The sequence below is a fragment of the Haemorhous mexicanus genome, chromosome 3 (assembly GCF_027477595.1).
Source record: "Haemorhous mexicanus isolate bHaeMex1 chromosome 3, bHaeMex1.pri, whole genome shotgun sequence".
NCBI classification, from domain to species: Eukaryota; Metazoa; Chordata; class Aves; order Passeriformes; family Fringillidae; genus Haemorhous; species Haemorhous mexicanus.
The window spans coordinates 44,816,118-44,955,657 of NC_082343.1; the positions used below are offsets into that span (position 1 = coordinate 44,816,118).

The 139,540-nt window shown below is 51.2% G+C and overlaps 1 long non-coding RNA gene across 9 annotated transcripts; it reads right to left on the reverse strand.

Annotated features, from left to right (window-relative positions):
- Nucleotides 1-22,808: 22,808 nt before the first annotated feature.
- LOC132324942 (uncharacterized) lies at nt 22,809-42,853 on the reverse strand. 9 transcript variants are annotated; one of them, XR_009485785.1, is made up of 7 exons: nt 42,713-42,853; nt 37,630-37,784; nt 34,263-34,294; nt 30,969-31,039; nt 30,052-30,162; nt 27,358-27,429; nt 25,676-26,145 (listed from the first exon to the last, which is right to left on the reverse strand). It is a non-coding gene; the product is annotated as an uncharacterized LOC132324942 (long non-coding RNA). The 9 variants fall into 9 exon arrangements; XR_009485782.1 differs by having other exon boundaries at nt 30,052-30,240; XR_009485781.1 differs by lacking the exons at nt 34,263-34,294; nt 37,630-37,784 and adding an exon at nt 22,809-24,793 and having other exon boundaries at nt 26,087-26,145; nt 42,713-42,842.
- Between the last annotated feature and the right edge of the window lie 96,687 nt (nt 42,854-139,540).

The window sequence follows — 139,540 nt, forward strand, 5'->3', positions numbered from 1 at the left end:
ATCTCTGTAAATGAAGGCAGTTATCAGATTAATGTCTCAGTAAGAGACATTATTGCTTCTTAACAGTAATGGTGTGGCAATTCTAATTACTTCTGTAGACCGTGCAACACTATTTTTGAACAGAACAATTAGTTTAATTACACATTGTTTTCAAAGTGGCTGAGCACTCATCTGGCCCTAAATGCCAACAAAAGGTAAAGGGTCTCTGCTGCTCTCTCTGAATGAAGGAAGGCCATATGACATTGGGGCCAGTGCAGCCCAATGAGCTCATCCACTGCTCCACCCAAAAACTGAGTGCAAAGCCCAAAGCAGCTCAGTGCTCTGCAGCTCCCTGAGTAAAACACAGATGGGGAGTAAGGGTGAGGGAAAGGAAATGCTGTGTGGGAGTGGAGCTCAGTCCAGATGCAGAGTGTCTCTCATTTCTGGTGATGATGGATTTGGCTGCTCTTGGTAATGCAGTGGAAAAGCAGTGCCTCATAGAGATGGCAGGGAAGCCCATGTACTCAATCATGAGGAGAAAATGAATCAAAAATTAGTCTGGGAGTTTTTCCAGTCAACAGATTTGCCATTGTGAACAGGCAGGGGTTTGTTGTGTTTTTGTAAAGAAGTGTTAGCCCTACTGAAGATGAGGAGGGGTAAGAGGCAGAGCAAGGGCAAATGTCACTCTGACTTTTAATTTCCTAAAGGCAGAGATGACTGAAAGGGAGCTGCATAAGGGAAGAAGATAGGCCTTTTGGACTATGTTTCTGAAGTGAACATGGAGAATGGAATAATGGAATGGAACAATAATGTCCTTCAGTTCCTCATCTGCAACAGTAAAAGCTGAAGAGGAAGGATGTGAAGGTTTGAGGTAGTAGAAAGGCCTAGGAGGGAGGTATGGGAGTTGGAAGGAGGTGTGAGATTGGTAGCTGGATGATGGCTTCAGGAGAAAAGCTGGGATGTTGCAAGAGCACAACATGAGCTTTCCCACAAGCTGTCCCACAAGCTGTCCCACAAGCTTCAGAGATCATCCAAGGAAGAGTATTTCTCACTCCCTCTCTGCTTTCACATTTTACAGTCGGTGTCCATAACTTTGCAGCTTGCAGGACTTAATTAAAGATTTTAATTCTTATCTTCCACAGCAGAGAGCAAGGGTATGATATTTTGAGAACACATGGTCTATTTTGCCTGGTCCCTGTTAGACGCCCGACATGTGACAGGGGAATGGAATTGTGTAATTAAGTCCTGAGTTCTGTAATCGCCTCAGACTTCAGTTTATAAATCACTTACACCCTATTGCCTCGTGCTGGAGGGGAAAGGAGCTTGTGCATTGACCTTCCATGCTGCTTCTGCAATTGCTCAGCCTCATTGATCTCTCTGGAAGTTGCAAGGGACTTGCTGCAAAATCCAGCTACTGTAGACACAGGCAAAGAGGCTGGAGAGCAAGTATAAAGAACTGCACGTCCTGCATTCAAAGTGAATCAATGCTATTCATGGGTGCCTGCCCTTTCCCACAAACCTTCATTACACTTGCATGAGTGTATCTGAAGAGAAGATCTCAGGAAGAATCGGGGTGTGTCTGTTCATTCATACCACTGGCAACCGCAATAACGAGGCAATCAAACACGGCGTGCAGGAGCAGCAGCGCCTGCTTGCAGGTGTGCTCTTAGAGGTGAGCACACTGAGTCTGTGCAGCCACCCAGAACTCTGCTATGAAAAGATGTCATTTCACTGCAGACCTCTCCAAGCAAAGCAGCCTGGAGAAATAACCCAGCCTTTCCACACTGCTGTGCTTGCAGCTCCTGTGTATGGGTTTCCACATGAAGACCCTGTCACTGCTTTCATTACCAGTGTTCTGTTTTTTAATGGTAGCATGAAATGAGTCTGCCTATCCTGTACACTTCTCTTCCCCTGTTCTGAGCTAAGGGATCTCTACCCATGCCCCTGATCTGACATAGAACTCCTCCTCCCTTTCTGCATGCCCTTTCTGAGCCAGCTTTGTCACTGCTCGTTTTTCTACTGAAACAGCTGGTTATTTCTGAATAATGAGTAATGAGTGTCAGTGTAAGGAGGGATAGCCAGTGTAAAGAGGGACAGCCTTGCTGAAGCTTGGCTTGGCTGGGGAGTCCCTACATGTGGTCCAACTGCTCAGCTAGGAGGGCATCAGCTGCTTCCTACTCATCACAGCAAAGGGATTCCCACAATTCAAATGGGCAGGAGCAAACAAGGGAGGAGACTGGAAGATCTCAGCTTCTCACACTCCTGAGTGGCTTTGAAGGACCCAGGAGAGAGGGTGACTGTTTCACAGCTTTGGCATGGATCAGTCATTTCCTAGTCACTGCCAGTTTATTTGCTTTGTAGGTGCATTTGGTATGCAGCAGCCAGGAAATCGTTCTGCAGAGGCGCCGTCTTCCCCCTGTGCTCTGCAATGCATCCCTGAAATCACCATATTTTCACCATTCCGGGACTGTATCAGGTCTCACAATCTCCTCCAGCATGCCTTGGACTCTCAGATGGAGAAAGGATCCATGTAGAATGCACTTCTATTCTCTTCCCCCTGGTGCCAAAGTTCAGGGCTGAATTAGGTGAGAGGGAGACTATCTGGATGGTGGTTCCTTGCACAAATCTTTCATGCTGGATCACTGAAGAGCCCAGAACACGATCGTAAAAGACACCAGTAGGGGAATGATAATCCATGCTCACAGTGAATCCAAGGGATGTACCACTGCCTTTCCTGTGTCCTGCAATGAAGGAGTCGTACTGCGATCCAGATGTTTCATCTGCTAAAACATTTCTGTTATTTATTAACCCACTTGCTTGTTTTGTGGGTTTGTGGGTTGAAGTAGCAGAGCAACAATGAGATCTCCAAGTGGACACTGAGGAGAGATACTGATTGAGTCCAAAGGCTCACAGAAAGTGGATGAAACCTGATTCCTGTGTGAGTTTTCAGCAACAAAAACTGCTGATGTGGACAAGCTTTGCTGCCTTCCTGAAGCACCACATCTTGGAGTGGAGATTTGTACTTGCCTTGCAGTCTGTTCCTTCTGTTAGCAAACCTGCTGAAAGAGAAGCCTGTCACAAGCCATTAGTTATAACAAGGCTGCATTCCTACCTTCAGTGTTATTAATACATCACTAAAGATTACTTGTAATACTTTTCTCTTCTGTAACATGTTCTATCTGGGGAATCTCAGAACATTTTGCAAACATTAATTAATAAGACTTGCAACACCACTGTTTGCTAGCTGAGTGTCGGAATTTCCGCCTGCTCTGGATGTTCCATCTCCCACATCCCGAAGAACCTATGTCAGAACATGTGCAGCAGGACACAGCATTAAAATGCCCACTCTGTCCAAATCCCTTGTCTGTACTGGGACATCAAATTACGTGCTTCAGAAAAACAGTCTGATCCTAGAACTGGGATGCTTGGATAATGAGGGGACTATGTGTGTTGTAACAGCTGGCTTAAAAAACAAGTGAATGAGTTGGTGGCTAAATTCAGATAAGGGTTGTGCTCGATGGAAAGAGGTTTGGCTTTTTGGAATTTACAAACCTTGTTTTCCACAGACTTTGTTGCCTAAATTTAAACAATTCTTCTTTGGTTTTTTCAGTTGACGTACTACTAATAGGAATTTTAACTGCTTTTAGGAAGAGCTACAATTTGAAAAGGTTGTACTCATTCCTATCTGTTAGGCATATTTCTTTACTGGCATCTTGTTTTTTCAGACATCTCCATTCCTCTTGTTTGCGTTTGTAGGCCTTCTGTTCACATGCTTATGTAGATGTGATTTCTCTGACACAGTTACAGAGATCAGTCTCATTTCTTTTATTTTTCAGCATGTTCCTTTATTACTGTTCACCCTCCAAACTCAATACCAAAACATTTTCTCAATAAAGATATCAAGACTGCCAGAATTACCCTATTTGGTTCTTAACTCTCAAACTTTAAAGTGATACCTTAAAGTCAATTCCTCTTGTGGTCCTGGGTTTATTTTCTTGCCAATTACTTTTGTGCATTTCTGCATATCTGTGCCGAATCACTGTAATGACAGACAACTAAAAAAAGCCAGATAACTATCTGTGGAATGATAAATAAATCTGCCACATAATCTGAGACTAGGCTTAAAAAAAATAGCATTACTGGTATCTGACACACAGAGAGAAAAACATATTGCTGCTGTTCAATTTGCTCTTGAAACCATTTCTTGCTGTTCCTAATTACTTTGAATTCATCTAGGTTTTGCTAATTCCCTGTACCAGACAATTTCTATGAATGAAAAAAATGACTGTTTCTTATGCCCCCCCAGCATTACCCAGAAAAGGATCAGAACTCTTCCCCTTCTCCATCCCACTCTAGAACCCCTCTTTCTGAATAGCAAGTGTTGCTGAAACTGATTTGCTTTAAATGAGAAAGTCCTACTGTAGGTGGAACTGACATGCCACAGAAGTGCCACAAAATTGAACTGTATCAAAATTCTGATTACTTTACCTCTTTTACATCCTTAACAACAGTTGGGGCAGTAGCAAGAGAGTCAGTGCCCTTACCCAAACTCAGCAGCACAACCTCCCACAACAGCAGTAGGGTAATAGCAGTGCTGAGATGAATTGATGGGTTCATTAGCCTACAATCAATGGATAAAACTTCATAATAGACTAGACCTCACAGGAGCCAAATGCCAGTGCTTTAATTTCAGCAGGTGCTCAGAGCCAGGTTACGTATCTAGAAGAAAAATCAAATCTTGCAGTGAAATAAAAAAATCCCTAGAATCAAGTAGACTACAAGAACAAAGAACAAGTTGCCAAAGAAGAAAGAAAGGAGAACACATTAACAACTATGTGCATTTCCAGCTTTACAAACTGGAGCTATGTTTCTGAAAGCTGAGTATGTTGCCTCTTTCCTGGCCTATATTGCAGTAATATCTGAGTGTGTGCAATCAGAAGCTTACTCATCTTCACAGCACTTTTGTGAGACCAGGGAAGTTCTTTAAGTGCCTTTCATGGGCAGAGAAGTGACAGGTCAGAGGCACAAGTCTGTCCAGGCACTTCACCCCTGCTGGGGAGAGTGGGGAGAAAGTGTGCAAGGGGTTGGGTGGGAAGAAGTGGGAAGGGATGGGAAGGAGCCCAGTTCCACTGGCCCTTTCCTGCCCCTTAGCACAAACACATTGCTCAATTGCAGGCACTGCCATTTTGGGAGCAGGACAAGAAAATGAGCTGTCAAGCTTCCTCTCCTGCAAGGATCTCAGTTGTGTCTGCAGCAGTTCTCCTTCACAAGCTGTTCTTGGCAGACAGAGAATCGGGCTGGAACTCTAGTGAGCTGCACCTTCTTCCTGCAACTACAGCTGGACTTCTGTCCTCACTTTTAGGAGCTGCTCTGCCTCACAGCTCTCTTTGCATCAGGTGTACACACAGCAGGGCACTCACCTTGGCAGGCTGCAGCTGTAACATTGACTTCAGGCAACTCTAGCAGGAAAATTTGCACCTTTTGCTCATTAGGTGCAGGTAAGGAAGGTGTCTCCTAGAGGCTTTCAGCTGCAGACCTCCGCTGGTGTGGTGGAATGATATAAAACAAGTGGGATGAAAGGGAATCATGTGGATGCTACAGCACCAAGCTGCAGATAAAATAGCAATAAGTATCATCATTCAGGAATTTGTGGGTTTGTGGTCTACTAGACATGCTAAATATGATTTGAGATGTGATCATTCTAGCATTTGGGACAAATTCTCTTCTCAGTTATTCAGCTTTGCCTCTACTGAGGTTCTGGGGTGCCCAAATGCTGGTGTAGTTGGACAAAAATGGACAAACCTAGTCCTGGTTTTAATCAGTCCATATATAGCTTACTTCCACAAAGGTTATGTAGTTGGTATGAGAATTTATTATTTCCTATTGCACCTGTCATGTGCACTAGTCATGTTCTCAAAGAAATACGCAGTAAAAATTTGCTCAGAGAAGTTAAAGGGAACAGCCTAACAGCAAGTCTCCTCAGCAATGTCCCTGGCCAGCAAAAGGGAACTGAGTACAGTGCCTTGTGTACGAATGCAAGAGAGGATATTTACATTAGTAAGAGCAAACCTGTTTAAAAAAAACTATATTAAATATGCATAAATGATAGGGTATCTATATGATTTTGGGCTTGTTTTTACATCCATGTGAGAAGACTAATGTGCTTATAGAGAGGGAGATGTGAGTATACATTTATATTTCAACAATACTGAAGTGTATATGGGTGAATTTGAGTGTATTTGAATACATCCAAATATAAGCACACACACAATAAGGGACACTGAGATACTTATAAAGATGTCTGTCCCTGTGGTCATGATAGTCTCTGCAGTGGAACTGCATAGTGAGAATATTTTGTAAGATTTAAGATTTAAGTTTTCCATATTTCAGACTTCAGAGATCTGTTCAATTTACCATAAGCTAGCAATTTACCATAATAAAAGTGGAAATGAGCTTCTTGTGACTGATCTCTTTCTCCTCATGTGGTGTGTCTATGTGTCACACTCCTGTACCTCTCAGATCTGCTCTTCTGTGGGCACCGACACTCTCAGCTGTCACAGCAAGGGGCTGCAGTGGGAGCATGTGTGCTGCCTCCATGGGTAAAACATGCGTCCTGGACATGACTGAGATTATAAGTTTCCCAATAAAGCACCTTCAGAGTCTGACACACCTGGTTTTGTAGCCTTTACTAGTGATACTAAATCCCTTATCATCTTCAGCTTCATATGACTAAAGAGCTGAAGAGCTGTTTTTTTACTGCTGTGGGAAGAAAAGAGGAGAACAAAGGTGATGATGACAGGCAGAAAGGACTTGTGCTTTTCTTTGCCACAGGCTCTGCTTTTCATCTTCAGAGAGTCACTTATACCAGCGTTTTCAACATGTGGCTACTAGTTCCTGGTACTGATTATAGGACAATTCATTTCAGTACTCAGGCTTCAACACCTGTCTTTGTCAGCCTGGTCTGAATAGTTTGTTCTTAACACTCAGTGCTGCTTGTAATGTTAAGAAGGCTTTGCATGCACTATCAAAGATGAGACACCGTTTCAGTAAGAGATGCTCTTCTTGTACAGAGTAACTGCTACCAGCAACTACTGTATTACTTTAAATGCTCTGTGCATGTGCTGAATATTATCCGCTGCAAATTCCGTGAGAGTGAGACTGCTTTGGGTGATTGTTCCTTTGTGTAAATGTCCTGGGAGAGCACAGCTATAGCTCACTATTGTCTCTTTCTTCCTTTGTAGCTGGAGTTCGTTTTGTACTTTCTTGAGCTGATAGCTCTGCACCACTGTTGGTCCAACACAGACAGGGCAGAGAGGAAAAAAGCTTGGGATCAGCTGTACTTTCTGTAGCTTCCTACTGCATTTTACCAGTTCACTGTTAACAATAGCTGAAGGCAAGGCCTGATGATATGCTCTTGTTAGGAAGAATGAATCTGAATGTGTGAGGGAGAATATCATAAAACCGAAACAAAAACAGGGACAATAAGATGAATGTTCTATCTGCCATGAATCTGTTGAAAGATAATGGGTTGCTATTCAAGAGCCTAATGAGAATGAATAAAATATGAATGTCATATAAATAAAAGGAATAATTTCAAATGGCCGGGGGTCTGAAATGGAGCAGGAAGTAGCTTCTGTTCGACTTTACAAGAAAATGCTGATACATGAGTTGCTTTCTGCATGGCTGAGAGAAATTCTTTTCAGGACCCCAGCGTTACCAGCAAAGCCTCTGCTGGCAGCTGGACGTGGGTCAAAGGTAACAAGGATTTGCAGGTCTGTGGCTTGGGGCTTGTGAGCTATTTAACATTCAGGAATAGGAATGAACAGAAGGGAAGCCCTGTATACCAAGAGCTAAAATAAGAAAATCTTGATTTTTTTTTTCTTTTTTCCTTTTTTTCTTTTTTTTTTTTCTTTTTTTCTTTTTTTTGGGACATAAGTGGTAACATTTTCATCAGAACACTAGAAAACAAATTATATTTTACCAGCAGGCCAGTGCTTTAGTACTCTCAAGGTAGATGGTAATAGGAGAGTGAGCCCTAGAGACAAAAGAAAAGCTTCCTACAGGAAATTAAACCCAAGCTTTGCAAATAAGAACAATAGCCTACAATCCAGGTAAAACTACAGACACAAATGAATGAATACAAAATGAACATTAGCAGAGCCTGAAGCAGTGACACCTCAAAATACAAAAGAGAGGAGAGTGGCTTCACAGCACCTACTGAAATGAATTTATAACAATATGCATACTAATGAACCTGAAACGCCACTTAGTTTTTGCATCCATTATTCATTGTTCAGCTTTATAGGAAAGGCAGCTGTACAATGGAACGATTACAGGGAGCATCGCTGGCAGTGGGATGATAACAGGGAGGAAATAGGAGCAGCATCTGTTCCTTCACCCCCATCCCCTTGCATGAAAATTACCATGGCATTGGAAAAGGAAAAGGTTGCAAGGAGAGAAAGCAGATGAGAGGCTCAAGATGTTTTAGAGTATTTTTTATTTTCCCCCCTGCAATCTATGGGATCACTGTCCCTGAAGGAGCAGGAGGGACCAGAGATTAAAAGAAACACTGTACAAGAGCCTGTGCTCTCCCTCTTTGTCTGAACATGTTTTCTGGGGTTGCTATATTCTTCTGAAAGCAGAAACTGTTGATGATTAAATACAAGAAAAACAATATAGATAACAAGTGGAGCCAGTTCAGACAGCCAAAACTGTGAAAGCTCCTGGGCACAGGGAAGCTGAAGGAAAATTTTAGATGAAAACAGACAGAGGCAGCAGTGGTAGCCTGAGTATCCAGGTTCTTCTGTGGTCCCTGTCAATTAATGTCTGGACAGGCAAAGACTTTCCTGAAGATTCTGAGATTTCTCAGCCACCTGCAGCACTGTGTGACATGCTGAATCTGACCTGCTAGTGAGATCACACCACCAGCCAAGACAGACCTAGAATGAATTCTTCCCAGTGAAGTGGATCTTCTTTAGTCCTAGGCAAATTTAAAGAAGAGCTATTTATGTATCTATAAATAATAATATATATGTGGAAATTTCTAAGGATTCCCCTGAACTGGGTGCCCTTCACATTTTCTTTCCTGAGTATCCAGGGTCACAATAAAATCACAGGGGCTGGTGCAGACCTGCTGGGATAACAGATAGCTTTTCTGCACTCCAGTGGCTTTATTTGCCCACCTTTTAACAGACTGCAGCTGGCATGGGACTAAGTTTTATACACTGAGAGCTTATTTTGCATAAATACACTGGAAACAGAATGGCAGAGGTTGGAAGCGTTCTCTGGAGGTCATTTGCTCCACCCTTCCACAAAAGATGGAGCACAGGCTGCTTCAACTGTGAGCACTGCAAGGTTTCAGGAACTGCGTTCTTATTTCCATATAAATATGCAAAATATGCTGCACATTTACAGCTTTTTGATGTAGAATCTGTGGCTGAATTACAAAATTTAACAGGGAATGCATAATTTTTACCTATCAAACTACAGTGAAATGATATAGGATAAGCAGATTCATTGAAATCATGGGAGCTTTTGCTGATTTTGCATTTAGTGGATCTTAAAACCTGAGAAAACAGGTTTTTGAGTGCTACACCTTCTGCATCATACACTCAGCGGGTTCATGGAAATTTTAGCATCTACTGGTATAGGCATCACTGTTAATAACCTGCCAGAGGTGAAAGTCTTAGGCAATTAGGTGTTACATTCATGAGAGTTCAAAGTTGTGCTGCAATCGCTGTAAAGTTTCAAATTTTCATGAGATGGGGAAAAATTTTCACACACCTGGGTTATAGTAGCATGGCTTGTATATATTTCTCTGGGAGTACTGCTTCTACACCTGGGTTTGATATTGCAAATTTTACTGAAAAGAAATGAAGGTAACTGGTTTTTACAATTTCACATTTTAGAAAGCAAATACATTGGGGGGAAGGATTTTTTTTCTTTGTTGGTTGGGGTTTTTTTCAGGCTTTCCAGTTTTTGGTTGATGAAAAACCCACAATATTTTGTTGGCACTAAAAAGTTACTTTTAAAAAATACAACTAAGCATTGTTGTGAAAATTATCATGTCCAACAGCTATACATCATCACTAACTTCAGTGAGAAGGTTTTGAGCTGTTGAACTGCTGGGTTTTTTCCACTGTGCTAAGTCATTGTCATGCAGAGACATTCGCAAAACTACAGCTTCAGTCACTTTTAATGAGCGAATTCCTGTTTTGTCTGATTTTCCTAGTAACAGGAAAAAACAAAACAAATGCATAATTCATGTAAAAAAAAACCTGTTCTCTTAAATTGGAGATAGAGTCTGCCGGTCTCTCTGCGTGATAATATGCTTGCTCTCATGATATCTGCATTTTTATTTTAAATAAAATATTAACTTTAAAGACTCCTGACATCCTAAACACAGTACACTGGAAGGAGAGTAGAAGGTTCATCCTAGGGGATTTTGTCTCTATTTTGTAAATTACAAACCTCAATGAAACCTGGCTTCATAGCATGCAGAAGTATTGTTCATTATCTCTTTATGTATATAATGAATAAATCATAAAGTCCAAATAAAAGTGTATATTCATGTATACATGCAAATAGGTTTGCAGTAAATCAGTATTATCTGCTCTGCCTTGTGGTATCTTTCTATTATTGTTAAATATGTAGGAGCCGAGGAACTATATAATTTCCTTCCCATCCCATCACAACAGTATTTTAAGATTTCCTGACACCTGCAACTTACAGAGTTTGCACTCATGTTGGGGGAAAAAAAAAAGAGAAAACATAGTCACTTTGTTGATGAAATCAAATCAGACCTAGATAGATGAGGTGGTAAAACATTTTTCAAAAATCCCATCAGTTTGAATTATAGCTATACTCAGAAAATGCCTGGGGATGCATTGCACCGGCGAGCTCTGCTGTCTCTTGGTGGACCACAGCTCCTCTCCAGGGAGAGAGGCAGCCTGCAGGCAGGCTTTGTGGTGGGAGCCCCACCTCTGCTATGGGCTGACCTCTAATCTGCCTCCCCTGCTGCCACAGTCCTGGCATTAGCTTGTCCACCTTGAATTTCAAGCTCACTTGTGTGATCAGTTGCTGAAATGTGAGGCTTGTGTTTTCAGGGGATCCCCTATAAGGAAGAGTAGCACCAGCTGGGTGCTCACCTTCTGCTTGGTGTCACCTATTGTCAGCCCTGAGATGCAGGGTGTGGGCTTCTGTGTCAGGTGAGGGGGTGAGAGAGGGCTGAGTTCAAGACTTTGATACAAACTGTCTGCTTTGCCAAATGTCTACATTTCCAGAAAGCTTTGGGGAAATTCTGTTTCTAATTAAGTCAGTGATAAAACTCCCTGGGCCTCTGGGTTACATATCCCTATTTTGGTTTGCAGGACTAGCAGTGATAAATGAAATTGTGTGTTAGTTTGCCATTGGGTTTCATCTGAAAATCAGGGCATGGGAGTGCAGCAGTATGGGATGCCAGGGTATCATTTTTCTACAGCCAGTTTTTTTCTCTCTCTGCCTTTTGATGTAACTAATGTCACACACAGCAAGTCACACTGAGTGTGTCTTATCACCCCAACTGTGCCATCTCAGGACCTCACCTGATTAGTCTGTAGTCCCCCTGTATATTGTCTTTGTGGGACATTGCCACTTGTCTAGCCACGTATGAAGCTGGAAATCAAAACTCCCTACTTACTTTGGTGTATGTACCTGCAAGTCATATTGATTGGAAATAAAAGTAGGCTGCTACCTATAACAGCTAATTCTTACAGGAGGTAGTTGATTGCTGTGTGTGATGCTTATAAAATGACCAGAACTCCTTTTAGGAAGTAAGTCCATCATGCTCAGTGATGGATAGCAAAACAGACTGCTACTAAAATGAAATTCACATTATGCAGCAGGCCATGGTGTGACTGAAAACAACATTAAGAAGGTCATTCTGACCTGATTCTTTAAGAAGGTCATTCTGATCTGATTTTTTAAGTTGTTATTCTGGCTTTCTTGAAGCAGAAATCCAAATAGTCTGATTAATGGTGGTTTAGGAACCACTTTGAGCACAAATTTGTAAGAAAATGTTCTGCACAACTTGTAGTTTTGGGTTAAAATATCACACATTGCCCGTGATTTAATTCCTCCTCCATATTCATGTGCAGAACTCAAATGATGATGTCTATTCATCTGCTTCAATAACTACATCTTCAGCTCTTGCTTGTTTCCAGCACTGTGAATACACAGATGAAAAAAGACATGCTGTTCCATTTATAACCAGCAATTCCTTAGCTTCTGTCTAAAATAGTTTGCAGGAAACATTCTCGTGTTTCATGACTGAGCCTGGAGCAAGAGTACAGAGCAAGTGGTGAAGAATGGCAGGCTTTTTTTGAGTTTCTGGTGGTCTCCTCTCAGTGCAGTCACAGAGGATGTTTCTTACCTACAGCAGAGGCCCCATGTCAGTCTCCAAGAGATTTGGGCAACGCTGCTATGAGATTAAGGTTAGTGATGCAAAGGAGACGGTTTTAAATACGATCTGACTTAAATTTCACAGTGAATGCAAAACTTCCCTTCCTCCACCTTACCTTCTTTACACCTTCTTTTTTTTACTAAATTACCTATTTCAAATCACCTCTTCAAAATATTCCGCCTTCACCTTATCTCTCGAATACTGCATCCCACTTTCCTGCTGCCTTATCATCCTACCCAACCTACCTACTGTCCTTAAGCACTCCCAAGCCCCACTCCTGCTTCTGTGACACACTATTTTGCACACCTGTTTTTCTTCCCAGACAATACCCAGACCCCCTGCAGCTGTCTTTCTCCCCAGGTTCCTCTTTTCCACCTCAGCACCCAGTCCTGCCTCTTTGATAGCAGTTTATTCTGTGCTGGTTGTAGCCCACTCAGCAGCATAATGCTTCAGGGTGGTTCATTAAGCAGCACAACCAACAGCTGTTGTGTGCTTGCTCTCTCATCCTCTCCACACAGGAAGATGTGTGCACAGCACAGTGTTTGCTGTTGAGGTTCTTTAACTCTGTCTATGCATTGATGGATATACATTTGTGCATGTACATGTATGTGTGTGCATAATCCTACGTGTAAATGTACTTTCATATGCATATATACATATGTATAAACACACACACTTCACCTGGCCTTGATATGAATTAAGAAGCAAAGAAGGTGTCCTGCCTGTAGCTACAGCAAGGAATGAGGGCGGAGGGTGCCTTAATTTTCCAGGGAAGCTTCTTATCACAATTTTGGGCTAGCTCTTGAGAAGTCCACGACCCACAAGAGTGAGCTTTCACTTGGCTGTGGCAAGTTCCGGTGAGGGCTGTAGGAACAGATCATAGATCACTGCTTTGTCCCAGAGCTTTAGGGATAACAAAAGTCTTTCAGAGAGACTTACATCCTTTTCCTGAAATCTGAAAAATGAAAGGTATCTGAGAACCTGAGTCCATATTAGATGGGGTGCAGAGCTACTCAGGGTATGGAGAAGGACTCAGCCCAAAAAGGCTATAGATGCGATGTTCTGTGCATTTGACATTGGTTATTTGAATGACTGACATTTCCATTTATTTTCAGGACTTTGTAAGGGATGAAAGGGCACAAACTTGCTCTTTGGAAGCCTTTGGAGAACAGCTGCTTGGCAAAAGCAAGGATGGTACTTCTTCTATGCAGTTCACCAATTGCACACTTATTAGAGTGAAATAATTTTAGACATCCCAGCTTTTACTCTTTCCTCTTCCTCTTATTGTGCTCCATTCAAAGCCATCTTTTTACCATCTGGATCTGTACAATCCAGCACCTCAGATGGTGTCTTGTGTACTCCAGGGCACTAAGAACAGCCAAATCAGGCTGGGTCTATGCATTTGCTGCTAGCTGTGTGCAGGTAGGCGTGGGTTGCTCTGCATTGGCCTTCCTCTGATCTAAGGATTGGCATTTGCAATCAGCCCACAAGAGTTTTTGCAAAGGTCAAGTCCAAGGATCAGGAAATGAGCCCACCCACCTTTTCTCTGAAGGCTCTCTGTGTGCCCAAACAACAAGAGGAGGGGGCTGCAGGAGCAGGGATTTTGGTTTTTTTCAAACACATTTGGAGGTTGCATGGGCTCCTTGGCACCCCAAACCAATAACACCTGGTGCACAGAGTGGTGTGTGTGCATAGAAAAATAAAAGTGGTGGAAGTTGCAGGGTGAAGATTGGGGCAAAATTTCAGTGTGTGATTGAGGAGGTGGATGGGAGAAAAACTTTTGCATGGTTACAGCCCCATGTAGAAGCTTCTGTTTCCTATTAGCTTCTGATAGTCATATACAAAATGCCTCATTGTATAGGATATTAAATGCATTGTTATCATCAAGAATAAAATGAATTCATTTTAGTGAGATTGAGTTAAAATTATTGACTGTTCTCCCTTCCATACTCTTTACTGCAGACTAGATAAAATGATCTATTGAAATTGAATTGAATCTATTGAATTATCTATTGAATTTTCTATTGAAAATTCCATAAGTTTGGACAGGGCATACGAAATTTCCTAAAGCAGAAATAGCACACAGAGGAAAAAAAAGATTCTGTCAAAAGTACATTTTTACACACAGGTCTCCAGTTATGCAGTGTGGAATAAAGCTGATACTTCACTTCACTTCACTTGGCTTTATTTCTTAGGGGTATATTCTTCCATCAGATCTACAGGCACAGATAAGCTAGACAAATAAAGGATGTTCTTAGGATGCAAAGTTCATCACTGCATGCTCCTAGACTCCAAGTAATACTTCCCTCTGAGTGCTTTACCATTCCTGCTCTGGGGTAAATGGATGCCAGAGAGGGTCTACAGTTGCACTCAACCAAGATATTTTTAGTTCAACACCAGCTGAAATTTTGGCTGTTTCAAGTGCAAAATGCCTGAGGTGGAATAATTGCTGTGCAGCAGTCTCCTCAGATGTGGTGCCAAGAGCCACATCAATGGCTAAGCTGGACTGAGCTGTATTGCTGCAGCCTCCTTGATGTCACAGCCCAGCCGTGCCATCCACCATGGGTGGCCCCTCACAGGGGGCATCCTTCCACACATGGCAGCCCTGATCCCTGGCAGCTGCTGCCCTGGGCAGCCCAGGAAGGCACTGGCTGGGTCAGCTACATCTCCTCATGCTCCCTCTAGCAATGCCTTCTGCCACAGTCCAGGGCTCCCTAATGACACCTGCATGTGGAGGAGTGGGTTTGGACTCCAGTAGCATTAGTGGAGGCCCATGGGCTCCCTCTGGCCCTTCTTTCACTTTTCAGGCAAACACAATTTCATCAGAAAAGCTATTTTGGGAGGGAGTTTTTCCTTTAACATGCAATTCAGTGTTGAGACCCTAAACAAAACCAGCCCAGGCTGCCCTTGAGCCCTGCCCATCTGGGGTGGAGGAGGAAGCAGTCGGCTCTCACATGGGTTACAACCAAAAATCGTGGGCACATAAATTGGCTATGGCTGGGGCCAGATGTTTTAAACTTGATTGGATTTGGGGTTGCTTGCAGATTTCATAGAGAGAAAAAGCTAGTTTTGAAGACATTGGAGTTCAGCATTTTTAAAGCTGCAGTCATTTAAACAAGCACTAGGTATCAGCATATCTCAGCATCTCTGTACCTTTCTACATGAATTTTAAGAAATGCATTTTTAAAAAAAAAGTTTTGTAGGTGAATGAAACCCTTTTCATTGATAAAATCTGGAGGCTCCACATCTTGAATAACTCTGAATCAAGACACATGCATGCCTTTGATAGCAACTTGGTATAAAAAGCATGCAAAGCTAGGAAAACATGACGTGACTTAGAATTGTTGCTACAACTGGGAACACTTACTGGGGAAAATTGCAGGTTTTGTTCCAGAGAAGCAGCAGACTGTGACTGCCTCCAGGCACCTGGTGGACATGGGCCCTCCTTTTTGCAGGATCTGTGGGCTAGGAGCCTTCTAAAACTCATGACAGGCTGTGTCTCTGTACCTGGCTGGAGGCGGTGTGCAGGAACCTCCAGAGGCATCCCAGCCTTCCTGAGCCCCTTCCACAGGCTCCCAAGTGGCAGGGGTTGGAATGACACAGGGGTCACACACGCCATTACAGACATGGTTTTAGTTAGCAGAGGCAACCATCCCCATCCTCCCTGTGCAGCTGTGTGATGGGAGTCCCAGCCCAACTCTGGCAGATTCAGAGATGCAGCAATTAACAACACTCATTTCCTCTGCAAGGAGGGGACTCTCCTGGAATCAAAGCACTGTGTTTGGTCAAGTAAAACTTTCCCAGAGCCAGATTGCAGGAAAAGAAATGATAGCCAGGGCTGCTTTGTACAGGCCAGTGCAGCTCCATGCTCCTGCCTTAGATCTTGGGTCTCCCATAGGCTCGTCATCTCTGTGGCAGGGGAGCCTCCAAGTACATGGGCTGAGATTCTTTGGGACAAAACAAAACCAGGAGACACGTACCAGTTACCAAGGAAAGATCAGCCTGCTCCATAGTCACCCACTGCTGCAGAGAGGACATTCACTTCTGGACATTTTCTCTGCTCTCTGGGGTCTTCCTGCAGTGGGGCTGAGCACTGGAGGCACTGTGGCTGTGGCCAGCCCTGAGGTTCAGCTGAACTCTTTCTCATTCACTGTTTCTGAGGAACATGATACACAGGAAAATATGTGCCAGAAGGACAGCATGGCAGAACTGGGAACAGAGCCCAGACCATCCTCACCTGGGACAAGGTATCATTCAGTAGCCTTCCCCTGTATCTGTTCAAGGCACAAACCTCCATGGACACTGTGTTGAACAGGGACAACCCCATCAGATGGACCACAAAGGCAGTCCAACATGTGTGCCAGCCCCAGCCTGTCCTTGTCATTCTGCTCCACCCAGCAAAGCACTGGGACACTGACTGAGTACCTTTCTGACAGGAAAAATAAGAGGAAAGAGAAAGAGGAAGAAAGTTCTCTGAACTCTACAATGAATTCTTCAACCTGTTTTCCTAAATGCATGAATTCTTCTGCCTGGTGACCTAAAGACAAGTTTTGGACAGATCAGTAAAGGTTTAAAAACATCAGTAGAGTGATGGCCTTTGTGTGCTTGCTTTTACAAAAGATGTTTGTGGGAAAAAAAAATCTATACTTTTCTTGTCCCCAAAGGCATTATCTTCATTATGTCAATGTGGCAGGTTTGCAAATTGCAGCAGTGGAACAGCTAGTCTGCAGTTAATTATCTGTGTTCCTACTAATAGGCATAAAAGTCAAACAAAGGGAACAACAACAAGCAAGCTTTTGCACACTTTCCAAGAACTGTCAGTGACTCTAAAACTTGAGTTTGTTGACAGATGACCTTTAAGAATGTGCATATATGTATGTTTTGTTCTTAGCCATGCAGCACTTATTGCTGCATCTCTGTAAGAAGTGCAAGACAAAAATTGTTGTATGAAATACCCATTTTTGAACCTTTCACAATAAGCAGCAGCTTTGAGGTGCTGCCTTTCTTTACAAGGTCGGTACTCCAGCAAGTGCCCTCTGCTTTGCTTTTTGGCTAGTACAACAATACAGATTAACAATTACGAATAACCTGCCTGCTCAGAATGAACAAACAGGGCACTGATAACTGGCTTTAGATGATATCTGCGTTCAGTGTTGCTCAGAGTCAGAGGATATAAGGAACACAGTGAATGCACCTCAGCTGCTTCCTGCCCACCTCTCCCATGCCAGACTTTCAAGGGAGATTCTCCAGTTTAACGTGTTTGTAATTCCTGATAGAGGTCCATGGGAAGAGAGGAGCCATTATAATGACAGCTCTCTACTCACCATCATACATCACAGTCTTGAGCTATTCTTAGGGATGCTTGGAAAGCAGTCAGAGCAATCTGTGAAACCAGGCAGGGATGCTGACAGCATCTTACCATAATTATGATGATGTATACAGTACTAGCTAATAAGGCTTGGGAAAAAAAAATACCAAAACCAAATGAACATACTCTGTTTTCCAGGGTGTTTTCGGGGGCATTGTCATGAAGAATTTCAGGAAAGGGAGGGAAGGAGTTAGGACTGAAGAAGGACACTAAAGGGACACACACACACAAAATATCCAAAACAGAAAACCTTTCTTCAAGCTCGCTTCTTGTTCATTATAGATAAATTTGGTTGTCAATAATTCTGACTCAAAGGAATGAGAATTACTGGGGTGGATTTAAGAAAGCTTAAAATTCAGCATGGCTTCAGAAATGAGAAGTGGGAAAAATTTAACCTTGTTATATAGGGGACTGAAATTCTTAGGGAGGTATTCTTGCTGATGTAAATGAATGCAAACTTTATGCTTGGCAGTGAAACCATGCTGTTATATGGCAATTGAGGCTTTGGCCTGGGTAGAGGAAACTGCTATTACATTCCTTCTGCTGCAAGAGTTTTCAGAGCTTCACATCTCTCACGATGCCCATTATAAACAGTTATTGTCAAATGATTGTGCTAAAACCTAGGCATAGAAAAACAAGTAAGCTCCTGGCATGCAAAGAATGCAGGGGAGACATCAGTGAAAATATAGTAATGGTGAGATCTATTAAATTTTTAAATGCTTGCCCAGGGAACTGCAGAAGTAATATTACTAGAATCTTTGGTCTTTGAGGGGCCAAATGCAAATCTTCCAGAGAGGAATAATCCTGACCCTGTGTCATGGAGAAGAGGACATCTAATTATTTGCACTGCTGACTTCTGCTGTATGTGGAGTGAAGTGTCTGGGAGAAGGATCAGTCAGCGTGAGGGCTTAGTGAGCCTGAGGCCCCTGCACTGTCAGAGGTGGTAACAACATGAGCAAAGCACAAGGCTAATTTCTGTCCATGGAAGTAAGATCTGAGTTCTGATTAAAGTGTAGGATTTTTTCAAGTGGTTTGTAACTGCCTTGGGAGCCAAGGGGATGCCCACCAGAAGTTAGCTCTTTCTCCCAGAGGTGCCATTGTGCTGAGAGCACAATCCTCCTACTAAACCTGTCATTGCATCAGACTCACCACAAAAGGCTGCTCTCCTACTACTGCCCATGGATAGAGCAAGCATTTTCTACACTTCACAGGAGCTGATCTGACCCTAGTAGCAAGCATTTCCCCAGTAAAAATCTTTTTTTTTTTGCTGAAAAACAGAAAAAAAAAGGTAGAAATGTTAAAGAGAAATGGTTAAAAAAAAAAAAAAAAAGTAAAAAGTTAAAGCTGAATGCCTCTAATGCTGCAGATGACAACAGGAGAGCTCTCAGCAATGGCCTTGCCATTGCTCATTGTACTGGTTCATCCACCTTGAATAAGCCTGGTGTGACAGACCCACTTTCCTGGGCATGAGCAAGAGAAGCAGAGGAATAGCACAGCGTGGCAACTTGGTGTGAGTTCTTCTGTCCTGGACAAAGGTGATGCAACCCTCCTGAAGATGTGACAGCTGCACAGGAGTGTCCAGTTGTTCAGCAAGTAGCACATGCCTCAATACAAAAAAATGTGAAGATTCATTCCATTTTACTGGAGAGGTGGCTCCAAACCAGCTGCTCTGTTGGAAGACAAATGGGGATGCATCTTCTCGTTTGCATGGTGCCAGTATTTAAAAATGCAGTGCCAGGACCCCATTGTGCCAGCTACTGCACAAACAGAACAAAAGGCAGCCCCAACAGGCGAGCAAACTGCCAGACAAGAAGCTAGAGCTACGCCAGTCCCACGAGGACAGATTGCTGCTGCCCGCTGGCTGGAATGCCAGGCTCACCTCCAGCCCTGCCACCCTTGTGCCCAGGGAGGGGCATGAGGGCAGACTGGAATGAGGGCAAATGAAGTGGCTTTGCAGGTGTTTACAGGGAGCTTCTCCAGGGGGACAAGAAGCATGGGAGAAAACCTTAACCCTCGAGCCACTCACCAAATAGGACCTGAAGATCCTGTTAGCAGTGCTGGTTCACTCCCACAGGGTGGCTGCAGTTCTCTGGTGCTCTGCACAGCACAGCCCCAAGGCAGGGTGATGTGGGTTACACAGAGGGTGCTGTGCCTTAACTTGCAGTTTCTCAGCCTTTGTGGTGGGTTTAAACCTTTGCTGCTGGCTTTTATGTTGAGTATCCTAGAGGTTTTTTATTCTAATATGTTTTCAGCGTGTCTTTGTTCCTTGCCTAGCTCTACAGACACACGTGTACTGCAGGTCATCCTCCAACCAGAAAACCTATCCAAACATTTCTCAGAAGGACTGGGAATGGAAGGAGGAGATAAAGCACTCCAAGCAGAAAGCAAGAGGTCCACTAGAGCCCACTGCTGTGGCACTGTGAAGAGCACAGCCCTGAGCAGTTAAACCAGCTTGTGCTACTGCATAGATGACCAATCCTGGTAGGATGCCCTCTCTGTATTCTACATTCTTCTTCTCTTGGTGGGTACTACTACAGGTGCAGCCAAAAAAAAGTAGTTCCCAGAAACATACAGGGGCCGTTGTAACCAGGGAGCAACACTGAGAAAAGGAGAGTTTAAATTCTAGAGAAATTCTTGCAAATCACTGCTGGTAGGGGACACGGAAAGAAAGGAACAATCAGGCATCACTCTATGGATGTAAGCCAGTGATGGTCCTCATTAATGCTCTGTCATGTTTTAAAGTTCAAGAGATACTGCAGCTTAACTTGTTTCCCTTGACTGGAATTCATCACTGCTAATAGATCAGAGCCACAGGGTAAGTTGTTAGACATGCACTGGCAAGAGCAAACTGTTACTGCATGAAAAATCACATTAATGTCCTTGAAGAACCAAAGTCTGGGTGGAGGAGGCACTTGCCTGCCATGCCCAGGGCAAGTTCTATTTACTAACTGGCTAGAGGGTCAACAGTTCCTTTTTTCTTGACTTTCCAGTGTTAGAGTTTGTCTTTATTTCCTTCTGTTCAGCTGCACCCACAGAAAAATAATGTAAAGGAGAAATCAAAACACTGAAGCTTCAAAATCGCCATGCAGGGCATTTTGCATGTGCTTGCATGCGCATTCTTAGAAAGACTGTAACACATTTGAAGGAATAATTTTTTTCTCCTCAACAAACAGAACTGTTGTGAGATGATTTTTGCAAGCTTTACTTTTCTGACACATCTAATTAGATGCAGTGTTGTGCCTCCAATCAGGCGTACACCAGGTGAGAAGTCTTTGCTGTGATTCAGAGGAGTTGTAACTTCAAACTGCGACGCCTTTTGTTTATTGTGTACTTGCATTGCTCAGATCACGACTGTGCCACACTACAGATCACCTACCTGATTTGTCCTCAGAGCTGCTGAAGCCTTTGTGTGGTGGTGATGTGCTGTGTTCTCTCACATTGAGACCTAACTTTTGTTCTTTCCACTTCTTTCCTTTCTCCCAAGTTAACACATAAATCAGTACACAAGGCTGCTTTTCTGTTGACAGAAACTCTCCCTCCATAAATCACTGTGTATGTATGAAGTCGACCATCAGTGCCACAGGCAGTGGGGCTGAGCATTCCAGTGCCACTGGAGCCCAGGAACTGAGCACTCGTGCTTGTTTACTTAGAGTAACTTCCCTTCCTTTCCTGCACAAAGACCTCTGTGCCATTCCAAGAGAGATAGAGTGCTCTGCCAGGATTCCCCCCTCCAGGAGCTGAAACAGCCTCTGAATATCTGATCATTTGTTATTTTATCCCAATTGCATGGCCCCTTTATAGATTAAAAGAAAACCTCTGGAAAGCATCAACACAAACACTAAGCATGTAAGCACTCCTTGAAAACCAACCTCAATTTGTAAACTCATTTCCCAGAGCTTGATGTTGCAATAGAGACTCTTGGAATGCAAGTAAGTTTAAAGGGAAGGGAAGTAAGCTGTGAAACCAAAGGATACATGGATAGAAACCTGATTTGCACATTTGTGATAAACTGTAAACTCTAATAGTGTTTTGAAGGCATAATAAAATATTTACCTTCAAAGAGCACTTAGTGCATCGAAAACAGATTATGTGCTGTGATTGATGATAAGTCTTTTCCTCTTGCAAACACAGCATGTGTAATTTTTTCTTTAATTTTAAAGGGATTAAGTAATTATTTTATAGTAATATAATTTATTGTTTTCAAACCTTGCTGTTGGTCTGCAGGCTGAATCTGGAGCTGCAAACACTATTGCTGACGATGTGTTTATCCAGCATGCAGCTTCAAGGAAGAAAAAGCAGCGTGCATCCATAGTGAGAAAAATCATGATTCCCCCCAGAATCTGCCACAGAAGAGGCTTCACAGGAAATCATTAAGCCAAAGCTCAAAGATCTTAACCCCTACTTTTTCAAACCAGGAGACATCTGTGGATACATTTCCAACTCTTGCTACTAAGATTGGAAGGTGAAGTACAGTGTTTTGCAGCTCTACTGCATGAGAGTTCCAGTGTTCATAGGACTATGCATGATTGGTCAAGAATTTTCTGAATTAGCTGGGGAAGAAAAGAAGCACAAATCAGTGGCATTTCCTTGGGTCCATGTGCCCCAGCCTCTTAGGCATTATCACAAACCAGCAGTCCCTCTTTCCTTCTGGATCAGTTCAACCTTCAGGTCAGGGAAGGATGAGTCTGAAGGGCAAGCAGAATATTCTAAAAAAAACACCTGAAGACAGAAAGCAAAAGAGGGGCAGGATTGGTGTCTCTAAGGAACTCAAGCTCCAGTTGTTCTTTCCACCAAGAGAAATGAGATTGTTTTCTTTCTGTCATGCAACAATATGTACATCAATCTAATTAGCTTCTATTGGATGCAGATTTCCTTTTATAAAATTATAAAGTAATATTTAGGGAAAGACTCACAGACAGCGGATTTTTTTCCATCTCATTTAAGCAGTGATTTGCCATTCATTTACAGATACAATGGCTTTTTTTAATGTAGTGTTTTTGTAAGAAATAATTAATGATATGCTCTCAAACAAGAAAATAAATCAAAATGCACATTACTTTTCAATAACCAGGAAATTTAGAACACTTTTTACAATGGTGAGCCTAACTATTTTTTGTAATGATTTATTTGCTTGTTAATCTCTTCAAATTCTTCTGCATTTTTTAACTATAATTCAACACTGATTAAAAGTGGAATTGTTTTACTTTGTTCTAACAATTTTCAAACCTTTAAAAAAAAAAAAAAATCCCTCACTGTATTGTTGTCCATGAAGGACTGCAAATTTTTTTCAGCTGACCAAGTGGAAATTTTTGTAGTGACCCCTAATCCTGGGCATGCCTGTAAATGAGTAACAGAGACAACACAAACTTTTTGCAATGTCACATATACAGTGGTTTCTGGAGAGATACAGTGGTGACCTAGAGAAGCCAGATGTTTGTACCAAATTGAGAAAGCAGGACTGTGACCTAATGCTACTTTTCAGCAACACAGATCATCAGCAGCATCACTGGAATTAACAGATCATGCCTTCAAATGAAGTATGGAAAACTGAGATCAGAATTCACACCTATAGTCAAGCTTGGCAAACAGATTTTAATGATGCCAAGTACAAAACGCCCAGTTCTGTGATCTTCACTGTGCACATATCACCTGTTCAGGTGCTCCAGGTGTACTTCAAGATTTACATTCTCTGTCTACATATTCCCATCAATTACAGCACACTTCACTCTTCAGTGAGATTTATTATCTTATTGTATCACTGGGGCTTGGAGACTGAAGAATTATAATCTTACAAGCCATTATGAAATGATTTTCACTCGTTGGGACAAGTCTTTCCAGGAAGAGTAATTATTTCTTGTGGGTTTTCAGTGACACTCAAACCTTAGCCAGAGGCTGGTCTTATGCTTATGTGGGTACAGATCAGACCTGGAATCAGAGGAAGGTGGGCAGGGTGGGTGCTCAAATACAAAGTTAAGATTATCTCATCTGTGCTGAGAACTGTTTAAAGAACAGCTGTTCTCATCTAGCCTCTCCCTCCATTTTCAGAAGACAAGATGAATAAAAGGATCCAAGTACTCAAAGAGGTTATAAAGCGTTTGAGTTTTTGAAGGTAAACCTGCAAGCTTTGTGGCTTGCTGATATGTTTTTGGACACATGATAATTGTGTATTACCAGATTAGGGCTGCTCAGGAAAGAGGAAAAAATATTGACTGTTTTTATTGTTGAAAATTCCAGCTAACAAGATCAAATGTTCCATAATTTGCTAGTTTTAGAAACAGTTCTGGCAGAGCTTGGATTTGGCTGAACCCTGCCCCATTTTCCACCATCTCCTCTGCCCACAGGGATGCTGCTCCCTCCCAGGATGAGCAGCAGCCTCGGGGGTTTTTCACTCCAAATCCAGACAAAACCTGCTTTGGAAATAGTGAAATCTCCTGACAATGGGATTAACCTGTCAGCTCGGCTTCCACTGTTTGAACTATGCTAGGAAAGAGTATTTAGATAAAGGCTTTAAATTACAATTCACATCGAATCTCCACATGGCTCAGTCCCTGAGCATAGGGGAGTGCTCTCTGCTCCCCATGCTGATGTGTTGAGGAAACAAGCACTGCCTTGAGTCAGGTGTCCAGGCTGGACACGTCAAGAGTGCTTGGGGGTGTCCCTGAGCCTTGTGTCCATGACAAGTTGCTTTAGGGAAAGCCATGCTGGTGTCTTGGGAGGCTACTTAGAGCAGAGGCTAGACAGAGTTAAAGAATTAAGGTAGGTTTTATTAAATGCTTTCAAAGGATACATCTTGGGCAGAAAGAGAGCCTGGCCAGGGCTACACCCAAGATGTATGACGGGTCACACATTTTCACACTTCTATAAATTTCAGTCCATTTACATTTTGGGGTTCATTGTCCAATTACAGCTTCAGGTTATGGAGTCCCATCTTCCAATTTGCTCTCCTCAATTCACTGCTGTTTACACTTTTTGGGCCTGAAGCTGCAGCAGTGTCCTTGGTTCTCGGGCTGGAAAAGGATTGTTTTGTCTAACTAAACTGTGAGGAGAACTTGCTACCACTTTATGTGAAGTTCAGAGTTATATACTAATGCAGTACAGACTCTGGATAATATGAAAGCTAAAGCTTAAGGCATCAGTGCCAGGACACAGCCAGTCATCCTGAGAGGCTCCCAACAGGGATGAGAGTAAACAAATTAGGTATTTCCATGTCTATGGTGGCTGTTTCTAGGCAGGCACTCTGCACCTCAAGGTCTCACAACACCTTAGAGGAAGGAGGCTGGAGCCCATTATCTATGGTAATGCTTAGGTAGCTGTTATGACACCTTTTCATCCATAAGATTTTGGCATCATTGACCTCATTTTACAGTTGAGGGAAAGCAAGGTTTGGGCCTGAAGTGAGTTTTCCCCCAAGGTGACCTGTGAGCCAGTGGCAGAAGTAGAAATGTTCCCAGCTCCCTGAAACTCAAGGTGGTGTTCTGTGCATGAGAGCACATCTTCCCCCAAAACCTGTTCAGTGTAGACATCCAAGCCTCCCTCATTCTGTCTAGGCTGCAAAGGGAAGAAGGTAAACAGAGCATTTGCAAATTCCTACTTTCCATCATATCTCTCTGAGGTGTGACTTTTGTCTGCATCATCTTTCATGAAGGAATCATATTCTAATAGAAAAGAGCAAAAAAGCTGATCTGGCTGCTGCTGAAAGATAACAATCCAGAAACAATTAGGTATCTATCCAGCCTTCTTTGTTAAAATCATTAATAGCACATGTGGGGAACATACCCACTCAGATGACTGGAAAAATAAATTGTCTGGTTTTGCAGATCTTTTATTTAAATCTTGCAAGTAGCAAGAGAAGCAATTTTAATAAAAAATGCAATGCACAGAAGAATTGCTGGTTTTCATCTGAGAAGGGAAGAATTTTCTTTATTTTTACTAATTTTGAATTTGATGCAGATATGATTCCAATGCTAATTATGCCCCCCACTGTCTCTATGCTCCAGTGAAATGTGACTCCCTGATGTTTCTCATTGTCTTTTGTTTACAATTATGAGAAGTTGATGGAAATCATCTGGTTTTTGCTTCTGTACTGCTGTGGGATTTGTACAGCAGCAACCTGTCAAATTAATGACCTCTAGCACGAGAAGCTGTGGCCAATTCAGACTGCAGCCATAGCTGAAATCTTAGCATTGCACTGTTTCTCTCTCATCCCCCACATATCTATGAGGAAACAGTTCCCTCATCATGGAAGAGTGATCTCAGAATTAAAGGTAAACAGTAGGATCTTCACAAGTTAATATCAATACCCGATTTTGCTAAATGCTCTCTTGCTCAAGTCTTCTTTTTCTCGTGCCTCAATTTTCTCCTAAAAAAAATAAAAAGAAAAGAGATAATAATGCAGATGTGTTCTGAGCATGATCTCATTAATGTTTCCAGTGCTTTGGGACAAACTGGAGACCAGAGGGTTCTCTCAGCACCTACACACTGAATGAAAATGCCTATTGTATAATTTGCTGGTGGCCTGCCCATGACAATTCCCAGTCTGGATTGCCAGTGAAGATGTTTGCATTTTCTTAACTGTATGGCTCTGTGAGGCATCTGTGCATCAATCCTGCATCTCAGGGACATGCAAAGCTTATGTTTTAGGAAGATAAATAATTTAATCCTGAACATCTTGTGCATAGAAATACAATTACAATCTTTGTACTGGCAATAAAAGCATTACCAGGAAAAGCATTCTGGATTTCAGAAACCAGGAGATAAATACAGCTCACTATTTAAAGGGCTGGTTCAGTTATTCCTTCAATCCCAACTGAAGTGAAATATCAGATTTCCTTCTGCAAAGAGGAACAGGAGAAGGCTCTTCTCCCTGTTTCCTTGGGGGTTTTTTCCTACTTTTCCTTAAATCCCATTCTCTTTTTCTACAGTTCCCTGTTCTCACACTGTTCCCAGTGTTGCCCTTCTCCCAGCTAGTGCTCTGGGCTGTGTGGTGGCCAGCACACAGTGTTGGCACTGGTGCTGCTGATGCCACTGCTGCAGGGCCAGCAGGTGTGTGCTGGGCCAGATGATGGCTGCTCCTCTGGAGGGAACGGGAGCCCCAGTTACAGATGCATGATGCCAGTGGGCCTCTATCCACCTTGCTTCTACATTCTCCTACTGACTTGCACAAAACAGTTGGGAATTTATCCCATTTTAGTATCTAAAAGCTATCTCCAAAGTTTTACCTAAGGTAGCTGAAAAAAAGGCTAACTTTTTGGAGAGAAATAATAGTTGTAGAGATGTGCATCCTGACATTCAGTCTGCTAGTTCTATGCTTTGTGGTATACACAAATTTATATGAAGTCCAACAAGGGCAAAAACTGGAGGTTTGGAAACCAGAATTGCTTAGTGGCAGTTTGTCTCAGTTCAGCATCTTCGCCCAACACAATGGGTCACAGTTACTTTACATAAAATAGGGATATTAATAACATTTAATAATAGGAATAATGATGTCAATCTGCATTTCACAGGTTCAGTTGGGAGCACAGATAGTCAGCTTGGGTTACAAAATCAAAACTGGATAAAGGTTGCAACTTACTGGAAAATCGTGGCAGTCAGTGTTGAAAAGTAGACAGATGTTCACAAGACCCTCTGTTTTGGCATGTTCTTCCTTTAGAAGAAATCAGGTAATGAGCCAACATGGCAAATGAATCACTTTAAAATGCTAGAGGGTAAATCTGAAAAGGTTTTAATTTTATATTTCAACTTGCAATCATCCACACTTTTCCTGTGCTAACCTCCCTGAGACCAAAGGCACAGACCTTAAACTCACTACAGTTTCAAACTGGTGGTATGAATTTAACTTCAGTGTATATTTGAGGCTTAAGTTACTATAAATAAGAGAGACACACACCATCTTAAACATACTAATGCATAAACATTTATGCTATTTTTTCCAAGAACTAATTCATGTGACAGGAATTTCTTCATAACCTTAAGTTTATGTCTGTGCATTTATGACAAACCTACACTTCTGTGCTGTCCTACTGTCATTCCAACCAGTTAAGAGTAAGGAATGACCAGTTTTCTGCAGCCTCTATCCAGGTAGCATCTTCCTTCCAAGCGCCAAGGATGCCAATATTCCTTGTTCTCCAGCTGGTTCTTCTACTCACTTTAAGGCTGCCAGAAATGGCAGGGTGTGTGTTTTGCTCACAATGCACCCTGGTCAGCAATTTGACCTTCAGAAGCCCAGTCCTACCTGTCTCTACAGCTGCTTCACCTGGAACCATGCTCAGTGGAACTTACTGTTTTGTGTCCCACAAACATGGATCTGAAACATCTTCTGTCTCAAAGAGAGCATAGCAGAACCGGGCCTCCCTGCAGTGCCCAAGCATCACAGAATAAATCATCTGCAGGGAGGGAGGCGAAATAAAAAGGCAACTGGCAAAATCAGTTCTGTTGAACCAAGCTCCCTGCTGCCGGTAATGACTCAAAATATTTGAGGGAAAAATTACTTCCAGTGCTCAAGTGTTATCAATCCCTGTGGTTGTATCCACCTGCTGCTGCCCTCCTTCAGGCCTCTTCACCTTCTGGTGCCCTAATGCTTTATCCTGCAGTCCCCAGCACCTGCTGGCAGCCTGATGTGAACCTCTCCTGCCCTCTTAAAAAACATGACCTGTTTCTGTTGGGAAACAACCACCTAGGAGCTGTTCACATCAGGAATGTGTCTCCAATTTCAGTTCTGAAGTCCTAACATCTTTCGGTCCAACCTCTTCAGTTTTTGGAGGCTTTCATGTTGTCCAGTACCAGCACCCAGGCAAAGCCCCCTAGTGCAGTCTGGGCCACAAAGGGTCACAAAGTAAATTCAGTTGCAAGGGGAGACAAAGCTCGGTACAATCTCTTCTGCAAGTGTGTGAAGCGGTGGGGCAGTGGCTGGGGAGGGGCTGTATGAACTTAGGCTCTGCTCCCAGGTGGGCACCTGAGCACCAGAAGTGCTCTGGGTGTCTGCTCAGGGTGTACAGCCTTCTCCAAACCAGCACAAATAAGAAAGACAGTGCAGAATGAATGTTCTTTTAATTCCCTCAAAATTAATTCTTACTGAAGTTTACTGAGCTCCTGGGGATCCCCATTCCAGGAATTGACAATGTCTTATCTTGTGAATCTTTGGCAGGACTTGTCCACGTCTCTGTTAGCAAATATACAGTGCTCAAATGGAATATTTGTAATTCCTGTGAAGCAGAGTGTTTCACAAAGGACATGGAATATGATGGTTCTCTCTTGACGTGGGGTAAAAGAGACTTTAAACCAGTCGCCCAAGGTCAAACAGGAGCCCGATGGCACATCTGGTACAGCAGATCTCCAGTCATTTAATAATCCTGTATCCACGAGATGGAATTGCCTCCCTAAAGCCAATATAATGATATTCACTAATGAGGTTGTTAGGTTTAATTAAAGCTGGTAGAGCGCACATTACGTAGAAGGAATGAAATTATTGTTTCATTATTGTATATTATAATAATTACAGAATAACTAGGCTTATACATTAACCACAGAAAAAGACTAGCCAAATTCTGTATCATATAAATTTTTTGACAGATGACACAGGAATTGCAATGGACAAAAAACCTCATGTTCTCAATGTCATCCTTAAGTGCTTGCATTCTTCTGGCTTATTAATCACTGTAATTTTTTAAATAAATAAAAATAAATTTTAAATTTAAAAAATAAATTTAAAATAAATTTAGTTCAAAATTAAATAATATTCACTTAAAAGGCTGATTCCCTGAATTTCCAGCTTGTTACTGACGGTCTGTTATGCTCTATCTATTGCCACATGATAAAATATTTAGGGGTGGGAAGACATCAAAATGTTAGAATATGAGGTATAGAATTCTTTCATTCTTGAATAAGATATTCTCTTTTGTTTCCCATTCAAACTGAGACCTAGCTGGAAAACATAAACAATTTAGGGAAAAGCTGAAGATAAAATGGCTATAATTGAAATAGAAGTTTTCTAAATTACTCTATTTGGATCTGTTTAGACTTGAATTAGAACTTTACAATTGCATTACTACAGAGTGATGTGTGTTCTTTTACCAGATGGATTTCCCCTAGGACCAGAGTTTGATCCTATACACGTACTTTCAGAGAAGATAAATAAAATTTGCGCAGGAAGATCTGCAGTCCTTTGCTCCTTGTCTCCGAGAAGTGCCTTTTTCCACAGAAATTATCCCTGAGACCTTTTGTGCTCCTTTATGTAGGAAAGGGTGTCAGAAACAAATCCATAACTTACTGTCTTATGCTCATCCTTTATCTCTGAAACTCCATCCATCAGACAGCAACAGCAATACTCTCGTTCACATATTATCTCCCTCTCCAAGACAGTCAATGCAAGGACCATGAGCTGGGGGATCAGAAATCATCACAGTGGTCATGCTTAGGTAGCCACAGTGTTGAAACACAGTAGTGCTGCTTGAACCATCTTCAAATTCAGTGAAAATGACATGAAAGGGAAAAGGAAAACTAGTTTAGAGTCAGCAGCCTGAGAATCATACAAATAGCATCAGTTTTTCCCTTTCCTATCCCTTCCATACACAAGAATACCATGAGCAGGCAGAACAGACATAGGAATCATGCAGAGTAGTATTGATCGAGTCCTGTTTTCCTTATGGCAGCTAACAGCACAGGCAGTCAGAAACTGCTGAGATGACATTGACCCTGTGCAGCGTCAGTGCTCACACACTTCTGCCCTCCAAAATAAGGCAACATCCCTAAAGCCTAAACATACTTCCCATATTCACTACCCTTATTGTTCACCTCCTTTCCTCCCATCTGTATCGACAAAACTTCCCATTTCTGTATGACTGCTCAGACTCTTCTTGGTTCACAGCTGAGTCACAGATATTTGTGGTTTATCTCAGGACTTCTTTTTAGCAGATCCCTTAATTCCCCAAGCACATTAGACAATTTCAGTCTCATGCTGACTGTGGTCAAAAACATGCAGACAGAAGCATTCACAGGCATGTGAATAAAGAAATTCATGGTCCTGGGTTCACAGAATAACTGCCTGCTCGTGGCAGATAAGGAAGTGTGCACTTGTGTCTGCTGCTGGATTTGCTAGTGCAGTCAGGAATTTGGGTGTGCAATTTCCCACCAGCTCTCTTGAAATACCAGATTGAAACCCAAAGAACCACGGCAGAAAAATATTACCTTTCCTGCTTAGGAATGTGCTGTGACCTTCATTTTCTTCAGAGAGGTTTGAGTTCAATATAAATTGACACCTGGAACAGAAATGTTCCATAAATAACAAACATCTTATAAAGCACTTCAGAGAAACTGTGGAAAGTCTGAGAATGTACCTGAAAGCCACCAGAAAGCAAATAAGGAACTCTGTGTCCAACAAGAGGGTTATGGGAGGGTAGAACATTCAGGTGTGCTTTTGCAAGTTTAAGCCTAGGCTGCAAATGATGATGATTCAGGTGTCACACTGATGTTTCTGTCATCTGCATCCCAAAGCCAGAGCCTCAAAACCTGCCCAATGTCTCAGTCCTGTTATTTTTTTCCCAAGCTAATATCTTCTTCCAATTTTTTTGGCACAGACAGGGCTGGTAAACCCTTGGGAGGTCAAAGTTCTTCTGGAATGATGAAAAATACCCTGTACATGGTTGTTTTCTTTTGGTACACAGGATCAGGGTTTTGAACAAATTCATCTTCCCTTCAAGACCAATGCATGCCCACAGCTTTGCATGGCTCCCTGAGTTACGTGGTGCTGAAGATCCAATGGCACTTTCCCCCATCCACCTGATGTGGGAATCCACAGGAACACAGGAGAGTCAACACCTGGTGCCATGGGTGTATGAAACCCAGAGCAGAACAGTAAAAATTAAAGGAGGGAGAGATCCTGAAAAGATCTGTCCCTTGTGAGTGGTGAGGTCAGACATGAATTGCCTGGGAAAGGTGAGACACATGGTGCTGGGAGATTTAGGAGCAGATATTTGTTTCTGGAAATAGTGTTTCACAGAGAGAAAAAAGCCACAGCTTTCTGCATGAAAGGGCTGATCTAGCTCAAGGGCTGAGTTCACAAATAAGCTTCCTGCCAGATTCACCCCCTTCCTTCAGCATTTTGTTTCCTACCATATAATGCTGATCTAGGTCTGATCAGCATGCTGGCATTCACAAATATCATTCACAGCTCTTTCCACTATTTCAGACCTCTCATGGATCTTCTTTTCCAGTGCAGGAGGCCATTCCTTGGGCACGGGGCAGGAGCCAGGCCACAGCACTGTGTGGCAGACAGGGTGAGAGGTAACCCCAGAGAGAGCTGCAGGGGTGGATGAAGCTCAGCCCGGCTCTTGCCAGGTCTCTACATCCCAGCACTGAATTCCAGAGGGCACCTGAGGTTACAGCACAGAACCCAACCACCTGCTCCAACTAAACCCTTCTTTCTGCCGAGATCAGTATCAGCCAACACACAGCCCATGTGAGTGATCCCTGCATTTAATCCTATTACCTAAACACAAGGAGTTGAGCAGTGTGTCACACTGAGCCAGGAAATGGGGGAGCTTTAGCAGTTTGTGTTTGTGCAGGAAATGTTTCTGTGCCGATGGCAAATCCACATCAACCCACAACCCAAGACAAGCTTCCAAGAATGATGAAGATAACATCTTGTTAGCAGCAAATACAAAGACTTAATTAAATTATAATATAGCAGCTTTTCAAAATGTCTGGGAAATCTTACTGGAAATTAAATACAATACAAAAGATAGAAAAAGTAAATCTGTAGGTATAAAGCAGAGAAAATTCTAGGTATCTACACTTTTGTTTTTCTAACTCTGCTCATCCTTCCCCTTACTTGTTCTTCTCACCTTCATCTTCTCTTGAAAGTGTTTGCACCACTATAAAGATGAAAGGGAGAGAGGGGGGGAAATGGTGAGAAGGAGATAGATTCCTCATAACCTGGGTTTAGCTTCATAGCAAAGTTGTTCATAATGAAAGTGTTAATCTGTGGCTTGGAGGAAAGCCTGGGAGGAAAACAGGCAAAGCAGGCAAAGAACCAGCAAAGCAGTTTAATTAAAGGTGCAAGAGAAATATCTTTGAGCATCATTGCAGCTCTAAATAAACATCCATACTGATTCTTATGCTATTCAAGGGCTTGTTTCTGGTTCCATCCTAAGACTGAGAAGAAAACTCTTCTGTCAGATTTATACCTTAAATATTCAATAACTTGTTCTTCAGTGCTTCATATTTATAGAAAAAGAAAATATTGCAGTGGAGATACACTGTGTGGTAAGGATCCAAGAGGGAATTTAAATTCATGACAGCTGTGATACAAGAAATGTATTTTGCTTTTATAGCTGGATTTATTTTTCTCTTGAAAGGAAAAAAAAAAAGCAGAATAAATTGCAGACAAAAATGTTTTTCTAGAACTGGGCCACCAGTAGTTATTTCTTCCAAGCTAACCCCTCACTTACAGACACTATTCAAAAGAAGCACAGAAAAAACTTTTTATTACATTACACAATGTAATAATTTCTTGCAAATGGATTACTTTGCACAGAAGACAAAATTCTTACATCCACAGTGCAAATTCTGAATAGGATTTTCTGCCCTTCTGTTCTGTACTGTGGAGCTCAATGACGGCAATAATGAAGCAGAATATAAAAATATTATGACCTTTGGAAGGGACTTGTTTTTGCAATGTGAACCATGTGTGCTGTTTACAGACCAACCTCGGGTAGGCATCCTGCTTGTGAAATGTCACCAGATTAATGGTATCAGTAGCAACTAGGAAAACAATGAAGGAGTCTGCTCTTCAGCATACCTGGAGGGCAGCTTCTCCAAAGCAGAGTGAAGACACATTACCAGAGCACCAGCTGGCTCAGGAAAAGCCTGCTGGTCTGTGCAGAACCAGTATCTAAAAGCTAGGGTCCTCACACAAACACTCAGGGCAATTCAGCACAGTCTCTTGCAGAACATCTACATTTATCTAAATACATTTCTTAGACGGCTCTCACAGAATTGCCAGCTCTAGGTGTAATTCAAGGTTTAGAATCAGATCCAAGCTTCTCTCCATCCTTATTATTTCACATTTTCACACAAGACTTCGTGATTATTGGTTTGGAACATTAAAATGCAAATGATAGAGGAAGCAATACATATTTAAATGTACAGTGTCAGCTTGGTACAAAAGCTCTTCTGGAACAGAATGACACTGTTTTCTTCAGTTACTTCTAAAAGTGGCAAAATAAAAATGAAAGGAGGGGAAAAAAACTTCGGGCCTATTTGCATTCATGCTTTATTGGTCATGCTGAAAGAAAAAGCTTAGTAAGCTTGGAGGGGGAGGCAGAGGGAGAAAAACAGTCATTAGTGTAAATGCAACCAGCAGCTCTCTGAGACTTCCCAGGCAGCATAAGGAGGAGGAGGAGGAGAGCATGCCAGGAGCAGTAGATTTGGAACAAGGCTGACCTCCTCCCTACAGAAAAACAAAGAGGAGCTTTGACTTACCTTGCCTCTGTCACTTCTGGAATCAATATCCTCTTCACGTAAACACAAAGGAGAAAAAGTGAAGAAAGGGCAAAATCAGGGCAGAATACAGAAAGCCTCTCTTCCTCCTATCCCATCCTTGTGGGATGCCCTGTTATTTTCTGAATTTAACTTCTGTCTAAAGAGTGACAGGAGGTCACTTATTCTCATGATGGTTTCTACAAAGCTTGTATGGTTACCAGGGCAATGAAGAATGTTTCTCATTTTACTTTTTTTAATAACGCTTACTCACTGCCATATTCAGTCTTTCCTGAAGAGGCAAGGCACGACTTTAGAAGTGTGGAAGATATTTTTCCTAGTCTAAAGTGTCAGGTCACAGCTGTGTGCCTTTTCTTTCTGCATTTTCACTCCAGATTCAGCATTAGAACTTCAGTGTTACATACTGTATTTGCCCCTCTTCACTCAGGCTACCATAAAATATCCATGCACTTACCACCATGGATATACTTCTGCTTCCCAAGGAGGGATTGCAGAATTGGGTTCTGCTTTAGGAAGAGCAGGTGTGAATACAGATTGCAGACAGTCCCAAAAGGTAGCTCTGTATTTAGTCTGCAGCTCTGTGAAGCTGAAAAGCATCTGGACACAGGTCTGGACTGGCTCTCTGTTGTGGAACAGCATGTCTTGATGAACTGACAAACTCAGCAGAAAACCTAATTCAGGCCCCTCTCCTGCATGCACCCACACACTCAGGTACAAACAGTCCCTCTCAGGTATAGCTTAAATCAGTTCCCAGAATTTAGTCTTAACATGTCAAAAGTGTTTTTGCTGGAGGACTTGTGTCTGCATTAGCTTTTGGCAGCATAGTGAGGAGAGATGGGAAAGCAACACCCTTGGTTGAGGGAGCTAATGAGTTGGCAAAACTCCTGTCATGTGTACCAGGCTCTAGTGAGAGCACAATTAGGAGCTTTGAAACTTGTAGCCTTTGCAAGTATTTACATTTCAATTATCACAGGATTGGAAGCCAGAAGATTACAGTAAAACAGAATTGAAAGGAAAAATAGGAAATCTTCCTCTCAGGGAACTAATCGCTCACGATTTCTTAGCTGCACTTGTTTCTAAGTTGTGGATAATCAAGTTTCAGAGTGAATTAGCTTGTTAGAACCCACTGCTAGCATTTCCCTTGATTACCACTCAGGCTGCCTTGTGCTCACTCCAAGGATGTGGTCACTTCAGCTGGGCTGTGGCCAGCAGCTGTGGGTGGGTGCCTTGCTCTTTTCTCTGCTGTTCTTTCCCTTCAGTACATGGAAACCTGAGACCCTTTATGTCTCTTACCCTTCAAATGGTCATCTTCCATTGTGTGGATTTGTTCTTTTAAATGGAAATACATTCCAAACAGTACCAACCACTCCTCTGCCTCATCCCTGCTCTGGCATTATGCAAGTGAAAGGCCAGCTGTTCCCTGCTGTCTGAGCTCCAGTCCTTTCTGCCCCCAGCTTGAGACAGGCAAAACTTGCTGTTCTGTGCCAGTACATGAATCACACTGGAAATTATGATGAGTGGGAATTAAAATAGCCCATGAAAATGTAATAAAAACCTCCTCTTCATTAGCTGAATGTCAGCAACAGGGTAACAATCCAATGCTACATCCCAAAGGATCCAGCCAGTTATCTAACGTCTTTCTGGAGGCGACACTGTCCCAAAAGCAAGTCAGTCACTCCTATGTATTCCCCACAGTAAGGGTCAAACTGGGTAATCACCATAACTGTTTCCTCTTGAACTAATAACCCCCTTCCAAAATTTGCTTTGGTTTAGTCTGTTCTGGATATCTTTGCAGTAATTTCTGGTAATGAACTTCTTTCTGAGACGTAATTACAAACAGTACTGCCAAGGCTGCAGTTTTCTCATCAAGCAGGGTGCATGGTGGTATTGCCCTTCATTTCCACTTACACCTTTTTTCTTTATAAGCTGAGCTTCTTTTGTATGTATATATATATATATATATATATATATATATATATATATATACACATATGCATGCATTTATGTCCATGTGACCAACTTTTTTCCTGGATGTTACATATATTGCTGAGATGTTATGCATCTACTCTATTGAGTTCTTCTGCAGAATTTCTCTCTTCCAGAACCCAAATCCTAGTCCTTAGATTCATGGCTTTTGACCTCTGTAACCACTTTATTTGACTTCTCCATTATATTCTCTGCATCTTTATGAATATCTATTTTACATTGTGTTTTCCTACCTGCTGTTGTTCCCTTCAATAAATAACTAGCTTGCAGTCTAAAGAGTGATTGAAGTTTAAAAGAATCTACCTTGTATTTGGCTAAGAAGTCTTCAGAGGGGCAGTTAGCAGCTGCGTTAGTAAAATGGGGTAAATTACTGTCAGCTAGAAACACTCTGAAATCCCAGGAAGGAAGACTGCATCGAGGTTCATTGACAACCAAAATGTAAAACTGAGATATAGGTTGCTTGACAGAGGAGCAAAGAGATGTAGTACCAATACTGCTACCTGTCCTTGTTCCAGAAAATACCTGCTTTCACAGGTATCTCATTGCAGTTTCTCAAAGAAAAGTACTGGTAAATCCCATCATCAGGGTACAGATCTGGTAGGAATATCATTTAGCTAATAATTAAGCATAACCAGAGTGCAAAGAAGGTGTTTCTCTTTAGCTTTCCAGGATATAGGATGCATAGGACATCTGAAGCTGCTGAACAAAGTCCTAATTATGCAATATGCGAAATAACCTAATAGACATCTAGTCACATTACACCTTGATTTTTAAAGAAACATATTCTATATGTGTATATGGACAATAAGACCACTCAAAGTTACTAAAATTTGAAATTTTGTGTTTTTTTAAGCAGGAGTGAGCAGGTTTATGTTTCTGTGGAGAAGTTTAATTGTGAGTAGCTACAGTTCAATCACAGAGCACAGGACCTGCCCCCATTGTGCCTGAATGCCAGAGGGTAAAGATGATGGTATCCCTTGTGGCTGAGGACCTCCAGGCTTGGATGGTGTGGGGATTGCTTGCCTGTATTAATCACCAGTGTTGTACTTCTCTGTCTCCAGCCTCATGCAGCTGCTCTCAGGGGCTTATGCTTCCCCTGGGAAACACACTCAAGCCTATTTTTCTTTTTCTTTCAGGATCCAGCCTTGTTTCCCAGACATGTAGAGAATTGGCCCAGTGTGTCACAGGGAGACACATCAGCCTACACATTAGGTGAACAAACGGGTTGGCTCAACTCCCTCTGCTTCTGCTTTAGTCAGAGGAGACTCCCAGGCTCAAGGATCCCAGGAAGGTGTTCCCATGCGCCAGGGGGAGTCTGGCCCCTCAGCCAGTGCAGAGAGGGCTTCACTTCACCCAAATTTACCTTGCCAGAGGTGAAGTCTCTCAGCTGAACGGGTGTCTGTACTGCCACTGTAGCCAGAAGCAATGGAGGGAGGGCAGCTCTTGTTGATTCATCCCTTTGTATTCCAGGTACATGGGTAGGTGGGATGAGTCATTGTCTGGCACCACCTCCATTGACTGCAGAAAGAATTAGGCAACCAATTTAGGTTAGATGCTTAATTTCTAAATGAGTAAAGCGAGGTTAAATTAATCGCTCCCTGCGTTGCACTCTAATGGGGAAAGCTAATGACTGCACATTATTTGAAGGGAGAGGCTGTTCCTCACCTCAGCAAAGCAAAATCACTTTGTTACTTGCTTTCAAGCTCTGCTATTTGTTCTGATGGGTGGATCACTGCTCTCTAATATAGCAGGTAAAATGAGAGGAGACATCTAAATCATTGATACAATATTGCCAAGTGCTTGTATCTTCTGCTGACATCTCACAGAATGTTCTGTTTCTTGAAGCCTTAGGCATTGAAAGAAAATGAGACTACCACCTTTTTTTTTAAATACAAACCAAAATTTCATGCTTCTAGTCATGCAGAAAACAAGAATGAAAAAGAATGATCTGAGTATGGCATACAAAGAAAAAAGTTAAAACAAATAAAAAGTACCAAATATATACTAAAAATAACAACTCTACGTCATTTTAACCTGTTTTCCAAATCCAGCCCAAGATTGTCTTCCTTCTGCTTTCAGTACTTTTGCTCTATAATAAAACAGAATGAACCCTAAACTTTCTTGCAAGCTTAGGATTAAAAAACAAACAGTCTCCAGCTGGAGTATCCACTATAACACAGTCAGTGAAAAACACCAAAGACGTTAGCTTGGTCACCTGCTCCTTCACCAGCTGGACCCTCCAAGGGTTTCCTTCTTTCTTTCACACACAGGGACCACATGCAAAGCTCAGAGACCATCTCTGGCTGTTGCTTGTTAATTGGGCTGTTGTGTGAAAGTAGAAGAGAGTTCAAAAAGGTTGGGCTGTAACAGATGCAACTGAGGTTTCACAGGTCCCCAGTCACATGGAAGACTCACACAGTAGTGGGCCAGATAAAATTCTTCTGCTTCAACTTGTTATCTCATGAGCTGTCCATTCCTTCAGGCTGCAGGTCAAAGCCTTTGTCCCACCCAGATCAAGAAAATCTATTCTATTTCAGCATGTAACAGGGTTCTTTCCAAATCTTGAGGAAGACAATAGAAGCAAGGCTTTAATAATGAGAATTAATTAAAGAATGTACTCTAGATATTGAAGAGTAATTCAAGAAAGCACAACCAGCCCTACAATGAGCAGCTTCTTCACTTGGGGATTTGGCAGAGGAAAAACACATAGAAGTGCAGTTCTCAATTTGGAAGCAGTGCTGCACAAGCATGGAGATGATGGAGTAGGAGTCAAAGAGCTTTCTGTTAAAATTTTTCTAACTTAGCAGGGTTGCTGGTACATGTATCTTAAAATGAAATTAGGAAGGGACTCAATGCAAAAGGAGTGTTTACATCACCCAACAGTCGGAGATTCAGGACTCAAGCCTTGGTAGTCAACTTCTGTCTCACCTGGGTAAATCACTGCTCTCTCAACCTTCATTTAGTAGCTACATTTGAAATTGACCTATTCCACTTCATCTTCCATGGATTGTGGATATTTTAAATCATTTTTGAAACACTCTTTGAAATTCTGCAAGGCAAGGAATTATAAGCAGTGCAAAGTATGACTAATGTTTGTGTGAGTCATCGATCGGGCTACCCAAAATAGTTTTAGAGAAATGAATATGCACAAAATAAGGCTGATCCTGCAAATTTCAAAGATCTCCTGCCATGTGTAGGGTGGATGTGAGTACATCAAACAAAGTGCTGGGATTTTCCCAAGTACTCCATGACAGCCTGCTCCAGCCTGCTGCCCCAAGAGGGAAAACACTGACTTGCAAGCCAAAGCTGAGTGCTTTGGATGTCCCGCCATGACCTGTGTGAAAACAAGGAAGCCTGGAAGAGGAAAAGTGCATCTCCTCCATAAGCAGATGAAATTTTGGGAGTACTGACCTAAAATGCCCTGCCTGGCCACACTGCCTGCAGAAGCACTGATGGAGAGCTGACCTGAGGAGCCAGCCATCTGGTACCCACAGAGTGCTGCAGTGGGAAGAGAGGGGTGTTGTGTTCCAGCAGTACTGTGGCCAAACAACCAGCAGCAGTAGCAGCCAGAGAAATGGTCTTATTCTTTTGGCAAAAGCCCCGCCATGTATACATGCGTCTGTTCTCTCACCCACCCCCTGTATGAATGAGAAATCAGGGCCTTCTTGACATGAGGCAGCACATGCCAGATGCCGAGCAGTCAGCAAGACAGATGCTGCCAGGAGGACAAAAGAGGTAATCATATAAATACTTAAAAGCTCCTTTTAATCAAAATGTTCATTGTCCTTTTTAAAAGAAAGGTACTTTTTAATAGCTATTTGATTTCTTTCAAAGGCAAGGAAGGGGTGGAGGAAATATTTCTTTAAGAGGATGAGGCATGCCCTTTATTCCCCACAAATATAATAACTTATTTGAAACTTTCTTCCTTTTCTTTTCACAGTGTTTTTTCCCCACGGGAAATTATAACAGAAGCAAACTTGGGACTACTTTTTTGCTCTATGTATTTCAATTTTGTGTACAATATGAATGGTGTGTATTCTGGGGAAAAGTGTTCTCTGGACAGGATGGGAGAGCCTTGGTAAGAGCTGATCCCCCACAGTGCCACCAGCCTTCTGCAACACCCAGAAATCTGCCAGTGGCATTAGGCCTGTGGAAATCTCCCTAACAGTCTCCACTCTCTTCTTTCATTGTATATATCTGTATTTATTTCCAATACATCTATTGTCTCATAGTCCTGATTGTAAGGGCAAATAAAAGATAAGCCTTTCCTCAATACAGAATAAGCATGAAATGGAAATGCCTGCCTCAACATGCAGTGCCCAGACCATCAGCTGTCAGCATAGCCACTGCAGTCCTATATCCTGCAGGCCAGTGCTCACTGGAGTGGAATTCTTTGCTCTCCCATACCCAGGTGCTGTTGCAGTCACTGCCTGGGCTGCCAGAGAGGACAAAGATTTTAGCTAATGAGAAGTGGATACAACACCTACACTTGCTGCTCCCTCGCCAGAGCACCTCCTTGCTCTGAGGAAGGCAGGGCAACAGCTGTCTGAAAGTTCACTTTAATTATAAAGCCCAGCTGCCCTCACAGTCTTTGGGAATGGCACCATTGCCTTTGCCCTTTTCAGCTGTGTGGAGAAAAGGCAAAGAGGTACAGCGGCAGCAGGACATGGCGTCCCCAGACTCCCAGAAGCTCCTTTCTCCCAGCCTCTGCTTCCCTCCCCTCTCCCTATGATGATGCTGGCATGGATCATGAGCCGGCTAAGGTCCCAGGGGATGGCACCATCTGCAGTGAGGCTGATGAATTAGATTCTGCTCACCAGTGGCAGGAGGCACAGACAGCACCCTGCCTACTCAGCTGAGGCAGAGGTAATGATGGGGGAAGAAACCTTGTTTTGTCATTGTGTCTCTTCCTGAACACATTCCAGACAAATGTTTCCCTACCTTTTCTCATTTGTGAAGGCAGTCTCTGCAACGACTCCCACAGCAAATTCGCTGTTAGCTTCCATCTTTAGGATCCTGCGAGTCCTAACCTGCTCTGTCACCCTTTGGGTACAGAAAGAGCATAAGACCAGCGTCATGTCTTTTTTCTATAGTCTGTCTCACTTTTGTGTTAAGTACCTTCTTCATGTGTCACAAAGAATTCAGAAGTAGTTTGGTTGATAATCACAGTCATGTCCAGCACAGGTGCTCTTACTCAGGTTTTACTTGGCTTTTCTCTCAGAAAGAGATGCCAGATTTTATCTGGTGATGGATGTTGTCAAACCTGTGGAAAGCTTTGCAATGCGACCCCAGATGATTACTCATGAGCGTGTTCCAGATGTGTCGCATCTCCATGACTGATGGCTGCCAGATGGCTGCTTGGGAGAGGGCAGAAAAAGGTACCATTTTAACATGTTTTTGTCTAACATGACCCCTTGATCCTCAGGAGAAGGCAGACACATAGCAGTGCTCCTGGAGAGGCCAGATTAAATACAGAACCTCAGGAACACCTCGTTTTGACTCACACCACGGTCACTTTCTATGCTGTGTACCAGATCACGAAGGCTGGTTTCCTGCATACCCAAAAGCAGAAAAGCAGGGAAAAGAGGAAAGCCAGGTTGTTCCCATCCTGACAGGAGCTGAGTCTTTGCAGCACACAAATCCCAACATAACCCTTTATAGAAATCACAGTGCGAATCGCTGGCAGGGCAGATGCAGCCCTCAGGGGCTACATCTCTCCTCAGTGATCAGGGGATGTTCTGGTGATGGGACAAGGGTGCTGCCAGCTTGTCAGGGTCCTGCCATGCATGAGGGACATGGCCCAGCTACAGGTCCAGGCTGGCCAGAAGGGCTTCAGTCACTGTAGTTCAGGTTTTCTCACAGAATCCCTCAATCTGTAGGAAATGTCATTGATGCCACTTTCACAGAGCAGGAAAATACTAGGAAAATGCCAGCTGATATGAATATTACCGTATTTAACAATTGCGGTTCGATCCACATGACACCCTCTACTCTGAGGGACTGCCCCTCCTAAATTTCTTAAATCCTACATGAGAAAGAAAGCAGAAAATTTGGAAAAAAAATTATTTGATTTCTATTCAGACAGAGATCTAGTGGTGATATTGCCATTAACAATGTCAATAATGAAAAGCAGTTTGTCTTTCTGCCCAAACCTCACTACCAGCAACTCAGCTGAAGAGATCAAACCAGCTTGTTCCAGTAGAGACACCATGAGTTAACAAGGGATAAACCTTCCTGTGACAAAACTTTCTGTGCCAAGCTTCTTTTCTGTGCCAGCTAAGCACACAAAGAAATATTTAATGTTCAATGAACAGCCTGGTTTGATAGAACACCAAAGAGCTGAAAGGTGCCTGTTAATAGCAGAGAGCCCTACTGTATGGAGGTAGCACACAGCTGTTCCCACCAAACCTTCCAGAAGGGTGATCCTTCTACCTACCCTAACCTACCTCTTTGTGCCAGGGGAGGAGAGGGCTCTCACCTCCTTTTTGCCTCCAGACCCAGGCTGCTGGTTGAGATTCTGAGGTAGCTTCCTGCAGGATGAGAATTTAATCCCTCTAATATGAGCTGTCAGGATTAGAGCACCTTGAATTGTTTACTGTTACTAAGCTATACAATGAATGCAACTTTTTGTTCCCATCCATGAAGTTTCTCAAAGAGGAAGTGACTTTTCAAGCATGTGCTTTCTTACAAGAGTTTGCATTAGTTCAGGGTTTGTTTTAGAGTTAATGGCTCTGAGCATTCGAAGCCTTTTGCTGTGCAAGCTGTGACAAAAACTACCATCCAAATTCTTCTTCAGTTGGGACAATCAAAGAATTGCAACTAGGATTTGCATTCTCTCCCACTTAAAATTGTTGAGTACCTGTATCATGATTTTTAGAGGTTTTTTAAAAATAGACCCAGGAGTGTTATGTGGGCACAGCTTTTTTTGACTGCTGGTATTTATGATGCTTGGTTTCTACAGTAATTCTGCAAGTCAGAACCCATTCATGCCTGTAAAAGGTAATAAAGGGACTAGAGGCACCAGCCATGTGAGTCAGCAGCTTTTATTTTCACAGGCATTGTTGAATACTCGTTGGTTGTATTAACCAAAGGGTCTCTCTTGCCAACTAAACAAAATGTGGCATGTTGTATGGTAGAGGAAATACTGTCAAAGAAGCTTTGTGCAAAACCAGTCCAGGCAGAGGGCCAAGTTAGGTGTGTACTCAAAATCTTTTGTGGTAGCTTGAGATAGCAAACTGATTGCAAAGTGAGCATCCCTCCAGCCTTTCTGTCCACTACCTGAGGAGTGAATGGGTCAGCAGAGGGGATCCAAAATTGCTTTGCCTCATAGAGCTCTTGGTGGTTGGCCACACTCCCCCACAGCTGCAGACAAATGTGGAGGAGGCAGTTGCATACTCCTTCAGCAGTTGTCCTGGTAGAACTGACAGGATTCAATGCACACAATTCACACTTCTTTCTTCTCCAAACAGTATGAGTGATGTCAGTGACTCCTATAGTGTCCTGACCTGGACACTGCAAAATCTCCAATGACATCTCATTGAGTTCTGTGGAAGCTGGATCAGTTCAGACTTTTCCCTGCTATCAACAGCCTTTCACAGTTCTGAAATTCTTCTCTGAAGGCTTAATTTCAGGTGTTTCTACATTTTCAGTGTAAAAACAGACTACAGATTGAGTGTGCCTGCAGTAACAGATAGGATATTCAGCTCTTCCTTGCAGTAGGAGGCAGCTGATTCATGCTTCATTAACCTGAACAAAATTTGTAATCTCCCCTCTATCCCTAAGCAATAATTAACAGCTGAGTGCTGTAATGACTTCATGTTTTACTAAGACTTCATTTTTTACTAAATATAAACCAGCACATTTACTGGCACATTGAGGAGTATTACCATTAATAATTAAAAACTGAACTACAACTGTCCAAATAAATGAAAAGGGCATGTTTTATAATGCATGATTTTTGCTCCTATACTGCATTTAGTCACTTCCTAATTTGCAGCATGTACTGGTTAACTGCAAATTAATGCTATTCGGATGCACATATGTTTTAGCAATGAATTTTTAACATCTGTAGTTATTTTCTCTCTATGAAAAGTACTGGTGAATGCAACTGGGAGAGAAAGTAACTGGCCAGAAGAAAAGAATGAAGGGTAAAGAGAACAGAAGAAACCCACAAAACACCCAGGAAATATCTTACTTTGCATTTTGCCTTTTAATCACCAGAACTCACCAGAAGATATTTTGCTTTGCAGGATTTCTGAAATATTTGCCCTGTGGAAAATTATAGCAGCTTCCTTAGGATGAGACCTGATTTTGTCCAATTATTTGGAGAACAATATACAGATTAGCATGTGGACTTGAGAGAAAAAAATAAGATAGAAAAGAAGATTGATAATCATAATTAAAGGTCTATGAGACACTTATATTTGATGCTTTGTTACTGAGGTAGGTTGTATTGTCTCGGTGCCAGTGGAACTTAACAGCAAGTCATTAAGCATCAAATCACTAATACTGATTTTAAATCAAATAATGTCTCTTTGAGATTTATCTGTAAAAGCTTGGGTGTCTGAAAAATAATGTGGTACTTAATCATTAGACCAATTAAGGGCTGCAGGTTAAATATGGTACGTAAAAGAGAGCCAGTGTTTTCTGCAAGACAGAAAGCTCTGGTTCTGATTTCATTTACCAAGAGAACTCCTGCTAAGTCAAATATTTCAAGTCTGGTCTATGAAATCAGAATTGGACCCTGCCTTTCAGATTTTTATCTTTTGTTCCATCAGGAGATTAAAGACAAGACTTCATTACATGTGATGAACTTCTGAGTGTGAGAAAGAGACAAAACCAAAGAAGATTGAATAAAAACATGTGTCTTTCTTTTTTACCTTTTAGTATAATTTACATACACTCACCCTCCTATTTACATTGTAAAAATAGCCAAAATCAATGAAAATTAAATAACTTCCTAGCTAGAACTTTAAAAGAAAGCTTGAGCCTGGAGGAAAGTTCACAGCAGAGCTGTAGACTCATGGGGAAAACAGGGCTTTTTAATAGCAGTGCTGCTGACACAACCTTCCGTGCAGAGATGCTGGCAGTTCTTACCATGTGTGCAAGGTCTTTTAGTTTAAGAAGTGATAAAAAAAATTGAAGGCAGCTGCTTTCAAAGACATGACTTTAGGTCTTACTAGGAGTGGGTTGCATTTAGGGGGAAACATAATTGCAATTCATGATATCTCTCTCTCTCTCTCTCTCTCTCTCTCTCTCTCTCACTTTCTCTCTCTGACCAAACCCTCTTTAACACTTTTTTTTTCCAGACAGAATTTATTTTGCAGTGAGGAGTAGAGATGTTCTGAACAGTGTATTATAATATATAGCTATACAGCAAAGCCCAAATTGACCGATATAATGGGGAGGTCCATAAAAGCTGCAAACACCAGCTTTAAGGAGGAAAGAGGAGTCGCAGACACAATTGCTCCTCTGCTTCCAGCATGGTATAGATTCTCATTTGCTACATCTTGTGGAAGACTCAAAGCACAATGGCAGTGCAGCCAACTGTGCTCCTGTCCACTTGGGCCATACAGAACCCATGAATCCTGTGGAATGACAGATTTTTCAAGGAGACACAGCAGCTCTCTCTCTTTGCTCTGTGGAAAAAAAACCCCACTTAAGTATTTTATCCCAAAGGTCAAGCCCAGGGAGAAACAGAAGAGTGAAGGAGGACATGGATTTACAGATTTTCCTACTGTGGCAGCATGTGCATTCTTACAGGGCAGTTCAGGTTAGCACAAATAAGGCACCTTTTGGTGCCTCCATAGAAATTGAAATAGCAATGATTGGCACTTCTCATGCTCTTTTCTTGGGGGTAGCTCTAAGCTGTTTAATGTCACCTCACTGAAAATTCACATCAGTTCTCTCTCTAAGATGCATTTGGCTTGCCTTTTACAGCCCTCCAGGCAGTGAGAGGGGAAGGAATTCGAGGTGGGTGGCAGGGGCACAGAAGGAATCTTATGTGATTTTATGGTGAGATCTTTGGAGAATGCAATTGGGTCTCCGTGACAAAGAGCTGTACTGCTATAATGTGTGCCAGAGTACCAGAAATGGTGCTTCCCACATCACTGCCCTGCAGCTCCACTGACAAACTGCAACACCAGCCACACAGGGATTCCTGTTGCCCCTGGGCTTATTGGTTTAGTACTTCGGCATGAATCATCATGATTATTTCCCACTGGCACCTGCTTGTTTGTGGCATGTCCTCATGAGAAGAATAATGAAGGAAATGCACCCAACCCACAGCAGTGTACAGCACATGGTATTAAACATATTCCTTTTAATGCCACCCGAGGGACTCTCATCAGAATACCTTGCAATACATCAGCCAGAGACATTATTCCAGGCCTTATTCTTGTTGGAAATCTTTGAGCCTGAATAAAGAGCTGAGATTTCTGAAATTATAACTGCCCACTGCCAAACCCACACTAATTTTTATGATGTGAGCTCTGGGCCACATTTCTAGATTACATGTTTGCAATCTAGGAAGTAGAAATCAAACACCTCCTTACCTGTCATTTTGCCTCCAGTTTCTAAAACACTAGCTCTGGTTCTCTACCCTGTTAACTGTTTCCTCACTATTTATCTGTTACAGGATTTTGGCTGTGGGGAAACATTCATTTTTTACACCACAATTTTGCAGAAGCCAAAGTGGAACCTTGAGGGTATGTCTGGGACGCAGGCGATGTCTGCCGTGTCACTTGGTTTCACATCTCTGGGAAGTCACGAAGCAGTGAAGGCCTGAAATGGAAATGCCCTTTCCCGTACCTGGAGGTTATGGCCCCGTCTGCTGCCTAGGCCACTCACCTTCCACTCCATACCATGAATCCCCAGCCCTGCTGGAGCTCCTGCCTCAAGGACTTGACTGCAGATGGTCCATAGGAGCCATCCTGCTTCTTTCTCCTCCTGCCTCCATCCCTTCAGGGGGGAAACACAGACCTCGAGCTGCAAGAAGAGTCAAGGACATGGTTCATCCTTACCTTAATTGGAAAATGCTGGAGTGACACAACCAGCCATCTGGCTTCTCCATCAGGTTGTTAGACTGTTTCACAGAGGAGTCTTTAAAGTCAGGAAGTGACCCTGGATCACTGGTGAGGAAAGGAAGGGCTACTGGCCAAGCATTTCTGATTTCGGCTTCTTGTGACCCCAAGAATACCACAGATCTTTGCTGAGGGTTACAATCAGCCCATAAGAGAGAAACTTTTTATTCAGAGACCAAAGTTACTTTAAAGATCTGGATTTTGGAAAGGAATGAAGCAAAAGTGAAAGATTCATTCCTGTTCAGCATTTCTGTCCATCCACAAGAAGCCCAGGAGTTAGTAAATCTGTCAGAGTTGTTTTAATAACTCTCAGCTAAAGCCTAATTCACTAAATCTGTCAATACAGAAAAGCTTTATTGCTGTGGAAAAGTAGATCCACTCAGTGCAAGCATGTATTTTGCTAAATGTGGGAAGATTATGGACATGGATAATCTCCTACTTTTGCTCTCAGTTTATATTGTTTGTTAACTGTCCGATATTCCAGAAGTCTCTCCCCATTTGCCAGAATTTTGTAGTGTATGTGTGTAATTACACAGAGACATTTATACACACAGAGTTGTACATAATGTGTACCTACATTGACAGTTTTCCACATTGCTGAAAGTGCTGCCCAATCACCTCCATGAAAAAAAAAAATGTATTACCTGCTGAAATCTTTCTCAGTTGTTAAACTTTTTGGCTGAATTGTGGCACATCTGAGCAAGTTGTTATATCTCTCTTCTTATACTATGACTGGAAAATGGAAAGAACAGACCTACATATACAGGTCTTTAAGGTATCTCAGGTGCTGGAAGGAGGACGGAAACTCCCAGGATAAAAATAGAGGACATGACCTGGGACATCTTCAAGGTTACACAGAAGTTCCTGATGACTGCTGCAGGCATTTCATCAGGCTCTGCATGAGGCACCAGGCTGTCCATTCTCTGATAAGGCTAGAAAGAAAACCAGAACAGGTACACTGTTCATTGCACAGCTGCACAGTGTCCGTCCTTCCAAAGGAAGAGGTAAAGCTTCTGACAAAACAATTATGTGAGGGTGAAATGAAAATCTGTGTTTGCATTGGGCACATGCATACACGCACGCATGCACAGGGTTTCTGGTGTAAAAACTCCGAGGGCAACTCTGTCACAGTCATTTCCCTGCAGCTGGCTTTGTAGCCATGAAAACCTAAATGTTCTTCTAATATTGGACTTTTGGTATGGTGTTTTATGACTTCATTTGTCATGCAGTTTTTTCTTAGGTACTGCCTTTATTTTTGCTTTAAACTAGAGGATATGTTGAGAAAAGGTGATAACTCGCCTATAATAGGGGGCAGAAAGAACAATTTCTCTGCCTATTTTTGCACAAAACAGAGGCAAAATATTCAGTGTAAGAGAGTTTTGATGATACCATATCTTTCAAGTCTTTCTCATATTTTCCAGTAATGGTGCTATTATGTATCTTTGATTCCTTTTATGATTACAGTGTGTGACATCCTGGTGCAGTGCATGAATTTATCCTTTTGCAATGATATGAAAGCTTTCATTTCCACTTCAGTGCTTCCCTTATCTACCAGCTGCCCATCATTCTCTGTCTCTCTGGCGCCTTCTCTTTTTCCTCACTCCTTACCCTCCTTCCCCCAAATAAGAAGAAATCAATTTTCTGTTGAAAAATAATCTTGGTGTGATAACTTTCTGACCCTGGGTGGAAATACTTGTTATAAATGGGACCTGCTTGCCCCGCATCCGAGAAGGGGAGATGAGCTAGACAGCACCTAAAATGGAAAGTGTGTAAAAGTCCCACAGATGTGCAGCAGGACTACTCCATGCGGGCTGGGAAGGCTGGAACAATATCTGTCCCTTTGCTCACTTGGGTGCTGCAATCACAGTGGCCAAAACAGTGACAATTTCCTTTATAGCCTGGTAAGGGCGCAGGTGGCCTGGAAAAACAATTATTTTGGTGATGCACAGGAATGACAATGACTGATAGACCAGTGAGATCTGATGTGTCCTAACTAAACCCAGATCCCTAAACCCCCAAAGAGTGCTCTGCATGCTGGGGATGGGGAAGGGGAAGGGAAAGGGAAGGGGAAGGTGCCATTGATGTGGCCCATGGAAATGGTATCGACCTGCTTCAGGATGATCACACACTCTAGCTGCAGGCAGCTAGCGGGAGGGATCTGGATCTCTTTTTTGAGGAAATCCTCTCACCTCTCTGACCATAGACAGTCTAGGAACAGGTCTCTAGACTTGGCAAATAAATTAAAACACTCTGAGTATTTACTCTGTCAAACCTCACTCTTCTTTCCCACATGCTGAAATTCTTTTTAGAGAAATGGTTTATTTTCATTATATGGGATTTTTATGTTTGCCTAGGGGAGTTTTGTTTGGTTGGTTTGGTTTTTGTTTCATTCTTTTTTTGTTTGTTTTTAAAATAACATGGATTAAAAAGACTGAGGCAAGAATTAGGCACTTCTGACTTTATGCAATGAAAGCCACTGAGAAATTTAACTCCCTGTAGGGATGTCTGCAGGCCTGAACCTCAGTCCTATAATCTGCCTGCCCTGAGCTGCAGAAAACTGCCAGTGGTGGCTGGGCTTGTGCTTCTGTGGCTGATGCCACTGCTCCCCATTTTCACCTTGGCCAAGTCCCTGGAACACTCCCAGTGCCTCTCCTTACTGCTGTTTTACTGGACCGCATCTGCTTCCAGGAAAGGGGAGGAGGGTGCAAACCCCAGAGGACAGAGTGACCACCACATTTCTCACCCAGGGAGGTGCCAAAGTAAAAGCAACCATGACACCCTGGCAGTGGAGCTCCTCTGCTTCTCCTCTCTCAAACAGCTGTATGATTCACTCAGCAGCCTGCAGACCCAGCCTCTCCTGATGTAAAAGGCTGCTCCCTTGATCCCAGTGAGCACTTTAATCCTCTCCACAGATAATTTAACCACAGGTGTGTTTTATCTCCACATACTTTCCTGGAGTTACTCAAGGCCTTCCCAGGAGCAAATTTGATTCATTGGGGTTTATCCTTTGATATATCCCCTTATGCAAAACGTAGCTTAGAAAATATGTATTTATCATGTTCTCAGTAAAAGTAAAGAGAAAAAGCCACAATTTCTTCAGGAAAAAAAAAAAAGCTGCTCAGTCTTCAAACTTTCCTGGACGATAATTAAATAATCAGCTTAAGTTCTATTTCCTATTCCTTTTCCCAGAATAATATTAGTTTCTGCTTGCACAAAGCATGCAGATCATCCTCAGCAGGAAGCCAGGTAGAGTACATTAAAGAAGAAATTATATAGTGGAATGGGGTTTATGAAGAGAAGAGCAGTACCTGGTGGTGTAACCATGAAACATTGTCTGACTGAGGTAGGTTTAATCTTCTGCTACACAGACACTTTCTAAGCAACTTATCTTCTTATGGGATACTTTTAATAGCTTTTTAGAAGCAATGAATAAGGTCTTTCTTAGTGTCATGCAGTGATCCAGTATACTGCAAATAATTCTAGCTAATAAGGGTGCACAGACCTCAGGATTTTCACATTTATAATAAATATTTGCTCACTGAATCTTGCTTAGAGCTAGCCATAAAGCAAGAAACTACCCCAAACCAGAACTTTGTAACTACAAGTCCAATTTACATAGATACAAAAAAAAAGAGATAAAATTTGGATTTATGTCCAGATCAAAAGTAGACTAAATTTAGGCACATTTGATTTGAAGGCCTTTTTAAAAACATGCAGTAACTATATATTATAGCTCGTATATAATTTCAAATAGATGGTGGTTAAAGAGAGATGCTTATGTCTAATTCAGGCCTAACATTGAGATTGGCCATGTTTCTGATAAAGATATATCCATGTTCTAGTAAGAGCTGGGAGTGTTGGGGAAGAAGAAAACAACTCTTATAGCACAAGCAAACCAAAAAGGTTTGTCAGTTAGGAAATGTGACCCTGGGGTGTGCTTCTGCTTTTCCATCATTTACCTCCTCCAAAGCAGATCTGAGGACTTGATTCCAAGAAGAAATCTGGGATGCCAGCCCCTTTAATATCATGTCCCAGAAGATGATGAAGGTGCTGGGTGGATCTTGCAGGTCTACCTTCAGCTCATGTGATTCACAGAGACTTTGTGCTGGTGCTGATGATACATGAGCCAGAGGTGTTGGAGAGCTACAGTCACCAAGGTGGACCACAGACACACAGCTCCCACCTGGCTGGTAAGCTGGTGACCCCCAAGGAGCAGATCTCTTTGGTTACAGGCACCAAGCACCCATGGTCACCTCATGTAGAGCTGTTACCACCCAGTCAGGCCTGGAAGTACCTTTTTCTTATCAAAACTGAAAGGGGCATTTATGAAATCAGCCTTTTCTCATCTTGCTGCTGTTTTGGGCCATGATACAAAATCAACCAAAAAACTGCTGCAGTTGGATATATCTGGGTCAGCTTCCCTTAACTGTCTTTACAGCCCAGGGAGAGAAGAATCCATGTTAGGTTAGCTAAGCTTCCACTGCTTCTGTGTGTTGACAACTTTGAAACAAACCATTGGTGACAGGCTACTGCTTTTATTGCTACCTTCAAAATGGAAAAATATTGTTGCCTGTCTCCATCTCCCAAAGGTTTCACAAGACTTAATTCATCCACTCCTATGCTCACTCCTCTTGTAAATGGCTTTGAGATTCCTGAAGAGTAGGAAATTAGCAGATATACATAAGGTCATTTTAGCTCACCCACCCTTTGTTATGATGTGGCTCTGTGTGATCAAGTTAAAGAGGAAATACTGTGCTCAAACTAGTGCTAAACTCAGCAGGAGTGAAAATCTTGTGCTGCTTAAAAAGTAATGTTTCTCTTTTGGCATACTTGGATATAGTCATTCCTCAGAAGTGTTCATGTTATCACTTCTGCTTGCTTTGAGATCTCAGCTGTAAGTAAAATCATTGCTAGAAAAATAACAGAAGAGCTCTCTGGACTGATCTATAATTTCCATGTTTAGTGTTGTAGTCTGTGCATGTTGAGGTGTAAAGGTTTTCCCTGGAAGCTGATTTGGTCTGAGGTCCAAAGGATCAATCTTTGGTCCTTTTTCCTGCTCTGTCTTCATCTTTATGACTTGTTGTGCGCCAGCAACACCTCACCAATGCTTTTGTTCTGGCAGCCTCCGAGGGCTGGGTGCTGTCAGCAGGTTGGCAGTGGTAGGACACCTCCAGCAATGCCCCAGAGAAAGTGTTATTGTCGGGAAGCATTTTCATGTTTCCTTTTTGGCTGCGGTTGCTGGTAGGGACACAGGCACACTGGTGAAGCCAGGCTAAGCACCTGCTTCACTCACTCCAGCTCATGTACCTTTCCCTATCTCCCAGTCCAGGTGTTTTCCAAAATGGGAAATGGGGCTTGAGTGGCCACACAGGAAGATGTGGGATGCCAGTGATTGCCTGCGTTCCAAGAGACCCTGCAGCTGCCAGCTGAGACGTGCCAAATCCAAACCTGAACCTGAGTTCTCCCAAGGGGGCTGAGCATGAGGACAACTTGTGCCTCATGTGCCTTATGCAACCTGTCCAGGTCCCTTGTTCCCCATGGGCAGGTGATTTTGCCCCAGCACAAACACTACACAGAGTTTCCTTGGGCCTTGGTGAATGTTGTGGAGTTCCTTCCTCCTTCCGAGCATTTAAAAAGAAGGAAAATAACAGCATCATATTTTTAACTGAGCCAATTCTGCCTTGGTTTTACTGTCAAGTAAAGTTTTACTGTCATCCCTGTTGTTGGTTTTTATGATAGAGCCACTGAGTTGGATCCTTCACTGCATGCACACGCTCAACACTGGCTTTGCTGGAGCTCTGGCTTTTGCCCTGGGTATGGGTGATGCCGGAAACACAGCAAGGATGCAGTCACAAACCTTTACTCTTTTGCACCTCCAAGATAAGAAAAATTTATAAAAACTATTTGAAAATGAAATCTGAGCATTGTTCTACTTCTGAGAGCTTTGTTAGTCTTTTCTTCCAGCAGGTTCCACATAATGTAGTTAAACTGACAACAGGGAAACAAGAAAGCACATACAGGGTCACAAAAATGGCCAGGATAGGGCTCATTCATGTTTCTCTGGGCTTCCCCTGTACATGTGTTACAGTGCTGGTCTGAAAGCATTCACTTCTCTATGACAGCAGATATGTACTGCTTGGGCACAACTTGTCTTTTGTAGGAGGGGGCTCTGGTTCTTGGCAAAGCTCCTAGAGCTTGGATTGCTCTGGGGAGCACTGCTAGTGCACTGAGTTCTTTCTAGGGGAAAAAAAAATCTTTTCAACTGAAATTACCGTTAGGAAACTTCTGCTGCCAGGCTACATAAGTTTATACGTACACAAATTTAAGGTACCACCAAAAGCAAATCTGCTGCCATGAGGAAAATGTCCAAGGAGATTACAATGCCCACTAAAAATGATCCCATTTATTAGTGGTAAGTGGCATGGGAAGGCAAGGTTGGATGCGGGACCATCTGCTTGGAGCTGCGGCAGTCCTGCTGCATGGGGCAAGCGGAGCACGGGAGCTGTGAGTAAGCAAGGGCTCCCCGCTGCCCTCTGACGCAGGTGGCTCTGGAGCTGCGAAAGGAGATTTTTGAAGGACATGGGAGTTTGCTAATTAAAAAGATAAATCTCCTGAATTGCACTCCTATAATTACCCTGTCATTACAGCAAACGCAGCTAAACTAACTTACAGGAGCATGGCTTTTGCCGTCCCCGTTATGTTTATGTACAAATCCCTCCATGCAGCAGCCCCTTGACTGCTTTGCTGGCTTGTTTAGCACCATATGTTTCATCCTGTACACTCCAATGGGCAGATAGAGTCATCTTAATAATCCAAATAATTGTATCACAAAATCCAGAACATTGATTTTGGTCATATGGTGCTGAGTCTCTGCAATAACAGGAGAGTCTCACTCACTGCCTGCATTCAGATCACCTGTCAGAACTCATCTTTTCTCCTTAAATCATTGCATTTGGTATTCTTCCGCCGCAGCAATACACTCAGACCTTTTCTTCCTGCAGAGACCAGCCATGATTCCCCACAACTCACAGTTGTGCCTTGGGATGGCTGTGCAAGGTGGCTGTGATTTAAGTGAGGGTGATTTGAACCATGGGAGGCAACACAAGTTTGTGCTGAAGCTGAGGAGGGAGGGAAATGTTCATATCAGGAGTGGAGAAAAGGAGCAGTAATACTAAAGTCCCAGGCTTTGAAATGAGAAACACAACCATGGTTAACAGTGCATGTTTTCCTCCTGTGCCATTTGGGTGAAGCTGTTGGGTGACTGCTGTCAGACTGTGAGCTGGCAGGAGGGGATAAGGGATGTGCTGCAAGGAGCACATGTGGGACAGAGAAAGGCAACACCTTGTAAATGTGTTTAATATCAAATGCTAGGAAATAAACTGACTTCCACCAAAAGATATACATGAGAAAAATAACAGTACATTTCTAATCCTCTTCTCTCCGAAGATATCTTTGAAAAGCTTGATAGACTTAAACAATTGTTTATCGCCATAAAAAAGGTGCTAAACTAATGCCCAAGATGGTTCTGTAAAGCAAGGTTCCATTTGAGGATGCCAAACCCATGTAACCTCTGTAAGAGCTGGGTTAGCTGTGGGCTGCCAGCTCACTTAGCAGCTCACACATGCTGAGGACAGCAGTGCCTGCCCCAGCTTAGGAAGCCCACAGTCAACAAATTGACTATTGATGCCCAGCATGGTTCAGCTGGAAAAGCAGAGAGCTCCCAGCAGTTGTGGAGTCACTGTGAGGGCAGAAAAAGGCCCCCCCCCGAGGCTTCTCCACTGCCAGCACAGTTTCTAGGGCACCAATGGATGTGCTGGCCAGAGCTGAGCTGGGAGTCCGGCAAGAGCAGAGCAGAGCTGAGCACTGCATCCCTGGTAGCCTGAGGGCAGTGGCCACAGCTGCCTGCCACTGCTATGGGCAGCAAATAAGAGGTCTGGGACTGAATCCTGCCTCCCCACCTGCCTTGAGTAGATTTCTGATGTAGTGGAGAGGGAGCCACTATTCAAAAGCCTTACTAAACTATCAGGAGTTACAGAATGTAACATGAGGGGTTAGGAGTCACATAAATTTCTAATCCAAAGATTTTCAAAAGCCTGGCACTAGGGAGGAGCCTTTCATTTTGTGTCGCTTCGTGGACTAACATGTCAATGCAACAACAGCTTCAAGTTCCTTGCATGTCTTTGCAAATCTTTCCTCTCTGAAATGAGGCAGAACAACAGGATGGTAGCTCTCATTGTTTGGCTGGCTTGACATCCACCTACATGTCAGAAATATCCATAGGTCAGCCAAGTAACACTCGTACAGGGGAGACTCCCTCACTGTCTGCACTCTTTTATAGGCATAGGAGCTTGATTCTAGGATGCAGGATTTTATGCCTTGCATAACATGCTGTTAATAATCAGTAAGGTCAAATGTGCCACTAGGACAGGGCTGTGGAATAATCATGGTCTTGGGTAGCCAGGTTTCAAGAGAAGTGACACTACCCTCCACCCCTTCTGCTGCCCTGCAGAAAGTATGGGTGGATGGAGAGGCGAGAACAGCAGGAAGGAGGACAAGGAGAGCAACAGGGGGTCACAGCTCACAAAGGATCTGAACCTGCCACACCTTTTCCAGCATTTGGCCTGCTCTGAAATGGGCAGGTTTGATTGTGTCATTCAATGGTTCAGGCTTCAGAGGATCTGAAGCTGAGAGCCAGCCTGGGAACTTACTTCAGATAGTTTTATTCCTGACTTCAATAAGAGAAACAAAAGCTGAGTGCTCAGCTCTGCCACTGGTATTTGAAATGGCATTTTGTCCTGGGTCACTTTTGTCTGGTCCACTGTCTTCAAGAGCTTCCCTTTGTGTTCAGTGTTGGCAACTGCAAATAATTTCTTCTTCCATGCAGTTTTTTCCTATGGGACTCAGAGAACAGGATCACCATAAAGAAGAACAGGGAGGTCACCACCTTTCCAGTTAACTTGTGGAAAAGTCTATACATTGCACACTTCACTGCCCTTCAGTGTTCATGATGAAAGTAAATAAATGAAGCTTTGCAGCACTAGAGGTGCACAGGTGCATAAACTGGAGACTCAAAAGCACAAATTTCAGTTCCCCTGTTTCCAGGTGCCACACACAGAAATCAGACAAATGATAGCTGTGTCAGCCTCTGGCTTCATATTTCTCTTCCATAAGTGCATCCAAACAGGTTAGCAACACAACCCAGCACAAGCTTTTCAGCACTACCTGTAAATAACCTGGAATTACCAAATTGTCCTGCTGCACCCATTCCTCACTTGGCAAAGCAGGGACCTTTGCAGTTCCTCACGCTGCCACTATGATATATTTGTATCTCTGCACTGCCCATCAGCTCTCCTCATGAATCCCACACTGTTAGCACCATATGGATATAAAATGAAAAATGATCTGGCATACAGATGGAAATAAAAGAGGCAATCACAGGTGAAAATTCTGCTGCATGGATGAAATAGAAATAAGAGGCTGGGCTGAAAGCAGCCACTGATGGCATTGTTCTTGCCCATTCTTCCTCCCTGCTGTGAGGCACAGGCATCATTTCTGATTCCCCCTGGGCTGCAGGGCAAATAAGGTGCTGTTCTGAATGAGGAAGTGCCTCAGGGCACAGTCTACTCCCTAGCTGTCTCTAAGCCCTGGAGGACCCATTCTGCAGCTGCCCTTGGCCAGGAGATGAGGTCTTTCTCCTCTGCTCAGCCCTGCTACCAAGCTCAGCAATGCTGACTGCTGTAGGCAGTGCCAACACATTATTCAAGACTTCTCCAGCCCCTCCCCACTGCTCCCCTGCCCACCTGCGTGGGCTCAGGAGCCAGGAATCAGAAAGGCAGGCATGTTCAGCAAAGTCACCCTCCAGGATTTTTCCTACATAGCAGCATGGTAGAGGCTCATGCCCCTGTCCCATCCTCATGTGATAGAGCTGCAGAAATAATCCTGGTGCCTGGCAGATCGTATGGTGGCTGAAACCAGATTGACCCCCATTGCAGTCTAGGGCAAGGGAACTATTTCTTAAGGGAAGGATCCATGTACTGAGGTATGTGTATGCTTCTGTAAATACTCAGGGAACCTAGTTACCGTCAGCCACAAAGATGGAAAAGAAAAAAAAGGAAACAAAAAAAAGCACAGGGAGAAGAAAAGCCAAGCCTTTCCATGCCTACCACCATCCAGTGAAACAGGTCATGCATTCAAATATGGCTTCATATTCTGGGTATTCTCAAAACAGTTTTTTACTTACACCATTGCTCCATTTTTATTCTGTATTTTTGTACAGTAACCCTGGCAATGGAAGGAGGGAGAAGTCCATGTTCCTATCATGCTACCTTGAGCTGTTTCAGAGACCTCCAGGAGAAAACACTTTGCTATAAATCTTTGCTTTTAAGCATATTTTACTTCTGGTTTCTTTTTTTTTTTTTTTTCCCTGAAATGTATTTATGGATTACTCCTGAAGAGTGCATCTGTGTTGCTGGATGCAACAGATGTCCTTGCACTCTGATCTGACCAGCACCAAGCACTGTGCTGCTGCATCGACACAATTACCACTGCTATAAGCTGCTTAATCCAGTCTTGGCTCAAGAATTGCACACTAAACTGTGCTGCCTGCCCCAGCCAGGTATTGCAGGAGTGCACTGGGAGCATCCCCACACCAGAGTCCTGGCCATGAGTCCTGAGACCAGGGTTATCTCTAGTAGATGTGGCCATGCTGGGCAGGTGTGGTCACCTTTCCCCTCCCTGAGGGAAGGAAGAGCTTACCATGCAACAGTCAGACAAGTGGAAGAGGCACACCATAATGCAGATTTCCATCCCACCAGCACATCCATGAGCTGCCCCTTCTGTGGAGACCCAACGCCACTGCCAGAGCTCTTCAGCACATTTTAGGGGTCTTTGAAAAGCCCCAGGAAAGAGTTTCAAGCATGGACACAGCCCTGCCAGGAATATTTTCTGTAGTTACTGTTTGCCAAAGCACACAAAGCATCTGGCTGTCCTCAGACCTATTCAACTCTAGTTTTCAGCCCATATGGTCACAGCTCATGAGAATCTTGATAGGCTGTGGTGCCCTTCCTCATAAAGGTTTTTTTAAAGTCAAAATGCAAAAGTCTGGAATATGCTGGAGATATGTGCACTTGGAAACTAAAAGGCTAGTGACAGAACTGGTAAAGTTTCAGTGTCTTGAGTTTTCAAAGGCAAAACCACATTTTCATGCCTTCATTTTACTTGTTGAGCAGCAGCAGGCTGGAAAACTTTTTTTTTACTGTATTTGCAGCCAATGTGCAGAGCTCAATAATTAAGAACAACACCATATTCAAGACACCATATTCAGCAAACCTTGACTACTATAGGTGCTTCTCCTCAATTTAAACTCAGTTGAATCTATATTTAACAGGTTTTGTGCTATTATTATTGTCAAACAAAAGTTCTTGGCAGCTGCAGGGACCATGGAGAGCTGGATGACTGAGAGCAGCAAGGAGGAGTTGAGCTTTTCTTTCATGTCCTCTCCTGCTAACTCTTGCTTCCTCTGCTGCCAGAAGCCCACACATTTCTCTGAGAGGTAAAGTACATTAGTACTGTAGCAACTTAATCCAGCAGAGTATATGAGGCCTTAAAAAATATATTTTAGATGTATTTTAAGCTGAACTTGTAGAATTATTTATTGTTGAGACCACTCATGCTTCATGGTATAAGCCCTTTCTGTCTGCTGCTTAAAACTTCGATAAATGCTTTAGGTCATGAAATTTTCCATGCTCCAGTGTCCTTGCCACAGTGAAGGAGAGATTCAGCAAAAAATTCTTCTATGTTTTTTAAAAAAAACCTCCAAAACCAAAAAGAGCATAGCCAAGCAAATACCTTCCTCTAAAAAATTACCTACTTGGGGTTTGGTTTAAAGCACCCACAGCATCCTAGTTCAAAGTCAAAGCCTGAAACCTGCAGCTGGGCTTGCCTTTTGTGAGGGACAATTTTCATTTTATCACTCCCATCCAAAGCTACCTCAATTTGACCACAATGTCAGTTTGATGAAGCTCATTAAAGACTGCTGGAAACTTCGGGGTCTTGGTTGGCTGTGGGAGAGTGTGATGACACCGCTGTGGTTGTTCTGTGCTCCTAGCAGCTGTGGCAGCAGTGGCAGAGCCCTGCCCTCCCCCAGAACATCTGGCTGCCTTACACCAGTGTCATGCCCCATGCCGAGTCCCCTGCCCACTCCATAAGGCCTCAGAGGGGCTGATGGGGCAGAGCTCCTGCACAGCAGGTTTTGGTACAGAACCTCTGCAGCACTGAGACTCTGGAAGAGCTTGCAAGACCCTGTGTGGTGCCTCACAGACCTCAATGCATCCTTGGTGCTGAGAGGGAAAGCAGATGGCTGGGCTGTGGCAGCCAACCCGTTCAAACCTTCCTGGTGGCAGGGGGAAAACCTTTGGTGGGAAGTGCAAGCTGTGCTGCAACTCTTGGCCTCAGGCATGGGCAATAGCAACAGGCTGACAGCTGTAACTTCAGTGCTGCCACTGCTGAGTGTGGGCAATGTGAGCGTGCTGCCCAGATAAAGGCAAAACGGGAAAGGAGAGTTACATTGGAGAAGCAGAAAAGGCAAGGAAATGAGAAAGGTTGACCAAGTCACCACACCTGTACCCCACGATAAAACCACAAACATTACACAGAGAAGAAAAGGGGATTCAGAGCACAAGCTAAGGGTATGAGACCTAGCCAGTAAAAGAAGACTACGCCTAGGGCTGCCTCGGATGAAAAAGCCGTGGAAACAGGCAACTTGGGGAAGTTTTGCGCTCCCCTCGGGATGCCTTTGGCAGCGGAAGTGTGCCTAGAGCTCTGGGCTTTGTGCTTTCCGAGACGCTAACCCTAGGTGTAACCCTAACCCTAGCCCTAGGCAGGAAATGAAGCCCTGGCCTAGGGTTGCCTCCCAAGAAAAAGCCAAGGAGGCAGGAATCTATCACATGTTTTCCGCTCCCCTTGGGATGCCTTTGTCGGCTGCAGTGTGCCTGGAGCTCTGGGCTTTGTGCTTTCTGAGACGCTAACCCTAGGCGTAACCCTAACCCTAGCCCTAGGCAGGAAAAGCAGCCGTGGCCTAGGGCTGCCTCTAAGGAAAAAGCCATGCAGTCAGGCATTTGGTGCAGTTTTGCACTTCCCTTGGGATGCCTTTGTCGGCTGCAGTGTGCCTGGAGCTCTGGGCTTTGTGCTTTCCGAGACGCTAACCCTAGGTGTAACCCTAACCCTAGCATTAGGCAGCAAAAGCAGCCCTCCCCTAGGGCTGCCTCGGTGGAAAAAGCCGTGCAGGCAGGCATCTCTCGGCAGTTTTGCGCTCCCCTTGGGATGCCTCTGGCGGCTGCAGTGTGCCTGGAGCTCTGGGCTTTGTGCTTTCAGAGACGCTAACCCTAGGCGTAACCCTAACCCTAGCCCTAGGCAGGAAAAGCAGCCCTGGCCCAGGCCTGCCTCCGTGGAAGAACCCACGGAGGCAGGAATCTCTCGGCAGTTTTGCGCTCATCTTGGGATGAATTTGGGGGCAGCAGTGTGCCTGGAGCTCTGGGCTTTGTGCTTTCCGAGACGCTAACCCTAGGCGTAACCCTAACCATAGCCCTAGGCAGGAAAAGCAGTCTTGGCCTAGGGCTGCCTCCCAGAAAAAAACTGTGGAAGCAGGCATCTTGGTGCAGTTTTGCTCTCCCCTTGGGATGTCTTTGTCGGCTGCAGGTGTGCCTGGAGCTCTGGGCTTTGTGCTTTCCGAGACGCTAACCATAGGCGTAACCCTAACCCTAGCCCTAGGCATGAAAAGCAGCCCTGACCTAGATACTCCCTCCGTGGATATATCGGTGGAGGCAGGCATCTTGGTGCTGTTTTGCGCTCCCCTTGGGATGCCTCTGGCGGCTGCAGCGTGCATGGAGCTCTGGGCTTTGTGCTTTCAGAGACGCTAACCCTAGGCGTAACCCTAACCCTAGCCCTAGGCAGGAAAAGCAGCCCTGGCCCAGGCCTGCCTCCGTGGAAGAACCCACGGAGGCAGGAATCTCTCGGCAGTTTTGCGCTCATCTTGGGATGAATTTGGGGGCAGCAGTGTGCCTGGAGCTCTGGGCTTTGTGCTTTCCGAGACGCTAACCCTAGGCGTAACCCTAACCATAGCCCTAGGCAGGAAAAGCAGTCTTGGCCTAGGGCTGCCTCCCAGAAAAAAACTGTGGAAGCAGGCATCTTGGTGCAGTTTTGCTCTCCCCTTGGGATGTCTTTGTCGGCTGCAGGTGTGCCTGGAGCTCTGGGCTTTGTGCTTTCCGAGACGCTAACCATAGGCGTAACCCTAACCCTAGCCCTAGGCATGAAAAGCAGCCCTGACCTAGATACTCCCTCCGTGGATATATCGGTGGAGGCAGGCATCTTGGTGCTGTTTTGCGCTCCCCTTGGGATGCCTCTGGCGGCTGCAGCGTGCATGGAGCTCTGGGCTTTGTGTTTTCAGAGACGCTAACCCTAGGCCTAACACTAACCCTAGGCTTAGGAAGACAAGCAGCCCTGGCCTTGGGCTGCCTCCTAGAAAAAAACCGTGCAGGCAGGCATCTTGGTGCAGTTTTGCGCTCCCCTTGGGATGCCTTTGTCGGCTGCAGTGTGCATGTAGCTCTGGGCTTTATGGTTTCTGCGACGCTTACCCTAGGCATAACCCTAACCCTAGCCCTAGGCATAAAAAGCAGCCCAGGACTAAGGCTGCCTCCGTGGAAAAAGCCGTGCAGGCAGGCATCTCTCGGCAGTTTTGCGCTCCCCTTGGGATTCCTTTGTCGGCTGCAGTGTGCCTGGAGCTCTGGTCTTTGTGCTTTCCGAGACGCTAACCCTAGGCGCAACCCTAACCCTAGCCCTAGGCAGGAAAATCAACCCTGGCCTAGGGCTGTCTCCAAAGAAAACGCCCTGCGGGCAGGAATCTCTAAGCAGTTTTGTGCTCCCCTTGGGATGCCTTTGGAGGCTGCAGTGTGCCTGGAGCTCTGGGCTTTCTGCTTTCTGAGACGCTAACCCTAGGCGTAACTTTAACACTAGCCCTAGGCAGGAAAAGAAGCCCTGGCCTAGGGACTCCGTCCGTGGAAAAATCGGTGGAGGCAGGCATCTTGGTGCAGTTTTGCGCTCCCCTTGGGATGCCTTTGGCGGCTGCAGTGTGCCTGGAGCTCTGGGCATTGTGCTTTCCGAGATGCTAACCCTAGGCGTAACCCTAACCCTAGCCCTGGGCAGGAAACGCAGCCCTGACCTCGGGCTGCATCTCAAGAAAAACTAGAGGAAGCAGGCATCACTGAGATGATTTGCGCTCGCCTTGGGATGCCTTTGTCGGCTGCAGTGTGCCTGGAGCTCTGGGCTTTGTGCTTTCCGAGACGCTAACCCTAGGCGTAACCCTAACCCTAGCCCTAGGCAGGAAAAGCAGTCCTGGCCTAGGGCTGCCTCTGAGGAAAAAAGCTGTGGAAGCTGGCATCTTAGGGCTGTTTTGCGCTCCCCTTGGGATGTCTTTGTCGGCTGCAGTGTGCCTGGAGCTCTGGGCTTTGTGCTTTCAGAGACGCTAACCCTAGGCTTAACCCTAACCCTAGCCCTAGGCAGCAAAAGCAGTCCTGGCCTAGGGCTGCCTCCCAGGAAAAAGCTGCGGAAGCAGGCATCTTGGTGCAGTTTTGCGCTCATCTTGGGATGCCTTTGGCGGCTGCAGTGTGCCTGGAGCTCTGGGCTTTGTGCTTTCCAAGTCACTAACCCTAGGCGTAACCCTAACCCTAGCCCTAGGCAGGGAAAGCAGCCCTGTCATAGGGCTCTCTCCGAGGAAAAAGCCGTGCAGGCAGGAATCTCTTGGCAGTTTTGTGCTCCCCTTGGGATGCCTTTGGCGGCTGCAGTGTGCCTGGAGCTCTGGGCTTTGTGCTTTCCGAGACGCTAACCCTAGGTGTAACCCTAACCCTAGCATTAGGCAGCAAAAGCAGCCCTCCCCTAGGGCTGCCTCCGTGGAAAAAGCCGTGCAGGCAGGCATCTCTCGGCAGTTTTGCGCTCCCCTTGGGATGCCTCTGGCGGCTGCAGCGTGCATGGAGCTCTGGGCTTTGTGTTTTCAGAGACGCTAACCCTAGGCCTAACACTAACCCTAGGCTTAGGAAGACAAGCAGCCCTGGTCTTGGGCTGCCGCCTAGAAAAAAACCGTGCAGGCAGGCATCTTGGTGCAGTTTTGCGCTCCCCTTGGGATGTCTTTGTCGGCTGCAGTGTGCATGTAGCTCTGGGCTTTGTGCTTTCCGAGAAGCTTACCCTAGGCGTAACCCTAACCCTAGCCCTAGGCATAAAAAGCAGCCCAGGACTAAGGCTGCCTCCGTGGAAAAAGCCGTGCAGGCAGGCATCTCTCGGCTGTTTTGCGCTCCCCTTGGGATTCCTTTGTCGGCTGCAGTGTGCCTGGAGCTCTGGGCTTTGTGCTTTCCGAGACGCTAACCCTAGGCTTAACCCTAACCCTAGCCCTAGGCAGTAAAAGCAGCCCTGGCCTTGGGCTGCCTCCGAGGAAAAAGCCGTGCAGGCAGGAATCTCTTGGCAGTTTTGCGCTCATCTTGGGATGAATTTGGCGGCTGCAGTGTGCCTGGAGCTCTGGGCTTTGTGCTTTCCGAGACGCTAACCCTAGGCGTAACCCTAACCCTAGCCCTAGGCAGGAAAAGCAGTCCTGGCCTCGGGATACATCTGAGGAAAAACCTGTGGACGCAGGCATCTTAGGGCAGTTTTGCGCTCATCTTGGGATGCCTTTGTCGGCTGCAGTGTGCCTGGAGCTCTGTGCTTTGTGCTTTCCGAGACGTTAACCCTAGGCCTAACCCTAACCCTAGCCCGAGGCAGCAAAAGCAGCCCTGGCCTAGGGCTGCCTCCCAGGAAAAAGCTGTGGAAGCAGGCATCTTGGTGCAGTTTTGCGCTCATCTTGGGATGCCTCTGGCGGCTGCAGTGTGCCTGGAGCTCTGGGCTTTGTGCTTTCCGAGACGCTAACCCTAGGCGTAACCCTAAAACTAGACCTAGGCAGGAAACGCAGCCCTGGCCTAGGGACTCCGTCCGTGGAAAAATCGGTGTAGGCATGCATCTTGGTGCAGTTTTGCGCTCATCTTTGGATGCCTTTGTCGGCTGCAGTGTGCCTGGAGCTCTGGGCTTTGTGCTTTCAGAGACGCTAACCCTAGGCGTAACCCTAACCCTAGCCCTAGGCAGGAAAAGCAGCCCTGGCCCAGGCCTGCCTCCGTGGAAGAACCCACGGAGGCAGGAATCTCTCGGCAGTTTTGCGCTCATCTTGGGATGAATTTGGGGGCAGCAGTGTGCCCGGAGCTCTGGGCTTTGTGCTTTCCGAGACGCTAACCCTAGGCGTAACCCTAACCATAGCCCTAGGCAGGAAAAGCAATCTTGGCCTAGGGCTGCCTCCCAGAAAAAAACTGTGGAAGCAGGCATCTTGGTGCAGTTTTGCTCTCCCCTTGGGATGTCTTTGTCGGCTGCAGGTGTGCCTGGAGCTCTGGGCTTTGTGCTTTCCGAGACGCTAACCCTAGGTGTAACCCTAACCCTAGCCCTAGGCATGAAAAGCAGCCCTGACCTAGATACTCCCTCCGTGGATATATCGGTGGAGGCAGGCATCTCTCGGCAGTTTTGCGCTCCCCTTGGGATGCCTCTGGCGGCTGCAGCGTGCATGGAGCTCTGGGCTTTGTGTTTTCAGAGACGCTAACCCTAGGCCTAACACTAACCCTAGGCTTAGGAAGACAAGCAGCCCTGGTCTTGGGCTGCCGCCTAGAAAAAAACCGTGCAGGCAGGCATCTTGGTGCAGTTTTGCGCTCCCCTTGGGATGCCTTTGTCGGCTGCAGTGTGCATGTAGCTCTGGGCTTTATGGTTTCTGCGACGCTTACCCTAGGCGTAACCCTAACCCTAGCCCTAGGCATAAAAAGCAGCCCAGGACTAAGGCTGCCTCCGTGGAAAAAGCCGTGCAGGCAGGCATCTCTCGGCAGTTTTGCGCTCCCCTTGGGATTCCTTTGTCGGCTGCAGTGTGCCTGGAGCTCTGGTCTTTGTGCTTTCCGAGACGCTAACCCTAGGCGCAACCCTAACCCTAGCCCTAGGCAGGAAAATCAACCCTGGCCTAGGGCTGTCTCCAAAGAAAACGCCCTGCGGGCAGGAATCTCTAAGCAGTTTTGTGCTCCCCTTGGGATGCCTTTGGAGGCTGCAGTGTGCCTGGAGCTCTGGGCTTTCTGCTTTCTGAGACGCTAACCCTAGGCGTAACCTTAACACTAGCCCTAGGCAGGAAAAGAAGCCCTGGCCTAGGGACTCCGTCCGTGGAAAAATCGGTGGAGGCAGGCATCTTGGTGCAGTTTTGCGCTCCCCTTGGGATGCCTTTGGCGGCTGCAGTGTGCCTGGAGCTCTGGGCATTGTGCTTTCCGAGATGTTAACCCTAGGCGTAACCCTAACCCTAGCCCTGGGCAGGAAACGCAGCCCTGACCTCGGGCTGCATCTCAAGAAAAAGTAGAGGAAGCAGGCATCACTGAGATGATTTGCGCTCGCCTTGGGATGCCTTTGTCGGCTGCAGTGTGCCTGGAGCTCTGGGCTTTGTGCTTTCTGAGACGCTAACCCTAGGCGTAACCCTAACCCTAGCTCTAGGCATGAAAAGCAGCCCTCCCCTAGGGCTGCCTCCGTGGAAAAAGCCGTGCAGGCAGGCATCTCTCGGCAGTTTTGCGCTCCCCTTGGGATGCCTCTGGCGGCTGCAGTGTGCCTGGAGCTCTGGGCTTTGTGCTTTCAGAGACGCTAACCCTAGGCGTAACCCTAACCCTAGCCCTAGGCAGGAAAAGCAGTCCTGGCCTAGGGCTGCCTCTGAGGAAAAAAGCTGTGGAAGCTGGCATCTTAGGGCTGTTTTGCGCTCCCCTTGGGATGTCTTTGTCGGCTGCAGTGTGCCTGGAGCTCTGGGCTTTGTGCTTTCCGAGACGCTAACCCTAGGCTTAACCCTAACCCTAGCCCTAGGCAGCAAAAGCAGTCCTGGCCTAGGGCTGCCTCCCAGGAAAAAGCTGCGGAAGCAGGCATCTTGGTGCAGTTTTGCGCTCATCTTGGGATGCCTTTGGCGGCTGCAGTGTGCCTGGAGCTCTGGGCTTTGTGCTTTCCAAGTCACTAACCCTAGGCGTAACCCTAACCCTAGCCCTAGGCAGGGAAAGCAGCCCTGTCATAGGGCTCTCTCCGAGGAAAAAGCCGTGCAGGCAGGAATCTCTTGGCAGTTTTGTGCTCCCCTTGGGATGCCTTTGGCGGCTGCAGTGTGCCTGGAGCTCTGGGCTTTGTGCTTTCCGAGACGCTAACCCTAGGTGTAACCCTAACCCTAGCATTAGGCAGCAAAAGCAGCCCTCCCCTAGGGCTGCCTCCGTGGAAAAAGCCGTGCAGGCAGGCATCTCTCGGCAGTTTTGCGCTCCCCTTGGGATGCCTCTGGCGGCTGCAGCGTGCATGGAGCTCTGGGCTTTGTGTTTTCAGAGACGCTAACCCTAGGCCTAACACTAACCCTAGGCTTAGGAAGACAAGCAGCCCTGGTCTTGGGCTGCCGCCTAGAAAAAAACCGTGCAGGCAGGCATCTTGGTGCAGTTTTGCGCTCCCCTTGGGATGTCTTTGTCGGCTGCAGTGTGCATGTAGCTCTGGGCTTTGTGCTTTCCGAGAAGCTTACCCTAGGCGTAACCCTAACCCTAGCCCTAGGCATAAAAAGCAGCCCTGGCCTAAGGCTGCCTCCGTGGAAAAAGCCGTGCAGGCAGGCATCTCTCGGCTGTTTTGCGCTCCCCTTGGGATTCCTTTGTCGGCTGCAGTGTGCCTGGAGCTCTGGGCTTTGTGCTTTCCGAGACGCTAACCCTAGGCTTAACCCTAACCCTAGCCCTAGGCAGTAAAAGCAGCCCTGGCCTTGGGCTGCCTCCGAGGAAAAAGCCGTGCAGGCAGGAATCTCTTGGCAGTTTTGCGCTCCCCTTGGGATGCCTTTGGCGGCTGCAGTGTGCCTGGAGCTCTGGGCTTTGTGCTTTCAGAGACGCTAACCCTAGGCGTAACCCTAACCCTAGCCCAAGGCAGGAAAAGCGGCCGCGGCCTAGGGATACATCTGAGGAAAAACCTGTGGACGCAGGCATCTTAGGGCAGTTTTGCGCTCATCTTGGGATGCCTTTGTCGGCTGCAGTGTGCCTGGAGCTCTGTGCTTTGTGCTTTCCGAGACGTTAACCCTAGGCCTAACCCTAACCCTAGCCCGAGGCAGCAAAAGCAGCCCTGGCCTAGGGCTGCCTCCCAGGAAAAAGCTGTGGAAGCAGGCATCTTGGTGCAGTTTTGCGCTCATCTTGGGATGCCTCTGGCGGCTGCAGTGTGCCTGGAGCTCTGGGCTTTGTGCTTTCCGAGACGCTAACCCTAGGCGTAACCCTAAAACTAGACCTAGGCAGGAAACGCAGCCCTGGCCTAGGGACTCCGTCCGTGGAAAAATCGGTGTAGGCATGCATCTTGGTGCAGTTTTGCGCTCATCTTTGGATGCCTTTGTCGGCTGCAGCGTGCCTGGAGCTCTGTCCTTTGTGCTTTCCAAGACTCTAATCCTAGGCGTAACCCTAACCCTAGCCCTAGGCAGGAAAAGCAGCCCTGGCCCAGGCCTGCCTCCGTGGAAGAACCCACGGAGGCAGGAATCTCTCGGCAGTTTTGCGCTCATCTTGGGATGAATTTGGGGGCAGCAGTGTGCCCGGAGCTCTGGGCTTTGTGCTTTCCGAGACGCTAACCCTAGGCGTAACCCTAACCATAGCCCTAGGCAGGAAAATCAGTCTTGGCCTAGGGCTGCCTCCCAGAAAAAAACTGTGGAAGCAGGCATCTTGGTGCAGTTTTGCTCTCCCCTTGGGATGTCTTTGTCGGCTGCAGGTGTGCCTGGAGCTCTGGGCTTTGTGCTTTCCGAGATGCTAACCCTAGGTGTAACCCTAACCCTAGCCCTAGGCATGAAAAGCAGCCCTGACCTAGATACTCCCTCCGTGGATATATCGGTGGAGGCAGGCATCTTGGTGCAGTTTTGCGCTCCCCTTGGGATGCCTCTGGCGGCTGCAGCGTGCATGGAGCTCTGGGCTTTGTGTTTTCAGAGACGCTAACCCTAGGCCTAACACTAACCCTAGGCTTAGGAAGACAAGCAGCCCTGGCCTTGGGCTGCCGCCTAGAAAAAAACCGTGCAGGCAGGCATCTTGGTGCAGTTTTGCGCTCCCCTTGGGATGCCTTTGTCGGCTGCAGTGTGCATGTAGCTCTGGGCTTTATGGTTTCTGAGACGCTTACCCTAGGCGTAACCCTAACCCTAGCCCTAGGCATAAAAAGCAGCCCTGGCCTAAGGCTGCCTCCGTGGAAAAAGCCGTGCAGGCAGGCATCTCTCGGCAGTTTTGCGCTCCCCTTGGGATTCCTTTGTCGGCTGCAGTGTGCCTGGAGCTCTGGGCTTTGTGCTTTCCGAGACGCTAACCCTAGGCGTAACCCTAACCCTAGCCCTAGGCATGAAAAGCAGCCCTGGCCTAGGGCTGTCTCCAAAGAAAACGCCCTGCGGGCAGGAATCTCTAAGCAGTTTTGTGCTCCCCTTGGGATGCCTTTGGAGGCTGCAGTGTGCCTGGAGCTCTGGGCATTATGCTTTCAGAGACGCTAACCCTAGGCGTAACCTTAACACTAGCCCTAGGCAGGAAAAGAAGCCCTGGCCTAGGGACTCCGTCCGTGGAAAAATCGGTGGAGGCAGGCATCTTGGTGCAGTTTTGCGCTCCCCTTGGGATGCCTTTGGCGGCTGCAGTGTGCCTGGAGCTCTGGGCATTGTGCTTTCCGAGATGCTAACCCTAGGCGTAACCCTAACCCTAGCCCTAGGCAGGAAACGCAGCCCTGACCTAGGGCTGCATCTCAAGAAAAACTAGAGGAAGCAGGCATCACTGAGATGATTTGCGCTCGCCTTGGGATGCCTTTGTCGGCTGCAGTGTGCCTGGAGCTCTGGGCTTTGTGCTTTCCGAGACGCTAACCCTAGGCGTAACCCTAACCCTAGCTCTAGGAAACAAAAGCAGCCCTGGCCTAGGGCTGCCTCTGAGGAAAAAGCCGTGCAGGCAGGAATCTCGTGGCAGTTTTGCGCTCCCCTTGGGATGCCTTTGGCGGCTGCAGTGTGCCTGGAGCTCTGGGCTTTGTGCTTTCAGAGACGCTAACCCTAGGCGTAACCCTAACCCTAGCCCTAGGCAGGAAAAGCAGTCCTGGCCTAGGGCTGCCTCTGAGGAAAAAAGCTGTGGAAGCTGGCATCTTAGGGCTGTTTTGCGCTCCCCTTGGGATGTCTTTGTCGGCTGCAGTGTGCCTGGAGCTCTGGGCTTTGTGCTTTCCGAGACGCTAACCCTAGGCTTAACCCTAACCCTAGCCCTAGGCAGGAAAAGCAGCCCTCCCCTAGGGCTGCCTCCGTGGAAAAAGCCGTGCAGGCAGGCATCTCTCGGCAGTTTTGCGCTCCCCTTGGGATGCCTCTGGCGGCTGCAGTGTGCCTGGAGCTCTGGGCTTTGTGCTTTCCGAGACGCTAACCCTAGGCGTAACCCTAACCCTAGCCCTAGGCAGGAAAAGCAGCCGCGGCCTAGGGCTGCCTCTGAGGAAAAAAGCTGTGGAAGCTGGCATCTTAGGGCTGTTTTGCGCTCCCCTTGGGATGTCTTTGTCGGCTGCAGTGTGCCTGGAGCTCTGGGCTTTGTGCTTTCCGAGACGCTAACCCTAGGCTTAACCCTAACCCTAGCCCTAGGCAGCAAAAGCAGTCCTGGCCTAGGGCTGCCTCCCAGGAAAAAGCTGCGGAAGCAGGCATCTTGGTGCAGTTTTGCGCTCATCTTGGGATGCCTTTGGCGGCTGCAGTGTGCCTGGAGCTCTGGGCTTTGTGCTTTCCAAGTCACTAACCCTAGGCGTAACCCTAACCCTAGCCCTAGGCAGGGAAAGCAGCCCTGTCATAGGGCTCTCTCCGAGGAAAAAGCCGTGCAGGCAGGAATCTCTTGGCAGTTTTGTGCTCCCCTTGGGATGCCTCTGGCGGCTGCAGTGTGCCTGGAGCTCTGGGCTTTGTGCTTTCCGAGACGCAAACCCTAGGTGTAACCCTAACCCTAGCATTAGGCAGCAAAAGCAGCCCTCCCCTAGGGCTGCCTCCGTGGAAAAAGCCGTGCAGGCAGGCATCTCTCGGCAGTTTTGCGCTCCCCTTGGGATGCCTCTGGCGGCTGCAGCGTGCATGGAGCTCTGGGCTTTGTGTTTTCAGAGACGCTAACCCTAGGCCTAACACTAACCCTAGGCTTAGGAAGACAAGCAGCCCTGGTCTTGGGCTGCCGCCTAGAAAAAAACCGTGCAGGCAGGCATCTTGGTGCAGTTTTGCGCTCCCCTTGGGATGCCTTTGTCGGCTGCAGTGTGCATGTAGCTCTGGGCTTTGTGCTTTCCGAGAAGCTTACCCTAGGCGTAACCCTAACCCTAGCCCTAGGCATAAAAAGCAGCCCTGGCCTAAGGCTGCCTCCGTGGAAAAAGCCGTGCAGGCAGGCATCTCTCGGCTGTTTTGCGCTCCCCTTGGGATTCCTTTGTCGGCTGCAGTGTGCCTGGAGCTCTGGGCTTTGTGCTTTCAGAGACGCTAACCCTAGGCGTAACCCTAACCCTAGCCCTAGGCAGGAAAAGCAGTCCTGGCCTAGGGCTGCCTCTGAGGAAAAAAGCTGTGGAAGCTGGCATCTTAGGGCTGTTTTGCGCTGCCCTTGGGATGTCTTTGTCGGCTGCAGTGTGCCTGGAGCTCTGGGCTTTGTGCTTTCCGAGACGCTAACCCTAGGCTTAACCCTAACCCTAGCCCTAGGCAGCAAAAGCAGTCCTGGCCTAGGGCTGCCTCCCAGGAAAAAGCTGCGGAAGCAGGCATCTTGGTGCAGTTTTGCGCTCATCTTGGGATGCCTTTGGCGGCTGCAGTGTGCCTGGAGCTCTGGGCTTTGTGCTTTCCAAGTCACTAACCCTAGGCGTAACCCTAACCCTAGCCCTAGGCAGGGAAAGCAGCCCTGTCATAGGGCTCTCTCCGAGGAAAAAGCCGTGCAGGCAGGAATCTCTTGGCAGTTTTGTGCTCCCCTTGGGATGCCTTTGGCGGCTGCAGTGTGCCTGGAGCTCTGGGCTTTGTGCTTTCCGAGACGCTAACCCTAGGTGTAACCCTAACCCTAGCATTAGGCAGCAAAAGCAGCCCTCCCCTAGGGCTGCCTCCGTGGAAAAAGCCGTGCAGGCAGGCATCTCTCGGCAGTTTTGCGCTCCCCTTGGGATGCCTCTGGCGGCTGCAGCGTGCATGGAGCTCTGGGCTTTGTGTTTTCAGAGACGCTAACCCTAGGCCTAACACTAACCCTAGGCTTAGGAAGACAAGCAGCCCTGGTCTTGGGCTGCCGCCTAGAAAAAAACCGTGCAGGCAGGCATCTTGGTGCAGTTTTGCGCTCCCCTTGGGATGTCTTTGTCGGCTGCAGTGTGCATGTAGCTCTGGGCTTTGTGCTTTCCGAGAAGCTTACCCTAGGCGTAACCCTAACCCTAGCCCTAGGCATAAAAAGCAGCCCTCCCCTAGGGCTGCCTCCGTGGAAAAAGCCGTGCAGGCAGGCATCTCTCGGCTGTTTTGCGCTCCCCTTGGGATTCCTTTGTCGGCTGCAGTGTGCCTGGAGCTCTGGGCTTTGTGCTTTCCGAGACGCTAACCCTAGGCTTAACCCTAACCCTAGCCCTAGGCAGTAAAAGCAGCCCTGGCCTTGGGCTGCCTCCGAGGAAAAAGCCGTGCAGGCAGGAATCTCTTGGCAGTTTTGCGCTCCCCTTGGGATGCCTTTGGCGGCTGCAGTGTGCCTGGAGCTCTGGGCTTTGTGCTTTCAGAGACGCTAACCCTAGGCGTAACCCTAACCCTAGCCCAAGGCAGGAAAAGCGGCCGCGGCCTAGGGATACATCTGAGGAAAAACCTGTGGACGCAGGCATCTTAGGGCAGTTTTGCGCTCATCTTGGGATGTCTTTGTCGGCTGCAGTGTGCCTGGAGCTCTGTGCTTTGTGCTTTCCGAGACGTTAACCCTAGGCCTAACCCTAACCCTAGCCCGAGGCAGCAAAAGCAGCCCTGGCCTAGGGCTGCCTCCCAGGAAAAAGCTGTGGAAGCAGGCATCTTGGTGCAGTTTTGCGCTCATCTTGGGATGCCTCTGGCGGCTGCAGTGTGCCTGGAGCTCTGGGCTTTGTGCTTTCCGAGACGCTAACCCTAGGCGTAACCCTAAAACTAGACCTAGGCAGGAAACGCAGCCCTGGCCTAGGGACTCCGTCCGTGGAAAAATCGGTGTAGGCATGCATCTTGGTGCAGTTTTGCGCTCATCTTTGGATGCCTTTGTCGGCTGCAGCGTGCCTGGAGCTCTGTCCTTTGTGCTTTCCAAGACTCTAATCCTAGGCGTAACCCTAACCCTAGCCCTAGGCAGGAAAAGCAGCCCTGGCCCAGGCCTGCCTCCGTGGAAGAACCCACGGAGGCAGGAATCTCTCGGCAGTTTTGCGCTCATCTTGGGATGAATTTGGGGGCAGCAGTGTGCCCGGAGCTCTGGGCTTTGTGCTTTCCGAGACGCTAACCCTAGGCGTAACCCTAACCATAGCCCTAGGCAGGAAAATCAGTCTTGGCCTAGGGCTGCCTCCCAGAAAAAAACTGTGGAAGCAGGCATCTTGGTGCAGTTTTGCTCTCCCCTTGGGATGTCTTTGTCGGCTGCAGGTGTGCCTGGAGCTCTGGGCTTTGTGCTTTCCGAGATGCTAACCCTAGGTGTAACCCTAACCCTAGCCCTAGGCAGGAAAATCAACCCTGGCCTAGGGCTGTCTCCAAAGAAAACGCCCTGCGGGCAGGAATCTCTAAGCAGTTTTGTGCTCCCCTTGGGATGCCTTTGGAGGCTGCAGTGTGCCTGGAGCTCTGGGCTTTCTGCTTTCTGAGACGCTAACCCTAGGCGTAACCTTAACACTAGCCCTAGGCAGGAAAAGAAGCCCTGGCCTAGGGACTCCGTCCGTGGAAAAATCGGTGGAGGCAGGCATCTTGGTGCAGTTTTGCGCTCCCCTTGGGATGCCTTTGGCGGCTGCAGTGTGCCTGGAGCTCTGGGCATTGTGCTTTCCGAGATGTTAACCCTAGGCGTAACCCTAACCCTAGCCCAAGGCAGGAAACGCAGCCCTGACCTCGGGCTGCATCTCAAGTAAAAGTAGAGGAAGCAGGCATCACTGAGATGATTTGCGCTCGCCTTGGGATGCCTTTGTCGGCTGCAGTGTGCCTGGAGCTCTGGGCTTTGTGCTTTCCGAGACGCTAACCCTAGGCGTAACCCTAACCCTAGCTCTAGGCATGAAAAGCAGCCCTCCCCTAGGGCTGCCTCCGTGGAAAAAGCCGTGCAGGCAGGCATCTCTCGGCAGTTTTGCGCTCCCCTTGGGATGCCTCTGGCGGCTGCAGTGTGCCTGGAGCTCTGGGCTTTGTGCTTTCAGAGACGCTAACCCTAGGCGTAACCCTAACCCTAGCCCTAGGCAGGAAAAGCAGTCCTGGCCTAGGGCTGCCTCTGAGGAAAAAAGCTGTGGAAGCTGGCATCTTAGGGCTGTTTTGCGCTGCCCTTGGGATGTCTTTGTCGGCTGCAGTGTGCCTGGAGCTCTGGGCTTTGTGCTTTCCGAGACGCTAACCCTAGGCTTAACCCTAACCCTAGCCCTAGGCAGCAAAAGCAGTCCTGGCCTAGGGCTGCCTCCCAGGAAAAAGCTGCGGAAGCAGGCATCTTGGTGCAGTTTTGCGCTCATCTTGGGATGCCTTTGGCGGCTGCAGTGTGCCTGGAGCTCTGGGCTTTGTGCTTTCCAAGTCACTAACCCTAGGCGTAACCCTAACCCTAGCCCTAGGCAGGGAAAGCAGCCCTGTCATAGGGCTCTCTCCGAGGAAAAAGCCGTGCAGGCAGGAATCTCTTGGCAGTTTTGTGCTCCCCTTGGGATGCCTTTGGCGGCTGCAGTGTGCCTGGAGCTCTGGGCTTTGTGCTTTCCGAGACGCTAACCCTAGGTGTAACCCTAACCCTAGCATTAGGCAGCAAAAGCAGCCCTCCCCTAGGGCTGCCTCCGTGGAAAAAGCCGTGCAGGCAGGCATCTCTCGGCAGTTTTGCGCTCCCCTTGGGATGCCTCTGGCGGCTGCAGCGTGCATGGAGCTCTGGGCTTTGTGTTTTCAGAGACGCTAACCCTAGGCCTAACACTAACCCTAGGCTTAGGAAGACAAGCAGCCCTGGTCTTGGGCTGCCGCCTAGAAAAAAACCGTGCAGGCAGGCATCTTGGTGCAGTTTTGCGCTCCCCTTGGGATGTCTTTGTCGGCTGCAGTGTGCATGTAGCTCTGGGCTTTGTGCTTTCCGAGAAGCTTACCCTAGGCGTAACCCTAACCCTAGCCCTAGGCATAAAAAGCAGCCCTGGCCTAAGGCTGCCTCCGTGGAAAAAGCCGTGCAGGCAGGCATCTCTCGGCTGTTTTGCGCTCCCCTTGGGATTCCTTTGTCGGCTGCAGTGTGCCTGGAGCTCTGGGCTTTGTGCTTTCCGAGACGCTAACCCTAGGCTTAACCCTAACCCTAGCCCTAGGCAGTAAAAGCAGCCCTGGCCTTGGGCTGCCTCCGAGGAAAAAGCCGTGCAGGCAGGAATCTCTTGGCAGTTTTGCGCTCCCCTTGGGATGCCTTTGGCGGCTGCAGTGTGCCTGGAGCTCTGGGCTTTGTGCTTTCAGAGACGCTAACCCTAGGCGTAACCCTAACCCTAGCCCAAGGCAGGAAAAGCGGCCGCGGCCTAGGGATACATCTGAGGAAAAACCTGTGGACGCAGGCATCTTAGGGCAGTTTTGCGCTCATCTTGGGATGCCTTTGTCGGCTGCAGTGTGCCTGGAGCTCTGTGCTTTGTGCTTTCCGAGACGTTAACCCTAGGCCTAACCCTAACCCTAGCCCGAGGCAGCAAAAGCAGCCCTGGCCTAGGGCTGCCTCCCAGGAAAAAGCTGTGGAAGCAGGCATCTTGGTGCAGTTTTGCGCTCATCTTGGGATGCCTCTGGCGGCTGCAGTGTGCCTGGAGCTCTGGGCTTTGTGCTTTCCGAGACGCTAACCCTAGGCGTAACCCTAAAACTAGACCTAGGCAGGAAACGCAGCCCTGGCCTAGGGACTCCGTCCGTGGAAAAATCGGTGTAGGCATGCATCTTGGTGCAGTTTTGCGCTCATCTTTGGATGCCTTTGTCGGCTGCAGCGTGCCTGGAGCTCTGTCCTTTGTGCTTTCCAAGACTCTAATCCTAGGCGTAACCCTAACCCTAGCCCTAGGCAGGAAAAGCAGCCCTGGCCCAGGCCTGCCTCCGTGGAAGAACCCACGGAGGCAGGAATCTCTCGGCAGTTTTGCGCTCATCTTGGGATGAATTTGGGGGCAGCAGTGTGCCCGGAGCTCTGGGCTTTGTGCTTTCCGAGACGCTAACCCTAGGCGTAACCCTAACCCTAGCCCTAGGAAGAAAAGCAGTCTTGGCCTAGGGCTGCCTCCCAGAAAAAAACTGTGGAAGCAGGCATCTTGGTGCAGTTTTGCTCTCCCCTTGGGATGTCTTTGTCGGCTGCAGGTGTGCCTGGAGCTCTGGGCTTTGTGCTTTCCGAGATGCTAACCCTAGGTGTAACCCTAACCCTAGCCCTAGGCATGAAAAGCAGCCCTGACCTAGATACTCCCTCCGTGGATATATCGGTGGAGGCAGGCATCTTGGTGCAGTTTTGCGCTCCCCTTGGGATGCCTCTGGCGGCTGCAGCGTGCATGGAGCTCTGGGCTTTGTGTTTTCAGAGACGCTAACCCTAGGCCTAACACTAACCCTAGGCAGGAAGACAAGCAGCCCTGGCCTTGGGCTGCCGCCTAGAAAAAAACCGTGCAGGCAGGCATCTTGGTGCAGTTTTGCGCTCCCCTTGGGATGCCTTTGTCGGCTGCAGTGTGCATGTAGCTCTGGGCTTTATGGTTTCTGAGACGCTTACCCTAGGCGTAACCCTAACCCTAGCCCTAGGCATAAAAAGCAGCCCTGGCCTAAGGCTGCCTCCGTGGAAAAAGCCGTGCAGGCAGGCATCTCTCGGCAGTTTTGCGCTCCCCTTGGGATTCCTTTGTCGGCTGCAGTGTGCCTGGAGCTCTGGGCTTTGTGCTTTCCGAGACGCTAACCCTAGGCGTAACCCTAACCCTAGCCCTAGGCATGAAAAGCAGCCCTGGCCTAGGGCTGTCTCCAAAGAAAACGCCCTGCGGGCAGGAATCTCTAAGCAGTTTTGTGCTCCCCTTGGGATGCCTTTGGAGGCTGCAGTGTGCCTGGAGCTCTGGGCATTATGCTTTCAGAGACGCTAACCCTAGGCGTAACCTTAACACTAGCCCTAGGCAGGAAAAGAAGCCCTGGCCTAGGGACTCCGTCCGTGGAAAAATCGGTGGAGGCAGGCATCTTGGTGCAGTTTTGCGCTCCCCTTGGGATGCCTTTGGCGGCTGCAGTGTGCCTGGAGCTCTGGGCATTGTGCTTTCCGAGATGCTAACCCTAGGCTTAACCCTAACCCTAGCCCTAGGCAGGAAACGCAGCCCTGACCTAGGGCTGCATCTCAAGAAAAACTAGAGGAAGCAGGCATCACTGAGATGATTTGCGCTCGCCTTGGGATGCCTTTGTCGGCTGCAGTGTGCCTGGAGCTCTGGGCTTTGTGCTTTCCGAGACGCTAACCCTAGGCGTAACCCTAACCCTAGCTCTAGGAAACAAAAGCAGCCCTGGCCTAGGGCTGCCTCTGAGGAAAAAGCCGTGCAGGCAGGAATCTCGTGGCAGTTTTGCGCTCCCCTTGGGATGCCTTTGGCAACTGCAGTGTGCCTGGAGCTCTGGGCTTTGTGCTTTCAGAGACGCTAACCCTAGGCGTAACCCTAACCCTAGCCCTAGGCAGGAAAAGCAGTCCTGGCCTAGGGCTGCCTCTGAGGAAAAAAGCTGTGGAAGCTGGCATCTTAGGGCTGTTTTGCGCTCCCCTTGGGATGTCTTTGTCGGCTGCAGTGTGCCTGGAGCTCTGGGCTTTGTGCTTTCCGAGACGCTAACCCTAGGCTTAACCCTAACCCTAGCCCTAGGCAGGAAAAGCAGCCCTCCCCTAGGGCTGCCTCCGTGGAAAAAGCCGTGCAGGCAGGCATCTCTCGGCAGTTTTGCGCTCCCCTTGGGATGCCTCTGGCGGCTGCAGTGTGCCTGGAGCTCTGGGCTTTGTGCTTTCCGAGACGCTAACCCTAGGCGTAACCCTAACCCTAGCCCTAGGCAGGAAAAGCAGCCGCGGCCTAGGGCTGCCTCTGAGGAAAAAAGCTGTGGAAGCTGGCATCTTAGGGCTGTTTTGCGCTCCCCTTGGGATTCCTTTGTCGGCTGCAGTGTGCCTGGAGCTCTGGGCTTTGTGCTTTCCGAGACGCTAACCCTAGGCTTAACCCTAACCCTAGCCCTAGGCAGCAAAAGCAGTCCTGGCCTAGGGCTGCCTCCCAGGAAAAAGCTGCGGAAGCAGGCATCTTGGTGCAGTTTTGCGCTCATCTTGGGATGCCTTTGGCGGCTGCAGTGTGCCTGGAGCTCTGGGCTTTGTGCTTTCCAAGTCACTAACCCTAGGCGTAACCCTAACCCTAGCCCTAGGCAGGGAAAGCAGCCCTGTCATAGGGCTCTCTCCGAGGAAAAAGCCGTGCAGGCAGGAATCTCTTGGCAGTTTTGTGCTCCCCTTGGGATGCCTCTGGCGGCTGCAGTGTGCCTGGAGCTCTGGGCTTTGTGCTTTCCGAGACGCAAACCCTAGGTGTAACCCTAACCCGAGCATTAGGCAGCAAAAGCAGCCCTCCCCTAGGGCTGCCTCTGTGGAAAAAGCCGTGCAGGCAGGCATCTCTCGGCAGTTTTGCGCTCCCCTTGGGATGCCTCTGGCGGCTGCAGCGTGCATGGAGCTCTGGGCTTTGTGTTTTCAGAGACGCTAACCCTAGGCCTAACACTAACCCTAGGCTTAGGAAGACAAGCAGCCCTGGTCTTGGGCTGCCGCCTAGAAAAAAACCGTGCAGGCAGGCATCTTGGTGCAGTTTTGCGCTCCCCTTGGGATGCCTTTGTCGGCTGCAGTGTGCATGTAGCTCTGGGCTTTGTGCTTTCCGAGAAGCTTACCCTAGGCGTAACCCTAACCCTAGCCCTAGGCATAAAAAGCAGCCCTGGCCTAAGGCTGCCTCCGTGGAAAAAGCCGTGCAGGCAGGCATCTCTCGGCTGTTTTGCGCTCCCCTTGGGATTCCTTTGTCGGCTGCAGTGTGCCTGGAGCTCTGGGCTTTGTGCTTTCAGAGACGCTAACCCTAGGCGTAACCCTAACCCTAGCCCTAGGCAGGAAAAGCAGTCCTGGCCTAGGGCTGCCTCTGAGGAAAAAAGCTGTGGAAGCTGGCATCTTAGGGCTGTTTTGCGCTGCCCTTGGGATGTCTTTGTCGGCTGCAGTGTGCCTGGAGCTCTGGGCTTTGTGCTTTCCGAGACGCTAACCCTAGGCTTAACCCTAACCCTAGCCCTAGGCAGCAAAAGCAGTCCTGGCCTAGGGCTGCCTCCCAGGAAAAAGCTGCGGAAGCAGGCATCTTGGTGCAGTTTTGCGCTCATCTTGGGATGCCTTTGGCGGCTGCAGTGTGCCTGGAGCTCTGGGCTTTGTGCTTTCCAAGTCACTAACCCTAGGCGTAACCCTAACCCTAGCCCTAGGCAGGGAAAGCAGCCCTGTCATAGGGCTCTCTCCGAGGAAAAAGCCGTGCAGGCAGGAATCTCTTGGCAGTTTTGTGCTCCCCTTGGGATGCCTTTGGCGGCTGCAGTGTGCCTGGAGCTCTGGGCTTTGTGCTTTCCGAGACGCTAACCCTAGGTGTAACCCTAACCCTAGCATTAGGCAGCAAAAGCAGCCCTCCCCTAGGGCTGCCTCCGTGGAAAAAGCCGTGCAGGCAGGCATCTCTCGGCAGTTTTGCGCTCCCCTTGGGATGCCTCTGGCGGCTGCAGCGTGCATGGAGCTCTGGGCTTTGTGTTTTCAGAGACGCTAACCCTAGGCCTAACACTAACCCTAGGCTTAGGAAGACAAGCAGCCCTGGTCTTGGGCTGCCGCCTAGAAAAAAACCGTGCAGGCAGGCATCTTGGTGCAGTTTTGCGCTCCCCTTGGGATGCCTTTGTCGGCTGCAGTGTGCATGTAGCTCTGGGCTTTGTGCTTTCCGAGAAGCTTACCCTAGGCGTAACCCTAACCCTAGCCCTAGGCATAAAAAGCAGCCCTGGCCTAAGGCTGCCTCCGTGGAAAAAGCCGTGCAGGCAGGCATCTCTCGGCTGTTTTGCGCTCCCCTTGGGATTCCTTTGTCGGCTGCAGTGTGCCTGGAGCTCTGGGCTTTGTGCTTTCCGAGACGCTAACCCTAGGCTTAACCCTAACCCTAGCCCTAGGCAGTAAAAGCAGCCCTGGCCTTGGGCTGCCTCCGAGGAAAAAGCCGTGCAGGCAGGAATCTCTTGGCAGTTTTGCGCTCATCTTGGGATGCCTTTGGCGGCTGCAGTGTGCCTGGAGCTCTGGGCTTTGTGCTTTCAGAGACGCTAACCCTAGGCGTAACCCTAACCCTAGCCCAAGGCAGGAAAAGCGGCCGCGGCCTAGGGATACATCTGAGGAAAAACCTGTGGACGCAGGCATCTTAGGGCAGTTTTGCGCTCATCTTGGGATGCCTTTGTCGGCTGCAGTGTGCCTGGAGCTCTGTGCTTTGTGCTTTCCGAGACGTTAACCCTAGGCCTAACCCTAACCCTAGCCCGAGGCAGCAAAAGCAGCCCTGGCCTAGGGCTGCCTCCCAGGAAAAAGCTGTGGAAGCAGGCATCTTGGTGCAGTTTTGCTCTCATCTTGGGATGCCTCTGGCGGCTGCAGTGTGCCTGGAGCTCTGGGCTTTGTGCTTTCCGAGACGCTAACCCTAGGCGTAACCCTAAAACTAGACCTAGGCAGGAAACGCAGCCCTGGCCTAGGGACTCCGTCCGTGGAAAAATCGGTGTAGGCATGCATCTTGGTGCAGTTTTGCGCTCATCTTTGGATGCCTTTGTCGGCTGCAGCGTGCCTGGAGCTCTGTCCTTTGTGCTTTCCAAGACTCTAATCCTAGGCGTAACCCTAACCCTAGCCCTAGGCAGGAAAAGCAGCCCTGGCCCAGGCCTGCCTCCGTGGAAGAACCCACGGAGGCAGGAATCTCTCGGCAGTTTTGCGCTCATCTTGGGATGAATTTGGGGGCAGCAGTGTGCCCGGAGCTCTGGGCTTTGTGCTTTCCGAGACGCTAACCCTAGGCGTAACCCTAACCATAGCCCTAGGCAGGAAAATCAGTCTTGGCCTAGGGCTGCCTCCCAGAAAAAAACTGTGGAAGCAGGCATCTTGGTGCAGTTTTGTGCTCCCCTTGGGATGCCTTTGGCGGCTGCAGCGTGCATGGAGCTCTGGGCTTTGTGTTTTCAGAGACGCTAACCCTAGGCCTAACACTAACCCTAGGCTTAGGAAGACAAGCAGCCCTGGCCTTGGGCTGCCGCCTAGAAAAAAACCGTGCAGGCAGGCATCTTGGTGCAGTTTTGCGCTCCCCTTGGGATGCCTTTGTCGGCTGCAGTGTGCATGTAGCTCTGGGCTTTATGGTTTCTGAGACGCTTACCCTAGGCGTAACCCTAACCCTAGCCCTAGGCATAAAAAGCAGCCCTGGCCTAAGGCTGCCTCCGTGGAAAAAGCCGTGCAGGCAGGCATCTCTCGGCAGTTTTGCGCTCCCCTTGGGATTCCTTTGTCGGCTGCAGTGTGCCTGGAGCTCTGGGCTTTGTGCTTTCCGCGACGCTAACCCTAGGCGTAACCCTAACCCTAGCCCTAGGCATGAAAAGCAGCCCTGGCCTAGGGCTGTCTCCAAAGAAAACGCCCTGCGGGCAGGAATCTCTAAGCAGTTTTGTGCTCCCCTTGGGATGCCTTTGGAGGCTGCAGTGTGCCTGGAGCTCTGGGCATTATGCTTTCAGAGACGCTAACCCTAGGCGTAACCTTAACACTAGCCCTAGGCAGGAAAAGAAGCCCTGGCCTAGGGACTCCGTCCGTGGAAAAATCGGTGGAGGCAGGCATCTTGGTGCAGTTTTGCGCTCCCCTTGGGATGCCTTTGGCGGCTGCAGTGTGCCTGGAGCTCTAGGCATTGTGCTTTCCGAGATGCTAACCCTAGGCGTAACCCTAACCCTAGCCCTAGGCAGGAAACGCAGCCCTGACCTAGGGCTGCATCTCAAGAAAAACTAGAGGAAGCAGGCATCACTGAGATGATTTGCGCTCGCCTTGGGATGCCTTTGTCGGCTGCAGTGTGCCTGGAGCTCTGGGCTTTGTGCTTTCCGAGACGCTAACCCTAGGCGTAACCCTAACCCTAGCTCTAGGAAACAAAAGCAGCCCTGGCCTAGGGCTGCCTCTGAGGAAAAAGCCGTGCAGGCAGGAATCTCGTGGCAGTTTTGCGCTCCCCTTGGGATGCCTTTGGCGGCTGCAGTGTGCCTGGAGCTCTGGGCTTTGTGCTTTCAGAGACACTAACCCTAGGCCTAACCCTAACCCTAGCCCTAGGCAGGAAAAGCAGTCCTGGCCTAGGGCTGCCTCTGAGGAAAAAAGCTGTGGAAGCTGGCATCTTAGGGCTGTTTTGCGCTGCCCTTGGGATGTCTTTGTCGGCTGCAGTGTGCCTGGAGCTCTGGGCTTTGTGCTTTCCGAGACGCTAACCCTAGGCTTAACCCTAACCCTAGCCCTAGGCAGGAAAAGCAGCCCTCCCCTAGGGCTGCCTCCGTGGAAAAAGCCGTGCAGGCAGGCATCTCTCGGCAGTTTTGCGCTCCCCTTGGGATGCCTCTGGCGGCTGCAGTGTGCCTGGAGCTCTGGGCTTTGTGCTTTCCGAGACGCTAACCCTAGGCGTAACCCTAACCCTAGCCCTAGGCAGCAAAAGCAGTCCTGGCCTAGGGCTGCCTCCCAGGAAAAAGCTGCGGAAGCAGGCATCTTGGTGCAGTTTTGCGCTCATCTTGGGATGCCTTTGGCGGCTGCAGTGTGCCTGGAGCTCTGGGCTTTGTGCTTTCCAAGTCACTAACCCTAGGCGTAACCCTAACCCTAGCCCTAGGCAGGGAAAGCAGCCCTGTCATAGGGCTCTCTCCGAGGAAAAAGCCGTGCAGGCAGGAATCTCTTGGCAGTTTTGTGCTCCCCTTGGGATGCCTCTGGCGGCTGCAGTGTGCCTGGAGCTCTGGGCTTTGTGCTTTCCGAGACGCAAACCCTAGGTGTAACCCTAACCCTAGCATTAGGCAGCAAAAGCAGCCCTCCCCTAGGGCTGCCTCCGTGGAAAAAGCCGTGCAGGCAGGCATCTCTCGGCAGTTTTGCGCTCCCCTTGGGATGCCTCTGGCGGCTGCAGCGTGCATGGAGCTCTGGGCTTTGTGTTTTCAGAGACGCTAACCCTAGGCCTAACACTAACCCTAGGCTTAGGAAGACAAGCAGCCCTGGTCTTGGGCTGCCGCCTAGAAAAAAACCGTGCAGGCAGGCATCTTGGTGCAGTTTTGCGCTCCCCTTGGGATGCCTTTGTCGGCTGCAGTGTGCATGTAGCTCTGGGCTTTGTGCTTTCCGAGAAGCTTACCCTAGGCTTAACCCTAACCCTAGCCCTAGGCAGTAAAAGCAGCCCTGGCCTTGGGCTTCCTCCGAGGAAAAAGCCGTGCAGGCAGGAATCTCTTGGCAGTTTTGCGCTCATCTTGGGATGAATTTGGCGGCTGCAGTGTGCCTGGAGCTCTGGGCTTTGTGCTTTCCGAGACGCTAACCCTAGGCGTAACCCTAACCCTAGCCCAAGGCAGGAAAAGCGGCCGCGGCCTAGGGATACATCTGAGGAAAAACCTGTGGACGCAGGCATCTTAGGGCAGTTTTGCGCTCATCTTGGGATGCCTTTGTCGGCTGCAGTGTGCCTGGAGCTCTGTGCTTTGTGCTTTTCGAGACGTTAACCCTAGGCCTAACCCTAACCCTAGCCCGAGGCAGCAAAAGCAGCCCTGGCCTAGGGCTGCCTCCCAGGAAAAAGCTGCGGAAGCAGGCATCTTGGTGCAGTTTTGCGCTCATCTTGGGATGCCTCTGGCGGCTGCAGTGTGCCTGGAGCTCTGGGCTTTGTGCTTTCCGAGACGCTAACCCTAGGCGTAACCCTAACCCTAGCCCTAGGCAGGAAAAGCAGCCGCGGCCTAGGGATACATCCGAGGAAAAACCCGTGGACGCAGGCATCTTAGGGCAATTTTGCGCTCATCTTGGGATGCCTTTGTCGGCTGCAGTGTGCCTGGAGCTCTGTGCTTTGTGCTTTCCGAGACTCTAACCCTAGGCCTAACCCTAACCCTAGCCCTAGGCAGCAAAAGCAGTCCTGGCCTAGGGCTGCCTCCCAGGAAAAAGCTGCGAAAGCAGGCATCTTGGTGCAGTTTTGCGCTCATCTTGGGATGCCTCTGGCGGCTGCAGTGTGCCTGGAGCTCTGGGCTTTGTGCTTTCCGAGACGCTAACCCTAGGCGTAACCCTAACCCTAGCCCTAGGCAGGAAAAGCAGCCGCGGCCTAGGGATACATCCGAGGAAAAACCCGTGGACGCAGGCATCTTAGGGCAATTTTGCGCTCATCTTGGGATGCCTTTGTCGGCTGCAGTGTGCCTGGAGCTCTGTGCTTTGTGCTTTCCGAGACTCTAACCCTAGGCCTAACCCTAACCCTAGCCCTAGGCAGCAAAAGCAGTCCTGGCCTAGGGCTGCCTCCCAGGAAAAAGCTGCGAAAGCAGGCATCTTGGTGCAGTTTTGCGCTCCCCTTGGGATGCCTTTGGCGGCTGCAGTGTGCCTGGAGCTCTGGGCTTTGTGCTTTCCAAGTCACTAACCCTAGGCGTAACCCTAACCCTAGCCCTAGGCAGGGAAAGCAGCCCTGTCATAGGGCTCTCTCCGAGGAAAAAGCCGTGCACGCAGGAATCTCTTGGCAGTTTTGTGCTCCCCTTGGGATGCCTTTGGCGGCTGCAGTGTGCCTGGAGCTCTGGGCTTTGTGCTTTCCGAGACGCTAACCCTAGGCGTAACCCTAACCCTAGCCCTAGGCAGGAAAAGCAGCCCTCCCCTAGGGCTGCCTCCGTGGAAAAAGCCGTGCAGGCAGGCATCTCTCGGCAGTTTTGCGCTCCCCTTGGGATGCCTCTGGCGGCTGCAGTGTGCCTGGAGCTCTGGGCTTTGTGCTTTCCGAGACGCTAACCCTAGGCGTAACCCTAACCCTAGCCCCAGGCAGGAAAAGCAGCCGCGGCCTAGGGATACATCCGAGGAAAAACCTGTGGACGCAGGCATCTTAGGGCAATTTTGCGCTCATCTTGGGATGCCTTTGTCGGCTGCAGTGTGCCTGGAGCTCTGTGCTTTGTGCTTTCCGAGACTCTAACCCTAGGCCTAACCCTAACCCTAGCCCTAGGCAGCAAAAGCAGTCCTGGCCTAGGGCTGCCTCCCAGGAAAAAGCTGCGGAAGCAGGCATCTTGGTGCAGTTTTGCGCTCCCTTTGGGATGCCTTTGGCGGCTGCAGTGTGCCTGGAGCTCTGGGCTTTGTGCTTTCCAAGTCGCTAACCCTAGGCGTAACCCTAACCCTAGCCCAAGGCAGCAAAAGCAGCCCTGTCATAGGGCTCTCTCCGAGGAAAAAGCCGTGCAGGCAGGAATCTCTTGGCAGTTTTGTGCTCCCCTTGGGATGCCTTTGTCGGCTGCAGTGTGCCTGGAGCTCTGTGCTTTGTGCTTTCCGAGACTCTAACCCTAGGCGTAACCCTAACCCTAGCCCTAGGCAGGAAAAGCAGTCCTGGCCTAGGGCTGCCTATGAGGAAAAAAGCTGTGGAAGCTGGCATCTTAGGGCTGTTTTGCGCTCCCCTTGGGATGTCTTTGTCGGCTGCAGTGTGCCTGGAGCTCTGGGCTTTGTGCTTTCCGAGACGCTAACCCTAGGCTTAACCCTAACCCTAGCCCTAGGCAGGAAAAGCAGCCCTCCCCTAGGGCTGCCTCCGTGGAAAAAGCCGTGCAGGCAGGCATCTCTCGGCAGTTTTGCGCTCCCCTTGGGATGCCTCTGGCGGCTGCAGTGTGCCTGGAGCTCTGGGCTTTGTGCTTTCCGAGACGCTAACCCTAGGCTTAACCCTAACCCTAGCCCTAGGCAGGAAAAGCAGCCCTCCCCTAGGGCTGCCTCCGTGGAAAAAGCCGTGCAGGCAGGAATCTCTCGGCAGTTTTGCGCTCCCCTTGGGATGCCTCTGGCGGCTGCAGTGTGCCTGGAGCTCTGGGCTTTGTGCTTTCCGAGACGCTAACCCTAGGCGTAACCCTAACCCTAGCCCTAGGCATGAAAAGCAGCCCTGACCTAGATACTCCCTCCGTGGATATATCGGTGGAGGCAGGCATCTTGGTGCAGTTTTGCGCTCCCCTTGGGATGCCTCTGGCGGCTGCAGCGTGCAGGGAGCTCTGGGCTTTGTGTTTTCAGAGACGCTAACCCTAGGCCTAACACTAACCCTAGGCTTAGGAAGACAAGCAGCCCTGGCCTTGGGCTGCCTCCTAGAAAAAAGCCGTGCAGGCAGGCATCTTGGTGCAGTTTTGCGCTCCCCTTGGGATGCCTTTGTTGGCTGCAGTGTGCATGTAGCTCTGGGCTTTATGGTTTCTGAGACGCTTACCCTAGGCGTAACCCTAACCCTAGCCCTAGGCATAAAAAGCAGCCCTGGCCTAAGGCTGCCTCCGTGGAAAAAGCCGTGCAGGCAGGCATCTCTCGGCAGTTTTGCGCTCCCCTTGGGATTCCTTTGTCGGCTGCAGTGTGCCAGGAGCTCTGGGCTTTGTGCTTTCCGAGACGCTAACCCTAGGCGTAACCCTAACCCTAGCCCTAGGCAGGAAAATCAGCCCTGGCCTAGGGCTGTCTCCAAAGAAAACGCCCTGCGGGCAGGAATCTCTCGGCAGTTTTGTGCTCCCCTTGGGATGCCTTTGGAGGCTGCAGTGTGCCTGGAGCTCTGGGCTTTGTGCTTTCCGAGACGCTAACCCTAGCTGTAACCCTAACCCTAGCCCTAGGCAGGAAACGCAGCCCTGACCTAGGGCTGCATCTCAAGAAAAACTAGAGGAAGCAGGCATCACTGAGATGATTTGCGCTCGCCTTGGGATGCCTTTTTCGGCTGCAGTGTGCCTGGAGCTCTGGGCTTTGTGCTTTCCGAGATGCTAACCCTAGGCGTAACCCTAACCCTAGCTCTAGGAAACAAAAGCAGCCCTGGCCTAGGGCTGCCTCTGAGGAAAAAGCCGTGCAGGCAGGAATCTCGTGGCAGTTTTGCGCTCCCCTTGGGATGCCTTTGGCGGCTGCAGTGTGCCTGGACCTCTGGGCTTTGTGCTTTCAGAGACGCTAACCCTAGGCGTAACCCTAACCCTAGCCCTAGGCAGGAAAAGCAGTCCTGGCCTAGGGCTGCCTCTGAGGAAAAAAGCTGTGGAAGCTGGCATCTTAGGGCTGTTTTGCGCTCCCCTTGGGATGTCTTTGTCGGCTGCAGTGTGCCTGGAGCTCTGGGCTTTGTGCTTTCCAAGACGCTAACCCTAGGCTTAACCCTAACCCTAGCCCTAGGCAGGAAAAGCAGCCCTCCCCTAGGGCTGCCTCCGTGGAAAAAGCCGTGCAGGCAGGCATCTCTCGGCAGTTTTGCGCTCCCCTTGGGATGCCTCTGGCGGCTGCAGTGTGCCTGGAGCTCTGGGCTTTGTGCTTTCCAAGTCACTAACCCTAGGCGTAACCCTAACCCTAGCCCTAGGCAGGGAAAGCAGCCCTGTCATAGGGCTCTCTCCGAGGAAAAAGCCGTGCAGGCAGGAATCTCTTGGCAGTTTTGTGCTCCCCTTGGGATGCCTCTGGCGGCTGCAGTGTGCCTGGAGCTCTGGGCTTTGTGCTTTCCGAGACGCAAACCCTAGGTGTAACCCTAACCCTAGCATTAGGCAGCAAAAGCAGCCCTCCCCTAGGGCTGCCTCCGTGGAAAAAGCCGTGCAGGCAGGCATCTCTCGGCAGTTTTGCGCTCCCCTTGGGATGCCTCTGGCGGCTGCAGCGTGCATGGAGCTCTGGGCTTTGAGTTTTCAGAGACGCTAACCCTAGGCCTAACACTAACCCTAGGCTTAGGAAGACAAGCAGCCCTGGTCTTGGGCTGCCGCCTAGAAAAAAACCGTGCAGGCAGGCATCTTGGTGCAGTTTTGCGCTGCCCTTGGGATGCCTTTGTCGGCTGCAGTGTGCATGTAGCTCTGGGCTTTGTGCTTTCCGAGAAGCTTACCCTAGGCGTAACCCTAACCCTAGCCCTAGGCATAAAAAGCAGCCCTGGCCTAAGGCTTCCTCCGTGGAAAAAGCCGTGCAGGCAGGCATCTCTCGGCTGTTTTGCGCTCCCCTTGGGATTCCTTTGTCGGCTGCAGTGTGCCTGGAGCTCTGGGCTTTGTGCTTTCCGAGACGCTAACCCTAGGCTTAACCCTAACCCTAGCCCTAGGCAGTAAAAGCAGCCCTGGCCTTGGGCTGCCTCCGAGGAAAAAGCCGTGCAGGCAGGAATCTCTTGGCAGTTTTGCGCTCATCTTGGGATGAATTTGGCGGCTGCAGTGTGCCTGGAGCTCTGGGCTTTGTGCTTTCCGAGACGCTAACCCTAGGCGTAACCCTAACCCTAGCCCAAGGCAGGAAAAGCGGCCGCGGCCTTGGGATACATCTGAGGAAAAACCTGTGGACGCAGGCATCTTAGGGCAGTTTTGCGCTCATCTTGGGATGCCTTTGTCGGCTGCAGTGTGCCTGGAGCTCTGTGCTTTGTGCTTTCCGAGACGTTAACCCTAGGCCTAACCCTAACCCTAGCCCGAGGCAGCAAAAGCAGCCCTGGCCTAGGGCTGCCTCCCAGGAAAAAGCTGTGGAAGCAGGCATCTTGGTGCAGTTTTGCGCTCATCTTGGGATGCCTCTGGCGGCTGCAGTGTGCCTGGAGCTCTGGGCTTTGTGCTTTCCGAGACGCTAACCCTAGGCGTAACCCTAACCCTAGCCCTAGGCAGGAAAAGCAGCCGCGGCCTAGGGATACATCCGAGGAAAAACCCGTGGACGCAGGCATCTTAGGGCAATTTTGCGCTCCCCTTGGGATGCCTTTGTCGGCTGCAGTGTGCCTGGAGCTCTGTGCTTTGTGCTTTCCGAGACTCTAACCCTAGGCCTAACCCTAACCCTAGCCCTAGGCAGCTAAAGCAGTCCTGGCCTAGGGCTGCCTCCCAGGAAAAAGCTGCGAAAGCAGGCATCTTGGTGCAGTTTTGCGCTCCCCTTGGGATGCCTTTGGCGGCTGCAGTGTGCCTGGAGCTCTGGGCTTTGTGCTTTCCAAGTCACTAACCCTAGGCGTAACCCTAACCCTAGCCCTAGGCAGGGAAAGCAGCCCTGTCATAGGGCTCTCTCCGAGGAAAAAGCCGTGCACGCAGGAATCTCTTGGCAGTTTTGTGCTCCCCTTGGGATGCCTTTGGCGGCTGCAGTGTGCCTGGAGCTCTGGGCTTTGTGCTTTCCGAGACGCTAACCCTAGGCGTAACCCTAACCCTAGCCCTAGGCAGGAAAAGCAGCCCTCCCCTAGGGCTGCCTCCGTGGAAAAAGCCGTGCAGGCAGGCATCTCTCGGCAGTTTTGCGCTCCCCTTGGGATGCCTCTGGCGGCTGCAGTGTGCCTGGAGCTCTGGGCTTTGTGCTTTCCGAGACGCTAACCCTAGGCGTAACCCTAACCCTAGCCCCAGGCAGCAAAAGCAGCCGCGGCCTAGGGATACATCCGAGGAAAAACCTGTGGACGCAGGCATCTTAGGGCAATTTTGCGCTCATCTTGGGATGCCTTTGTCGGCTGCAGTGTGCCTGGAGCTCTGTGCTTTGTGCTTTCCGAGACTCTAACCCTAGGCCTAACCCTAACCCTAGCCCTAGGCAGCAAAAGCAGTCCTGGCCTAGGGCTGCCTCCCAGGAAAAAGCTGCGGAAGCAGGCATCTTGGTGCAGTTTTGCGCTCCCCTTGGGATGCCTTTGGCGGCTGCAGTGTGCCTGGAGCTCTGGGCTTTGTGCTTTCCAAGTCGCTAACCCTAGGCTTAACCCTAACCCTAGCCCAAGGCAGCAAAAGCAGCCCTGTCATAGGGCTCTCTCCGAGGAAAAAGCCGTGCAGGCAGGAATCTCTTGGCAGTTTTGTGCTCCCCTTGGGATGCCTTTGGCGGCTGCAGTGTGCCTGGAGCTCTGGGCTTTGTGCTTTCCGAGACGCTAACCCTAGGCGTAACCCTAACCCTAGCCCTAGGCAGGAAAAGCAGTCCTGGCCTAGGGCTGCCTATGAGGAAAAAAGCTGTGGAAGCTGGCATCTTAGGGCTGTTTTGCGCTCCCCTTGGGATGTCTTTGTCGGCTGCAGTGTGCCTGGAGCTCTGGGCTTTGTGCTTTCCGAGACGCTAACCCTAGGCTTAACCCTAACCCTAGCCCTAGGCAGGAAAAGCAGCCCTCCCCTAGGGCTGCCTCCGTGGAAAAAGCCGTGCAGGCAGGCATCTCTCGGCAGTTTTGCGCTCCCCTTGGGATGCCTCTGGCGGCTGCAGTGTGCCTGGAGCTCTGGGCTTTGTGCTTTCCGAGACGCTAACCCTAGGCTTAACCCTAACCCTAGCCCTAGGCAGCAAAAGCAGCCCTCCCCTAGGGCTGCCTCCGTGGAAAAAGCCGTGCAGGCAGGCATCTCTCGGCAGTTTTGCGCTCCCCTTGGGATTCCTTTGTCGGCTGCAGTGTGCCAGGAGCTCTGGGCTTTGTGCTTTCCGAGACGCTAACCCTAGGCGTAACCCTAACCCTAGCCCTAGGCAGGAAAATCAGCCCTGGCCTAGGGCTGTCTCCAAAGAAAACGCCCTGCGGGCAGGAATCTCTCGGCAGTTTTGTGCTCCCCTTGGGATGCCTTTGGAGGCTGCAGTGTGCCTGGAGCTCTGGGCTTTATGCTTTCTGAGACGCTAACCCTAGGCGTAACCTTAACACTAGCCCTAGGCAGGAAAAGAAGCCCTGGCCTAGGGACTCCGTCCGTGGAAAAATCGGTGGAGGCAGGCATCTTGGTGCAGTTTTGCGCTCCCCTTGGGATGCCTTTGGCGGCTGCAGTGTGCCTGGAGCTCTGGGCATTGTGCTTTCCGAGACGCTAACCCTAGGCGTAACCCTATAACCCTAACCCTAGCCCTAGGCAGGAAACGCAGCCCTGACCTAGGGCTGCATCTCAAGAAAAACTAGAGGAAGCAGGCATCACTGAGATGATTTGCGCTCGCCTTGGGATGCCTTTGTCGGCTGCAGTGTGCCTGGAGCTCTGGGCTTTGTGCTTTCCGAGACGCTAACCCTAGGCGTAACCCTAACCCTTGCTCTAGGAAACAAAAGCAGCCCTGGCCTAGGGCTGCCTCTGAGGAAAAAGCCGTGCAGGCAGGAATCTCGTGGCAGTTTTGCGCTCCCCTTGGGATGCCTTTGGCGGCTGCAGTGTGCCTGGAGCTCTGGGCTTTGTGCTTTCAGAGACGCTAACCCTAGGCGTAACCCTAACCCTAGCCCTAGGCAGGAAAAGCAGTCCTGGCCTAGGGCTGCCTCTGAGGAAAAAAGCTGTGGAAGCTGGCATCTTAGGGCTGTTTTGCGCTGCCCTTGGGATGTCTTTTTCGGCTGCAGTGTGCCTGGAGCTCTGGGCTTTGTGCTTTCAGAGACACTAACCCTAGGCTTAACCCTAACCCTAGCCCTAGGCAGGAAAAGCAGCCCTCCCCTAGGGCTGCCTCCGTGGAAAAAGCCGTGCAGGCAGGCATCTCTCGGCAGTTTTGCGCTCCCCTTGGGATGCCTTTGTCGGCTGCAGCGTGCCTGGAGCTCTGGGCATTGTGCTTTCCGAGACGCTAACCCTAGGCTTAACCCTAACCCTAGCCCTAGGCAGGAAAAGCAGCCCTCCCCTAGGGCTGCCTCTGTGGAAAAAGCCGTGCAGGCAGGCATCTCTCGGCAGTTTTGCGCTCCCCTTGGGATGCCTCTGGCGGCTGCAGTGTGCCTGGAGCTCTGGGCTTTGTGCTTTCAGAGACGCTAACCCTAGGCGTAACCCTAACCCTAGCCCTAGGCAGGAAAAGCAGTCCTGGCCTAGGGCTGCCTCTGAGGAAAAAAGCTGTGGAAGCTGGCATCTTAGGGCTGTTTTGCGCTGCCCTTGGGATGTCTTTTTCGGCTGCAGTGTGCCTGGAGCTCTGGGCTTTGTGCTTTCAGAGACACTAACCCTAGGCTTAACCCTAACCCTAGCCCTAGGCAGGAAAAGCAGCCCTCCCCTAGGGCTGCCTCCGTGGAAAAAGCCGTGCAGGCAGGCATCTCTCGGCAGTTTTGCGCTCCCCTTGGGATGCCTTTGTCGGCTGCAGCGTGCCTGGAGCTCTGGGCATTGTGCTTTCCGAGACGCTAACCCTAGGCTTAACCCTAACCCTAGCCCTAGGCAGGAAAAGCAGCCCTCCCCTAGGGCTGCCTCTGTGGAAAAAGCCGTGCAGGCAGGCATCTCTCGGCAGTTTTGCGCTCATCTTGGGATGCCTCTGGCGGCTGCAGTGTGCCTGGAGCTCTGGGCTTTGTGCTTTCCGAGACGCTAACCCTAGGCGTAACCCTAACCCTAGCCCTAGGCAGGAAAAGCAGCCGCGGCCTAGGGATACATCCGAGGAAAAACCCGTGGACGCAGGCATCTTAGGGCAATTTTGCGCTCCCCTTGGGATGCCTTTGTCGGCTGCAGTGTGCCTGGAGCTCTGTGCTTTGTGCTTTCCGAGACTCTAACCCTAGGCCTAACCCTAACCCTAGCCCTAGGCAGCAAAAGCAGTCCTGGCCTAGGGCTGCCTCCCAGGAAAAAGCTGCGAAAGCAGGCATCTTGGTGCAGTTTTGCGCTCCCCTTGGGATGCCTTTGGCGGCTGCAGTGTGCGTGGAGCTCTGGGCTTTGTGCTTTCCAAGTCACTAACCCTAGGCGTAACCCTAACCCTAGCCCTAGGCAGGGAAAGCAGCCCTGTCATAGGGCTCTCTCCGAGGAAAAAGCCGTGCACGCAGGAATCTCTTGGCAGTTTTGTGCTCCCCTTGGGATGCCTTTGGCGGCTGCAGTGTTCCTGGAGCTCTGGGCTTTGTGCTTTCAGAGACGCTAACCCTAGGCGTAACCCTAACCCTAGCCCTAGGCAGGAAAAGCAGTCCTGGCCTAGGGCTGCCTCTGAGGAAAAAAGCTGTGGAAGCTGGCATCTTAGGGCTGTTTTGCGCTGCCCTTGGGATGCCTTTGTCGGCTGCAGTGTGCCTGGAGCTCTGGGCTTTGTGCTTACCGAGACGCTAACCCTAGGCTTAACCCTAACCCTAGCCCTAGGCAGAAAAGCAGCCCTCCCCTAGGGCTGCCTCCGTGGAAAAAGCCGTGCAGGCAGGCATCTTGGTGCAGTTTTGCGCTCCCCTTGGGATGCCTCTGGCGGCTGCAGTGTGCCTGGAGCTCTGGGCTTTGTGCTTTCCGAGACGCTAACCCTAGGCGTAACCCTAACCCTAGCCCTAGGCAGGAAAAGCAGTCTTGGCCTAGGGCTGCCTCCCAGAAAAAACTGTGGAAGCAGGCATCTTGGTGCAGTTTTGCTCTCCCCTTGGGATGTCTTTGTCGGCTGCAGGTGTGCCTGGAGCTCTGGGCTTTGTGCTTTCCGAGACGCTAACCCTAGGCGTAACCCTAACCCTAGCCCTAGGCATGAAAAGCAGCCCTGACCTAGATACTCCCTCCGTGGATATATCGGTGGAGGCAGGCATCTTGGTGCAGTTTTGCGCTCCCCTTGGGATGCCTCTGGCGGCTGCAGCGTGCATGGAGCTCTGGGCTTTGTGTTTTCAGAGACGCTAACCCTAGGCCTAACACTAACCCTAGGCTTAGGAAGACAAGCAACCCTGGCCTTGGGCTGCCTCCTAGAAAAAAGCCGTGCAGGCAGGCATCTTGGTGCAGTTTTGCGCTCCCCTTGGGATGCCTTTGTTGGCTGCAGTGTGCATGTAGCTCTGGGCTTTATGGTTTCTGAGACGCTTACCCTAGGCGTAACCCTAACCCTAGCCCTAGGCATAAAAAGCAGCCCTGGCCTAAGGCTGCCTCCGTGGAAAAAGCCGTGCAGGCAGGCATCTCTCGGCAGTTTTGCGCTCCCCTTGGGATGCCTCTGGCGGCTGCAGTGTGCCTGGAGCTCTGGGCTTTGTGCTTTCCGAGACGCTAACCCTAGGCTTAACCCTAACCCTAGCCCTAGGCAGGAAAAGCAGCCCTCCCCTAGGGCTGCCTCCGTGGAAAAAGCCGTGCAGGCAGGCATCTCTCGGCAGTTTTGCGCTCCCCTTGGGATGCCTCTGGCGGCTGCAGTGTGCCTGGAGCTCTGGGCTTTGTGCTTTCAGAGACGCTAACCCTAGGCGTAACCCTAACCCTAGCCCTAGGCAGGAAAAGCAGCCGCGGCCTAGGGATACATCCGAGGAAAAACCTGTGGACGCAGGCATCTTAGGGCAATTTTGCGCTCATCTTGGGATGCCTTTGTCGGCTGCAGCGTGCCTGGAGCTCTGTCCTTTGTGCTTTCCAAGACTCTAACCCTAGGCCTAACCCTAACCCTAGCCCTAGGCAGCAAAAGCAGTCCTGGCCTAGGGCTGCCTCCCAGGAAAAAGCTGCGGAAGCAGGCATCTTGGTGCAGTTTTGCGCTCATCTTGGGATGCCTTTGGCGGCTGCAGTGTGCCTGGAGCTCTGGGCTTTGTGCTTTCCAAGTCGCTAACCCTAGGCGTAACCCTAACCCTAGCCCTAGGCAGGGAAAGCAGCCCTGTCATAGGGCTCTCTCCGAGGAAAAAGCCGTGCAGGCAGGAATCTCTTGGCAGTTTTGTGCTCCCCTTGGGATGCCTTTGGCGGCTGCAGTGTGCCTGGAGCTCTGGGCTTTGTGCTTTCCGAGACGCTAACCCTAGGTGTAACCCTAACCCTAGCATTAGGCAGCAAAAGCAGCCCTCCCCTAGGGCTGCCTCCGTGGAAAAAGCCGTGCAGGCAGGCATCTCTCGGCAGTTTTGCGCTCCCCTTGGGATGCCTCTGGCGGCTGCAGCGTGCATGGAGCTCTGGGCTTTGTGTTTTCAGAGACGCTAACCCTAGGCCTAACACTAACCCTAGGCTTAGGAAGACAAGCAGCCCTGGCCTTGGGCTGCCGCCTAGAAAAAAACCGTGCAGGCAGGCATCTTGGTGCAGTTTTGCGCTCCCCTTGGGATGCCTTTGTTGGCTGCAATGTGCATGTAGCTCTGGGCTTTATGGTTTCTGAGACGCTTACCCTAGGCGTAACCCTAACCCTAGCCCTAGGCATAAAAAGCAGCCGCGGCCTAAGGCTGCCTCCGTGGAAAAAGCCGTGCAGGCAGGCATCTCTCGGCTGTTTTGCGCTCCCCTTGGGATTCCTTTGTCGGCTGCAGTGTGCCTGGAGCTCTGGGCTTTGTGCTTTCCGAGACGCTAACCCTAGGCTTAACCCTAACCCTAGCCCTAGGCAGTAAAAGCAGCCCTGGCCTTGGGCTGCCTCCGAGGAAAAAGCCGTGCAGGCAGGAATCTCTTGGCAGTTTTGCGCTCCCCTTGGGATGCCTTTGGAGGCTGCAGTGTGCCTGGAGCTCTGGGCTTTGTGCTTTCCGAGACGCTAACCCTAGGCGTAACCCTAACCCTAGCCCTAGGCAGGAAAAGCAGCCGCGGCCTAGGGATACATCCGAGGAAAAACCTGTGGACGCAGGCATCTTAGGGCAATTTTGCGCTCATCTTGGGATGCCTTTGTCGGCTGCAGTGTGCCTGGAGCTCTGTGCTTTGTGCTTTCCGAGACTCTAACCCTAGGCATAACCCTAACCCTAGCCCTAGGCAGGAAAAGCAGCCCTCCCCTAGGGCTGCCTCCCAGGAAAAAGGTGCGGAAGCAGGCATCTTGGTGCAGTTTTGCGCTCCCCTTGGGATGCCTTTGGCGGCTGCAGTCTGCCTGGAGCTCTGGGCTTTGTGCTTTCCGAGACGCTAACCCTAGGCGTAACCCTAACCCTAGCCCTAGGCAGGAAAAGCAGTCCTGGCCTAGGGCTGCCTCTGAGGAAAAAAGCTGTGGAAGCTGGCATCTCTTGGCTGTTTTGCGCTCCCCTTGGGATGTCTTTGTCGGCTGCAGTGTGCCTGGAGCTCTGGGCTTTGTGCTTTCCGAGACGCTAACCCTAGGCTTAACCCTAACCCTAGCCCTAGGCAGGAAAAGCAGCCCTCCCCTAGGGCTGCCTCCGTGGAAAAAGCCGTGCAGGCAGGCATCTCTCGGCAGTTTTGCGCTCCCCTTGGGATGTCTTTGTCGGCTGCAGGTGTGCCTGGAGCTCTGGGCTTTGTGCTTTCCGAGACGCTAACCCTAGGCGTAACCCTAACCCTAGCCCTAGGCATGAAAAGCAGCCCTGACCTAGATACTCCCTCCGTGGATATATCGGTGGAGGCAGGCATCTTGGTGCAGTTTTGCGCTCCCCTTGGGATGCCTCTGGCGGCTGCAGCGTGCAGGGAGCTCTGGGCTTTGTGTTTTCAGAGACGCTAACCCTAGGCCTAACACTAACCCTAGGCTTAGGAAGACAAGCAGCCCTGGCCTTGGGCTGCCTCCTAGAAAAAAGCCGTGCAGGCAGGCATCTTGGTGCAGTTTTGCGCTCCCCTTGGGATGCCTTTGTTGGCTGCAGTGTGCATGTAGCTCTGGGCTTTATGGTTTCTGAGACGCTTACCCTAGGCGTAACCCTAACCCTAGCCCTAGGCATAAAAAGCAGCCCTGGCCTAAGGCTGCCTCCGTGGAAAAAGCCGTGCAGGCAGGCATCTCTCGGCAGTTTTGCGCTCCCCTTGGGATTCCTTTGTCGGCTGCAGTGTGCCTGGAGCTCTGGGCTTTGTGCTTTCCGAGACGCTAACCCTAGGCGTAACCCTAACCCTAGCCCTAGGCAGGAAAAGCAGCCCTGGCCTAGGGCTGTCTCCAAAGAAAACGCCCTGCGGGCAGGAATCTCTAAGCAGTTTTGTGCTCCCCTTGGGATGCCTTTGGAGGCTGCAGTGTGCCTGGAGCTCTGGGCTTTATGCTTTCTGAGACGCTAACCCTAGGCGTAACCTTAACACTAGCCCTAGGCAGGAAAAGAAGCCCTGGCCTAGGGACTCCGTCCGTGGAAAAATCAGTGGAGGCAGGCATCTTGGTGCAGTTTTGCGCTCCCCTTGGGATGCCTTTGGCGGCCGCAGTGTGCCTGGAGCTCTGGGCATTGTGCTTTCCGAGATGCTAACCCTAGGCGTAACCCTAACCCTAGCCCTAGGCAGGAAACGCAGCCCTGACCTTGGGCTGCATCTCAAGAAAAACTAGAGGAAGCAGGCATCACTGAGATGATTTGCGCTCGCCTTGGGATGCCTTTGTCGGCTGCAGTGTGCCTGGAGCTCTGGGCTTTGTGCTTTCCGAGACGCTAACCCTAGGCGTAACCCTAACCCTTGCTCTAGGAAACAAAAGCAGCCCTGGCCTAGGGCTGCCTCTGAGGAAAAAGCCGTGCAGGCAGGCATCTCGTGGCAGTTTTGCGCTCCCCTTGGGATGCCTCTGGCGGCTGCAGTGTGCCTGGAGCTCTGGGCTTTGTGCTTTCCGAGACGCTAACCCTAGGCTTAACCCTAACCCTAGCCCTAGGCAGGAAAAGCAGCCCTCCCCTAGGGCTGCCTCCGTGGAAAAAGCCGTGCAGGCAGGCATCTCTCGGCAGTTTTGCGCTCATCTTGGGATGCCTCTGGCGGCTGCAGTGTGCCTGGAGCTCTGGGCTTTGTGCTTTCCGAGACGCTAACCCTAGGCGTAACCCTAACCCTAGCCCTAGGCAGGAAAAGCAGCCGCGGCCTAGGGATACATCCGAGGAAAAACCCATGGACGCAGGCATCTTAGGGCAATTTTGCGCTCCCCTTGGGATGCCTTTGTCGGCTGCAGTGTGCCTGGAGCTCTGTGCTTTGTGCTTTCCAAGACTCTAACCCTAGGCCTAACCCTAACCCTAGCCCTAGGCAGGAAAAGCAGTCCTGGCCTAGGGCTGCCTCCCAGGAAAAAGCTGCGGAAGCAGGCATCTTGGTGCAGTTTTGCGCTCATCTTGGGATGCCTTTGGCGGCTGCAGTGTGCCTGGAGCTCTGTGCTTTGTGCTTTCCAAGTCGCTAACCCTAGGCGTAACCCTAACCCTAGCCCTAGGCAGGGAAAGCAGCCCTGTCATAGGGCTCTCTCCGAGGAAAAAGCCGTGCAGGCAGGAATCTCTTGGCAGTTTTGTGCTCCCCTTGGGATGCCTTTGGCGGCTGCAGTGTGCCTGGAGCTCTGGGCTTTGTGCTTTCCGAGACGCTAACCCTAGGTGTAACCCTAACCCTAGCATTAGGCAGCAAAAGCAGCCCTCCCCTAGGGCTGCCTCCGTGGAAAAAGCCGTGCAGGCAGGCATCTCTCGGCAGTTTTGCGCTCCCCTTGGGATGCCTCTGGCGGCTGCAGCGTGCATGGAGCTCTGGGCTTTGTGTTTTCAGAGACGCTAACCCTAGGCCTAACACTAACCCTAGGCTTAGGAAGACAAGCAGCCCTGGCCTTGGGCTGCCGCCTAGAAAAAAACCGTGCAGGCAGGCATCTTGGTGCAGTTTTGCGCTCCCCTTGGGATGCCATTGTTGGCTGCAGTGTGCATGTAGCTCTGGGCTTTATGGTTTCTGAGACGCTTACCCTAGGCGTAACCCTAACCCTAGCCCTAGGCATAAAAAGCAGCCGCGGCCTAAGGCTGCCTCCGTGGAAAAAGCCGTGCAGGCAGGCATCTCTCGGCTGTTTTGCGCTCCCCTTGGGATGCCTCTGGCGGCTGCAGTGTGCCTGGAGCTCTGGGCTTTGTGCTTTCCGAGACGCTAACCCTAGGCTTAACCCTAACCCTAGCCCTAGGCTGTAAAAGCAGCCCTGGCCTTGGGCTGCCTCCGAGGAAAAAGCCGTGCAGGCAGGAATCTCTTGGCAGTTTTGCGCTCCCCTTGGGATGCCTTTGGAGGCTGCAGTGTGCCTGGAGCTCTGGGCTTTGTGCTTTCCGAGACGCTAACCCTAGGCGTAACCCTAACCCTAGCCCTAGGCAGGAAAAGCAGCCGCGGCCTAGGGATACATCCGAGGAAAAACCTGTGGACGCAGGCATCTTAGGGCAATTTTGCGCTCATCTTGGGATGCCTTTGTCGGCTGCAGTGTGCCTGGAGCTCTGTGCTTTGTGCTTTCCGAGACTCTAACCCTAGGCATAACCCTAACCCTAGCCCTAGGCAGCAAAAGCAGTCCTGGCCTAGGGCTGCCTCCCAGGAAAAAGGTGCGGAAGCAGGCATCTTGGTGCAGTTTTGCGCTCCCCTTGGGATGCCTTTGGCGGCTGCAGTCTGCCTGGAGCTCTGGGCTTTGTGCTTTCAGAGACGCTAACCCTAGGCGTAACCCTAACCCTAGCCCTAGGCAGGAAAAGCAGTCCTGGCCTAGGGCTGCCTCTGAGGAAAAAAGCTGTGGAAGCTGGCATCTCTTGGCTGTTTTGCGCTCCCCTTGGGATGTCTTTGTCGGCTACAGTGTGCCTGGAGCTCTGGGCTTTGTGCTTTCCGAGACGCTAACCCTAGGCTTAACCCTAACCCTAGCCCTAGGCAGGAAAAGCAGCCCTCCCCTAGGGCTGCTTCCGTGGAAAAAGCCGTGCAGGCAGGCATCTCTCGGCAGTTTTGTTCTCCCCTTGGGATGTCTTTGTCGGCTGCAGGTGTGCCTGGAGCTCTGGGCTTTGTGCTTTCCGAGACGCTAACCCTAGGCGTAACCCTAACCCTAGCCCTAGGCATGAAAAGCAGCCCTGACCTAGATACTCCCTCCGTGGATATATCGGTGGAGGCAGGCATCTTGGTGCAGTTTTGCGCTCCCCTTGGGATGCCTCTGGCGGCTGCAGCGTGCAGGGAGCTCTGGGCTTTGTGTTTTCAGAGACGCTAACCCTAGGCCTAACACTAACCCTAGGCTTAGGAAGACAAGCAGCCCTGGCCTTGGGCTGCCTCCTAGAAAAAAGCCGTGCAGGCAGGCATCTTGGTGCAGTTTTGCACTCCCCTTGGGATGCCTTTGTCGGCTGCAGTGTGCCTGGAGCTCTGGGCTTTGTGCTTTCCGAGACGCTAACCCTAGGCGTAACCCTAACCCTAGCCCTAGGCAGGAAAAGCAGCCCTGGCCTAGGGCTGTCTCCAAAGAAAACGCCCTGCGGGCAGGAATCTCTAAGCAGTTTTGTGCTCCCCTTGGGATGCCTTTGGAGGCTGCAGTGTGCCTGGAGCTCTGGGCTTTATGCTTTCTGAGACGCTAACCCTAGGCGTAACCTTAACACTAGCCCTAGGCAGGAAAAGAAGCCCTGGCCTAGGGACTCCGTCCGTGGAAAAATCGGTGGAGGCAGGCATCTTGGTGCAGTTTTGCGCTCCCCTTGGGATGCCTTTGGCGGCTGCAGTGTGCCTGGAGCTCTGGGCATTGTGCTTTCCGAGATGCTAACCCTAGGCGTAACCCTAACCCTAGCCCTAGGCAGGAAACGCAGCCCTGACCTTGGGCTGCATCTCAAGAAAAACTAGAGGAAGCAGGCATCACTGAGATGATTTGCGCTCGCCTTGGGATGCCTTTGTCGGCTGCAGTGTGCCTGGAGCTCTGGGCTTTGTGCTTTCCGAGACGCTAACCCTAGGCGTAACCCTAACCCTTGCTCTAGGAAACAAAAGCAGCCCTGGCCTAGGGCTGCCTCTGAGGAAAAAGCCGTGCAGGCAGGCATCTCTCGGCAGTTTTGCGCTCCCCTTGGGATGCCTCTGGCGGCTGCAGTGTGCCTGGAGCTCTGGGCTTTGTGCTTTCCGAGACGCTAACCCTAGGCTTAACCCTAACCCTAGCCCTAGGCAGGAAAAGCAGCCCTCCCCTAGGGCTGCCTCCGTGGAAAAAGCCGTGCAGGCAGGCATCTCTCGGCAGTTTTGCGCTCATCTTGGGATGCCTCTGGCGGCTGCAGTGTGCCTGGAGCTCTGGGCTTTGTGCTTTCCGAGACGCTAACCCTAGGCGTAACCCTAACCCTAGCCCTAGGCAGGAAAAGCAGCCGCGGCCTAGGGATACATCCGAGGAAAAACCCATGGACGCAGGCATCTTAGGGCAATTTTGCGCTCCCCTTGGGATGCCTTTGTCGGCTGCAGTGTGCCTGGAGCTCTGTGCTTTGTGCTTTCCAAGACTCTAACCCTAGGCCTAACCCTAACCCTAGCCCTAGGCAGGAAAAGCAGTCCTGGCCTAGGGCTGCCTCCCAGGAAAAAGCTGCGGAAGCAGGCATCTTGGTGCAGTTTTGCGCTCATCTTGGGATGCCTTTGGCGGCTGCAGTGTGCCTGGAGCTCTGTGCTTTGTGCTTTCCAAGTCGCTAACCCTAGGCGTAACCCTAACCCTAGCCCTAGGCAGGGAAAGCAGCCCTGTCATAGGGCTCTCTCCGAGGAAAAAGCCGTGCAGGCAGGAATCTCTTGGCAGTTTTGTGCTCCCCTTGGGATGCCTTTGGCGGCTGCAGTGTGCCTGGAGCTCTGGGCTTTGTGCTTTCCGAGACGCTAACCCTAGGTGTAACCCTAACCCTAGCATTAGGCAGCAAAAGCAGCCCTCCCCTAGGGCTGCCTCCGTGGAAAAAGCCGTGCAGGCAGGCATCTCTCGGCAGTTTTGCGCTCCCCTTGGGATGCCTCTGGCGGCTGCAGCGTGCATGGAGCTCTGGGCTTTGTGTTTTCAGAGACGCTAACCCTAGGCCTAACACTAACCCTAGGCTTAGGAAGACAAGCAGCCCTGGCCTTGGGCTGCCGCCTAGAAAAAAACCGTGCAGGCAGGCATCTTGGTGCAGTTTTGCGCTCCCCTTGGGATGCCATTGTTGGCTGCAGTGTGCATGTAGCTCTGGGCTTTATGGTTTCTGAGACGCTTACCCTAGGCGTAACCCTAACCCTAGCCCTAGGCATAAAAAGCAGCCGCGGCCTAAGGCTGCCTCCGTGGAAAAAGCCGTGCAGGCAGGCATCTCTCGGCTGTTTTGCGCTCCCCTTGGGATGCCTCTGGCGGCTGCAGTGTGCCTGGAGCTCTGGGCTTTGTGCTTTCCGAGACGCTAACCCTAGGCTTAACCCTAACCCTAGCCCTAGGCAGTAAAAGCAGCCCTGGCCTTGGGCTGCCTCCGAGGAAAAAGCCGTGCAGGCAGGAATCTCTTGGCAGTTTTGCGCTCCCCTTGGGATGCCTTTGGAGGCTGCAGTGTGCCTGGAGCTCTGGGCTTTGTGCTTTCCGAGACGCTAACCCTAGGCGTAACCCTAACCCTAGCCCTAGGCAGGAAAAGCAGCCGCGGCCTAGGGATACATCCGAGGAAAAACCTGTGGACGCAGGCATCTTAGGGCAATTTTGCGCTCATCTTGGGATGCCTTTGTCGGCTGCAGTGTGCCTGGAGCTCTGTGCTTTGTGCTTTCCGAGACTCTAACCCTAGGCATAACCCTAACCCTAGCCCTAGGCAGCAAAAGCAGTCCTGGCCTAGGGCTGCCTCCCAGGAAAAAGGTGCGGAAGCAGGCATCTTGGTGCAGTTTTGCGCTCCCCTTGGGATGCCTTTGGCGGCTGCAGTCTGCCTGGAGCTCTGGGCTTTGTGCTTTCAGAGACGCTAACCCTAGGCGTAACCCTAACCCTAGCCCTAGGCAGGAAAAGCAGTCCTGGCCTAGGGCTGCCTCTGAGGAAAAAAGCTGTGGAAGCTGGCATCTCTTGGCTGTTTTGCGCTCCCCTTGGGATGTCTTTGTCGGCTACAGTGTGCCTGGAGCTCTGGGCTTTGTGCTTTCCGAGACGCTAACCCTAGGCTTAACCCTAACCCTAGCCCTAGGCAGGAAAAGCAGCCCTTCCCTAGGGCTGCCTCCGTGGAAAAAGCCGTGCAGGCAGGCATCTCTCGGCAGTTTTGTTCTCCCCTTGGGATGTCTTTGTCGGCTGCAGGTGTGCCTGGAGCTCTGGGCTTTGTGCTTTCCGAGACGCTAACCCTAGGCGTAACCCTAACCCTAGCCCTAGGCATGAAAAGCAGCCCTGACCTAGATACTCCCTCCGTGGATATATCGGTGGAGGCAGGCATCTTGGTGCAGTTTTGCGCTCCCCTTGGGATGCCTCTGGCGGCTGCAGCGTGCAGGGAGCTCTGGGCTTTGTGTTTTCAGAGACGCTAACCCTAGGCCTAACACTAACCCTAGGCTTAGGAAGACAAGCAGCCCTGGCCTTGGGCTGCCTCCTAGAAAAAAGCCGTGCAGGCAGGCATCTTGGTGCAGTTTTGCACTCCCCTTGGGATGCCTTTGTTGGCTACAGTGTGCATGTAGCTCTGGGCTTTATGGTTTCTGAGACGCTTACCCTAGGCGTAACCCTAACCCTAGCCCTAGGCATAAAAAGCAGCCCTGGCCTAAGGCTGCCTCCGTGGAAAAAGCCGTGCAGGCAGGCATCTCTCGGCAGTTTTGCGCTCCCCTTGGGATTCCTTTGTCGGCTGCAGTGTGCCTGGAGCTCTGGGCTTTGTGCTTTCCGAGACGCTAACCCTAGGCGTAACCCTAACCCTAGCCCTAGGCAGGAAAAGCAGCCCTGGCCTAGGGCTGTCTCCAAAGAAAACGCCCTGCGGGCAGGAATCTCTCGGCAGTTTTGTGCTCCCCTTGGGATGCCTTTGGAGGCTGCAGTGTGCCTGGAGCTCTGGGCTTTATGCTTTCTGAGACGCTAACCCTAGGCGTAACCTTAACACTAGCCCTAGGCAGGAAAAGAAGCCCTGGCCTAGGGACTCCGTCCGTGGAAAAATCGGTGGAGGCAGGCATCTTGGTGCAGTTTTGCGCTCCCCTTGGGATGCCTTTGGCGGCTGCAGCGTGCCTGGAGCTCTGGGCATTGTGCTTTCCGAGATGCTAACCCTAGGCGTAACCCTAACCCTAGCCCTAGGCAGGAAACGCAGCCCTGACCTTGGGCTGCATCTCAAGAAAAACTAGAGGAAGCAGGCATCACTGAGATGATTTGCGCTCGCCTTGGGATGCCTTTGTCGGCTGCAGTGTGCCTGGAGCTCTGGGCTTTGTGCTTTCCGAGACGCTAACCCTAGGCGTAACCGTAACCCTAGCTCTAGGAAACAAAAGCAGCCCTGGCCTAGGGCTGCCTCTGAGGAAAAAGCCGTGCAGGCAGGAATCTCGTGGCAGTTTTGCGCTCCCCTTGGGATGCCTTTGGCGGCTGCAGTGTGCCTGGAGCTCTGGGCTTTGTGCTTTCAGAGACGCTAACCCTAGGCGTAACCCTAAACCTAGCCCTAGGCAGGAAAAGCAGTCCTGGCCTAGGGCTGCCTCTGAGGAAAAAAGCTGTGGAAGCAGGCATCTTAGGGCTGTTTTGCGCTCCCCTTGGGATGTCTTTGTCGGCTGCAGTGTGCCTGGAGCTCTGGGCTTTGTGCTTTCCGAGACGCTAACCCTAGGCGTAACCCTAACCCTAGCCCTAGGCAGGAAAAGCAGCCGCGGCCTAGGGATACATCCGAGGAAAAACCCGTGGACGCAGGCATCTTAGGGCAATTTTGCGCTCCCCTTGGGATGCCTTTGTCGGCTGCAGTGTGCCTGGAGCTCTGTGCTTTGTGCTTTCCGAGACTCTAACCCTAGGCGTAACCCTAACCCTAGCCCTAGGCAGTAAAAGCAGTCCTGGCCTAGGGCTGCCTCCCAGGAAAAAGCTGCGAAAGCAGGCATCTTGGTGCAGTTTTGCGCTCCCCTTGGGATGCCTTTGGCGGCTGCAGTGTGCCTGGAGCTCTGGGCTTTGTGCTTTCCAAGTCACTAACCCTAGGCGTAACCCTAACCCTAGCCCTAGGCAGGGAAAGCAGCCCTGTCATAGGGCTCTCTCCGAGGAAAAAGCCGTGCACGCAGGAATCTCTTGGCAGTTTTGTGCTCCCCTTGGGATGCCTTTGGCGGCTGCAGTGTGCCTGGAGCTCTGGGCTTTGTGCTTTCCGAGACGCTAACCCTAGGTGTAACCCTAACCCTAGCATTAGGCAGCAAAAGCAGCCCTCCCCTAGGGCTGCCTCCGTGGAAAAAGCCGTGCAGGCAGGCATCTCTCGGCAGTTTTGCGCTCCCCTTGGGATGCCTCTGGCGGCTGCAGCGTGCATGGAGCTCTGGGCTTTGTGTTTTCAGAGACGCTAACCCTAGGCCTAACACTAACCCTAGGCTTAGGAAGACAAGCAGCCCTGGCCTTGGGCTGCCGCCTAGAAAAAAACCGTGCAGGCAGGCATCTTGGTGCAGTTTTGCGCTCCCCTTGGGATGCCTTTGTTGGCTGCAGTGTGCATGTAGCTCTGGGCTTTATGGTTTCTGAGACGCTTACCCTAGGCGTAACCCTAACCCTAGCCCTAGGCATAAAAAGCAGCCCTGGCCTAAGGCTGCCTCCGTGGAAAAAGCCGTGCAGGCAGGCATCTCTCGGCAGTTTTGCGCTCCCCTTGGGATGTCTTTGTTGGCTGCAGTGTGCCTGGAGCTCTGGGCTTTGTGCTTTCCGAGACGCTAACCCTAGGCTTAACCCTAACCCTAGCCCTAGGCAGGAAAAGCAGTCCTGGCCTAGGGCTGCCTCTGAGGAAAAAAGCTGTGGAAGCTGGCATCTTAGGGCTGTTTTGCGCTCCCCTTGGGATGTCTTTGTCGGCTGCAGTGTGCCTGGAGCTCTGGGCTTTGTGCTTTCCGAGACGCTAACCCTAGGCTTAACCCTAACCCTAGCCCTAGGCAGGAAAAGCAGCCCTCCCCTAGGGCTGCCTCCGTGGAAAAAGCCGTGCAGGCAGGCATCTCTCGGCTGTTTTGCGCTCCCCTTGGGATGCCTCTGGCGGCTGCAGTGTGCCTGGAGCTCTGGGCTTTGTGCTTTCCGAGACGCTAACCCTAGGCGTAACCCTAACCCTAGCCCTAGGCAGGAAAAGCAGCCGCGGCCTAGGGATACATCCGAGGAAAAACCCGTGGACGCAGGCATCTTAGGGCAATTTTGCGCTCATCTTGGGATGCCTTTGTCGGCTGCAGTGTGCCTGGAGCTCTGTGCTTTGTGCTTTCCAAGACTCTAACACTAGGCCTAACCCTAACCCTAGCCAAAGGCAGCAAAAGCAGTCCTGGCCTAGGGCTGCCTCCCAGGAAAAAGCTGCGGAAGCAGGCATCTTGGTGCAGTTTTGCACTCCCCTTGGGATGCCTTTGGCGGCTGCAGTGTGCCTGGAGCTCTGGGCTTTGTGCTTTCCAAGTCGCTAACCCTAGGCGTAACCCTAACCCTAGCCCTAGGCAGGAAAAGCAGTCTTGGCCTAGGGCTGCCTCCCAGAAAAAAACTGTGGAAGCAGGCATCTTGGTGCAGTTTTGCTCTCCCCTTGGGATGTCTTTGTCGGCTGCAGGTGTGCCTGGAGCTCTGGGCTTTGTGCTTTCCGAGACGCTAACCCTAGGCGTAACCCTAACCCTAGCCCTAGGCATGAAAAGCAGCCCTGACCTAGATACTCCCTCCGTGGATATATCGGTGGAGGCAGGCATCTTGGTGCAGTTTTGCGCTCCCCTTGGGATGCCTCTGGCGGCTGCAGCGTGCATGGAGCTCTGGGCTTTGTGTTTTCAGAGACGCTAACCCTAGGCCTAACACTAACCCTAGGCTTAGGATGACAAGCAACCCTGGCCTTGGGCTGCCTCCTAGAAAAAAGCCGTGCAGGCAGGCATCTTGGTGCAGTTTTGCGCTCCCCTTGGGATGCCTTTGTTGGCTGCAGTGTGCATGTAGCTCTGGGCTTTATGGTTTCTGAGACGCTTACCCTAGGCGTAACCCTAACCCTAGCCCTAGGCATAAAAAGCAGCCCTGGCCTAAGGCTGCCTCCGTGGAAAAAGCCGTGCAGGCAGGCATCTCTCGGCAGTTTTGCGCTCCCCTTGGGATGTCTTTGTTGGCTGCAGTGTGCCTGGAGCTCTGGGCTTTGTGCTTTCCGAGACGCTAACCCTAGGCTTAACCCTAACCCTAGCCCTAGGCAGGAAAAGCAGTCCTGGCCTAGGGCTGCCTCTGAGGAAAAAAGCTGTGGAAGCTGGCATCTTAGGGCTGTTTTGCGCTCCCCTTGGGATGTCTTTGTCGGCTGCAGTGTGCCTGGAGCTCTGGGCTTTGTGCTTTCCGAGACGCTAACCCTAGGCTTAACCCTAACCCTAGCCCTAGGCAGGAAAAGCAGCCCTCCCCTAGGGCTGCCTCCGTGGAAAAAGCCGTGCAGGCAGGCATCTCTCGGCTGTTTTGCGCTCCCCTTGGGATGCCTCTGGCGGCTGCAGTGTGCCTGGAGCTCTGGGCTTTGTGCTTTCCGAGACGCTAACCCTAGGCTTAACCCTAACCCTAGCCCTAGGCAGGAAAAGCAGCCGCGGCCTAGGGATACATCCGAGGAAAAACCCGTGGACGCAGGCATCTTAGGGCAATTTTGCGCTCATCTTGGGATGCCTTTGTCGGCTGCAGTGTGCCTGGAGCTCTGTGCTTTGGGCTTTCCAAGACTCTAACCCTAGGCCTAACCCTAACCCTAGCCAAAGGCAGCAAAAGCAGTCCTGGCCTAGGGCTGCCTCCCAGGAAAAAGCTGCGGAAGCAGGCATCTTGGTGCAGTTTTGCACTCCCCTTGGGATGCCTTTGGCGGCTGCAGTGTGCCTGGAGCTCTGGGCTTTGTGCTTTCCAAGTCGCTAACCCTAGGCGTAACCCTAACCCTAGCCCTAGGCAGGAAAAGCAGTCTTGGCCTAGGGCTGCCTCCCAGAAAAAAACTGTGGAAGCAGGCATCTTGGTGCAGTTTTGCTCTCCCCTTGGGATGTCTTTGTCGGCTGCAGGTGTGCCTGGAGCTCTGGGCTTTGTGCTTTCCGAGACGCTAACCCTAGGCGTAACCCTAACCCTAGCCCTAGGCATGAAAAGCAGCCCTGACCTAGATACTCCCTCCGTGGATATATCGGTGGAGGCAGGCATCTTGGTGCAGTTTTGCGCTCCCCTTGGGATGCCTCGGGCGGCTGCAGCGTGCATGGAGCTCTGGGCTTTGTGTTTTCAGAGACGCTAACCCTAGGCCTAACACTAACCCTAGGCTTAGGATGACAAGCAACCCTGGCCTTGGGCTGCCTCCTAGAAAAAAGCCGTGCAGGCAGGCATCTTGGTGCAGTTTTGCGCTCCCCTTGGGATGCCTTTGTTGGCTGCAGTGTGCATGTAGCTCTGGGCTTTATGGTTTCTGAGACGCTTACCCTAGGCGTAACCCTAACCCTAGCCCTAGGCATAAAAAGCAGCCCTGGCCTAAGGCTGCCTCCGTGGAAAAAGCCGTGCAGGCAGGCATCTCTCGGCAGTTTTGCGCTCCCCTTGGGATGTCTTTGTTGGCTGCAGTGTGCCTGGAGCTCTGGGCTTTGTGCTTTCCGAGACGCTAACCCTAGGCTTAACCCTAACCCTAGCCCTAGGCAGGAAAAGCAGTCCTGGCCTAGGGCTGCCTCTGAGGAAAAAAGCTGTGGAAGCTGGCATCTTAGGGCTGTTTTGCGCTCCCCTTGGGATGTCTTTGTCGGCTGCAGTGTGCCTGGAGCTCTGGGCTTTGTGCTTTCCGAGACGCTAACCCTAGGCTTAACCCTAACCCTAGCCCTAGGCAGGAAAAGCAGTCCTGGCCTAGGGCTGCCTCTGAGGAAAAAAGCTGTGGAAGCTGGCATCTTAGGGCTGTTTTGCGCTCCCCTTGGGATGTCTTTGTCGGCTGCAGTGTGCCTGGAGCTCTGGGCTTTGTGCTTTCCAAGACGCTAACCCTAGGCTTAACCCTAACCCTAGCCCTAGGCAGTAAAAGCAGCCCTGGCCTTGGGCTGCCTCCGAGGAAAAAGCCGTGCAGGCAGGAATCTCTTGGCAGTTTTGCGCTCCCCTTGGGATGCCTTTGGAGGCTGCAGTGTGCCTGGAGCTCTGGGCTTTGTGCTTTCCGAGACGCTAACCCTAGGCGTAACCCTAACCCTAGCCCTAGGCAGGAAAAGCAGCCGCGGCCTAGGGATACATCCGAGGAAAAACCTGTGGACGCAGGCATCTTAGGGCAATTTTGCGCTCATCTTGGGATGCCTTTGTCGGCTGCAGTGTGCCTGGAGCTCTGTGCTTTGTGCTTTCCGAGACTCTAACCCTAGGCATAACCCTAACCCTAGCCCTAGGCAGCAAAAGCAGTCCTGGCCTAGGGCTGCCTCCCAGGAAAAAGGTGCGGAAGCAGGCATCTTGGTGCAGTTTTGCGCTCCCCTTGGGATGCCTTTGGCGGCTGCAGTCTGCCTGGAGCTCTGGGCTTTGTGCTTTCAGAGACGCTAACCCTAGGCGTAACCCTAACCCTAGCCCTAGGCAGGAAAAGCAGTCCTGGCCTAGGGCTGCCTCTGAGGAAAAAAGCTGTGGAAGCTGGCATCTCTTGGCTGTTTTGCGCTCCCCTTGGGATGTCTTTGTCGGCTACAGTGTGCCTGGAGCTCTGGGCTTTGTGCTTTCCGAGACGCTAACCCTAGGCTTAACCCTAACCCTAGCCCTAGGCAGGAAAAGCAGCCCTTCCCTAGGGCTGCCTCCGTGGAAAAAGCCGTGCAGGCAGGCATCTCTCGGCAGTTTTGTTCTCCCCTTGGGATGTCTTTGTCGGCTGCAGGTGTGCCTGGAGCTCTGGGCTTTGTGCTTTCCGAGACGCTAACCCTAGGCGTAACCCTAACCCTAGCCCTAGGCATGAAAAGCAGCCCTGACCTAGATACTCCCTCCGTGGATATATCGGTGGAGGCAGGCATCTTGGTGCAGTTTTGCGCTCCCCTTGGGATGCCTCTGGCGGCTGCAGCGTGCAGGGAGCTCTGGGCTTTGTGTTTTCAGAGACGCTAACCCTAGGCCTAACACTAACCCTAGGCTTAGGAAGACAAGCAGCCCTGGCCTTGGGCTGCCTCCTAGAAAAAAGCCGTGCAGGCAGGCATCTTGGTGCAGTTTTGCACTCCCCTTGGGATGCCTTTGTTGGCTACAGTGTGCATGTAGCTCTGGGCTTTATGGTTTCTGAGACGCTTACCCTAGGCGTAACCCTAACCCTAGCCCTAGGCATAAAAAGCAGCCCTGGCCTAAGGCTGCCTCCGTGGAAAAAGCCGTGCAGGCAGGCATCTCTCGGCAGTTTTGCGCTCCCCTTGGGATTCCTTTGTCGGCTGCAGTGTGCCTGGAGCTCTGGGCTTTGTGCTTTCCGAGACGCTAACCCTAGGCGTAACCCTAACCCTAGCCCTAGGCAGGAAAAGCAGCCCTGGCCTAGGGCTGTCTCCAAAGAAAACGCCCTGCGGGCAGGAATCTCTCGGCAGTTTTGTGCTCCCCTTGGGATGCCTTTGGAGGCTGCAGTGTGCCTGGAGCTCTGGGCTTTATGCTTTCTGAGACGCTAACCCTAGGCGTAACCTTAACACTAGCCCTAGGCAGGAAAAGAAGCCCTGGCCTAGGGACTCCGTCCGTGGAAAAATCGGTGGAGGCAGGCATCTTGGTGCAGTTTTGCGCTCCCCTTGGGATGCCTTTGGCGGCTGCAGCGTGCCTGGAGCTCTGGGCATTGTGCTTTCCGAGATGCTAACCCTAGGCGTAACCCTAACCCTAGCCCTAGGCAGGAAACGCAGCCCTGACCTTGGGCTGCATCTCAAGAAAAACTAGAGGAAGCAGGCATCACTGAGATGATTTGCGCTCGCCTTGGGATGCCTTTGTCGGCTGCAGTGTGCCTGGAGCTCTGGGCTTTGTGCTTTCCGAGACGCTAACCCTAGGCGTAACCGTAACCCTAGCTCTAGGAAACAAAAGCAGCCCTGGCCTAGGGCTGCCTCTGAGGAAAAAGCCGTGCAGGCAGGAATCTCGTGGCAGTTTTGCGCTCCCCTTGGGATGCCTTTGGCGGCTGCAGTGTGCCTGGAGCTCTGGGCTTTGTGCTTTCAGAGACGCTAACCCTAGGCGTAACCCTAAACCTAGCCCTAGGCAGGAAAAGCAGTCCTGGCCTAGGGCTGCCTCTGAGGAAAAAAGCTGTGGAAGCAGGCATCTTAGGGCTGTTTTGCGCTCCCCTTGGGATGTCTTTGTCGGCTGCAGTGTGCCTGGAGCTCTGGGCTTTGTGCTTTCCGAGACGCTAACCCTAGGCGTAACCCTAACCCTAGCCCTAGGCAGGAAAAGCAGCCGCGGCCTAGGGATACATCCGAGGAAAAACCCGTGGACGCAGGCATCTTAGGGCAATTTTGCGCTCCCCTTGGGATGCCTTTGTCGGCTGCAGTGTGCCTGGAGCTCTGTGCTTTGTGCTTTCCGAGACTCTAACCCTAGGCGTAACCCTAACCCTAGCCCTAGGCAGTAAAAGCAGTCCTGGCCTAGGGCTGCCTCCCAGGAAAAAGCTGCGAAAGCAGGCATCTTGGTGCAGTTTTGCGCTCCCCTTGGGATGCCTTTGGCGGCTGCAGTGTGCCTGGAGCTCTGGGCTTTGTGCTTTCCAAGTCACTAACCCTAGGCGTAACCCTAACCCTAGCCCTAGGCAGGGAAAGCAGCCCTGTCATAGGGCTCTCTCCGAGGAAAAAGCCGTGCACGCAGGAATCTCTTGGCAGTTTTGTGCTCCCCTTGGGATGCCTTTGGCGGCTGCAGTGTGCCTGGAGCTCTGGGCTTTGTGCTTTCCGAGACGCTAACCCTAGGTGTAACCCTAACCCTAGCATTAGGCAGCAAAAGCAGCCCTCCCCTAGGGCTGCCTCCGTGGAAAAAGCCGTGCAGGCAGGCATCTCTCGGCAGTTTTGCGCTCCCCTTGGGATGCCTCTGGCGGCTGCAGCGTGCATGGAGCTCTGGGCTTTGTGTTTTCAGAGACGCTAACCCTAGGCCTAACACTAACCCTAGGCTTAGGAAGACAAGCAGCCCTGGCCTTGGGCTGCCGCCTAGAAAAAAACCGTGCAGGCAGGCATCTTGGTGCAGTTTTGCGCTCCCCTTGGGATGCCTTTGTTGGCTGCAGTGTGCATGTAGCTCTGGGCTTTATGGTTTCTGAGACGCTTACCCTAGGCGTAACCCTAACCCTAGCCCTAGGCATAAAAAGCAGCCCTGGCCTAAGGCTGCCTCCGTGGAAAAAGCCGTGCAGGCAGGCATCTCTCGGCAGTTTTGCGCTCCCCTTGGGATGTCTTTGTTGGCTGCAGTGTGCCTGGAGCTCTGGGCTTTGTGCTTTCCGAGACGCTAACCCTAGGCTTAACCCTAACCCTAGCCCTAGGCAGGAAAAGCAGTCCTGGCCTAGGGCTGCCTCTGAGGAAAAAAGCTGTGGAAGCTGGCATCTTAGGGCTGTTTTGCGCTCCCCTTGGGATGTCTTTGTCGGCTGCAGTGTGCCTGGAGCTCTGGGCTTTGTGCTTTCCGAGACGCTAACCCTAGGCTTAACCCTAACCCTAGCCCTAGGCAGGAAAAGCAGCCCTCCCCTAGGGCTGCCTCCGTGGAAAAAGCCGTGCAGGCAGGCATCTCTCGGCTGTTTTGCGCTCCCCTTGGGATGCCTCTGGCGGCTGCAGTGTGCCTGGAGCTCTGGGCTTTGTGCTTTCCGAGACGCTAACCCTAGGCGTAACCCTAACCCTAGCCCTAGGCAGGAAAAGCAGCCGCGGCCTAGGGATACATCCGAGGAAAAACCCGTGGACGCAGGCATCTTAGGGCAATTTTGCGCTCATCTTGGGATGCCTTTGTCGGCTGCAGTGTGCCTGGAGCTCTGTGCTTTGTGCTTTCCAAGACTCTAACACTAGGCCTAACCCTAACCCTAGCCAAAGGCAGCAAAAGCAGTCCTGGCCTAGGGCTGCCTCCCAGGAAAAAGCTGCGGAAGCAGGCATCTTGGTGCAGTTTTGCACTCCCCTTGGGATGCCTTTGGCGGCTGCAGTGTGCCTGGAGCTCTGGGCTTTGTGCTTTCCAAGTCGCTAACCCTAGGCGTAACCCTAACCCTAGCCCTAGGCAGGAAAAGCAGTCTTGGCCTAGGGCTGCCTCCCAGAAAAAAACTGTGGAAGCAGGCATCTTGGTGCAGTTTTGCTCTCCCCTTGGGATGTCTTTGTCGGCTGCAGGTGTGCCTGGAGCTCTGGGCTTTGTGCTTTCCGAGACGCTAACCCTAGGCGTAACCCTAACCCTAGCCCTAGGCATGAAAAGCAGCCCTGACCTAGATACTCCCTCCGTGGATATATCGGTGGAGGCAGGCATCTTGGTGCAGTTTTGCGCTCCCCTTGGGATGCCTCTGGCGGCTGCAGCGTGCATGGAGCTCTGGGCTTTGTGTTTTCAGAGACGCTAACCCTAGGCCTAACACTAACCCTAGGCTTAGGATGACAAGCAACCCTGGCCTTGGGCTGCCTCCTAGAAAAAAGCCGTGCAGGCAGGCATCTTGGTGCAGTTTTGCGCTCCCCTTGGGATGCCTTTGTTGGCTGCAGTGTGCATGTAGCTCTGGGCTTTATGGTTTCTGAGACGCTTACCCTAGGCGTAACCCTAACCCTAGCCCTAGGCATAAAAAGCAGCCCTGGCCTAAGGCTGCCTCCGTGGAAAAAGCCGTGCAGGCAGGCATCTCTCGGCAGTTTTGCGCTCCCCTTGGGATGTCTTTGTTGGCTGCAGTGTGCCTGGAGCTCTGGGCTTTGTGCTTTCCGAGACGCTAACCCTAGGCTTAACCCTAACCCTAGCCCTAGGCAGGAAAAGCAGTCCTGGCCTAGGGCTGCCTCTGAGGAAAAAAGCTGTGGAAGCTGGCATCTTAGGGCTGTTTTGCGCTCCCCTTGGGATGTCTTTGTCGGCTGCAGTGTGCCTGGAGCTCTGGGCTTTGTGCTTTCCGAGACGCTAACCCTAGGCTTAACCCTAACCCTAGCCCTAGGCAGGAAAAGCAGCCCTCCCCTAGGGCTGCCTCCGTGGAAAAAGCCGTGCAGGCAGGCATCTCTCGGCTGTTTTGCGCTCCCCTTGGGATGCCTCTGGCGGCTGCAGTGTGCCTGGAGCTCTGGGCTTTGTGCTTTCCGAGACGCTAACCCTAGGCTTAACCCTAACCCTAGCCCTAGGCAGGAAAAGCAGCCGCGGCCTAGGGATACATCCGAGGAAAAACCCGTGGACGCAGGCATCTTAGGGCAATTTTGCGCTCATCTTGGGATGCCTTTGTCGGCTGCAGTGTGCCTGGAGCTCTGTGCTTTGGGCTTTCCAAGACTCTAACCCTAGGCCTAACCCTAACCCTAGCCAAAGGCAGCAAAAGCAGTCCTGGCCTAGGGCTGCCTCCCAGGAAAAAGCTGCGGAAGCAGGCATCTTGGTGCAGTTTTGCACTCCCCTTGGGATGCCTTTGGCGGCTGCAGTGTGCCTGGAGCTCTGGGCTTTGTGCTTTCCAAGTCGCTAACCCTAGGCGTAACCCTAACCCTAGCCCTAGGCAGGAAAAGCAGTCTTGGCCTAGGGCTGCCTCCCAGAAAAAAACTGTGGAAGCAGGCATCTTGGTGCAGTTTTGCTCTCCCCTTGGGATGTCTTTGTCGGCTGCAGGTGTGCCTGGAGCTCTGGGCTTTGTGCTTTCCGAGACGCTAACCCTAGGCGTAACCCTAACCCTAGCCCTAGGCATGAAAAGCAGCCCTGACCTAGATACTCCCTCCGTGGATATATCGGTGGAGGCAGGCATCTTGGTGCAGTTTTGCGCTCCCCTTGGGATGCCTCGGGCGGCTGCAGCGTGCATGGAGCTCTGGGCTTTGTGTTTTCAGAGACGCTAACCCTAGGCCTAACACTAACCCTAGGCTTAGGATGACAAGCAACCCTGGCCTTGGGCTGCCTCCTAGAAAAAAGCCGTGCAGGCAGGCATCTTGGTGCAGTTTTGCGCTCCCCTTGGGATGCCTTTGTTGGCTGCAGTGTGCATGTAGCTCTGGGCTTTATGGTTTCTGAGACGCTTACCCTAGGCGTAACCCTAACCCTAGCCCTAGGCATAAAAAGCAGCCCTGGCCTAAGGCTGCCTCCGTGGAAAAAGCCGTGCAGGCAGGCATCTCTCGGCAGTTTTGCGCTCCCCTTGGGATGTCTTTGTTGGCTGCAGTGTGCCTGGAGCTCTGGGCTTTGTGCTTTCCGAGACGCTAACCCTAGGCTTAACCCTAACCCTAGCCCTAGGCAGGAAAAGCAGTCCTGGCCTAGGGCTGCCTCTGAGGAAAAAAGCTGTGGAAGCTGGCATCTTAGGGCTGTTTTGCGCTCCCCTTGGGATGTCTTTGTCGGCTGCAGTGTGCCTGGAGCTCTGGGCTTTGTGCTTTCCGAGACGCTAACCCTAGGCTTAACCCTAACCCTAGCCCTAGGCAGGAAAAGCAGTCCTGGCCTAGGGCTGCCTCTGAGGAAAAAAGCTGTGGAAGCTGGCATCTTAGGGCTGTTTTGCGCTCCCCTTGGGATGTCTTTGTCGGCTGCAGTGTGCCTGGAGCTCTGGGCTTTGTGCTTTCCAAGACGCTAACCCTAGGCTTAACCCTAACCCTAGCCCTAGGCAGGAAAAGCAGCCCTCCCCTAGGGCTGCCTCCGTGGAAAAAGCCGTGCAGGCAGGCATCTCTCGGCTGTTTTGCGCTCCCCTTGGGATGCCTCTGGCGGCTGCAGTGTGCCTGGAGCTCTGGGCTTTGTGCTTTCCGAGACGCTAACCCTAGGCGTAACCCTAACCCTAGCCCTAGGCAGGAAAAGCAGCCGCGGCCTAGGGATACATCCGAGGAAAAACCCGTGGACGCAGGCATCTTAGGGCAATTTTGCGCTCATCTTGGGATGCCTTTGTCGGCTGCAGTGTGCCTGGAGCTCTGTGCTTTGTGCTTTCCGAGACTCTAACCCTAGGCATAACCCTAACCCTAGCCCTAGGCAGCAAAAGCAGTCCTGGCCTAGGGCTGCCTCCCAGGAAAAAGGTGCGGAAGCAGGCATCTTGGTGCAGTTTTGCACTCCCCTTGGGATGCCTTTGGCGGCTGCAGTGTGCCTGGAGCTCTGGGCTTTGTGCTTTCCAAGTCGCTAACCCTAGGCGTAACCCTAACCCTAGCCCTAGGCAGGAAAAGCAGTCTTGGCCTAGGGCTGCCTCCCAGAAAAAAACTGTGGAAGCAGGCATCTTGGTGCAGTTTTGCTCTCCCCTTGGGATGTCTTTGTCGGCTGCAGGTGTGCCTGGAGCTCTGGGCTTTGTGCTTTCCGAGACGCTAACCCTAGGCGTAACCCTAACCCTAGCCCTAGGCATGAAAAGCAGCCCTGACCTAGATACTCCCTCCGTGGATATATCGGTGGAGGCAGGCATCTTGGTGCAGTTTTGCGCTCCCCTTGGGATGCCTCTGGCGGCTGCAGCGTGCATGGAGCTCTGGGCTTTGTGTTTTCAGAGACGCTAACCCTAGGCCTAACACTAACCCTAGGCTTAGGATGACAAGCAACCCTGGCCTTGGGCTGCCTCCTAGAAAAAAGCCGTGCAGGCAGGCATCTTGGTGCAGTTTAGCGCTCCCCTTGGGATGCCTTTGTTGGCTGCAGTGTGCATGTAGCTCTGGGCTTTATGGTTTCTGAGACGCTTACCCTAGGCGTAACCCTAACCCTAGCCCTAGGCATAAAAAGCAGCCCTGGCCTAAGGCTGCCTCCGTGGAAAAAGCCGTGCAGGCAGGCATCTCTCGGCAGTTTTGCGCTCCCCTTGGGATGTCTTTGTTGGCTGCAGTGTGCCTGGAGCTCTGGGCTTTGTGCTTTCCGAGACGCTAACCCTAGGCTTAACCCTAACCCTAGCCCTAGGCAGGAAAAGCAGTCCTGGCCTAGGGCTGCCTCTGAGGAAAAAAGCTGTGGAAGCTGGCATCTTAGGGCTGTTTTGCGCTCCCCTTGGGATGTCTTTGTCGGCTGCAGTGTGCCTGGAGCTCTGGGCTTTGTGCTTTCCGAGACGCTAACCCTAGGCTTAACCCTAACCCTAGCCCTAGGCAGGAAAAGCAGCCCTCCCCTAGGGCTGCCTCCGTGGAAAAAGCCGTGCAGGCAGGCATCTCTCGGCTGTTTTGCGCTCCCCTTGGGATGCCTCTGGCGGCTGCAGTGTGCCTGGAGCTCTGGGCTTTGTGCTTTCCGAGACGCTAACCCTAGGCGTAACCCTAACCCTAGCCCTAGGCATGAAAAGCAGCCCTGACCTAGATACTCCCTCCGTGGATATATCGGTGGAGGCAGACATCTTGGTGCAGTTTTGCGCTCCCCTTGGGATGCCTCTGGCGGCTGCAGCGTGCAGGGAGCTCTGGGCTTTATGGTTTCTGAGACGCTAACCCTAGGCGTAACCCTAACCCTAGCCCTAGGCAGGAAAAGCAGCCCTGGCCTAGGGCTGCCTCCCAGAAAAAAGCTGTGGAAGCAGGCATCTTAGGGCTGTTTTGCGCTTCCCTTGGGATGCCTTTGTCGGCTGCAGTGTGCCTGGAGCTCTGGGCTTTGTGCTTTCCGAGACGCTAACCCTAGGCGTAACCTTAACCCTAGCCCTAGGCATGAAAAGCAGCCCTGGCTTAGGGCTGCTTCCCAAGAACATGTCGTGGAAGCAGGCATGTCTCAGATGTTTTGCGCTCCCCTTGGGATTCCTTTGTCGGCTGCAGTGTGCCTGGAGCTCTGGGCTTTGTGCTTTCCGAGACGCTAACCCTAGGCGTAACCCTAACCCTAGCCCTAGGCAGTAAAAGCAGCCCTGGCCTTGGGCTGCCTCCGTGGAAGAACCCACGGAGGCAGGAATCTCTCGGCAGTTTTGCGCTCATCTTGGGATGAATTTGGGGGCAGCAGTGTGCCCGGAGCTCTGGGCTTTGTGCTTTCCGAGACGCTAACCCTAGGCGTAACCCTAACCCTAGCCCTAGGCAGGAAAAGCAGTCTTGGCCTAGGGCTGCCTCCCAGAAAAAAACTGTGGAAGCAGGCATCTGGGTGCAGTTTTGCTCTCCCCTTGGGATGTCTTTGTCGGCTGCAGGTGTGCCTGGAGCTCTGGGCTTTGTGCTTTCCGAGACGCTAACCCTAGGCGTAACCCTAACCCTAGCCCTAGGCAGGGAAAGCAGCCCTGTCGTAGGGCTCTCTCCGAGGAAACAGCCGTGCAGGCAGGAATCTCTTGGCAGTTTTGTGCTCCCCTTGGGATGCCTTTGGCGGCTGCAGTGTGCCTGGAGCTCTGGGCTTTGTGCTTTCCGAGACGCTAACCCTAGGCTTAACCCTAACCCTAGCCCTAGGCAGGGAAAGCAGCCCTGTCATAGGGCTCTCTCCAAGGAAAAAGCCGTGCAGGCAGGAATCTCTTGGCAGTTTTGTGCTCCCCTTGGGATGCCTTTGGCGGCTGCAGTGTGCCTGGAGCTCTGGGCTTTGTGCTTTCCGAGACGCTAACCCTAGGTGTAACCCTAACCCTAGCATTAGGCAGCAAAAGCAGCCCTCCCCTAGGGCTGCCTCCGTGGAAAAAGCCGTGCAGGCAGGCATCTCTCGGCAGTTTTGCGCTCCCCTTGGGATGCCTCTGGCGGCTGCAGCGTGCATGGAGCTCTGGGCTTTGTGTTTTCAGAGACGCTAACCCTAGGCCTAACACTAACCCTAGGCTTAGGAAGACAAGCAGCCCTGGCCTTGGGCTGCCGCCTAGAAAAAAACCGTGCAGGCAGGCATCTTGGTGCAGTTTAGCGCTCCCCTTGGGATGCCTTTGTTGGCTGCAGTGTGCATGCAGCTCTGGGCTTTATGGTTTCTGAGACGCTTACCCTAGGCGTAACCCTAACCCTAGCCCTAGGCATAAAAAGCAGCCCTGGCCTAAGGCTGCCTCCGTGGAAAAAGCCGTGCAGGCAGGCATCTCTCGGCTGTTTTGCGCTCCCCTTGGGATTCCTTTGTCGGCTGCAGTGTGCCTGGAGCTCTGGGCTTTGTGCTTTCCGAGACGCTAACCCTAGGCTTAACCCTAACCCTAGCCCTAGGCAGTAAAAGCAGCCCTGGCCTTGGGCTGCCTCCGAGGAAAAAGCCGTGCAGGCAGGAATCTCTTGGCAGTTTTGCGCTCATCTTGGGATGAATTTGGCGGCTGCAGTGTGCCTGGAGCTCTGGGCTTTGTGCTTTCCGAGACGCTAACCCTAGGCGTAACCCTAACCCTAGCCCAAGGCAGGAAAAGCAGCCGCGGCCTAGGGATACATCTGAGGAAAAACCTGTGGACGCAGGCATCTTAGGGCAGTTTTGCGCTCATCTTGGGATGCCTTTGTCGGCTGCAGTGTGCCTGGAGCTCTGTGCTTTGTGCTTTCCGAGACGCTAACCCTAGGCCTAACCCTAACCCTAGCCCGAGGCAGCAAAAGCAGCCCTGGCCTAGGGCTGCCTCCCAGGAAAAAGCTGTGGAAGCAGGCATCTTGGTGCAGTTTTGCGCTCATCTTGGGATGCCTCTGGCGGCTGCAGTGTGCCTGGAGCTCTGGGCTTTGTGCTTTCCAAGTCGCTAACCCTAGGCGTAACCCTAACCCTAGCCCGAGGCAGCAAAAGCAGCCCTGTCATAGGGCTGCCTCTGAGGAAAAAGCCGTGCAGGCAGGAATCTCTTGGCAGTTTTGTGCTCCCCTTGGGATGCCTTTGGCGGCTGCAGTGTGCCTGGAGCTCTGGGCTTTGTGCTTTCAGAGACGCTAACCCTAGGCGTAACCCTAACCCTAGCCCTAGGCAGGAAAAGCAGTCCTGGCCTAGGGCTGCCTCTGAGGAAAAAAGCTGTGGAAGCTGGCATCTTAGGGCTGTTTTGCGCTCCCCTTGGGATGTCTTTGTCGGCTGCAGTGTGCCTGGAGCTCTGTGCTTTGTGCTTTCCGAGACGCTAACCCTAGGCTTAACCCTAACCCTAGCCCTAGGCAGGAAAAGCAGCCCTCCCCTAGGGCTGCCTCCGTGGAAAAAGCCGTGCAGGCAGGCATCTCTCGGCAGTTTTGCGCTCCCCTTGGGATGCCTCTGGCGGCTGCAGTGTGCCTGGAGCTCTGGGCTTTGTGCTTTCCGAGACGCTAACCCTAGGCGTAACCCTAACCCTAGCCCTAGGCAGGGAAAGCAGCCCTGTCATAGGGCTCTCTCCAAGGAAAAAGCCGTGCAGGCAGGAATCTCTTGGCAGTTTTGTGCTCCCCTTGGGATGCCTTTGGCGGCTGCAGTGTGCCTGGAGCTCTGGGCTTTGTGCTTTCCGAGACGCTAACCCTAGGTGTAACCCTAACCCTAGCATTAGGCAGCAAAAGCAGCCCTCCCCTAGGGCTGCCTCCGTGGAAAAAGCCGTGCAGGCAGGCATCTCTCGGCAGTTTTGCGCTCCCCTTGGGATGCCTCTGGCGGCTGCAGCGTGCATGGAGCTCTGGGCTTTGTGTTTTCAGAGACGCTAACCCTAGGCCTAACACTAACCCTAGGCTTAGGAAGACAAGCAGCCCTGGCCTTGGGCTGCCGCCTAGAAAAAAACCGTGCAGGCAGGCATCTTGGTGCAGTTTAGCGCTCCCCTTGGGATGCCTTTGTTGGCTGCAGTGTGCATGCAGCTCTGGGCTTTATGGTTTCTGAGACGCTTACCCTAGGCGTAACCCTAACCCTAGCCCTATGCATAAAAAGCGGCCCTGGCCTAAGGCTGCCTCCGTGGAAAAAGCCGTGCAGGCAGGCATCTCTCGGCTGTTTTGCGCTCCCCTTGGGATTCCTTTGTCGGCTGCAGTGTGCCTGGAGCTCTGGGCTTTGTGCTTTCCGAGACGCTAACCCTAGGCTTAACCCTAACCCTAGCCCTAGGCAGTAAAAGCAGCCCTGGCCTTGGGCTGCCTCCGAGGAAAAAGCCGTGCAGGCAGGAATCTCTTGGCAGTTTTGCGCTCATCTTGGGATGAATTTGGCGGCTGCAGTGTGCCTGGAGCTCTGGGCTTTGTGCTTTCCGAGACGCTAACCCTAGGCGTAACCCTAACCCTAGCCCAAGGCAGGAAAAGCAGCCGCGGCCTAGGGATACATCTGAGGAAAAACCTGTGGACGCAGGCATCTTAGGGCAGTTTTGCGCTCATCTTGGGATGCCTTTGTCGGCTGCAGTGTGCCTGGAGCTCTGTGCTTTGTGCTTTCCGAGACGCTAACCCTAGGCCTAACCCTAACCCTAGCCCGAGGCAGCAAAAGCAGCCCTGGCCTAGGGCTGCCTCCCAGGAAAAAGCTGTGGAAGCAGGCATCTTGGTGCAGTTTTGCGCTCATCTTGGGATGCCTCTGGCGGCTGCAGTGTGCCTGGAGCTCTGGGCTTTGTGCTTTCCGAGACGCTAACCCTAGGCGTAACCCTAAAACTAGACCTAGGCAGGAAACGCAGCTGCGGCCTAGGGACTCCATCCGTGGAAAAATCGGTGTAGGCATGCATCTTGGGGCAGTTTTGCGCTCATCTTTGGATGCCTTTGTCGGCTGCAGTGTGCCTGGAGCTCGGGGCTTTGTTCTTTCAGAGATGCTAACCCTAGGCGTAACCCTAACCCTAGCCCTAGGCAGGAAAAGCAGCCCTGGCCCAGGCCTGCCTCCGTGGAAGAACCCACGGAGGCAGGAATCTCTCGGCAGTTTTGCGCTCATCTTGGGATGAATTTGGGGGCAGCAGTGTGCCCGGAGCTCTGGGCTTTGTGCTTTCCGAGACGCTAACCCTAGGCGTAACCCTTACCATAGCCCTAGGCAGGAAAAGCAGTCTTGGCCTAGGGCTGCCTCCCAGAAAAAAACTGTGGAAGCAGGCATCTTGGTGCAGTTTTGCTCTCCCCTTGGGATGTCTTTGTCGGCTGCAGGTGTGCCTGGAGCTCTGGGCTTTGTGCTTTCCGAGACGCTAACCCTAGGCGTAACCCTAACCCTAGCCCTAGGCATGAAAAGCAGCCCTGACCTAGATACTCCCTCCGTGGATATATCGGTGGAGGCAGACATCTTGGTGCAGTTTTGCGCTCCCCTTGGGATGCCTCTGGCGGCTGCAGCGTGCAGGGAGCTCTGGGCTTTATGGTTTCTGAGACGCTAACCCTAGGCGTAACCCTAACCCTAGCCCTAGGCAGGAAAAGCAGCCCTGGCCTAGGGCTGCCTCCCAGAAAAAAGCTGTGGAAGCAGGCATCTTAGGGCTGTTTTGCGCTTCCCTTGGGATGCCTTTGTCGGCTGCAGTGTGCCTGGAGCTCTGGGCTTTGTGCTTTCCGAGACGCTAACCCTAGGCGTAACCTTAACCCTAGCCCTAGGCATGAAAAGCAGCCCTGGCTTAGGGCTGCTTCCCAAGAACATGTCGTGGAAGCAGGCATGTCTCAGATGTTTTGCGCTCCCCTTGGGATTCCTTTGTCGGCTGCAGTGTGCCTGGAGCTCTGGGCTTTGTGCTTTCCGAGACGCTAACCCTAGGCGTAACCCTAACCCTAGCCCTAGGCAGTAAAAGCAGCCCTGGCCTTGGGCTGCCTCCGTGGAAGAACCCACGGAGGCAGGAATCTCTCGGCAGTTTTGCGCTCATCTTGGGATGAATTTGGGGGCAGCAGTGTGCCCGGAGCTCTGGGCTTTGTGCTTTCCGAGACGCTAACCCTAGGCGTAACCCTAACCCTAGCCCTAGGCAGGAAAAGCAGTCTTGGCCTAGGGCTGCCTCCCAGAAAAAAACTGTGGAAGCAGGCATCTGGGTGCAGTTTTGCTCTCCCCTTGGGATGTCTTTGTCGGCTGCAGGTGTGCCTGGAGCTCTGGGCTTTGTGCTTTCCGAGACGCTAACCCTAGGCGTAACCCTAACCCTAGCCCTAGGCAGGGAAAGCAGCCCTGTCGTAGGGCTCTCTCCGAGGAAACAGCCGTGCAGGCAGGAATCTCTTGGCAGTTTTGTGCTCCCCTTGGGATGCCTTTGGCGGCTGCAGTGTGCCTGGAGCTCTGGGCTTTGTGCTTTCCGAGACGCTAACCCTAGGCTTAACCCTAACCCTAGCCCTAGGCAGGAAAAGCAGCCCTCCCCTAGGGCTGCCTCCGTGGAAAAAGCCGTGCAGGCAGGCATCTCTCGGCAGTTTTGCGCTCCCCTTGGGATGCCTCTGGCGGCTGCAGTGTGCCTGGAGCTCTGGGCTTTGTGCTTTCCGAGACGCTAACCCTAGGCGTAACCCTAACCCTAGCCCTAGGCAGGAAAAGCAGCCGCGGCCTAGGGATACATCCGAGGAAAAACCCGTGGACGCAGGCATCTTAGGGCAATTTTGCGCTCATCTTGGGATGCCTTTGTCGGCTGCAGTGTGCCTGGAGCTCTGTGCTTTGTGCTTTCCAAGACTCTAACCCTAGGCCTAACCCTAACCCTAGCCCTAGGCAGCAAAAGCAGTCCTGGCCTAGGGCTGCCTCCCAGGAAAAAGCTGCGGAAGCAGGCATCTTGGTGCAGTTTTGCGCTCATCTTGGGATGCCTTTGGCGGCTGCAGTGTGCCTGGAGCTCTGGGCTTTGTGCTTTCCAAGTCGCTAACCCTAGGCGTAACCCTAACCCTAGCCCTAGGCAGGGAAAGCAGCCCTGTCATAGGGCTCTCTCCAAGGAAAAAGCCGTGCAGGCAGGAATCTCTTGGCAGTTTTGTGCTCCCCTTGGGATGCCTTTGGCGGCTGCAGTGTGCCTGGAGCTCTGGGCTTTGTGCTTTCCGAGACGCTAACCCTAGGTGTAACCCTAACCCTAGCATTAGGCAGCAAAAGCAGCCCTCCCCTAGGGCTGCCTCCGTGGAAAAAGCCGTGCAGGCAGGCATCTCTCGGCAGTTTTGCGCTCCCCTTGGGATGCCTCTGGCGGCTGCAGCGTGCATGGAGCTCTGGGCTTTGTGTTTTCAGAGACGCTAACCCTAGGCCTAACACTAACCCTAGGCTTAGGAAGACAAGCAGCCCTGGCCTTGGGCTGCCGCCTAGAAAAAAACCGTGCAGGCAGGCATCTTGGTGCAGTTTAGCGCTCCCCTTGGGATGCCTTTGTTGGCTGCAGTGTGCCTGGAGCTCTGGGCTTTGTGCTTTCCAAGTCGCTAACCCTAGGCGTAACCCTAACCCTAGCCCTAGGCAGGGAAAGCAGCCCTGTCATAGGGCTCTCTCCAAGGAAAAAGCCGTGCAGGCAGGAATCTCTTGGCAGTTTTGTGCTCCCCTTGGGATGCCTTTGGCGGCTGCAGTGTGCCTGGAGCTCTGGGCTTTGTGCTTTCCGAGACGCTAACCCTAGGTGTAACCCTAACCCTAGCATTAGGCAGCAAAAGCAGCCCTCCCCTAGGGCTGCCTCCGTGGAAAAAGCCGTGCAGGCAGGCATCTCTCGGCAGTTTTGCGCTCCCCTTGGGATGCCTCTGGCGGCTGCAGCGTGCATGGAGCTCTGGGCTTTGTGTTTTCAGAGACGCTAACCCTAGGCCTAACACTAACCCTAGGCTTAGGAAGACAAGCAGCCCTGGCCTTGGGCTGCCGCCTAGAAAAAAACCGTGCAGGCAGGCATCTTGGTGCAGTTTAGCGCTCCCCTTGGGATGCCTTTGTTGGCTGCAGTGTGCATGCAGCTCTGGGCTTTATGGTTTCTGAGACGCTTACCCTAGGCGTAACCCTAACCCTAGCCCTAGGCATAAAAAGCAGCCCTGGCCTAAGGCTGCCTCCGTGGAAAAAGCCGTGCAGGCAGGCATCTCTCGGCTGTTTTGCGCTCCCCTTGGGATTCCTTTGTCGGCTGCAGTGTGCCTGGAGCTCTGGGCTTTGTGCTTTCCGAGACGCTAACCCTAGGCTTAACCCTAACCCTAGCCCTAGGCAGTAAAAGCAGCCCTGGCCTTGGGCTGCCTCCGAGGAAAAAGCCGTGCAGGCAGGAATCTCTTGGCAGTTTTGCGCTCATCTTGGGATGAATTTGGCGGCTGCAGTGTGCCTGGAGCTCTGGGCTTTGTGCTTTCCGAGACGCTAACCCTAGGCGTAACCCTAACCCTAGCCCAAGGCAGGAAAAGCAGCCGCGGCCTAGGGATACATCTGAGGAAAAACCTGTGGACGCAGGCATCTTAGGGCAGTTTTGCGCTCATCTTGGGATGCCTTTGTCGGCTGCAGTGTGCCTGGAGCTCTGTGCTTTGTGCTTTCCGAGACGCTAACCCTAGGCCTAACCCTAACCCTAGCCCGAGGCAGCAAAAGCAGCCCTGGCCTAGGGCTGCCTCCCAGGAAAAAGCTGTGGAAGCAGGCATCTTGGTGCAGTTTTGCGCTCATCTTGGGATGCCTCTGGCGGCTGCAGTGTGCCTGGAGCTCTGGGCTTTGTGCTTTCCGAGACGCTAACCCTAGGCGTAACCCTAAAACTAGACCTAGGCAGGAAACGCAGCTGCGGCCTAGGGACTCCATCCGTGGAAAAATCGGTGTAGGCATGCATCTTGGGGCAGTTTTGCGCTCATCTTTGGATGCCTTTGTCGGCTGCAGTGTGCCTGGAGCTCGGGGCTTTGTTCTTTCAGAGATGCTAACCCTAGGCGTAACCCTAACCCTAGCCCTAGGCAGGAAAAGCAGCCCTGGCCCAGGCCTGCCTCCGTGGAAGAACCCACGGAGGCAGGAATCTCTCGGCAGTTTTGCGCTCATCTTGGGATGAATTTGGGGGCAGCAGTGTGCCCGGAGCTCTGGGCTTTGTGCTTTCCGAGACGCTAACCCTAGGCGTAACCCTTACCATAGCCCTAGGCAGGAAAAGCAGTCTTGGCCTAGGGCTGCCTCCCAGAAAAAAACTGTGGAAGCAGGCATCTTGGTGCAGTTTTGCTCTCCCCTTGGGATGTCTTTGTCGGCTGCAGGTGTGCCTGGAGCTCTGGGCTTTGTGCTTTCCGAGACGCTAACCCTAGGCGTAACCCTAACCCTAGCCCTAGGCATGAAAAGCAGCCCTGACCTAGATACTCCCTCCGTGGATATATCGGTGGAGGCAGACATCTTGGTGCAGTTTTGCGCCCCCCTTGGGATGCCTCTGGCGGCTGCAGCGTGCAGGGAGCTCTGGGCTTTATGGTTTCTGAGACGCTAACCCTAGGCGTAACCCTAACCCTAGCCCTAGGCAGGAAAAGCAGCCCTGGCCTAGGGCTGCCTCCCAGAAAAAAGCTGTGGAAGCAGGCATCTTAGGGCTGTTTTGCGCTTCCCTTGGGATGCCTTTGTCGGCTGCAGTGTGCCTGGAGCTCTGGGCTTTGTGCTTTCCGAGACGCTAACCCTAGGCGTAACCTTAACCCTAGCCCTAGGCATGAAAAGCAGCCCTGGCTTAGGGCTGCTTCCCAAGAACATGTCGTGGAAGCAGGCATGTCTCAGATGTTTTGCGCTCCCCTTGGGATTCCTTTGTCGGCTGCAGTGTGCCTGGAGCTCTGGGCTTTGTGCTTTCCGAGACGCTAACCCTAGGCGTAACCCTAACCCTAGCCCTAGGCAGTAAAAGCAGCCCTGGCCTTGGGCTGCCTCCGTGGAAGAACCCACGGAGGCAGGAATCTCTCGGCAGTTTTGCGCTCATCTTGGGATGAATTTGGGGGCAGCAGTGTGCCCGGAGCTCTGGGCTTTGTGCTTTCCGAGACGCTAACCCTAGGCGTAACCCTAACCCTAGCCCTAGGCAGGAAAAGCAGTCTTGGCCTAGGGCTGCCTCCCAGAAAAAAACTGTGGAAGCAGGCATCTGGGTGCAGTTTTGCTCTCCCCTTGGGATGTCTTTGTCGGCTGCAGGTGTGCCTGGAGCTCTGGGCTTTGTGCTTTCCGAGACGCTAACCCTAGGCGTAACCCTAACCCTAGCCCTAGGCAGGGAAAGCAGCCCTGTCGTAGGGCTCTCTCCGAGGAAACAGCCGTGCAGGCAGGAATCTCTTGGCAGTTTTGTGCTCCCCTTGGGATGCCTTTGGCGGCTGCAGTGTGCCTGGAGCTCTGGGCTTTGTGCTTTCCGAGACGCTAACCCTAGGCTTAACCCTAACCCTAGCCCTAGGCAGGAAAAGCAGCCCTCCCCTAGGGCTGCCTCCGTGGAAAAAGCCGTGCAGGCAGGCATCTCTCGGCAGTTTTGCGCTCCCCTTGGGATGCCTCTGGCGGCTGCAGTGTGCCTGGAGCTCTGGGCTTTGTGCTTTCCGAGACGCTAACCCTAGGCGTAACCCTAACCCTAGCCCTAGGCAGGAAAAGCAGCCGCGGCCTAGGGATACATCCGAGGAAAAACCCGTGGACGCAGGCATCTTAGGGCAATTTTGCGCTCATCTTGGGATGCCTTTGTCGGCTGCAGTGTGCCTGGAGCTCTGTGCTTTGTGCTTTCCAAGACTCTAACCCTAGGCCTAACCCTAACCCTAGCCCTAGGCAGCAAAAGCAGTCCTGTCCTAGGGCTGCCTCCCAGGAAAAAGCTGCGGAAGCAGGCATCTTGGTGCAGTTTTGCGCTCATCTTGGGATGCCTTTGGCGGCTGCAGTGTGCCTGGAGCTCTGGGCTTTGTGCTTTCCAAGTCGCTAACCCTAGGCGTAACCCTAACCCTAGCCCTAGGCAGGGAAAGCAGCCCTGTCATAGGGCTCTCTCCAAGGAAAAAGCCGTGCAGGCAGGAATCTCTTGGCCGTTTTGCGCTCATCTTGGGATGAATTTGGCGGCTGCAGTGTGCCTGGAGCTCTGGGCTTTGTGCTTTCCGAGACGCTAACCCTAGGTGTAACCCTAACCCTAGCATTAGGCAGCAAAAGCAGCCCTCCCCTAGGGCTGCCTCCGTGGAAAAAGCCGTGCAGGCAGGCATCTCTCGGCAGTTTTGCGCTCCCCTTGGGATGCCTCTGGCGGCTGCAGCGTGCATGGAGCTCTGGGCTTTGTGTTTTCAGAGACGCTAACCCTAGGCCTAACACTAACCCTAGGCTTAGGAAGACAAGCAGCCCTGGCCTTGGGCTGCCGCCTAGAAAAAAACCGTGCAGGCAGGCATCTTGGTGCAGTTTAGCGCTCCCCTTGGGATGCCTTTGTTGGCTGCAGTGTGCATGCAGCTCTGGGCTTTATGGTTTCTGAGACGCTTACCCTAGGCGTAACCCTAACCCTAGCCCTAGGCATAAAAAGCAGCCCTGGCCTAAGGCTGCCTCCGTGGAAAAAGCCGTGCAGGCAGGCATCTCTCGGCTGTTTTGCGCTCCCCTTGGGATTCCTTTGTCGGCTGCAGTGTGCCTGGAGCTCTGGGCTTTGTGCTTTCCGAGACGCTAACCCTAGGCTTAACCCTAACCCTAGCCCTAGGCAGTAAAAGCAGCCCTGGCCTTGGGCTGCCTCAGAGGAAAAAGCCGTGCAGGCAGGAATCTCTTGGCAGTTTTGCGCTCATCTTGGGATGAATTTGGCGGCTGCAGTGTGCCTGGAGCTCTGGGCTTTGTGCTTTCCGAGACGCTAACCCTAGGCGTAACCCTAACCCTAGCCCAAGGCAGGAAAAGCAGCCGCGGCCTAGGGATACATCTGAGGAAAAACCTGTGGACGCAGGCATCTTAGGGCAGTTTTGCGCTCATCTTGGGATGCCTTTGTCGGCTGCAGTGTGCCTGGAGCTCTGTGCTTTGTGCTTTCCGAGACGCTAACCCTAGGCCTAACCCTAACCCTAGCCCGAGGCAGCAAAAGCAGCCCTGGCCTAGGGCTGCCTCCCAGGAAAAAGCTGTGGAAGCAGGCATCTTGGTGCAGTTTTGCGCTCATCTTGGGATGCCTCTGGCGGCTGCAGTGTGCCTGGAGCTCTGGGCTTTGTGCTTTCCGAGACGCTAACCCTAGGCGTAACCCTAAAACTAGACCTAGGCAGGAAACGCAGCTGCGGCCTAGGGACTCCATCCGTGGAAAAATCGGTGTAGGCATGCATCTTGGGGCAGTTTTGCGCTCATCTTTGGATGCCTTTGTCGGCTGCAGTGTGCCTGGAGCTCGGGGCTTTGTTCTTTCAGAGATGCTAACCCTAGGCGTAACCCTAACCCTAGCCCTAGGCAGGAAAAGCAGCCCTGGCCCAGGCCTGCCTCCGTGGAAGAACCCACGGAGGCAGGAATCTCTCGGCAGTTTTGCGCTCATCTTGGGATGAATTTGGGGGCAGCAGTGTGCCCGGAGCTCTGGGCTTTGTGCTTTCCGAGACGCTAACCCTAGGCGTAACCCTTACCATAGCCCTAGGCAGGAAAAGCAGTCTTGGCCTAGGGCTGCCTCCCAGAAAAAAACTGTGGAAGCAGGCATCTTGGTGCAGTTTTGCTCTCCCCTTGGGATGTCTTTGTCGGCTGCAGGTGTGCCTGGAGCTCTGGGCTTTGTGCTTTCCGAGACGCTAACCCTAGGCGTAACCCTAACCCTAGCCCTAGGCATGAAAAGCAGCCCTGACCTAGATACTCCCTCCGTGGATATATCGGTGGAGGCAGACATCTTGGTGCAGTTTTGCGCCCCCCTTGGGATGCCTCTGGCGGCTGCAGCGTGCAGGGAGCTCTGGGCTTTATGGTTTCTGAGACGCTAACCCTAGGCGTAACCCTAACCCTAGCCCTAGGCAGGAAAAGCAGCCCTGGCCTAGGGCTGCCTCCCAGAAAAAAGCTGTGGAAGCAGGCATCTTAGGGCTGTTTTGCGCTTCCCTTGGGATGCCTTTGTCGGCTGCAGTGTGCCTGGAGCTCTGGGCTTTGTGCTTTCCGAGACGCTAACCCTAGGCGTAACCTTAACCCTAGCCCTAGGCATGAAAAGCAGCCCTGGCTTAGGGCTGCTTCCCAAGAACATGTCGTGGAAGCAGGCATGTCTCAGATGTTTTGCGCTCCCCTTGGGATTCCTTTGTCGGCTGCAGTGTGCCTGGAGCTCTGGGCTTTGTGCTTTCCGAGACGCTAACCCTAGGCGTAACCCTAACCCTAGCCCTAGGCAGTAAAAGCAGCCCTGGCCTTGGGCTGCCTCCGTGGAAGAACCCACGGAGGCAGGAATCTCTCGGCAGTTTTGCGCTCATCTTGGGATGAATTTGGGGGCAGCAGTGTGCCCGGAGCTCTGGGCTTTGTGCTTTCCGAGACGCTAACCCTAGGCGTAACCCTAACCCTAGCCCTAGGAAGAAAAGCAGTCTTGGCCTAGGGCTGCCTCCCAGAAAAAAACTGTGGAAGCAGGCATCTGGGTGCAGTTTTGCTCTCCCCTTGGGATGTCTTTGTCGGCTGCAGGTGTGCCTGGAGCTCTGGGCTTTGTGCTTTCCGAGACGCTAACCCTAGGCGTAACCCTAACCCTAGCCCTAGGCATGAAAAGCAGCCCTGACCTAGATACTCCCTCCGTGGATATATCGGTGGAGGCAGGCATCTTGGTGCAGTTTTGCGCTCCCCTTGGGATGCCTCTGGCGGCTGCAGCGTGCAGGGAGCTCTGGGCTTTGTGTTTTCAGAGACGCTAACCCTAGGCCTAACACTAACCCTAGGCTTAGGAAGACAAGCAGCCCTGGCCTTGGGCTGCCGCCTAGAAAAAAACCGTGCAGGCAGGCATCTTGGTGCAGTTTTGCGCTCCCCTTGGGATGCCTTTGTCGGCTGCAGTGTGCCTGGAGCTCTGGGCTTTGTGCTTTCCGAGACGCTAACCCTAGGCTTAACCCTAACCCTAGCCCTAGGCAGGAAAAGCAGCCCTCCCCTAGGGCTGCCTCCGTGGAAAAAGCCGTGCAGGCAGGCATCTCTCGGCAGTTTTGCGCTCCCCTTGGGATGCCTCTGGCGGCTGCAGTGTGCCTGGAGCTCTGGGCTTTGTGCTTTCCGAGACGCTAACCCTAGGCGTAACCCTAACCCTAGCCCTAGGCAGGAAAAGCAGCCGCGGCCTAGGGATACATCCGAGGAAAAACCCGTGGACGCAGGCATCTTAGGGCAATTTTGCGCTCATCTTGGGATGCCTTTGTCGGCTGCAGTGTGCCTGGAGCTCTGTGCTTTGTGCTTTCCAAGACTCTAACCCTAGGCCTAACCCTAACCCTAGCCCTAGGCAGCAAAAGCAGTCCTGGCCTAGGGCTGCCTCCCAGGAAAAAGCTGCGGAAGCAGGCATCTTGGTGCAGTTTTGCGCTCATCTTGGGATGCCTTTGGCGGCTGCAGTGTGCCTGGAGCTCTGGGCTTTGTGCTTTCCAAGTCGCTAACCCTAGGCGTAACCCTAACCCTAGCCCTAGGCAGGGAAAGCAGCCCTGTCATAGGGCTCTCTCCAAGGAAAAAGCCGTGCAGGCAGGAATCTCTTGGCAGTTTTGCGCTCATCTTGGGATGAATTTGGCGGCTGCAGTGTGCCTGGAGCTCTGGGCTTTGTGCTTTCCGAGACGCTAACCCTAGGTGTAACCCTAACCCTGGCATTAGGCAGCAAAAGCAGCCCTCCCCTAGGGCTGCCTCCGTGGAAAAAGCCGTGCAGGCAGGCATCTCTCGGCAGTTTTGCGCTCCCCTTGGGATGCCTCTGGCGGCTGCAGCGTGCATGGAGCTCTGGGCTTTGTGTTTTCAGAGACGCTAACCCTAGGCCTAACACTAACCCTAGGCTTAGGAAGACAAGCAGCCCTGGCCTTGGGCTGCCGCCTAGAAAAAAACCGTGCAGGCAGGCATCTTGGTGCAGTTTTGCGCTCCCCTTGGGATGCCTTTGTTGGCTGCAGTGTGCATGCAGCTCTGGGCTTTATGGTTTCTGAGACGCTTACCCTAGGCGTAACCCTAACCCTAGCCCTAGGCATAAAAAGCAGCCCTGGCCTAAGGCTGCCTCCGTGGAAAAAGCCGTGCAGGCAGGCATCTCTCGGCTGTTTTGCGCTCCCCTTGGGATTCCTTTGTCGGCTGCAGTGTGCCTGGAGCTCTGGGCTTTGTGCTTTCCGAGACGCTAACCCTAGGCTTAACCCTAACCCTAGCCCTAGGCAGTAAAAGCAGCCCTGGCCTTGGGCTGCCTCCGAGGAAAAAGCCGTGCAGGCAGGAATCTCTTGGCAGTTTTGCGCTCATCTTGGGATGAATTTGGCGGCTGCAGTGTGCCTGGAGCTCTGGGCTTTGTGCTTTCCGAGACGCTAACCCTAGGCGTAACCCTAACCCTAGCCCAAGGCAGGAAAAGCAGCCGCGGCCTAGGGATACATCTGAGGAAAAACCTGTGGACGCAGGCATCTTAGGGCAGTTTTGCGCTCATCTTGGGATGCCTTTGTCGGCTGCAGTGTGCCTGGAGCTCTGTGCTTTGTGCTTTCCGAGACGCTAACCCTAGGCCTAACCCTAACCCTAGCCCGAGGCAGCAAAAGCAGCCCTGGCCTAGGGCTGCCTCCCAGGAAAAAGCTGTGGAAGCAGGCATCTTGGTGCAGTTTTGCGCTCATCTTGGGATGCCTCTGGCGGCTGCAGTGTGCCTGGAGCTCTGGGCTTTGTGCTTTCCGAGACGCTAACCCTAGGCGTAACCCTAAAACTAGACCTAGGCAGGAAACGCAGCTGCGGCCTAGGGACTCCATCCGTGGAAAAATCGGTGTAGGCATGCATCTTGGGGCAGTTTTGCGCTCATCTTTGGATGCCTTTGTCGGCTGCAGTGTGCCTGGAGCTCGGGGCTTTGTTCTTTCAGAGATGCTAACCCTAGGCGTAACCCTAACCCTAGCCCTAGGCAGGAAAAGCAGCCCTGGCCCAGGCCTGCCTCCGTGGAAGAACCCACGGAGGCAGGAATCTCTCGGCAGTTTTGCGCTCATCTTGGGATGAATTTGGGGGCAGCAGTGTGCCCGGAGCTCTGGGCTTTGTGCTTTCCGAGACGCTAACCCTAGGCGTAACCCTTACCATAGCCCTAGGCAGGAAAAGCAGTCTTGGCCTAGGGCTGCCTCCCAGAAAAAAACTGTGGAAGCAGGCATCTTGGTGCAGTTTTGCTCTCCCCTTGGGATGTCTTTGTCGGCTGCAGGTGTGCCTGGAGCTCTGGGCTTTGTGCTTTCCGAGACGCTAACCCTAGGCGTAACCCTAACCCTAGCCCTAGGCATGAAAAGCAGCCCTGACCTAGATACTCCCTCCGTGGATATATCGGTGGAGGCAGACATCTTGGTGCAGTTTTGCGCTCCCCTTGGGATGCCTCTGGCGGCTGCAGCGTGCAGGGAGCTCTGGGCTTTATGGTTTCTGAGACGCTAACCCTAGGCGTAACCCTAACCCTAGCCCTAGGCAGGAAAAGCAGCCCTGGCCTAGGGCTGCCTCCCAGAAAAAAGCTGTGGAAGCAGGCATCTTAGGGCTGTTTTGCGCTTCCCTTGGGATGCCTTTGTCGGCTGCAGTGTGCCTGGAGCTCTGGGCTTTGTGCTTTCCGAGACGCTAACCCTAGGCGTAACCTTAACCCTAGCCCTAGGCATGAAAAGCAGCCCTGGCTTAGGGCTGCTTCCCAAGAACATGTCGTGGAAGCAGGCATGTCTCAGATGTTTTGCGCTCCCCTTGGGATTCCTTTGTCGGCTGCAGTGTGCCTGGAGCTCTGGGCTTTGTGCTTTCCGAGACGCTAACCCTAGGCGTAACCCTAACCCTAGCCCTAGGCAGGAAAAGCAGCCCTGGCCCAGGCCTGCCTCCGTGGAAGAACCCACGGAGGCAGGAATCTCTCGGCAGTTTTGCGCTCATCTTGGGATGAATTTGGGGGCAGCAGTGTGCCCGGAGCTCTGGGCTTTGTGCTTTCCGAGACGCTAACCCTAGGCGTAACCCTTACCATAGCCCTAGGCAGGAAAAGCAGTCTTGGCCTAGGGCTGCCTCCCAGAAAAAAACTGTGGAAGCAGGCATCTTGGTGCAGTTTTGCTCTCCCCTTGGGATGTCTTTGTCGGCTGCAGGTGTGCCTGGAGCTCTGGGCTTTGTGCTTTCCGAGACGCTAACCCTAGGCGTAACCCTAACCCTAGCCCTAGGCATGAAAAGCAGCCCTGACCTAGATACTCCCTCCGTGGATATATCGGTGGAGGCAGACATCTTGGTGCAGTTTTGCGCTCCCCTTGGGATGCCTCTGGCGGCTGCAGCGTGCAGGGAGCTCTGGGCTTTATGGTTTCTGAGACGCTAACCCTAGGCGTAACCCTAACCCTAGCCCTAGGCAGGAAAAGCAGCCCTGGCCTAGGGCTGCCTCCCAGAAAAAAGCTGTGGAAGCAGGCATCTTAGGGCTGTTTTGCGCTTCCCTTGGGATGCCTTTGTCGGCTGCAGTGTGCCTGGAGCTCTGGGCTTTGTGCTTTCCGAGACGCTAACCCTAGGCGTAACCTTAACCCTAGCCCTAGGCATGAAAAGCAGCCCTGGCTTAGGGCTGCTTCCCAAGAACATGTCGTGGAAGCAGGCATGTCTCAGATGTTTTGCGCTCCCCTTGGGATTCCTTTGTCGGCTGCAGTGTGCCTGGAGCTCTGGGCTTTGTGCTTTCCGAGACGCTAACCCTAGGCGTAACCCTAACCCTAGCCCTAGGCAGTAAAAGCAGCCCTGGCCTTGGGCTGCCTCCGTGGAAGAACCCACGGAGGCAGGAATCTCTCGGCAGTTTTGCGCTCATCTTGGGATGAATTTGGGGGCAGCAGTGTGCCCGGAGCTCTGGGCTTTGTGCTTTCCGAGACGCTAACCCTAGGCGTAACCCTAACCCTAGCCCTAGGAAGAAAAGCAGTCTTGGCCTAGGGCTGCCTCCCAGAAAAAAACTGTGGAAGCAGGCATCTGGGTGCAGTTTTGCTCTCCCCTTGGGATGTCTTTGTCGGCTGCAGGTGTGCCTGGAGCTCTGGGCTTTGTGCTTTCCGAGACGCTAACCCTAGGCGTAACCCTAACCCTAGCCCTAGGCATGAAAAGCAGCCCTGACCTAGATACTCCCTCCGTGGATATATCGGTGGAGGCAGGCATCTTGGTGCAGTTTTGCGCTCCCCTTGGGATGCCTCTGGCGGCTGCAGCGTGCAGGGAGCTCTGGGCTTTGTGTTTTCAGAGACGCTAACCCTAGGCCTAACACTAACCCTAGGCTTAGGAAGACAAGCAGCCCTGGCCTTGGGCTGCCGCCTAGAAAAAAACCGTGCAGGCAGGCATCTTGGTGCAGTTTTGCGCTCCCCTTGGGATGCCTTTGTCGGCTGCAGTGTGCCTGGAGCTCTGGGCTTTGTGCTTTCCGAGACGCTAACCCTAGGCTTAACCCTAACCCTAGCCCTAGGCAGGAAAAGCAGCCCTCCCCTAGGGCTGCCTCCGTGGAAAAAGCCGTGCAGGCAGGCATCTCTCGGCAGTTTTGCGCTCCCCTTGGGATGCCTCTGGCGGCTGCAGTGTGCCTGGAGCTCTGGGCTTTGTGCTTTCCGAGACGCTAACCCTAGGCGTAACCCTAACCCTAGCCCTAGGCAGGAAAAGCAGCCGCGGCCTAGGGATACATCCGAGGAAAAACCCGTGGACGCAGGCATCTTAGGGCAATTTTGCGCTCATCTTGGGATGCCTTTGTCGGCTGCAGTGTGCCTGGAGCTCTGTGCTTTGTGCTTTCCAAGACTCTAACCCTAGGCCTAACCCTAACCCTAGCCCTAGGCAGCAAAAGCAGTCCTGGCCTAGGGCTGCCTCCCAGGAAAAAGCTGCGGAAGCAGGCATCTTGGTGCAGTTTTGCGCTCATCTTGGGATGCCTTTGGCGGCTGCAGTGTGCCTGGAGCTCTGGGCTTTGTGCTTTCCAAGTCGCTAACCCTAGGCGTAACCCTAACCCTAGCCCTAGGCAGGGAAAGCAGCCCTGTCATAGGGCTCTCTCCAAGGAAAAAGCCGTGCAGGCAGGAATCTCTTGGCAGTTTTGCGCTCATCTTGGGATGAATTTGGCGGCTGCAGTGTGCCTGGAGCTCTGGGCTTTGTGCTTTCCGAGACGCTAACCCTAGGTGTAACCCTAACCCTGGCATTAGGCAGCAAAAGCAGCCCTCCCCTAGGGCTGCCTCCGTGGAAAAAGCCGTGCAGGCAGGCATCTCTCGGCAGTTTTGCGCTCCCCTTGGGATGCCTCTGGCGGCTGCAGCGTGCATGGAGCTCTGGGCTTTGTGTTTTCAGAGACGCTAACCCTAGGCCTAACACTAACCCTAGGCTTAGGAAGACAAGCAGCCCTGGCCTTGGGCTGCCGCCTAGAAAAAAACCGTGCAGGCAGGCATCTTGGTGCAGTTTTGCGCTCCCCTTGGGATGCCTTTGTTGGCTGCAGTGTGCATGGAGCTCTGGGCTTTATGGTTTCTGAGACGCTTACCCTAGGCGTAACCCTAACCCTAGCCCTAGGCATAAAAAGCAGCCCTGGCCTAAGGCTGCCTCCGTGGAAAAAGCCGTGCAGGCAGGCATCTCTCGGCTGTTTTGCGCTCCCCTTGGGATTCCTTTGTCGGCTGCAGTGTGCCTGGAGCTCTGGGCTTTGTGCTTTCCGAGACGCTAACCCTAGGCTTAACCCTAACCCTAGCCCTAGGCAGTAAAAGCAGCCCTGGCCTTGGGCTGCCTCCGAGGAAAAAGCCGTGCAGGCAGGAATCTCTTGGCAGTTTTGCGCTCATCTTGGGATGAATTTGGCGGCTGCAGTGTGCCTGGAGCTCTGGGCTTTGTGCTTTCCGAGACGCTAACCCTAGGCGTAACCCTAACCCTAGCCCAAGGCAGGAAAAGCAGCCGCGGCCTAGGGATACATCTGAGGAAAAACCTGTGGACGCAGGCATCTTAGGGCAGTTTTGCGCTCATCTTGGGATGCCTTTGTCGGCTGCAGTGTGCCTGGAGCTCTGTGCTTTGTGCTTTCCGAGACGCTAACCCTAGGCCTAACCCTAACCCTAGCCCGAGGCAGCAAAAGCAGCCCTGGCCTAGGGCTGCCTCCCAGGAAAAAGCTGTGGAAGCAGGCATCTTGGTGCAGTTTTGCGCTCATCTTGGGATGCCTCTGGCGGCTGCAGTGTGCCTGGAGCTCTGGGCTTTGTGCTTTCCGAGACGCTAACCCTAGGCGTAACCCTAAAACTAGACCTAGGCAGGAAACGCAGCTGCGGCCTAGGGACTCCATCCGTGGAAAAATCGGTGTAGGCATGCATCTTGGGGCAGTTTTGCGCTCATCTTTGGATGCCTTTGTCGGCTGCAGTGTGCCTGGAGCTCGGGGCTTTGTTCTTTCAGAGATGCTAACCCTAGGCGTAACCCTAACCCTAGCCCTAGGCAGGAAAAGCAGCCCTGGCCCAGGCCTGCCTCCGTGGAAGAACCCACGGAGGCAGGAATCTCTCGGCAGTTTTGCGCTCATCTTGGGATGAATTTGGGGGCAGCAGTGTGCCCGGAGCTCTGGGCTTTGTGCTTTCCGAGACGCTAACCCTAGGCGTAACCCTTACCATAGCCCTAGGCAGGAAAAGCAGTCTTGGCCTAGGGCTGCCTCCCAGAAAAAAACTGTGGAAGCAGGCATCTTGGTGCAGTTTTGCTCTCCCCTTGGGATGTCTTTGTCGGCTGCAGGTGTGCCTGGAGCTCTGGGCTTTGTGCTTTCCGAGACGCTAACCCTAGGCGTAACCCTAACCCTAGCCCTAGGCATGAAAAGCAGCCCTGACCTAGATACTCCCTCCGTGGATATATCGGTGGAGGCAGACATCTTGGTGCAGTTTTGCGCTCCCCTTGGGATGCCTCTGGCGGCTGCAGCGTGCAGGGAGCTCTGGGCTTTATGGTTTCTGAGACGCTAACCCTAGGCGTAACCCTAACCCTAGCCCTAGGCAGGAAAAGCAGCCCTGGCCTAGGGCTGCCTCCCAGAAAAAAGCTGTGGAAGCAGGCATCTTAGGGCTGTTTTGCGCTTCCCTTGGGATGCCTTTGTCGGCTGCAGTGTGCCTGGAGCTCTGGGCTTTGTGCTTTCCGAGACGCTAACCCTAGGCGTAACCTTAACCCTAGCCCTAGGCATGAAAAGCAGCCCTGGCTTAGGGCTGCTTCCCAAGAACATGTCGTGGAAGCAGGCATGTCTCAGATGTTTTGCGCTCCCCTTGGGATTCCTTTGTCGGCTGCAGTGTGCCTGGAGCTCTGGGCTTTGTGCTTTCCGAGACGCTAACCCTAGGCGTAACCCTAACCCTAGCCCTAGGCAGTAAAAGCAGCCCTGGCCTTGGGCTGCCTCCGTGGAAGAACCCACGGAGGCAGGAATCTCTCGGCAGTTTTGCGCTCATCTTGGGATGAATTTGGGGGCAGCAGTGTGCCCGGAGCTCTGGGCTTTGTGCTTTCCGAGACGCTAACCCTAGGCGTAACCCTAACCCTAGCCCTAGGCAGGAAAAGCAGTCTTGGCCTAGGGCTGCCTCCCAGAAAAAAACTGTGGAAGCAGGCATCTGGGTGCAGTTTTGCTCTCCCCTTGGGATGTCTTTGTCGGCTGCAGGTGTGCCTGGAGCTCTGGGCTTTGTGCTTTCCGAGACGCTAACCCTAGGCGTAACCCTAACCCTAGCCCTAGGCATGAAAAGCAGCCCTGACCTAGATACTCCCTCCGTGGATATATCGGTGGAGGCAGGCATCTTGGTGCAGTTTTGCGCTCCCCTTGGGATGCCTCTGGCGGCTGCAGTGTGCATGTAGCTCTGGGCTTTGTGTTTTCAGAGACGCTAACCCTAGGCCTAACACTAACCCTAGGCTTAGGAAGACAAGCAGCCCTGGCCTTGGGCTGCCGCCTAGAAAAAAACCGTGCAGGCAGGCATCTTGGTGCAGTTTTGCGCTCCCCTTGGGATGCCTTTGGCGGCTGCAGTGTGCCTGGAGCTCTGGGCTTTGTGCTTTCCGAGACGCTAACCCTAGGCTTAACCCTAACCCTAGCCCTAGGCAGGAAAAGCAGCCCTCCCCTAGGGCTGCCTCCGTGGAAAAAGCCGTGCAGGCAGGCATCTCTCGGCAGTTTTGCGCTCCCCTTGGGATGCCTCTGGCGGCTGCAGTGTGCCTGGAGCTCTGGGCTTTGTGCTTTCCGAGACGCTAACCCTAGGCGTAACCCTAACCCTAGCCCTAGGCAGGAAAAGCAGCCGCGGCCTAGGGATACATCCGAGGAAAAACCCGTGGACGCAGGCATCTTAGGGCAATTTTGCGCTCATCTTGGGATGCCTTTGTCGGCTGCAGTGTGCCTGGAGCTCTGTGCTTTGTGCTTTCCAAGACTCTAACCCTAGGCCTAACCCTAACCCTAGCCCTAGGCAGCAAAAGCAGTCCTGGCCTAGGGCTGCCTCCCAGGAAAAAGCTGCGGAAGCAGGCATCTTGGTGCAGTTTTGCGCTCATCTTGGGATGCCTTTGGCGGCTGCAGTGTGCCTGGAGCTCTGGGCTTTGTGCTTTCCAAGTCGCTAACCCTAGGCGTAACCCTAACCCTAGCCCTAGGCAGGGAAAGCAGCCCTGTCATAGGGCTCTCTCCAAGGAAAAAGCCGTGCAGGCAGGAATCTCTTGGCAGTTTTGTGCTCCCCTTGGGATGCCTTTGGCGGCTGCAGTGTGCCTGGAGCTCTGGGCTTTGTGCTTTCCGAGACGCTAACCCTAGGTGTAACCCTAACCCTAGCATTAGGCAGCAAAAGCAGCCCTCCCCTAGGGCTGCCTCCGTGGAAAAAGCCGTGCAGGCAGGCATCTCTCGGCAGTTTTGCGCTCCCCTTGGGATGCCTCTGGCGGCTGCAGCGTGCATGGAGCTCTGGGCTTTGTGTTTTCAGAGACGCTAACCCTAGGCCTAACACTAACCCTAGGCTTAGGAAGACAAGCAGCCCTGGCCTTGGGCTGCCGCCTAGAAAAAAACCGTGCAGGCAGGCATCTTGGTGCAGTTTTGCGCTCCCCTTGGGATGCCTTTGTTGGCTGCAGTGTGCATGCAGCTCTGGGCTTTATGGTTTCTGAGACGCTTACCCTAGGCGTAACCCTAACCCTAGCCCTAGGCATAAAAAGCAGCCCTGGCCTAAGGCTGCCTCCGTGGAAAAAGCCGTGCAGGCAGGCATCTCTCGGCTGTTTTGCGCTCCCCTTGGGATTCCTTTGTCGGCTGCAGTGTGCCTGGAGCTCTGGGCTTTGTGCTTTCCGAGACGCTAACCCTAGGCTTAACCCTAACCCTAGCCCTAGGCAGTAAAAGCAGCCCTGGCCTTGGGCTGCCTCCGAGGAAAAAGCCGTGCAGGCAGGAATCTCTTGGCAGTTTTGCGCTCATCTTGGGATGAATTTGGCGGCTGCAGTGTGCCTGGAGCTCTGGGCTTTGTGCTTTCCGAGACGCTAACCCTAGGCGTAACCCTAACCCTAGCCCAAGGCAGGAAAAGCAGTCCTGGCCTAGGGATACATCTGAGGAAAAACCTGTGGACGCAGGCATCTTAGGGCAGTTTTGCGCTCATCTTGGGATGCCTTTGTCGGCTGCAGTGTGCCTGGAGCTCTGTGCTTTGTGCTTTCCGAGACGCTAACCCTAGGCCTAACCCTAACCCTAGCCCGAGGCAGCAAAAGCAGCCCTGGCCTAGGGCTGCCTCCCAGGAAAAAGCTGTGGAAGCAGGCATCTTGGTGCAGTTTTGCGCTCATCTTGGGATGCCTCTGGCGGCTGCAGTGTGCCTGGAGCTCTGGGCTTTGTGCTTTCCGAGACGCTAACCCTAGGCGTAACCCTAAAACTAGACCTAGGCAGGAAACGCAGCTGCGGCCTAGGGACTCCATCCGTGGAAAAATCGGTGTAGGCATGCATCTTGGGGCAGTTTTGCGCTCATCTTTGGATGCCTTTGTCGGCTGCAGTGTGCCTGGAGCTCGGGGCTTTGTTCTTTCAGAGATGCTAACCCTAGGCGTAACCCTAACCCTAGCCCTAGGCAGGAAAAGCAGCCCTGGCCCAGGCCTGCCTCCGTGGAAGAACCCACGGAGGCAGGAATCTCTCGGCAGTTTTGCGCTCATCTTGGGATGAATTTGGGGGCAGCAGTGTGCCCGGAGCTCTGGGCTTTGTGCTTTCCGAGACGCTAACCCTAGGCGTAACCCTTACCATAGCCCTAGGCAGGAAAAGCAGTCTTGGCCTAGGGCTGCCTCCCAGAAAAAAACTGTGGAAGCAGGCATCTTGGTGCAGTTTTGCTCTCCCCTTGGGATGTCTTTGTCGGCTGCAGGTGTGCCTGGAGCTCTGGGCTTTGTGCTTTCCGAGACGCTAACCCTAGGCGTAACCCTAACCCTAGCCCTAGGCATGAAAAGCAGCCCTGACCTAGATACTCCCTCCGTG